We start from the raw sequence: 140,139 nt of genomic DNA on the forward strand, positions 1-140,139 counted from the left end.
CCCCAAACCCCTGCTTCAGCAGCATCTTGCCCGTCCAGGGAGAGCGCCGGGTTTGGGGGAAAGAACGCTTGGCTCAGGGACAGGCCTTAGCTCCGGAGGCTTGAGGGACAGAGGAAGGTGAGGCCTGGACCAGGTAATTGGGGAGGGACAGGTGGCCAAGCTGGATCCCGCAGGCCCCGAGGCCCAGGTGGGGACTGAGGTGCTGGCGAGGCCAGGCTGGCGTTGCTGGAGGGGACCAGAGGGTCTCCATCATCCCGGCCTGTGGGCTGCACGCGTAGGGGCTGGGGCGGGGCCCCGGCGGGGGCTGCAGCCTCCACTGGGCTCGTCCGAAATGCCAGGCCCTGATGTGCTCTGCCCAGGTGTGCCCTGACCTTGTCGTCAGCTCTACTCTGAAGGGGATGCTTAGGACCCCCAGGAAGCTGGGGGTTGGGGGGAGCGTCCACTGCTCCGTTGCCTGGGTGTGTTCTTAGTGGTCAAAGTGGGTGGGGAGGGAAACAGGGCCGTCCCTGATCAACCCCCCCACGGGACTTGTGCTCATTGCCATCTGGGGGTCTCCTGAATTCTCCTACCTTCTCCCTCACACCCCCCTCGCCGCTCCCTCTGCTGGAGGGGGCGGGGCAGAAAGGGTTCCAAGATCACCAAGTGTCAAACACGCTGAACTCCCGGACCAGACCCGAGGCACTAATTACGGCTTGGACGCCCCAACTGCCCCGCCCCTGCCCTTGGTCCCTGCAACGAGAACTCGAGGCACCTAACACCACCTGACCTCCAACACGGCCTGCAGCCTTGGGGGGCAGGTGGCGACGGGCTTGTCACCACGGAGCCTCCGCTCCAGAGAACCATAAAGGCTCTTTTGATCCGACCTGGCTGCCGTGTGTGGTTTTTTTTTTTTAATTAATTAATTAATTTTATTTTTGGCTGTATTGGGTCTTCGTTGCTGCGCGTGGGCTTTCTCTAGTTGTGGCGAGCGGGGGCTACTCTTCGTTGCGGTGCACGGGCTTCTCATTGCGGTGGCTTCTCTTGTCGCAGAGCACGGGCTCTAGGCGCGCGGGCTTCCGTAGCTGTGGCACGCGGGCTCAGTAGTTGTGGCTCGTGGACTCTAGAGTGCAGGCTCAGTAGTTGTGGCACGTGGGCTCAGTAGTTGTGGCTCACAGGCTCTCGAGTGCAGGCTCAGTAGTGGTGGTGCACGGGCTTAGTTGCTCCACGGCATGTGGGATCTTCCCGGACCAGGGCTCGAACCCATGTCCCCTGCATTGGCAGGCAGATTCTTAACCACTGTGCCACCAGGGAAGCCTCGCCGTGTGTTCTTGAAATGAAGAATCCATACCTCCTAAGGATTAAAAGAAATAAAGATTGAAAGTTCACACAGCAAGAGGCCTGGCGTGGGGTAGCTGCCTGATAAACGCTAGTGTTTTAGTCCATGCACAGAGTCCCATGGAGAAGGTCATTATTCCCATTGTACAGATGAGGGCGCTGAGGCTCGGCAAGGAGTTTGCTTCAGGCCACATGTCTCGTGAATGGTAGAGCCAAGTTTGACGTCAGCTCTGCCAGGTGCCAAAGTATGTGTTCTCAGCTGCCTCAGGTTTGGCAAGGGTGAAAGGGGAGGGGTGCTCTCCAGACAGAGAGGGGTTCAGGGGCGGGGAAGGGTGAGGATGGGAGGGCAGGCTGGGCTGGGCTCTGCCCAGTGTAGGAGGTGGCTGGGGCCCTGGCGGGGTGGTGGGTGTGTGTGTGTTGGGGGTCTTCCAGGCCTGTGCTGGGAGCACAGGTGGGGATGGGCTGGGTGGGGGCAGGTGGGGGCAGGTGGGGAGCAGGGCCTTGTCCTCAGCCTGGCAGGGTGACCAGGGCACCCCCAGGGTTAGTGGCACAGCCTGGGTGGGGAATGGGCGCTTCCACGGGGCTCAGTGCCGGTGCCAGGGCAGGAGATGAAGACAGCGGGGTGGTGGGTGGGTGTCCAGGTGGGCGCTGTGCTAGGTGTGAGGGGGATGAACGCTGGCATGGCCCCGTCACCTCTGTTTTCCAGAGGCAGACACCAAGGCACGGGGGTTGGTTCCTTGCTCAGAGCGCACAGCTAGCAGGTGGAGCAGCAGGGTTCCAGCCAAGGCCTTGGTTCCAGAACCCACAGCTCCTTCCTCCTCTGTAATCTGGGCCTTTAAGGATACCGTAGTCACCTGGAGGGTGGGCCCAGGAGTAAACACCTAGGACGCCATGAGTGCCCGGGGGGCGTTAGCAATGAGGGTGATTCTCCTGAAGGGCAGAGAGAAGAGCTGAGGCCAGTTCCGGTGAGGCGTTCAGGATCTGTTCTTAAGGACTGGGCACTTTGTCCTCTGCAAATTTTTCTCCAAGTTATCAAAACCCAGGGGGCACACTCCAAGCCCTGGCCATCCGGGCGGGTGCTGCAGCCCAGGGTGAGACTGGTGCCAGGCCGGGAGCTCTGGGGTCGACACATGCTCCGGGGAGAACCTCCAGAAAGGAGCCCGTGTGGGCCAGCCCGGTCCTGGCGGGTGTGGGATTTCTGCAACAGGCAGCTCCAGAGCCTCCTGAATGTCTGAGCTCACATGAGGCCCCTCCCCCACACCACGTGCTGGGGAGCATGCTGGGGAGTGGGCAGACCTGGGACCCCAAGCCCTCCACGCGGAGAGCCCTGCAGGGCCTGGGCCTGGGTGTGGGGCCTTGGGCAAGTGAGCCTCTCAGAGCCTCCTTCCTCAGCCCTCCTGGCGGGTCACATCCTGAGCCTGCAGGGCTGAGCAGGGGTGTCGAGTGACCCTGGAGGCAGCTCAGAACCTGGCACCACGTGAGTGCTGCGTGATCGCGGCCGTCCCCCTCCTCCCCCAGACCCCCGCACCGTGCCTGGCGCTGGTGGGAGCCTGCTAGGCCTAGGGGAAGGGGGTGCTCTCGCCTAGTCCTAGCCCTATTCTCTGCTGGGGGCTGGTGGCGGGCTGTCAGGCAGCACTGGGGCAGTAGTGTCCCCCCACCTACCCCCTCCTGAGGCTGGTGGGGGCAGAGGCAGGAACGAATGTACCCAGCCTGATGCCTGGGGCATAAACAAAGGCGGGGGCGTTGGCAGGGCCCCCCAGCCTAGCAGGACTCCTGGGCAGAGCTGAAGGAGACGTAGGACGCCTCCCTGGTTCCTCGGCCAAATGCTTGGGGTTTAGGGCCAGGAACTCCTCCAGGGCCGCCTGCCCTTGAGTTGGTTTCATTTAGCTCAGCCAACACTGGCTGGGGATGCTCCGCTCTGAGCCCAGGGCCAACACGGGGAAGCTCGGTGCCACCCTGGGAGCGATGTTGTCCCGTGATTGTTAGCCAGGCTGCAGGGGGCAGTGGTTAATCCATGCCTCACTGGACTGGCCTTGAGTCCTACCTCCTGCTGTTGCTAGCTGGGTGACTTTACCTCTCTGTGCCTTAATATACTCATCTGTAAAGTGGGATGATACCCCAAATGGGGATGACTGTCATGAGAATTAAATGAGTTAGTATTTCTAAAGTGCTTAGAGCAGTCCCAGCATGGAGCATACACTCAGTACAAGTTACCCATCATCGTCATCATTACCACTTTACAGATGATGAGATCGAGACTCAGAGACATCAGGTGACTTGCCCAAGGTCACACAGTCAGGCAATGGAAAAGCCAGGAAAGGGACCCAAGGCCATTTGACTAGAACGAGTGCCCCTTTCCCACAACCAGACCTTCTGGCAAAGGTTTGGAATGAGAGTATCTTGGGGGGGCATGGCGTCCCCCCGCCCACCTGGACCTCTCAGCTGTTCCCTGGTTCATGCCCTTACCAGCAATCCCGGGAGAGGCAGGTGTCAGACCCCGATGTCCAGATGAGACAGGGGACCCCAAAGAGAAGGTAGCCCTCCTGGTCCTGCAGGGTGATGTCAGGGCCGGGCTGAGGTACATGTGATAGTTTTAAGTGGCTGTCTGCTCAGGCGGCTTCCGCGTCCTGCCCCGGGGCCGCCTGTTCACCTCTCATGCAGATGGCACCCGGAGGCCACCTCGTGTATGGCAGCTGGACGGTGGGTGGGGCGCACTGCAGGAGAGGGAAGACTGTCCTCGTGGAGGGCCCGCTGGGATCCTGGCTCGGTACTGGTGGTCACCACCATCAATTTATCAATGGGGAAAGTGAGGCCCAGGGAGGGCTATTAAGGAGGCTGACACCCCTGGCGGCCAACTGGTACCAGAGCCCAGCCTCCTGGCTTCCGTGGGGGGCCAAGCATCGCTTCCGCCACCACCCTGGGCGCTTTTCTCTGCACCCCTTGTTGCCACCAGGGTCAAGGCACGGTTGACAGGGCAAGTGGGAGTCCTGAGCTCTGCCGGGATGGCGGGAGGCCTCTGGAGAAAGGACGTGGACTTTGGGGTTGGCCAGCCTTGGTTTGAACCTGCTCTGCCACTGGCCTGCGAGTGACCCTGGGCAGGTGTGTCCCCGCTCGGAAGCTGGCCCTCCCTCTGCAGAGGCCTGTGTGAGGTGATGGAAGTGGGCTGGCCTATACTCTCTGGGTCATTTGAGGGCAGAATTAGGGTCCAGAGGGTGAGTGTGGGATGCATCCTTCTGGCTTGCTCCCCACCCTCTCGCTGCACAGACAGAAACGGAGACCCAGAGAGACGGGGACCTTGCTGCATGTGGGAGCTCACCCATCGGGAGGCGGCGTACATGGTGGTCGGATCCTAACTTTTCCGCCACCTCTGCGGCCCTGAGGAAGGCAGTCACCTCCCTGAGCCCTGATCTTCCCACCATGAGGTGCCCTGGCATCAGCAGGTGCTTAGTTAACGTGAGCTAATGATGTCATTCAGGTGGGAACGAGGCAGGATGTTCTCAGAGCCGGGGCATCCGAAGATCATCTCATGGCCGGAACACGATGCAGCTTCTGGGTTCACGGCATGGTTCATGCACAGGTGTGTGTTCAACCGCTTTGTTCTCAACACAACTGTGTCTGTGGAGGAGAAAAGGGGTGCAGGGAGGGTGGGTCTCCACCCGGATACGACCCCTGCCCACCCCAGAGCCTGGGCCCAGCATGCTGCAGGTACCCCACCTTTGGGTGCCCCATGGCTATGACCTCCCCTCCCAGGGGGTGTGCTAGCGAGGGGTGGTCGGGGATCCAGCTAGGTGGCTGCTGGGACTTCCCAGCCCTTTCTGACTCTGAGCGTGAGATTCTCGGCAGGTTCCCTGGCCTTGGAGGTCCGGGAAAGGGTCACATCCGAGGGGAGCTCCCGCGGGGCTGGGAGGAGTGGGCAGGGCCCGGCCAGAGACTCCTCCCTGCTGGGACCCCCTCGAGCCAGTGCTCGCAGCCCCCCAGTCGTCGCGGTAACCGATACCCAGGCAGCCAGACGGAGTTATGGTGTGTGGCTGGGAGGCTATTTTGTCTAATATGTTAAAAGGCCTTTGGAAATTCCTGGAGCCCATCTGGTCCTAGTTACACCACAATATTGCTGTCTCTTCAGCTCGCAGACAAGGCAACACTTTTATTTCTCCTTTCGGAGCTCAGGAATGTGCCGAGAACACAGGCCGGCAAACGCCCATCTGGTTCCCGAGGTCCTCGATCACGTGAGGACCCATCATCCTTTTAAAGGCTGCGGCTCCTTCCCCAGGAGTCCTGAGATGCCGTGGGGGGCTAAGGCCTTGGAGGGGGTTGCCTGGCTGTGTGATGTGCCCCCGGCCTCTGTGCTTCCTCGCCGTGCAGCAGAGACAGGAGCTCCTGGAGGGGGGCACACTAGCCTGGCATGTGGTGGGTACCTAGTCAGCATCGGTTTCTCAATCAGCTCCATGAACCCGAGAAAGTTCTTTAACCAATCCAAGCGCCAGTAGCCTCTGTCGAACGGGGTCTGCAGCTCTGAGGGATGTCGATGATCATTCCTGACTCACCTGGCACCTCCGCCCACCCACAGCCATCCCCAGAACCAGAGGAGAAACAAGTACAGAGGCTCCTCATCTAAAACATCCATGTGGAGTCCAGGCCAGGCCGCTCGTGCTCTTCTCCCCGGGGTGCTGGTCCCTGTGGGTCCGTCGGGGCTCCTGCTGCGGCAGCGTCCGGAGGCTGGTGTGGCCGCTCGGCGCCCTCGCTCACACACGGCCCTCCCGCCTGGCCTGGCTCACGCTTAGCTGCTGCCCCGGACAATTGTTTAGAGCCGCTGGCACCCTCCTCCCTTCCTGGAGGAACTCCCACCGCTCAGTCCCAGCCTGTAACAGGCACGGTCCCCTGCCCCCCCTTAGCCCAGCCCCCGCTGCCCCAAGAGTAGAATGTGATTCAAGGCCAATCATCCTAGAGGGCTGCACCTCCCCACCCTCGGAACTTGGATGTGTCCACGGACTTGCTTCGTGAACTGTGAGCTCAGTGGCTTGTGTGTCTCCCGAGGGGAAGCTTTCCCAGCCAGTGGGCGATTCTCCGAGTGCCTCCCCTTGGCTGCAGCAATGGGGGGAGCACATTCTGAGCCGTGGCATCTGTTAGTCTGGGTTTCTGAAAGCCCCCGGTGAGCAGAGCCCCCAGGCAGACAGGGGCAGACATTCAGTGTGAGCGAGAAATGAACTGAGGTTTTACACGGCGTGTTGCACAGCACAACCTTGAGGGTCCTGACTGATACCCGTCCCCTTCCCCTAACCATGGGGATGGTTCAGTGACGCAGTGTGACTCAAGCTGGACCAGAGTCTTTACCTAGATTTTTAAATTTGGGGACAGGAAGGGAAGGGACCTTGTCTCACGAGTTACAGAGCAGCCCTACTTCAATCACAAAGATAAAGCCTGTCTGAGGTACAAGAGAGTGAAATGAAGGGAGAAAAAGATAAAACATGATGGAGAAAGAGGGAATCCTGGTGGCGTCAAGACAGGATGCCATGGACAGCTGTACAAGTTGTGCACTGCACAACTCTGAAGTGTCCTGTTCGCACAGTCATCAGGGTAGATGTGTGTATTTATCAGGACAGTTTTCCAGCAGGTGGCAGTAAAGTGTCTCAAGGAAGTGGAACCTTGCTCTACTTGGCACAGAACTGTTGTCCAGGATGGCAGCTTTGCAGTGTCACATCCCCGAGTTCAGTCCTGGAGTCCCCAGAGCATCCGGAGCTCGAGCAGGACTTGGTGGCATTTGTTCTCGTGATGAATTCCCTTTGTTGTTAAGAGCCTTTGTGCAGTCATCGACCAGCAAGATGCATCAAGCTTGTTAGCCGCTTTCCAAGCAAACCCTAGGTGCTTCTAGAAGTAACATTCCAACAATAAGAGAGGAGACAGAACAACCATTAAAAGCAGACACAAGAACAGCATCAACAAAATATCAGTCTGGGGCCTTTTGTGTAGGCGTGAGTAACCATCCCTCTCTCCACAAGCACCTAGTTTCTTGCTCTGCTGTGCTGTGGCCTGAACTTGGTTGGCATGGTTGTTTTTCTTTAGGAGCACAGAGGAGACATTGTGTGGGCTTCACTTCCTCTTGAATGGTTAAGTATAACTGTGTTGTTGCTTAAAAGGATAGACCAAAATTATCTGGAGAGGGCACATGTGTCTGTGGCTTAAGCTAGGTAAATAATGTATCATTGTGAAAGGATGGTGTTGGCCGAGGTCCAGCTCCCAGCTGTCCCCCGCACAGGAGGGTCTGCCCAGAGGCCAGCGCCCTGACCCCACTCTGCGCGGCTCAGGAGAGCTCACGACTCGAAATGCCAGGAGTTTCCAGGCAAGGTTTGGAGAAGGCTGGGGGCTCTGGCGTCGGACCATCTGGGGTGGCATCTTGACGTGGCCTTTTCCAGCTAGATGGCTCCAGGCAAGCGCTCCCCGCTCCGGAGCCGCAGTTGCCACTTCTCAAGGGACGGAAAGCTGACACCCGCCTGCCGGGTCGTCAGGGGAGTCAGGTGGGCATGGGAGCACCCTGGCACCTAGAGAGTGCTCAGCGCATGGGCTGGCACAGGGCGTGGTGGCAAGTCGCTTCACTGCTTAGAACCTTGGTTTCCTTATCCGTCAGATGGAACTTCGCAGGGTGTGAGGAGCAGTCGGGTCCTTTCTGGTTCCACTCTCTGTGCTCCCTGCAGGACAGTAAGCGCTCACGGATGGGGTCTGCCCCCCGGCACCATCCTCAGAACAGGGCCAGCTGGCACGCAGTAGGTGCTCCGTAAGCACTCCATCTGTGTTCTGGTGGTGAGGGGGACTGGCTGGTGCCTGTCAGGGTGGTCTGCGCCCTGCAGGCTGCGCGTGTGGACAGGCCAGGAGCAGTCTTTGCCAGGCAAGCCTAGAGACCACCTCCCCATCCCACGTCTGTGGGGGGAGCCCAGCCCCCCCTCTGAATCCTGAGCAAGTGCCCCATCGCTTGCCCATCTCCAGCCCCTGCCCAGGCCCTTCCCAGGTCTCTCTGTCTGGGCAGCTTGGCATCTGTGGGACATGGAGGAGGGAGCCCTGGGCCCCTCCGGCAGCCCCAGGCCAACACCACAATTGTTTTTCCACCTGGAGCTTCCAAGGAGCTGCGGGCAGCCAAGCTGGGGGGCTCGGGGTGAGACGCTGGCGGGCATGGAAGGAGCGAAGCTTCACCCTCTCCATCCACAGGGGTAAAGTGGGTGGTGCTGGTTGGCACTTTCCTCTGACCTCGGGTGAGTGACTTAACCTCCTTGGTCTCAGTTTCATTGTAAAATGGGGATAACCTCAGTGCCTACCTCTCAGCCTTGCTGTTGGCCCACGCAAAGCACTTAGAATAATGCCTGGCACAGAATGAGCACTCCAGAAATGCGTTGCCGTGATTATTATGATTGTAAGTCATCGTTCTCGCGGGTTCTAGTCTTACGGTGAAGCAGGTCTGTCCGGCCTCGAGCCTCAGTGGACCCGGTGCGTAGCGAAGCTGTGAGCCAATAGACACGGGGTAGGTGGAAGCCCCTTGCCCCCTCCTGCTCTCCTTCCCCTTCTGTCTTCCTTCTTCCTTCTTTTAGCCTGGGAGCTGCCCCGAGAGGCAGGGGACAGCTCCGTTGGCCTTAGAAACGGTGGACCTATGGCCCCGGATATTGCCATGTCCAGGCCCCCTTTGCGCAGAATTAAAAACTGAGGCTGCGGTGGGGACAGGGCCGCCGCCGAGCAGATGTGAGGTCCAGCATAGCTGAGGTGTGGTCAGTCACATCCCTTGGGCCCGGTTGTGAGAACAAGCTGTCCCCACCCGCCTGGCCGCCGTCCCTCGCTGTTGTTTGGAGGAGACGGCAGTCGTCAGCCCCCGGCGGCCCCCCTGCCCCTTGGCTTCCCTGGCTCCTTGGCCTGGGACAGCCCCTGGCTGACCGAGTCGTGCCCTGGGTGGCCAGCGGTAGGCCTGGTGTTCTCTGGCCCTCCATTCCCTGCTTCCACCTGAAAAGTAGGGGATGGAGCTGTGCGTCTCCGCGTGCCCTTCCCACTCCAGGCCTGGGGGACAGCAGACGGGGGAGCAGCGGGGCGGGGCCCCAGGAGCCACCTCCTGATGGCATGTGAGAGGCAGAAATGGCCGTTGCCCTTTTAGGGAAGAAGATGCCCAGGTGCGCATCCAGGGGTGGGGGCACCTCCCCCAGGGTCCCTGCCTGCCCTCCTTCTCCACCCCCTCCTCCCACCCTGACCCATCTGGGTCTGGGCTGAGCGGCAGCTCCTGGGCTGTGGATTGCCCAGAATGGGACAGGGGCCCTCGGGAAGTGCAGGGGAGATTTATAACATTGGCCTGGGGAGCTTGTCCCGGGCCAGGTGGATCCTGGGGACGGGCTGGGCCCAGGTGGGTTCTTGTTACTGTCTGCTGGAACCAGCAGGGGCGGCAGGGAAATGGAGGCAGGAGCCCAGTTATAGGACCTGATGAACATGACCCAGCAGGGAGATAGCTACTAAGTGGGCACTCAGGCCCCAGGGTCATGGTCAGGGCAGGGCCCACAGCCCTACCTGCTGATGAGAGAGAGGCTGCTGTCCCCTCCCTCCCTGGTCAGGAAGGCCCGGGCCCCAGGCAGGGAGAGGCTGGCCTGAGGAGCGTTGAGGAGACAGGGCCCTGGTGCTAATCCTGCCTGGGCTGCTTCCCGGCTGTGTGACCTTGGCCAGTGCCCTTCTCCTCTCTGAGTCCCCGCTCCTCTTCCACAAAGCGGGGAAGTAATGCCCCCAACGTGTGCAACTTGGCCCTCGTGTGTACCAACAGCCCGCGCGCACTTGGCGCTCTGTGCCTCTGGCCACCTCCATCCCCCTTCTCTGTCCGGGGGGCTGAGGATGCAGGTGTGGGTAGTGTGGGCACTGGCTCTGGTTCCCAAGGCCCTGGGAACCTCCAGGCCAGCCCTCGGCTGCCTCTCCCGGACGACGCACGCCCAGAGATTCTCTGCCCGTGGGAACTTGGGTCCATCCCAGGAACGGGAGGGCAGGGGTCTGCCAAGCTCTCTTGGGCCTGGGATGGAGAGTGGGCACTGCCCGCCAGGTCCAGCGCCAGGGGCTGCCGGCCAGGGTCTAGAGCAAACAGCGGTACTCCCCACTGAGGGCTGGAAAGGGGAGCCGGGGAAACCTGCAGGCTGTGAGCAAATATCTCCCCAAAGGATGGTTGGAACAGGGCTGACTTGGGGAGCTCCCTGTGGCGGCTGGACATGTGGCCTGGGGGGCGGGGAAGGGGAGCAGCTGCTGAGAGTGAGGGGAGGACATCTAGCCGGGCTTGGCAGATGGGGTGCGGAGCCAGGGAGCCGGGACCAGGCTTCCAGGCCTGGGGCCAGGACTCCTGGGGTCAGACCTCCGTCCCTGGGAGGGCTGGCAGGACCCAGCTGACCCAGCCTGTGTGGCCCCGCAGAGCAGCTGTAGACCTCAGCATGCCTTTGAGTGTGTTGCAAGAAGGTGGCCCTTCAGCAGACACAGCAGGCGTGCTCAGGCTTGGGGGGGGGGCACGGCTCCCCATGCCCCGGTGTCCTAGCATCATTAGACACAGCAGCCCTGGACGTCCTCAGAGCTGGTGCTTCCCTTCCCCAAGGCTGGTCCTGGAGGGACAGCCTCCTTGGTGGGGAAGCTGGATCATGGTGCCCCCACTGAACTTGACCTTGAGTCCCTTCCCCCCTCACCCATGACTCCAGGCCTTGGGGTGGGCTGGGGGTGACCTTTCTCTGATGCCCTGACCCCTGCCTGGGGTCCTGCACCAGCGCTGGACTGTTTAGAAAACCCTGTGAAGACTTAGGCACCACCAGAGGGAAGTGAGTCCCCAGAGTGAGACCACGGTGGTCACCGTGTGTGACCAAAGGGATGCCCGGCTGCCCCCGCAGATACCCACAGGCTCAGGCTGAGGTTGGCTCCCTCCTGCAGGTGCGTCTGCACCCCACGCCCTGGGGCGCTGCGGAAGCCCCGTCCCACCTGACCCCCAGCTCCCTTCCCCAGCAGCGCCAGGCTGGGACAGGGCAGCCCTCCCTCCGCGGCACCCCAGGGAGAAGCTCTCTGACGAGTGTGCCCCCTTGCAGCCTGAGCATCCCAGAGATGTGGGGAGATTTCCCTGACCCTTCTGGGCCTCTGTTTCCCCAACTCCAGCTCCAGCCAGGCTGTCCTTGGATGGTTGGAGGGGATTACGAGGTCAGGGGCAGGGAAAGATGAGGCAGGGGACGGTGGCCAGCTGCCCAGGTGGGGACAGTGCTGGGCCCCCCTCAGGGAGGCCCCCGCCCTCTGAGCATTCCGTCCTGCCCAGACGGCTCCACAGGGAAGGTATCCACCCAGAGATAACGCTGCCTGAGCCCAGGCCAAAATCTTTAATGGGGGGAAGCTGGCAGTGTGACCAGGGACACCTGGGTGGCCACCAGTTGGACGATCCCCTAGCAGGCCCGGTGCCAGCACCCCTTCCTGACAGCCCTGCAGGACCCTGGGCTGTGTTGGTCTCGGGGTGAGGGCAGACTCGTCCTGGGGTCGGAAACTCAGGGAGCCTCGCGGCGGGCACCTGGCGTGGTTGTTATACCGTGCTCTCTACTTCTGCTGGAAACTTGAGGTAGTAAAAAGTCATGAAGCAAGTGCTAAAGAATAGCAAAGTGCTTTGTCCATCGTGGTGTGAAATTTCTCACTTTGAATCTTCAGCCCCGGACTATTTTATTTATGACAATGTAGGGAAGTATTCTGCCTTCACGTGGGTGTAGACGGGCACTATGGTTTACAGTTTCGTGCAAATAAACAAAGTGGAAGTGGAAACAGCTCAAAGGTCTATCCATGGATGAACGCGTACAGTAAACGTGGTCTATCCACACAGCAGAATGTTATTGGGCCGTAACAAGGCCCAAAGCGCTGGCCCCTGTTACACTGTGGCCGGACCTGGAATGGCATATAGGAATACGTCAGTATTAAATAATGAAGTGTTTTGTATTGAAAATTGTAAAAAAAAAAAAAAAAAAAATCATGGTTTTAGAGTCAGTGAGCCTGTAGCCCCAAGTGTGAGATGTCTTCTCTGAGCCTCAGTTTCCTTGCCTATAAAATGTGGGTAATAATAGCGCTTTCTCACTGGGTGCTCGTGAAGTGATTGGGGCAGTGTGAGCCTGTTAGTGAGAGCTGCCTAGCCCCCCTGCAGCCCCATCCTGAATTCTGGGCCCCGCTGGCTTGAGGCAGCAAGAGGGGGCTCTGCTCTGGGACCCCTGGGTCCCCTCCTGCCTCCTCCTTGTACAGCTGCGTGCCCTTGGGTGTTTGTGCCTCTGGAGGGTCAGTTTCCCTGTCTGTGAAATGGGAATGAAGCCAGCAAGGCTCTCTTCTTCCTCCTCATGTCATGTCCTCAGGGAGGCCCTCCCTAGCTTCTGTTTTAAAAACAGCAACCAGTCTGTCCTTGTCCTTCCCTGATGGATTTCTTTTTTACCTACCACTTTCGGACAGGTTACCTATTTATTTGTTCATTTATTCTTTTTTACTGTCTCTCTCGTCTCTCTGTGTCTGGCTCCATGAGGGTCTAGAACAGTGCCTGGCAGTCTACTTTGTAAATACCTCAGGGGTGTTGAATGAACCCCGTGTACTGTTGGCTAATACAGGAAGCCGGCATATTCCTGCCTCAGGGCCTTTGCACGTGCATTCTTTCCCTAAATATGCACACAGCTTACTCCATCATTTTATTTGGTTTTTTGCTTACATGTTACCTTCTCAGAGGAGACTGACTCCCTGCTAAATATTCACCCTCCAGCAGGTGCCAGCTCTTCCTGCATTTCTCTTGCTGCCTGAGTCACCGTCGGACACACTGTCTTGTCCAGTGGTCTCTTCCACTAAGCCGTCAGCTCCATGAGAGCGGAGAATCTGACTTGTCGATTGCTGCGTCCCCAGTGCCTGGAACAGTGATGGGCACAGAGTCAGTGCTCAGGAAGTATGTGTTGAATTAATACTACTTATTCCCTAGGGGTGTGTATTATACATGTATGGAAACCCATAGGAAAATGTTTGAATGTCTATGCAGCAGAGTTGTGGCCGTGGGTCCCTCTGGGCAGTGAGGAGAAGCCATGATGGTCAATCCTGCGTCTTAAGGAGACATCAGCTTCCTCTGTGGTATGTTAGGGAGCGCTGCCTAAGTGCCAGGCACTGGTGGAGGGGCTAAGAGTCCATGCTAACTCAGAGGTTCTCAAAGTGTGGTCCGCACAGCCCTAGCCATCCCCACGACGTCTGGTCGTCCAACCAGAATCGCATGTCACAGAAAACTGAATGCAGAAGCAAATAACAGAATCCAGCTATCTTCAATTAAGCCAAACATTAAAGAGATTTGCAAAAGTGCAAAACAATGCCACTTTTCTTATTAATTTTTTTTGTTTTGCAAAATGGAGCTCTTTTTCATAAAAATATGTTATTTCTTGTTTTTTAAGAATAAATATTTTAGCAATTTTTCCATTTTAGTTTCTAATACAGTAAATATCAGTGTTTGTAATCCCATAAACATAAGCTCTTTGAGGTTTTCAATATTGTTAGGAGTGTAAAGGAGAGGGTTGCCAGATAAAATGCAAGTATGTTCAATATTTGAGACACTTATACTAAAAAAATTGCTTGTCATTTATCTGAAATTCCAATTGAACTGGGCATTCTGTATTTTTATTTATGTACTAAACCTGGCAACCCTAGTAAAGGATCCAGAGAGGAAACTATTTGCGGCCCACTGGGTTATACACCTGTAGGTGTTACACCGGGTCAGAATGCAGAGAGAGAGGGAGAGCCTGCTTGCTCAGCGTGACCAGGGCCACGGTGACACCAGGGCCCAGACCCAGGGCTCCACAGACGCCAGGGCCTGGGGTCCAGGCAGGCTGGGGGCTGGGGGACACAGCAAGGAGCAGGGGGCACATGGGGACAACGGGGACTCCCACTGCCCTAAGGTCTGCTTCGGGCGTTAGAACATCTCTTTGTCCAGGAAGTGGGGTCAGACTTGTGCAGCTGGTGTGTGGCCATCAGGAGTGGCCCCCTTGGGTGTGACACCAAAGCCCATGTTTGACCTTTCTAGCATTTTCCGCAGCTGCAACACAAGGGCTGGCCTGCACAGGGCCTGGCGGTGGTAGATGCTAGGCAGGAAACCTCCTTCCTCCCTGGACTCAGGGAAGGCTGAGATGGGGGGCCAGGGGCAAGGGCAGCAGAACAAAGGCCTTTTGTGCGTAGGAGGGATTCTGGCTGGCCCCCGTCTGCACGTGGGATTAGGGTCACCAGTCTGGCAGAGCAGGCATGGGTTGATCCAGGCTGCCTGCTGGGCGCCGCATCCCTGCTGGTATGGGGCTTGGCTGCTGGGTCACGTCTCTGCAGCGGTGGGCTCGCGGCCATCTGGGCTGGGACAATGAGAGCCAGAGAGAGCCTGACAAGTATCTTTCTGGGGTAACAGGGCACAGCCGGAAATGTCCGCATCCTCAGATATTCCCCCCACAGGCCAGCCCTGCCACTACTCAGATCAGAGGCCTGGTGGTCGCTCCAGGTGGGACGCAGTCAGGGCGAGGACCCTGTTGATCTGATGCCTACCGGGTGGGCCCAGCAAACAAGACAAAGGCTCCAGCCACAGGGCCCACGTGGTGGCCCCAGGGCAAGGCCTGGGGAGCAGGACCCTTTCTCACAGCTGGCGACGTCCCGGGGCCGTGTGGACGGAGTGGGGGGAACAGCCCCCCATGCCCCTGACAGCAAACATGGGGGCCTCGCCTGTACATGATTTGCATCAATAATAAAGGCAGTCTGCTTTTTATCATCACCATGCGCCAAAACGTCTAAAAAGAGGTCAAGGATAAAATACTTCACTGTGCTCAACCATTGCTGTGGATACGGTTGTTTTAATAACAGATGCATGCTTCAGATGTGCGAATTTTGATGACGTATCTTTTCATAAGCATTATGTTGTATGTGGAATTTAATTGAAGTCCCCGTGATCCAGTCGCCCTGGCACCTGTGGATTCAGCTCTAGGCATGTGTTTGGGGGGTAAGTTGGTGACGGTTCAGAGTACTGAGGCCACTTACGGTGCCTTTGGTGGCTCCGCTGCCTGTGGTGCCACCTACTCTTGTGTTTAGGCAGTGATTGGAAATAACTGGGGACCGTACAGTGATTATAAAGATGGAAAAGCAGGACTTGAGTTACTTTTGTTCTTTCTATGTGACCACGTGGAGTTTTACTTGGGTTTAAAATCTAAAAACAGTGGGGAAAAAAATGCAAACTCTGAGAGAAATGCTTTCACTTGGTGGGTGCATGTTTTTGTCCAGGCATAAAACATTTCCATTTCATGATTAAAAGTGGGGTCTTGGGCTTCCCTGGTGGCGCAGTGGTTGGGAGTCCGCCTGCCGATGCAGGGGACACAGGTTCGTGCCCCGGTCCGGGAAGATCCTACGTGCCGCGGAGCGGCTGGGCCCGTGAACTGTGGCCGCTGGGCCTGCGCATCCGGAGCCTGTGCTCCGCAACAGGAGGGGCCACAACAGTGAGAGGCCCGCGTACCGCAGAAAAAAAAAAAAGAAAAAAAAAAAAAAAGTGGGGTCTTGAACAGATATCTGCACATCCATGTTCACAGCAGTAGTCTTCACAATAGCCAAAGGTGGACTGGCTTGGACACCCCAGGGTTGATTCATTTATTCATATGAATGGATAAACAAAATGTGGTCTGTACATATAATGGAGTATTATTTGAGCATAAAAGGAAGAAACGCTGACACCTGCTGCAACATGGATGAACCTTCAGGACATTCAGCTCAGTGAAATAAGCCAGTCACAAAATGACAAATAGTGTATGATTCCACTTCTAGGAGGCCCCTAGAGCAGTCAAATCCATAGAGACAGAAAGGAGGATGGGGGGTGTGTGTATGTGGGGGGGGGCCAGGGAATGGGGGAGGGGGAGTTAGTGTTTCATGGGGACAGAGTTTCAGTTTGGGAAGATGAGAAAGTTCTGGAGATGATGGTGGTGATGGCTGCACAACTGTGTGAATGTTCTTAAGGCCACTGAACTGCTGTGCTCTTAACAATAGCTTAGATGGTAAATTCTATGTTATGTGTATTTTACTACAATTATGTGCTATGTATAAATGACTACAATTTAAAGATGGTGGCCGTGATGTTCCCATGGGGAGGGGAAAGGCAGGCCAGGGAAGCTGGCATGGTGGTGCCAGGGCCAGTGCTGCCTGTTCCCAAAGCCCCAGGGCAGCTAGCTCTGCCCCAAGACAAGGGCTCTGCATGGCCCACGGGGTATTTAGTCCACCAGGTGGGGACCCAGTGCTGTTGTACGACATCAGCACAGTGATGGGCCCGGCCTGGGAGGTGCTGAGGGACGCTGTTGTCTGGAAGAGCAAGCGGTGTTGAGATAAGACTGGACACTAGGCATGGGCTCGTCCAGCCCTGCCTTCCATCTTCTGCAGAAGTGGAACTGATATACTGACACACTTAATCAGGTTACTCGCCACCCCAGTCTGTGCGAAGACGTTGACTTCGTGAAGCACTTTTTCCTGTGCCCATTGAGACGGTGGAATGGCCTTTTGCGTCTCTGGTGACCCGGCCCACCTGCCCTCCAGGTGAGGCCAGGCTCCCCAATGGGCCGTGCTTGCACATGATGCCTTCCCTCTGCGGAGGTGGCTGGATTTGGTTTGCTCATCTTTGTTCAGGATTTTGGCATCTGTGTCTCTGGATGAGACTGGCCTGTGCTTGTCCTTCCTTGTACTTGGGGGAGTCTTCTATTTCTCAGCTCCCCCTGCCCTGCTATGCTCTCACCAGCTCAGCCGTCTAAGCTGGACGGGGCCCCAAGACTGAGGGCCAGGTCGTCAGTGCGGGTGCAGCTTCCTGGGTCTGCGTAGACCTGAGCCCATCTGTATAGCCTGGGGGGTTCTGGGGAGCGGGGGGTCTCCTGATGTGTGAGGCTGGTGGCCACTGGCAAAGTCATCAAGCGGGCGGAGACCCCCTTAGTCTGCGTGGCAGGTGGGGGCCTGACTTGGTGGATGGGGGGCTCCTGCAGCTGTGTCGCAGCCTGGTGCCCTGGAAGCCCCCGTCTCTTCCTTCACAAGGCCCAGCTTCCTAATTCACTGCCACCGGTTCACTGAGCAGCCTGCACTCCTGGGGGGACAAAGCAGAAGGTTCTTTTCCTTCCATCCGTGCTGCCCCCAGCTCTGCTGGCTGGCTGTTCCATGATCTCTACCTCCGGCAGATCCCAGAGGGCTCAGCTAGAGAAAGTCGGGTTCCGGCCACTGCAAATCTCCTCCCCTTTTTCCCCTCCCGGGTTGGATGTGGTCTGTGGCCCGGGACATGGTGGGAGGGTGCGGCCGGCCTTCCCCTGCTCCCCGCCCTCCTCTGCATCCAGCCTGCGGAGGTGGGGGGTGGTGCAGGGAGGAGGCCGGCATCCAAGTCTGCTGTCCTCTCTCTGCTGGTCTCTGTAGCCTCCTGGGCTGCACTGAGCGGCTGTCAGTGTCCCCAGTGTGGCCTCCATCACCACCATCACATTCACGGCACATGTGATTCTTCCAAAAGCGGTTAGGGAGAGGCCCCCTCTGCGGAGAGCCCTGACCTGGGGCACCTGGGCCCAGCTGGACGCTTTCCCATCTGCTCGGTTCCTGCCCCAGCAGGGCCCCCTGCTGCTGTAGTCCCCCTATTGCCTGCCAGGCGTCCCTCTAGGGTGGGAAACAGACAAAACAGCCCACGCCAGGCCCCTTTATTGTGGTGACCATCGGGCACCAGTGGACAGTCCCTGCAGCCGCTCTCTGCCCTGCCCACTCTCTCCTGCCCTCCTCTCTCCTGCACACGGATGTGCAGGATACAGAGCCGCCGGGCCTCTGCAGGACGTGACATCCAAACTGAGAGTGAGGGGCCTGTGTCCTTGCAGATCCACCTGATCTCCCGGAGATTTGGCTTCTGGGGGAAGGGAAGTTTGGCTTATGTCCTGAAGAACAGTGCACAGCCCTGATGGTTGTTGAATGCCCCCCCCAGCGCCCCATGTCCTCCTGGTCGGCTACAGGTTCAGATGGGCGGGTGGGGCGTGAGGGGTTCCTGGGGGGATGGCCGGAGCTGCGGGCTTCTGATTCTCTTTAGAACGTGGGCTTTGGGACTTCCCTGGGGGTCCAGTGGTTAGGACTCAGCACTCTCACTGCTGAGGGCCTGGGTGTGATCACTGGTCGGGGAATGAAGATCCCACAAGCCGTGTGGTGCAGCGCCCCCCCAAAAAAGAAAATATGTAAGAAAACCATAATCTGAAACTCTCATAGAATGTGGGCTTCGGTGGGCATCTTTGTCCTTAGCTTTGGGTACTGGCCACTGGTTCCTGGAAAAGCAAAAGTCTCTCTCAACACCCTGGGCTACTGACAGGCTCAGATAAGGCGGTGACTCAGCCCTGACCCCACAGGATGTCCTGATTAGATCTGAGTCTGCCTTCCCTCCTCTGGATCCCCAGATAGGGATAATCCCTCCATCCCTCCCTCTTGCTCTGACATCGAAGGACACAAGGAACAAGGATTCGGGTACAAGTAGTGACCCCAGAAAGCACAGTGAGGGTGGAGGCAGGAGAAGGAGGAAAGTCACCAGCAGGGGGCGTGTTCATTAGCGAGTCATCACCGGGGCAACTGGGCCCAAGTCAGCTGGGGACCCTGAAGGGCCTGTGCAGTACACCCCTCAGAACTGCCCTGGCGGGGCACGAGAAAACCAGGTGGTTGCCCAGCCATCCTGCACTCAGGTGGCCCTGCACACATGGGCCAAGTGCACCCCTGCGACCAGAAGCCATGTGTGAGCAGGGCTGACCAAGGGGGCTGCGGTGACCTCCCACGTGGGCTAAAGGGCGGCGGGCAGGGCACGGACGTTGTCTGCCACTGGACCACTCTGGTACCTTCTGGAGACCTAATCAAAACACACATAAACAGACCTGGGGGGACATCGCAGCTCACCGCAGTCCTGTCTTTGGGTAACTTCTTATGTCCCCAGCATAAGTGTGTGTGTGCTGGATTTTCACAAATCATACAGACTCATGCAGCTGGGCCCCAGATCAAGAATCAAAACCTGAGCAGACCCCCGAAAGTCCCCTGTGTGCTCCCTCCCAGTCCCAGCCACCCTGGGGGTACCCGCTCCCACTGACTTCTTGGGCTGAGTTAGTGAGCGATGTCCGCGTTGTCGTGCGTGACCGGGAATTGTTTGTTTTCACTGCGATACCATCTGCAGGTGTGTGGACACACGCTGACTCGCTTGTCCATCCCCTCTGTGGTGGGCATTCGAGTGACTTCCAGTTTGGGGAAATACGGGCAGTGCTGCTGGGGATCTTCTTGTCGGGCGTCTGGAGGACGCCCGCTCACCTCCTCTGGAGGAGAGTTTCCGGGTTATCCAAGTTCAAGTGTTCAGCTTTAGCCAATTCTACCAAACAGTTTTCTGAGATGATCGTACTGTGTGAAGCTCCCAGCAGCGGCGGACAAGAATTCCAGCTGCTGTTCCTCCCTGCCCACACTGGAGACTTCCGTCCTCTTCCTTCCACAAACCTCGTGGGCGTGGGGCTCGTTCGCACACACCGTGTCCTTCTGCTCCCCCACGAGCCTCTACCACACTCCACAGATGACAGAACAGAGGCCCAGAGAGGGAGTCCCTTGTCCCATGCCACACAGCGTGTGGGCGGCGGGATGGGACTTGAGCCAGGCTCTCTGCGGGAGGCCTGCTGGCAGGCGGTGGGTGGAGGGGACGTGGGTGGATGCGCCGCAGATTTCCTGACACCAAGTGGTGAGTGGGCCTGAGATGCGCTCCCCCCCTTGAAGCTGTGCCGCAGGCCGGGTGATGACAGCCGCCCCTGCCTGTCCTCTGATCTGCTGAGGGGAGGCTGTGCTGCACCCCATCTTCTCAGGGCAGGGTCGGGGGAGGTTGGGTGGAGGATGTCCCTGCCCTGGCTGCTGAGAGCACTGGAGGGCACCATGCTGTGACCCCGGGCAGGGAGACTCTGGGCAGTGCAGCGACGCTCGGCGCAGCCTCTGCCCCTCCTGGCAGAGTCTGAGGGCCCGGGACAATGACCTCCAAGCCTCTCAAGTTCCTCATCTGTTTAACGGGGCTGGTGGCGACGCCTGCCTGGAGGGCTGGTGTGAGCCTTGCATGAGCCAAGGGAGGAACATGCTTTGACTGGCACTCTCGGGCGCACGAGACTCAGAGGGCAGGGCCTGGAGGCTGAGAGGGATGCTGGGATGCTGCCTGCCCGCCGCCCCCTCCTCCCACATGTTGGCATGTGGCTTCGTTCAGCTGCAGCCAAGCTGTTGAAAGAGTCCAGAACACGGCCCCTTTGTTTGGTCCCACATCTGCCCACCCCCGTGGCCTGAAATGGTGGGTCATACCTCAGGCTGGCCACCCAGGGCATGATCTCTGATGGGAAGAAGGCCAGGGCTCCCCTCTGTGAGACGGGGAGACAGAGAGGGCTTAGTCCGGCCGGACTAGAACCCAGCTCCTGGACTCCCAGTCCAGTGCTCCCCCCTCCTCCACCCTAATGCCTGTTCCTAGTGGTCCCTGGGTCCCTCCCAGGGTCTGTGTCGGGGCCACCACGTTTCTTAAACAAGCCCATGCTGCCCCTGTCCATCCCTGTCTTCCACAGAGAGTTTTGTTGATCTGGCTCTGTGCAGCCATCTTCCCACTTATGAGGAACATAAGTGTGAGCAAAACAGTCATGCTCTTGACCGTCAGGGAGTTTGCCGTCCAGTGGCAAAGGCTGATGAGGCTGCTGACAATTATGGCACAGGAGCAGTGCCCGGAGACAGAGCATACAGGCACTGTGGCCCCACAGTCTGGGTTGGGGTGGGGAGAAGCCAGGAGGGCTCCCTGGAGGAAGTGATGTTTCAGCTGAGACCTGAAGGCTGAGAAAGAAGCAGGCAGGCAAGGATGTGGGGCCAGTGGGGAGAGGGAGGGTGTTTCTGCCAGGTGCCACAGCACGAGCAGGAGCTGGGAGGTTGCAGAGAGCAGGGTATGGGCAAGCAAGTGGAAGAAGCCCCGTAGGCGTGGAGGGGAAGGGACGCTGTGAGAGGAGAGTCAGAAACACTCTGCTCCTATTGAGGGTAGACACAGATCACAGCCCAACCACTGTAGGGCCTTGCCGGCCTGGCCTCTGGGCGTGGGCTTTGCTCCATGGCCCCTGGGAAGCTACAGAAGGGCTTAAAGGCAGGGAGTCACATGGCCAGACTGTGCTTTAGAAATCAGTGATGGCCAAGAAGAAAACAATATCTTCGGGGGCAAAAGACATGAGCAGAAATTTCACTGAAGAGGAAATGCAGATGGCTGGCAAACACACGTCAAGGTGTTCATCCTCATTAGTCACAAGGGACATGTAAATTAAAACCACACTGAGATACCATTTCACACCTACTACACGGGCTAACATTAACAGGGTTGGAGTGGAGGTGCAGCATCGGCAACAGCTGGCGAGAGCGCATGGTGGTACAAACACTCGGAAACAGCAGTTTGGCTTGAGCTGGTGAACTTGAAAATGTGCACACCTGTGACCCAGTGCTGCCTCTCCTGGCCCCTGGCCCCAGAGGACTAGTACAAATGTCACGGGAAGACTGGTGTGAGAGCGGTCAGATCAGCATCACCTGTAATAGGGAAAATGAGACGGCAGCCTAAATACTGATACACAGGAGATTCACCCAGTGTGTTAGGGGCAGTGGAGTATTACACAGCACTGAAAGGAAATGCAGACCGGCTGCAGACTGGCATGGGTGCGCTCATCGATGCAAATAGGAACATTTACACGGTGTTTGTTTAGGTCAAGTTCAAATACAGCCCAAATGGCATAACAGTTTAGGGATGTACCCAGAGGTAGTCACCCTTTTCAGGAAAACTGGGGAGATGCTGCAACAGGGGAGGAGCCTGGGAGAGGACTTCTGGATCTGGAAGGCCCTGTCTTTCACAATCTCCCCTTCTGGCATTTTCACAAAATGGGAATCAGCCACTGGGCTCATGTCACATTCTCTCCTGCTGGCTTAACATTTTTGCAATGGGTGTAACCTGCTTGTTTTATTATTAGTCACCAGCCACAGGCGACAGAATTCCTATCAGGCCCACGTCGCTTCCACGGTGGTGCCTGGCCTCTGGTACCCAGCCCAGCAGGAGTCAATGACTGTGGGCTGGGCTGTTAGGTGTGGAGAGAAAAGTCTTCTCACACAGATTCCTGTGTGAGATCCAGGAATCTCTGGGCTCTCATTGGCTGGACTGGCTCAGGGCTTCCTCGGCTGAGAGCCATTCACTGATGAGCTTGATGAAGTCCCCTTATGTCTGTTGGGGCTTTTACAGAGAACATGCTTTAAGAATGTGTGCTATTAGCTGACAGTATCTGAGTTGAATGTAGAAAAAATCAACTTCAAATCCAAGAATGCAAATTTACCCTCCCTGTCGGGGTCATTCATGGATTCCTCTCCAGCATCTGGCAACGGACCCCAGTTTCCAATTAGAGGTTCAACCCCCGCCCCCAGCCAGGCTTTTGGGAGAGCATATGACCTGGGCTGAGCCAATCAGCACAGCCCATTCCTCTGGCTGCAGTGATTGGTCCAGGCCTGAGCATATGACTTAAACCCCTCCAACTGGAGAGAACCTTACGACCAGTGGAGTATTGCTTCATTTTGTCTGGGCTTGAAGGGTTGTGGGCCACAGCTGCTGGGAATTTTGGTCCCCAGGAGAGGTGCTTTTGGTGGAAAATGGAGGAGAGGGGAGGAGAGCTCAGAGACAAGGGGGGAGAAACTTGTTCCTGGAGACATTTGAGTACCTGGATCCAGCTATGCTTCAAGTCCTCCCTTTTATGGCTTAAGCCTCTTTTTTTTTTTTTTTTTTTTTTTTTTGTGGTACGCGGGCCTCTCACTGCTGTGGCCTCTCCCGTTGCGGAGCACAGGCTCCGGAGGCGCAGGCTCAGCGGCCATGGCTCACGGGCCCAGCCGCTCCGCGGCATGTGGGATCTTCCCAGACCGGGGCACGAACCCGTGTCCCCTGCATCGGCAGGTGGACTCTCAACCACTGCGCCACCAGGGAAGCCCGGCTTAAGCCTCTTTTTTTTTTTTTTTTTTTTTTTTTTTTTTTTTTTTTTTTTTTTAATCCGGCTTAAGCCTCTTTGAGTCAAGTGTTCTGTGACTTGCAGCAGGAAGTCCAGACCGGCACCCCTCCGCAGCTCATCAGTGATACCTCCCGAGCCAGAAACCCAGGAGTCACCCCTGCCCCTCTCTCTCCCGGGCTCCCAGCATCACACCAGTCTGTGTGGTCTCTCTCCTCAGTATCTCTCCTCATGTCACCACCCTCATCTGAACTCCATCATATCCCACCTGGACTCGTGCGAGGAAGACTTTTCTTTCCACACCTAATAGCCCAGTTTCTGGCTCCTTCTTCCAGGTTCACCTGGGGCAGGAGGATCCAGGCTCCTCCACTCAGGGAAGGGTGTTCTGGGCCCTGTGCCCTGGCATCGCTATGGCCAAGTGGGGCCCAGGGGTCTCAGAGTTGGATCAGGAAACACAGAGCCTGCTGGGCCATGGCTCTGGACTGGGGGGCCTAGACTGAAGGGCTTGGGACTGTGGGGTGGGAGTGGGCACGGGGCTCACACAAGCTGCCTGGTGGGACAGAGAGAGCCTGGATTTGGACCCAAGCCCAGCTCTGAGTCTCAGCGGTGTGGTGGAGAGGGATGCAAGAGACATGGTCGTACCAGAGCTTCATAAAGTGTATGACACCATGACTATTTCAGTTACTGTCTTTACCATTATTCCAAAAAGCTTCAGCCAGAACGAGGGGGCCCTCAGCCACTTTTCTGCTGGGGGGATACTGGGTCTTGCTGGAGTGATCCTGCATTTGTAGCCACTGTGCTCCGTTGCTGGCTGGGGGGCAGCTCAGATGGAGGGGGTGGGCGGTCACCCGCTCTGCTTGGAGCAGGAGATCTGAGTGATGCGTTACCATGGCCGCCACGAGCATCCTTACCCTAAACTCCTTGGCACCCAAGGACTGGTTGGGTGGAGCCCTGTCAGGTAACTGGAGGTCATTTGCAGCCTCAGATGCCAAGGTTCATTATTTAGAGATGTGTTTCCCCTCCCCGCATTCCCAGAAGGGGAGGCTTCCAGGAATTACCAGAAATTCCTGTCCCTCAACAAGGCATTGTGCTAAGGGTCCAGCCACCAGCTCTGTGGACCCGGGTAGCCAGAGAACTTGGGGTTAGATTAAAGGGTAACAATGAATGAAGGATGGATGAATGAATGAACAAAAAAAGTGCTGGAAGAAAACATAGGTTGCTTACTACGTCTATCTTAGAATGGAGAAAGCCTTTCTAAGCACAAAGGAAAATACTGGAAAGTTTTTCTACATCAAACTTTACAAGTTCTACATGTAAAAATATATATATATATACAGAAACAAAGTTAAAACAGAGGTGTCTGCTGTATGTACTTGGCAGACAAAGGGCCCGCACTACTACTATACAGAGAAGTCTTAAAAATTATTAAGATGAACGCCTCAAGAATGAAAGTGAATGAAGGACATGTACGTGGAGTTCTCAGAAGACACACAAATGGCTGGTAAACATTTACAAAGGCAATCAGCTTCGAACAATGGGACAACATCTTCCCCCGTCAGACACACCACAAGCATTTACAAATGTACACGCCCTTCGCCCTTGCAACTTCTGGGAGGTGGACAAATGTCCCAAAATACAGATTCAAGAATATTCTTCAAATCATTTTTCATGATAAAAAAATTGGAAATGATCACTGGAGGATCAGATCAACTGTGGTTATAGCAGATAGTGGAATACTGGGCAGCTCTTGACAGTGATTGTGTAGATACATGTTTTGTTGTAGAAAATGGCCACAATATATCACATAAAAATGTAGCAGAGGGGCTTCCCTGGTGGCGCAGTGGTTGAGAGTCCGCCTGCCGATGCAGTGGGACACGGGTTCGTGCCCCGGTCTGGGAAGATCCCACATGCCGTGGAGCGGCTGGGCCCGTGAGCCATGGCCGCTGGGCCTGCGTGTCCGGAGCCTGTGCTCCGCAACGGGAGAGGCCACAGCAGTGAGAGGCCCGCGTACCACAAAAAAAAAAAAAAAAAAAAAAAAATGTAGCAGAAAAAGTGTTCATTAGAATTTGTGGGTATACATATATACATTCATTCATGCAATGACTTATATGTATAAAACAAAAGGGGTTGGAAGAGGTTCTCTTGTGAAGGTGGATTTGCTGGTGTTGAATGTTTTATTATGCGTGTTTCCTAAATCGTTTATTAAAATCAGAGTCGGCCTCTCCCATTTCACAGATGGGAAAACTGAGGCTTGGAGTGAGCAAGAAACCTGCTGGGACCAGGCCTCCCGTCTCTGGGCTGCTCCAGTAGGGAAACGGCTCTGAGACCCTTCAGCCTAGTTTTCCAGCCCACTAGGGAGGTCCCAGCCCCTGAACGGAGTGCCCCTGGCCTCCTTTCTCTCCCCCCTGCCAGGAGAGCTGGCCTGATTGCAAGGCTGGGCCAAGTCTTGTCTAGGGTGGCCAGAACTTTTCAGAAGTGCCAGAAATTTCATCACACCAGGCGGAGGGATGGGCGGGGGTGAGTCACGAACGAGCTAGGCCACAGGAGGTAGGGGCTGACCATTCCCAGATGGGAGGCGTTAGGCTGGGCAGCTTTCCTGGAATAAGCAGACAGCTTGGGAAAGTGTGAGTGAGAGAAAAATTGTAATGGCTTCCCCCACCTCCTCTCTCTGCATACCCCACTCCACGTGCATCAGCCCCTCCAGCCACTCTGCCAAGGGGGCGCCCGGTCCCTGTTCATACCCTGGGGATGGAAAACCCACTGCCTGACTGCGAGGTGCTTCCCTCCTGACTCGGGAAGGGCAGGGAGAGCATGTGAACTCGAGTAAGACTGCTCTGGGCTGGGGCCCTAGCTATGCCACCGAGCCTCAGTTTCTTTGTCTGTAAATTGAGGGTAATAATATCTAGTCCCACTAAGATTGTTTTGAAGATCGAATGAATTAATCAGTGTAGGGTGCCTATTAAAGTGTATGATGAACAGATACGGGTTTGTTTTTCATTTATTTAAGGTAGAGCATTCTTGGGGATCATAAAAATCTGATCCCTGATGGCTCAGGGATCCAAAGGGATCCTGATGGCTAACTAACCCGGTGTCCAAAATGGGCCTGGGAAATGCTGGTAGGTAATGTCACCACAGTGAAACTCAGGCTATTAGCCAAGGCTCTTGGGTGCAAGTAATAAAAGCCAAATTTAGATTGGCTGAAGCCCCAAAGGGAATTTAGTGGCCCCTGGAACTGAAAGGGGTGGGCTGGCTTCAGGCCTTACAGACTCACAGCTTACTGCATTTGAGAGCTCATTTCTCTCTTAGGTGAAGCTCCGGGCCAGGTACAGTGGCTCCATGATGCTCAGGGATGCCTTCCACCCAAGTGTGACTTCCACCTGGTAGTCGAGGCGGTGCTGCAGCTCCGTGCCCACTCCAGGCCGTCGCTTCAGCCAGCAGGAAGGAGAAAGGGAGGGAGGGGCCACACCACTTTTGCTCCCATTCAGTGGCCTCAAATTTTCACTTTCCAACCTGCATGCTGGAGAGGCTGGGATGTAGTTTTTAGCCAGGCAGCCATGGGTCTGTGTCAAGTTTCTATAGTTTTGTTTCTTACATGAAGAATGGGGGATGGCTGGTCATGTCTGCCCCGGGTGGCCCAGCATCCACAGGGGATGGGAAGGCCAGGAGGTGGGGAAGTCTTCAGTGCACGATCAGCTTTTCATTGGGTTGAAGAGTAGGAGGTCGGGGCTACGGACAGGAGCGTGCATGGGGTGAGTGAAGAGGCTGGAGAGGTGGGTGGAGTCCAGACCAGAGAGGACCTGAATTGCGTTCCCAGGACTGCCTGTGTGCCCACAGATCTGAGCTCCATTCATGCCACCCGCCAGCCGCTGCCTTCGGCCACCCCTTGGGCCTGGGGTGTGTCTACCGCGGCCCACACCTGGGGGCAGGGCCAGCACAGACCCTGGGACTCAGGGCCGTCTGAGCAGGGGATGCCAGGGCCTGGCATGAGGCATCGTGGGCTCCAGGTGGGAGGGACACAGTTGGAAGAAGGGCAGAGGGAGGCTGTGCTTTCCACACTTGGCAGCATCTCCAGGCAACTGGGGCTTAACAAATACTGATGCCCAGCTGCATCCTCCGGAGACTCAGCTTGACCCGTTCTGGAGTCGGGTGTAGACGCCCCGGGGTGATTCTAGAGGACGAATTTGTCCTACAGCTGAGGTCTGGGTGGTGCTGCCCTGGGGCTTGTTGGGCAGTAGTCTGACAGGCAGTGCCACCCCTGGGTGAGGAGCGCCTCTGTGTGAAAATCACTGCCCATCCGCTCTGAATATCTATCCTGTAGTCACGGAATATTCTCGAGTCTGGCTGGGCCCAGACACTCACTTTCTGTGCTGCCCAGTCATGGTGGCTACATCGGATGCTGAATGTGAGGCCAGAGCGATGACGGAGCCGGCCCAGTGCAGAGCTCACCCCCGGACAAAGGGGGGGCCCTTGGCCCCCAGAAGCAGCAGCAGGCCAAGTCCTGGCAGAGAGGTCAGGCCCACCATCCAAGGAGCTAGCTGTCCCCATGCTGCCAGCACCCAGGCGTGCAGGGAGATGGGGGCACCATGCTAGCTCAAGTTGGTCTAGGTCATGTGCCATTAGGAACAACAAACATTCAACTGAGGGCTCATCACCTGCCAGACCTGCTCTAAGCATCTCCAAAACAATCATAGGAGGCAGGAAGTATTTTATAGACGAGGCCACTGAGGGCAGAGGGCTAAAGCCACCGTGAACATCACACAGGGGCATGTGGCTTTAAACCAACCATGTGGCTACAGAACCCATGCGTCTAAACCCTACGCTACTGTCGTGTGGGTTATTATTGTCACTCTCATTTCTCAGATGCCAGAAGAGGCACAGTAACCTCCTCCTGGCTACCCAGCGAGGATGCAGACCCCGGAAGCCCGGTGGGCCTCCTCCGCTCCACCCGGGCTGGCCGGGGGTGCAGGTGGGCCCCACACCCGTCAGCCCTGGCGCCTCGATGCCCGGGAGGCTGCCGAGATGTCACCGATGTAACTCGGCTGCCCACTCTGAGCATTCTGTCTTGGCCTTATCGGCCCGGAACTCCCTCCAACCGTGTCTTGGCCGGGCCCCGGGCCCCAAATTCCTGGTGGGTGATGTGCACTCCGTCTGCGATAACAGCCCTGGCAGGGCTCCGAGGGGGCGGCTGCCTTAGTGCATCTCCAGCTCAGATAACAGCGAAGTATCTCCACTTTCTCTCCTGGAAAGCTGGCCAGGCCTTGGGGGCGGGCTGGAAGGGGAGGCCAAATCTCGGCTCAGACACCTGGGGCAGGAAGGGAGGGCATTGGAGGGCAGAGAGTTGCCCAGGCTCACGTGAGGCAAGGCCTGGTGCCTTCCACAAATAATGACAGAAGGAAGGATTCAATCTACCACTCACTCAGTCATCAGATGCTTACTGAGCTCGCCCCTGGGGCCAAGCCCTGTTCAAAGTACTCTTGGATTTCAGTTCAGTTAATCTTCCCAACAATCCCACCAGATTGGCCCCGATATCATTCAGCTCATTTTACAGTTGAGGCAGTCAAGACCCAGGGAAGTCAAGCAACTTGCCGAAGGTCACACAGCTGGCGGGTGGTGGTGGAGTTTTTACCAGGCTATCTTACCTACAGTCACTTATAAATGAATTTTAAAAAGGCCGCTAGTGACAAGTACTCTGAGGGGTAGAGAGGGGAGAGAGTGACCGAGGGAGGGGCAGTTGCTATCTCTGCTGCGGTCTCAGGGAGGGCTCTCTGGGGTGGTGACACTGCACCTGTATCTAATCAAGGATGAGCCAGCCATGGGGACCTGGGGGAAGGGCATTCCAGGCAGAGGAAACAGCAAGTGCAGGGGCCCCAAGGGAGAACAAGCTCCAGTGGGGAAAAGGGCCCGGAGAGGAAGGGCCTGGCATGGTTACACAGAGAGCCGGGGTAGCCTGGCCCCAGGTTCTCAGTGCAGGCTTTGCCCCTCCGTCTCATCGTGGCTCCTCCACGGCCAGCCCTGTCTGAGCGCCTGGGCACTTTCTGGCTTTACCGCCTCCCAGCTGTGTGATCCCAGGCAGGTGGCTTCCCCTCTCTTTGCTTTTGCTCTTCGCTGCCTCACCCCAGTCCTGGGCTCTGGAGGCCCCTGGCATGGGGGTGGGGCACACTCTGGGCCCACGGCTGCTGCTCTGATGTGAGGTGGCAGCCGCTGGGCCATGTGTCTCCTGGCAGGGATGGAAGGGGCTCCCAGAGGTCCTGGGCTAGGCCTCAGGTCCTGGAGAATGTGGCCCCAGGACTGCGAGAGACACAGAGACTAAGGACAGAGTTGGAGGGAAATGCAGAGACCAAGGACAGAGTAAGACAGAGAGACAGACTGCTGTCAAAACTGAGATGGAGACCCAGAGGGAGACCCAGAGCAGGAGAGACAGGGTGGGTGGAGAGTGAGACGCTCCAGAGAGACAGGGAGACACGGGCCATCTGAAGGCGACACCGAGAGCTCCAGAGAGACGTCGATTCACAGCAGCAAAGAGAGATCAAGATGGAGTGGCTAAGAGATAAGAGAAAAAGTTGTGAATGCTCTGAATGCCGCTGAATTGTACACTTTCAATGGTGAATTTTACACTATGTGAATTTTACTACATTAAGAAGAGAGAGACAGAAGGTGGCAAAGAGAGAGAGACAGAGATGGAAGGACAGAGTTCTGGGATCCCGACTCTCTTTGGGACCCTAAGATGGTGGTGGGGGAGGGACCAGGGTGTGAGTCCCTGTGCCAGAGTCCAGGCCTGCAGGGCCCAGTGGGTTTGGGGCCAGTCCCCCTTTCACCGGGTCTGCTCTGGTGCCAAATGTTTGCCCTGATCTGGCAGTGCCTGATTTTGCTTGTGTGGGTTTTGGGATGGGATTTTGAGCCCTTGGCCTGCAGAAAGCATCTGGGAGGTAGCCTGTTCCCTGTGGGTCCCCTTACCAGGCACAGGCTCCAAGGCTGCCAAACCTGGTGAGTGGGGACCCGACGATGACCCATCCGGCCTCTGCTCTGGGTGTGAGAGTTACGGTACTTAACGTTTTGAGCTGAGAGCCTGGGCTGTTCAGGCCTGTTGGGCCCTGTGCTGAGGGCACAACATGGGGTTCTCCATGGCTCCCCACCAACAGCCCAGGGTTAATCTGCCCAAGAGATGAGGAGGCTGGGCTCAGACAGGTCAAGGGCCTTGGTTGAGGTCACAGAGTGGCCACAGGCAGATGTGGAGGTTAGGGAAAGGACAAACCTAGGCTGGAGGCTGGGACCCGGTGCCAGCAGGCCGGGGTATGTGTGGGGGGAGGGGTGTGGGATTCCCCCAGGGCAGGCAGCAGGGGACGGGAGGCGGCCAAGCTGGGCCTCCCTCCTGCCAGTGTTACTCCTAAGCCCCGCAGGCCCTCCCAACGTGCCCGGGGTGGCCCGGCCCATGTTCCCGGCGGGGACACTGAGGCCCAGGCTGGCTGAGGTTCCGGGCCAAAGAACGCTGAGGGCAGCAGGGCGGGGGCTGGGACTCCGCGTTTAGACGGGGCGACGAGGGGGTGCGGCGAGGGGGGCGCGCCACGGGAGAGCGGGGCTCGGAGCGCACGCGCAGCGCGGCCACGTCCGGCCCCGGGTGCGCGGCTGGGCGAGGAGCGTCGGCGCCGGCTCGGCCCCCTCCCCGGCCGCGGCTGAGACCCCGCCCCGGAGGTGGAGGGGGCAGGGCGGGCAGGGGGCCCGGCGCCGGCTCAGCCCGCCCCTCGAGCCGCCCCGCCCCGCCTCGCGCCGCCCCGCGCCGCCGCCGGACTCCCGAGCTCTAGACGCGCCGACGGCGGGGCGGACGGAGTAGCGGACAGACTCGCCCGCCGCGGGACGAGCGGAGCGCAGCGCGGTGAGTGCACGCGGACCTCGGCACGCGCCGCGGGCTCCACGCCCCCGGGCCGGCCGTGCGGACGGCGCCCCGGCGGGCATATGCGACACCCTGGCCGGCGCCCGGCGGGGCGCGAGGTGGCGGAGGGCCCCCACCCGCCCGGGTCCCGCCACCCCATCCCTCTTCCGCGCCCCCCCCACCCCCGCAAGTCCCGAGCCCGGGTCACCGTCCCAGGAGGGAACTGGGCCCTCGGTCGGGCACCGCCGCCGCCGCGCGCTCTCCTCCCCCTCGCGTCCGCCCATCGCAGGCGGCAGAAGTTCCTCAGGCTCCGCAGGGCGGCCCCGCGTCTCCGTCCCGCATCCCCCCTCTAGACCCTTTCGCTCTCACGAATGCCCGGCCCCTCACACTCATCTGTCACACGTCGCCCTTGCGCACGCAGGCTTCACACACACGTGTCTGGCACACGGGCGTCTCCCAGACACGCACGCCTCTGTCAGCCCGCCGTCTGTGAAACGCGTGTGCCTTGTTAACACACACGCGTGTCTGTCACACACACATATGTCTCGCATGTGTTACACACGTGTCTCTCACATCCCTGGGGCGGCAAACAAACCCCCTCCCCCCCCCCACCGTGAATCTTGCACACAGAGTCGTACACGCCAACAACTTAAGAGTCCAGCGGACCCCGGCCCTCCCCTCTGGGCGGGCACAGCCCTCCGTGCCGTCCTGAGCCCGGTGGGCCCCGAGTCGGGCCGGGGGAGGCTCTGGGCTGAGGCTCCCTTAGGGTGTGGGGAGCACAGGCAGGGGACTCAGTAGGCAGGGGTGGCCCTGACTCCGGGGACCTCCCCATTCCTCATCACCCCCTGCCCCCCTGTATCCTCTCCCCCTTCCCACTCTCCCTGCAGGGGTGCCCTCCCTCCCTCTGGTGTCACAAGGTCTCACCCCACCTCGGTTTGTGACCACCACTTGGGCGGGTCCGAGCCAGCAGGTGTCGCCGTGACAGGCCAGAAATGGAAAGAAAATTTGGGTGGTGGTCATCATCCAGAGCCCCTTGAGTAAGGGTGCCCGTCCAGGGCCCTGCCTGAGCAAGTCCTGATGCCTGGTCCTGGCATGTGTTTGTGGCCGAATCATTGGGGCTCTGAGCCTCACCTTCCCCACGTGCAAATGGGGGTGACGATCCCCGCCAGGAGGAAGGGAGGGCCCGGGAACGACTGCCCCCAGCCTCCCCTCTTGGCGTCCAGCGCCCGCCCGTGTTAAGAGGCGTGGGCAGGGGAGGGATGAAGTCAAAGGCTGTTACCTCCTGCAGGCGCAAACTTGCCAGCCCCTACCGCAGCTGGCTGTGCATGTTTTGTTTGGCTCTTACCATGTTGTTATTATTTTTAAAAAGTTAATTAGCTGCCAACATTTACAAATTGGCAGCTTTCACATATAAGTCCGGATTTCCGTCTTCTGAAAAATCACAAGGTCTGGAGCTCAGGACTCACATCCCTGCGAGGTGCCCTTGGCTAGTGCTGCTTTTCTGCTGCCCCTGGGCTGGGGCAGGGGAACCATTTGGCCGCAGTTCCCACCCGGCCTGCGTAGACCTCTGTGTCGGCTGTGCCTGCTGTGTAAACTGGGCTGTTTTTGCAGCAGTGCCCACCCCGAAGTGGCCCTAGGGTAGGCCCCTCGCCCATGGCTGGGGAAGCCTTGAGTGAGCCTTGTATGGCCTTAGTGGTGGGAGCCATGAGGGGACCTGGACCGCGGGGCCTCTTTGTGACGGTGGCCGGCACTGTCTGCTGGGCTCTGGGGGTGGGGGCTGGGGTCCCTGTGGGAGGGAGGCAGGGATCTCAGAGCCAGGCCTCGTCCTTAGCTTTTCTCCCCAGATCCCATCCATGATCCTGCAAGGTCGCAGTCTTCCCCCTTTTGAAAGATGGGGAGACTGAGGCCCAGGAAGGGTCTCCCAGCAAACAAAGGGCACAGCTGGGGTTTCAACCCAGGTTTTTCTGACTCTAAAACCAAGCTCTTTGCCAGCCTTTCAGTGAGTCCACGAGGGGAGGGACTTGGTCTCATTGACCCTGGGCCAATTCCCTAAACCACGTTCACACCTGACAGGCAGTAGGTGCTTAGTAAACGCTTGTGGGAGGACTGAGGGCAGTGAAGCCGCCTTCTCAGCAGGGGTCAGCGTGGAGCTCAATTCAGGGCCTAAGGTGACAGTCTCACATGACCTAGAGGACCACTGCGGTTCCATTTGATCGGCCCGAAAGCCCAGCACACTTTCCTGCTCTGCTCTCGAGTGACTGTGACCCCAAGACCACTGTAGTGAAGACCCCCAGTCCCTGCAGGGCCTCAGGAGGACCACGGTGTGTTCTGTTGGGCGTCAGAATTCTGTGTTTGCCTTGCACGTGGGGCTGTGGGTGGGAGCATTTTTTCCTTCACTCCCTGGCTGGCCTTGGTGGAGGAGGCGCCCTGCAGGGAGGGACTGGGCCGAGGGACAGGCCCAGCTCCCGCCCGCTCCTTGGTGGCCTCTTGCTGGGTGGCGTGGGATGGGGCAGCTGCTAAATTATTTTAAGTCCTGGTTCCTGTGACTCTGCTCTGTTTACCATGTGTATGCGGCTGAATTCATGGGATCTGAATGTCCCTGTGATGTGTGACCTCCTGGACGTTTGTTGACTGACTGAACGAGGACCAGCCCTATCGGCGGCACACGGGACTTGGGGATGGTGGGCAGCCCCTGGCCTCATCCGTGTACCTCCTCGAGGTTTTCGTTCCTGCTGGGGAGGAAGGTGCTGGGTCTGGCCACACAGGTGGTGCAGAGGGTCTCTCCCTCCCGTCAGTGAGCCTCAGTCTTCCCTTCTGTAAAGTGGGTGCTGTCTGATTGCTTTCTGGGGCTCACAGTACTGAAGTGCGTGTTGGGGATGGGAGCCGGGGGTCTGTTGCCTAGGAGGTAGGTGGTGTATCCCCTCTCTGGCTTCTTGATCTCTGAGCACCCGCCTCCCCACCAACTGAAGGCCCTGCCCTGGGATGTAGTTCCAGCTTGCAGTGGGCAACCCAATCCAGACGGGAGGGCAGGGCCCTCTGAGAAGGGGATCTCTGAGCTGAGATGGGAGGGTGTGGGCAGAGGGTACAGCTGGTGCAAAGAAAGGACTTTCGGTGGGGCCTGGCTTGGTGTGTGCGAGGGACAGGAAGGGAGGAGGCAGGAGCGGGTGGGGGAGGGCAGGGGGGAGGAGGAGAGGGGTGGGGCAGGACATTTGAAAGCTATGGAGAAGTTTCTCTCCAGGGAGCAATGAGATCTGATACCCATTTTAAGAGACCCTCCCTAGCTGCAGGATCTAGAGGCTGTGGGCCTCTCAATGAGGATGTTGGCAGGAGTGTGGAGGCCCTGTCCCGGGCCCTGTGCCGCAGGGCAGGTCTCAGCCTCGAGAAGCCACAGGCAGGTGGGGAAGCAGGGCTGTGGACACACTTGAGATCCAGGGTGATATGTGCTGGTCAAATAGATGTTGGTGCAGCCATACAATGGGATACTACGCAGCTGTAAGAAATGAGGAGGCTCTGATCTTTAAGATCTGTTGAGAGAGGAAAACAAGGTGCTGAATAGTGTGTAAAATACGCTGCCTCTTGTGTCAAATCAGATGTAAATCCACGTTTGCTTATAGGCTCATAGGCAAACACTGAGAGGAAGCCCTGGGGGGTTGCAGTGGTTACCTGTGGTTACCTGGAGGGCGTGTGCAGGTGGAGGACAAGGGTGCAAGGTGAGGTGACACTCCCGTTGTGTGCCTTCTTATATTTTCTGGATTTTGAGCCGTACCACTGTATTGCCTGTTCAAATATTACATTAAATTCAAAAGCAGTTAAGCAGGTGGTGGGTGACTGTTCATTTGTGAGTTTTAAGTGCAGTGTTTAAGGATGGGTTTTAAGTTCCCTTTCCCGACCTTGTTGTTGAACAGACTGACTTCTTCCTGGCGTGGTATACAAAGGTTTCCACTGTGATTAAAATTAGATGGGAACAAAGTCACTTTTTTGCACAGTTTGGCAATCGGACAAAAGAAAAAATGCCCCCTTTTTGTCTTCCCCCTTTTCCTGTGGGTGTTTCCTTCTGCTGATTTGACTGCTGGCTTTTTCTGGGGTGGGCACCACAGCAGTTAGCATCCCATCCTCAGCCTGTTTCCACAGCCCGCCTACCAGCCGGACCGGAGCTTAACGACAGGTCCAGACCCCCGGGGGTCTGTGCAGGTGGCAGCTGGGCACAGGGAAGTCCCTGCTTTGGACACCTGCCAAGCTCAGATCGCACCTCTGCCACTCATAGGCCATGCTTCCTTCGGGCCAGTGACCTTTTCTGAGCCTCAGTTTCCTCATCTGTCAAATGGGTGTCGTAACCCCTCTCTTAGGGTTGTTGGAAGGAGGAAGTAAGTGATACCTACCAGGGTGCTGGTCACTGTTCTTGGGATAAAGCAGTACCAATACGACCTCCACTGCCCCCACAGAGCTTGCTTTCTGTGGGGAGATGCAGACGGATGCTCACCGTAATGTCAGAGCTGGCCGTGTGCGCCTGGGCTAAAAAGCAGATGGAGCTGGCTGAGACCAGGGTGCGGGTGGGGCTGCTTTAGGTAGGGCGTCGGAGGAGGCCCGTGGAGTACGGACACTCAGGCAGAGGGCACAGCACGTGCAAATGACCTGGAGCAGCTGGAGGACAGGACCCCTGTGAGCAAGGAGGGTGGTCAGATCTGGGGGTACAGGAGGGCTTTCAGTTTTATCTTGGGTGTGGTGAGGATTCAGCTCGGGGAGGGGTGAGGTCTTCCTGGGATTTTCAGGTTCCCTCCACTCCCCACCCCAGCTGCTGGGAGGGGAGCAGGCCGGAGGGTGGCGGCAGCCTGGGGCCTTGATCCGGGCCTCGTGGGGCAGCGGGAGTGGAGCGCAGCCTCCCTCCTCGAGGGTGGGCAACCCTGGGCAGGGGCTGTGTGGGGGTAGCTGGGAGAGGCTGGCAGGACTCGGGGTTCCTTCCACATCAGGGGCCTTGGTCCCTCTCCTTGCCCACAGCACTCATAAGAGCCTCTGGTGTGGGCCGGCCCGTGGTCCCTCCCTGGCCCTCCTGAGGACCCCAGAGACCCATGTAGGCAGTTCTGAAATGCTTCAGTCACGGCTGTCCTGGAGGAGAGCACAGAGGCTCTGGGAGCCTAGGCATGGTCAGGGAGGGCTCCCTGGAGGGGGCGATACTGGCACTGTGATGTGAAGGTTGAGGGGTGGACAGTGGAAGGTGGATTGGAGGAGGGGGGAAGTAAGGCTGGCCTCGTGCACTGGACCAGACATGGAGGACCTCGTGTCCTGCTCTGAGGGTGGCAGATGGGCAGCCTCGGGGTGTTTCCGAGCAGGGGAGGGGCATGGCCAGAGGGCTGGAGGGGCCCTCTGGCAGCCCAGGTGTTGGGGGGGGAGTGGAGGGGCAAGCCGGCAGGCAGGAGGCCCGAGCGGGTGGGTGACGGCAGGGAAACAGGCTCAGAGGGGGTGGGCGTGACTGCAGCTGCACAGCAAGTGAGGAGGAGGGGCTGGGCGGGAGCTCCGTCTGTCCACCTCGAGGTCCTGCCCCGGGCTGGCCGGCCCTGGATTGCGGGGTACTGTGGCACGTACGCACCACTAATTCCTCTCCTTTGGGCTGGTCCCTTCCTGGGGCCCCTCTGGGGTCAAGCCATGCGTCATTTTGCCCCATTGTCCTCAGTGTTGTTGGAATTTGGAAACATTGCAAAAACGCCTCTGTCTTCTCATATATGGAGATTATTGCAAAGAAAGTGCCGGTTTGGGGAAGGGTTATTTCCTTCCTCGAGGGTGGGGAGCCTGGCTTTTCGGTGTGTGGGGGCTATAATGTGGGCGGCCACGGCGACCCCACCCGGGTCAGTGTTGGTGAAGAAGTGGTGCTGCCTGCCTGCCTGTCTGCTGGGGGTGCGGGTGCGGCCGGGGGATGGGGGGAGCGTCGAGAGCCTCCGCGTGGCCGAGAGGGTGGCGGCCGCGGGCGCCCATGTGCCCGGGAGTGGATGGCTGCCTGCGGCCACGGGAGGCTTTTGTCTTCAAGCAGACCCTGCTGGCCTCAGGCCACCTCACCTCCCAGGGCCTCAGTTTCCTCATCTGCGCACTGGGGACAGCCCTCCTGGTTCTGCTGTGATTTGGTGCACAGGAATGGCCTGAAGCGTGGGAAGACGGTTCTGAGGGGCTGGGTGAAGGTGGGGTGAGGACCCCGCCAGGCCAGGGAGGCACCTGCCTGGGCCCAGATGATGGGGGCCTTGGCTTCTCCATCTGTAACATGGGCCTGGTGGTGGTGCCCGCCTAGGAGGGTCCTGTGGAAAGCCCCCAGCGCGGCTCTTGGCACGTATACAGTGCTTAGTTAACACGTGTTAGCTCGGTTCTGTCGAGGGTCATGCCCCCCTTCTCCGTGATCACTGAGATGCCATCGTCTGCATCAGGGCTGGCCCTGGACCTTGTGCTCCGGGCTCACCCATTGTTGATAAGCCTCCCAGAGTTCTTCCTGCCTCAGCCTGGGTCTCTCATCCAGCTGTCTCTGCGATCACCAAGTGAGCTTTTGGCGCTCCAGAAAATTCTGTTCTTAGAGTCTTCCCACAATGGTCTTGACACACTTGCAAAACCACACGGTACCCTCCTTGACCTGAAACACACACAGGCGCCTGTAAACACACACACGCACACACATGTTCTCTTTCAAGACCACCATGCTTCACTCTGGTTTCCACGTCAACTTCCCGAGTCCTCAGGAGCTGAGAGATTAGCCATCCTCCTGGGGGTTCAGTGCTGGCCGAGCTCCCTCATCTGGCCCCCTGCATATCCTCAGAGCAGATGAATTCACGTGTTGTCCGAACATGGGCACTGCATAGGGGGTCTTGTGCCCTTTCTTGGCAAAAAAAAAAAAAAAAAAAAAAAGCCAGGGCATGTTGGCTTCCGCATGTGCTCAAGCGACCATTAGCACGATGCCATCAAGTTTTCTGCTGGATTGCCCCCACCTCCTGTGTCTTTACATTATAGTTAATAGATTTTAAATAATTCCTCCCCTGTTTTACTTACACTTATACTAAAAGGAGGCCGTTTTTCACAACTGTAGATAGAATCAGGATCACTCGCTCTAAATCAGCAATACCCGTGAGAACAAAGATGACGGCCCCAGTGCAGGACTAAACCCAGCCCCTGCCGTTCCCTGCCTCTGTTGGCCTTAAGCCCAGTGCTCCTGTCCCCTCTGTGCTATGAAGGAAGGTTGGCAAGGGTCAGGGAGGTGTTCGCTCCACACAGAGTTCTCTGCCATCCTGACTGCGTAAGAGGATAAAGGGGGATGGATGCTTACTCACCACGGGGCCGCTGGTACCTCTGCCTTCTCCCTGAGGTCTTACCTCACCCCGAGAGGTCAGCTCTAGCCCGACTGGGAGAGGACCCTCTAGCTGGTCATTACACACCTTGCATCTTCTGGGGATCCCTTCCTGCTTTCTGGGCCCCCCTTGGCACATTTCCTGCTGGGCGGGGCCATGAGAGGAGGCTGCTGTCCCTCCAACAGAGGTGTCTTCTCTGAGACTAAGTTCCTGGTTCTCAGGTAGCGGCTGGTCCCCATTCCCACGTGGGGGCTGGGGTGTCCCCTACACCCCAGCTCTGTGCCCTTCTGGCTGCCTGGGCAGAGCCCTGGAGGGTAAAGTCAGCTTAGCCTGGGCCGTCCTGCGGCCTGGGGTCCATGCTAGTGGGGGACAGGCTGGAGCTCAGGGCCAGGGCTCCAGTGCCGGGAAAAGAGGGCGATGGCGCCTGGCAAGGTGAGGCTGGGCCCAGTCCAGGGAGGAGGTGGGGGACTAGGCCTGGCCAGATGGGAGGGTGCCTTGTAAACTGTAAAGTTCTGCGCCCAGCTGAGCAGTCATTAATGTTACTTCTTGCGGTCACGCCACTGACACCACAGTAACGGCCGGTCAGGCCCTACTTAGCCACGGACCTGGTGTGGAGGAAAGTTTGCCCCAGTCCTCGTACCATCCCCCCACCTAACGTGTTTTCTTTCCTTTTTTTAAATTTTATTTATTTATTTTTGGCTGTGTTGGGTGTTCGTTGCTAAGCGCGGGCTTTCTCTAGTTGCGGCGAGCGGGGGCTGCTCTTCGTTGCGGTGCGCGAGCTTCTCATTGTGGTGGCTTCTCTTGTTGTGGAGCACGGGCTCTAGGCGCGTGGGCTTCAGTAGTTGTGGCACGTGGGCTCAGAAGTTGTGGCTCACGGTCTCTAGAGCTCAGGCTCAGTAGCTGTGGCACACGGGCTCAGTTGCTCCGCAGGAGGTGGGGTCTTCCCGGACCAGGGCTCGAACCCGTGTCCCCTGCATTGGCAGGTGGACTCCCAACCACTGTGCCACCAGTCCCCTAACGTGTTTTCTGAGTGCCCAACCTTACACTCTCACAAGTGACAGAGAATTGTTTAAGGATTGGCTGGGGATGGAAAGGTTGTGGTGACATCACCTGCCTGTCCCCAAGGCAGGACATGCCTGACCCAGGTACACCCTCTCGGCGTGGCTGTGGCTTCCCATGCGTGGGGTGGGAGGAGTGACCCTTCCTTGGCCCCAGACCCTGGGGGATCCCACAGGGATGGTGGAGCCTGAGCACATGGCCAGGTAGCCCACCATGACCTGGGCTCAGACCCCCATAGTGCTCTCCCTGCTCCTGGCGTCAGGAGGGGCCTTCCCATCGCTGTGGGGGAGGGTCTCCCTCATGTGGGCTTATCTGTGTCTGAGGGGGTCCCTGCATGGTCAGTGCAGGGCTGGGGACTCCATGCCACCAAGGCTGCCTCACGCCCCATCTTTTTTTGTCTCTGCTTTTCTCTGTGAGTCTGGGTGATTCTCTCAAAATGACTTAAATGTGCCCACCCTCAACTCACAGTTTCTTCCCGCCAGAGATGGTCTTTGTTTTCTTCTAGTTGCAGTTCAAAATCCTGGGGAAGAGCTCTGTTTGGCCCAGTTTGGGGTGGGGGAGCTCTGGCTGGCTGAGCTGAGGGTGAAGAACTCTGATTGGCTCAGTTTGTTGGGGGAGAGCTCTGATTGGTCCAGCTTGGGCAAACCTCCACTCTGGGCCAGTCAGTCGGCTGTGGCTAGGGGTGGGGTCACTTAGTCCTGACAGTGACTGTAGCTCCAGCTGGTCCCCGAGGATGGGCATTGAATGAGCCCGGCTGCCACCCCAGGAGGTGTCCACTGCAGGGGCAAAGTTCAGTAACTCCAGAGACTCAGATGTTCTAGGAATCTCATCGGTGACACATACAACACAGTTGTTCCTCTTGCTTCCTCATCACAGCTGTCAGGAGTGTTCTGGTTGCAGGTGACAGAAAGTACGACTTAAGCAAAAATGTCATGGGACTAAAATGTACAACGGCTGGCTTCCGGCCTGGCTGTATCTGTGGGCTCTAGAGACGCCGTGGGGCCTCTGTCTCCATCCTCCATGTTGGTTATTCTCCGGCGGGCTCTGCCATGTGGCAGTCGGGTGGCCCAGCAGCTCCAGGCTCCCTCCCTTCGGCCCAGGGGCTTCCCCGTGGGCCCGCGCAACTGGGTTACAGGACCATCCCTCACCAGTCATTGTGAAGGAGGAAGGAGCCTCTGATGGGCCTTTCTGTGGGCCACGTAGCCTGAAGAGTGGGAAAGTTGGGGTTCTCCTACCAGGAGGAGGAGGCAGAGAGCCGCACAGCATCGCCAGCCTGCTCTCCATAAATGGCCCCCACATTTCCTTCCCCGTCCCCATCTCACGTGGTGGACCCATCCCGAGGGAACGTGAGGATGTCCCAGTGTGAGTAGAGGCAGCTCTTCACCACCTGGGGTAGTTCCTGTTAGAATGGGGAGTTGGAGGTTGGGGTTGGCACTGCGGGGTCCTGGCCTCCAGCCCAGCCACACTTAAGTCCACGTGGTCGGGAACTCCATGTACAGAGCGCAGGGAGGTCAAAAAAGGCAGCCATGAACTCTGAGGAAAGGTTTCCCTGAAGAGGGAATACTGAGCTGGGTTTTTAGGGATGGACAGGAGTTTGCTCAGGGGCAGAGGGTGTGCCTGGCAGAGGGAACAGAGGGACGGGCAGACTTGAGGAGCTGTGAAGGATTCAGAGGACCCAGGGCAGGTCATTTATTTTTTATATTGACTGCGTATTGAATGCCTGTTGTTTGCCCGGTGAGGGGCTGGGGTCTTTACGTCCCCGCCGTGAGTCCTCCCCGTGTTGCTGGGAGGCCGTTGTGATTGGGCCTGTGAGCAGACGGGAGTGTGTCTGTTCCGGGGTCATGTGCTGTGAGCCGCCCGGCAGCCTGGGGGGAGCTGGGTTCACATTTGAACCCTGACCTCTGGGACCCAGGGCTTGATCTCACTTGCTGCCCATCTCTGCTCTGGCTGGGGCGGCTGACGGCCTCGGGGGCCCTACGGTCATGCCGCAGCCTGGGCTAGACCCTGCGGTTGGCTGCACATCAGCTGCCCTGCTGGCAGCCTTGAGAAATTCCTAAATTTCAGGGCCATGCAAATGAATAGGGGCGCTGGCCCGGCAAAGGCGCGAGAGAGTTGCAGAGCTTCCCTGGCGGAGCAGCGTCCCACGCCTCTGTGAGGCTCAGAGGAGGACACCCGAGCTGGGGCTTCTGTCTGAAGGGTGGACAGTGGTGGTTATGGTGCGAGGCTCCCAGCTCAGCCCCTGACTTGCCAGGGGGCCTCAGGCAAGTTTTTCTCCGTCTTTGAAGGCCCTACGGGGATGAGTGTTGGTGACGCTCACATTTATAACTCATCTCATGTCCTGTGTCAGCCCTGTGCTGGGGCCGTACAAGTTAATCAATCCACCCATCCCCACCCTGCCACCCACCAAAAGCATCTGAGTGCCCATGTGGGCCAGACCCCGGGTCAGGGCTGAGCAGGAGAGCAGAGTCCCTGCCTCAGTCTCGTCCGTGTGAGATGTCAGCTCCTAGCGTGGGGAGGGAACCTGCCAGCCTCAGCCCCAGTGATCATCCCGTCTGCTTAGAGAGAAGGTGGTAGCAGAATGCGCCTCCCAGGGCGCTGCGTGAGCCTCGCTGAGGGGTTGTTGGCAGGGCTGCCTGCGCTGAGGCCGGACAGGACACGGGATGCCTTAAGCGCTGACGGGCTCCAGTGCAGCTGTGAACCCGGCGGGAGCAGGAAGCAAGTCCTGGATTCTAGGACGCAGCGTGGTCTGGGCAGAAGGTCAGGGTCAGGGGCTTCGGGGACTAGGGACCCCCTGCCCCTGCTGGGGCTGGAGAAGGGACAGGACCCACCAGGTAAGGGCAGTCCAGCATGCATGTGCATGCACACGCAGGCTCACCCCCACACACACACACACACACTCACACAACATACATGCCTAAACACGCCTCACGTGCACACACCTGCCCACACTCACACAGACTTAGATTTCACATACACACAGATGCACTTACACACCCAAACTCCCCCCCACCCCTCGGCCCCCCAGCACTCACACAGACCCGCACATACACGCACCTCTCATGCAGGGACCCTTGGTCTTTCAGCTTCCCTTGAAAACACATCTTGTATCCAAAGGAGAAGGAAAAGAGAAAGCAGGAGACGGTTTGCGTGAGCTCAGAGGTAGGGTGAGGACGGGGTCCGGGCCCCGCCCTGGGGACTCCTTCACCTCCTGGAGCGGTTTCTTAGTGTAGATGGAGCCCTGGACTCAACTCCAGGATCTGGAGAAGGAGTGTGAAGGGGCCATGCCATGGTTTGGGAGGCTCTGGAGGAGGGTTGGACCCGAAAGTTTATCTCCCACCTTTGTCTTCCTTTCAGGGGAGGAATTAAATCCCCCAAAGGCCAGTTTATTCTGTGAGAGGGGTGACGGGTAAACCCATGCTCGGTGCCTGGTACGGAGGGGCCCCTCCCGTAGGGACCGAGTAGATGGTCCCCTTTACCAGGAGAAGCTTACTTTTCTCAGAGCTTTTAATCACAAAATGTTGACGTTTATTGACTAGCATCTGCTGAACTGATCACGTAGATTTGTCTTTAGTGAGTTGCATTGATTTGTTGGTATTGCACTACAGTTAACATTCCTGAGGTAAACCCTATTTGGACACAGTGTATTATTATTCCTGTAATATGCTGCTGGGTTCAATTTTCTGCTATTTTACTTCGGGCTTGGCAGCTAGATTCATAAGTGAGACTGGCCTATACCTTCCTCTTGTAGAACCACATCTGCTTTTGGTATCAGGACTTTCCTAGTCGCATAAAATGGGAGGAGGAGCCACCTTCCTTTTTCTAGGCGTTGGAACAGTTTTTTAATAGGGTGGGAAATATTGTCACCTCTGACTGTACCATGTCTTGGGTTGGCCTCTGTAGATACTTTTAAATTTCATCCCACAGCGCCCTGTGAGGGGAACGTGATGCTTCTCGTTGAACAGACGGGGAAGGTGAGGCTCAGACAGCCGGAGCCTCTGCTCTGTGGTCAGACAGCAGGTGGCGGCTCTGCTGGGCTGTGAGCGCAGGCCAGTCTGACTCTCCCTGGGCCTGTACTTTTCACGCTGCTCACCACGGGCAAGGATCGTCTGAGTTGCTGGCCTGCAGGAGAGCTGTTGCCCTTGCTCTGGGTTTTCCAGGGAGGCTGGGAAGAGCACTGATGGAGCATCAGGGGAACTTTCCTCGCTCTGCTCACCATCCGCTGGCCCACCCACCGTCCACGCATCCGCTTGTCCGCTTGTCCACTACCTGCCCAGTTGGCCGGCCGTCCTTCAGCCATTTGTCCCCATGCTGATGCACCCACCATTAACCCACCTTCCCATCCACGCCTCCTCCATCTCCTCACCCATCTTTCCACCCACCCACCTGCCCCTCTATTAGACATTTATCCACAGGCTGGTTACTCATCCAGCCACTTTTCCACCTTCCCATCCATCTGTCCTCCATCTGCCATCCATTCCCTCACCATTTATCCATGATGGGACCACCATCCATCTGACACCCAATCGTCTCTTCATCAACGATCCATCCACATACCAATTCACTTAACCATCCGCTAGTCCACCTTCTCCTCCATCTGTCTTCCACGTGATACCCACCCACTCATCTGTCCACTCATCCATGCATCCATGCATCCATCACATCCAGTCACCCATTCATCCATCTCCCTGCCCTTGGGGCTTGGCCTTAAGGTGGGGGGTAGGGTTTGGGTGTGGAGAGATTGAGGAGGGAGGGCACCCTGGTTTGGGACAATGATACAAACCAAGATCAGGAGTTGGGAACCAGAGTCTTCGAGGTTAGCAGGAATTGGGTGTATGGAGGGCGACCGAGGGAAATGGAAAGAAAAGGTGGGAGGGGAAGATAGGTGGGAGCTAGATGGTGAAGGACTTAGAATGCCACCCTTAGGGGTTTTCACTTTATCCTTGGTCCAAGGGTATTCAACCGGGGTCCATGAGTGAGTTCCAGGGAGTCTGTAAGACCCCTAAAATGACAGGCAACAATTTTTTTTATATATAAGCCCAAATATCTGTTAAGAATCTTGGTTGCAAGTGACAGAAAACCTGGTCCAAGTTAGCTTGAGCAAAATGGTTGCTTGAGCAAAAAGTTGCTTGAGCAACTTTGTCATTGCAAAGTTCAGCTTTTCAATTAGCTTCACGTATGGCTGGATCAGGTATGGCTGGATCTCAGCAGCTGTCACTGTGACTCTGTTATCGTGGCTTTTCCTTTTCCCTTTTTTTTTTTGAGTTGACTCCAGCCTCAGACAGTCTCCACCTGACAACAAGATGGCTTCAGGGACCCTCAAGGTTAAATCATCTGTTGTCTGATACAGTGGGAACAAGAGGCCATTTGCCTGATGTCTCACTTGAATTGGGTCTCATGGGCTCTGGTTGGCCTGGTGTCCATCCCTGAGTTAGGCATTGTTGCGAGAGGGATGAGAAACACGGATTGGCCTGACAGTTGAGTAGTGTGGACCCCAGAATGAAATCCAGGGGCCCTTCTTGGAAGGAGGGTGAATGTACGATGGATGATGAGAAACCACCCCATGTCCACTACTAAGCTTTGTTCACATTTTCCTTTTTTGGTGGACGTGGGTGGATTACCCAAGGGCCAGAGGTGGTACGGAGCCATCAGGATTTCGAACAGGGTGGGAGGACATCAGACGAGAAGTCCTCGGCAGGCAGGACTGCGGGCAAGCCGGATGCGTGTCTGGGGCCGGGTGGAGGGTACTGGGGACGCAGGTGGGGAGAGCGGTGAGCTCAGCCTTGGCTGCGGGCAGGACGGTTTCTCATCGCTTTGCCCAAAGAGCGTTTCCTCTCCAGAGTCACGACTTGTGGGGAAGGAAAATATCAGCCCCCTCCTGTGCCAAAAGCAACATTTTCTTTTCTCAAAGGTTGATTATGTCACGGACATTCATCTGTGTAATTTTTCACCTGTTTATGTTGATAATGAGATCAGTGATTATATATGCAGGGTCACTTCTCACCCAGGGTTTAAGGAGCTTTTTATTCATTTTACTTATTTTTTCTTTATTAGCTAAGAGAGGGAAGGGAAGGGAACAAAACCTGGCTGTTGTACTGGAAGGCCGATTTTCCCAGTGTTTTCATGAGCTCACCCATGGAGGGTCCCCAGGGGCCCATGAGCGTGAGGACACGGGCCCCCAGCACCCTCTGTGCATTCCACCTGGACCTGACTGCTGTCAGCACTTTGCACCCAGGGTTGGCCTGAGACCCGGTGTCCCTGTGCTCTGGACCCAGCCCCCCACCCCCACCTCGGGGGTCTCAGGCCAGCCCCCTGTGCCCTCAGCCTTGCCTGCTCTCCCCAGGCCAGACTTGTCGTTTTGCAAACGATGGCATCAATTATTGAGATTTTTGCCCATGAGGAAATGAAGGAAAATAAGTGTTTAACGGTGGAAGCCAGGCTTGATCATTTTTCTTTCGGTGATTTGTGATTGTTTTTCATATCCCTCCCCTCCTATCCATTTCTTCTGCCAAGAAGTCTCTGGCCTCTGCTCTGTTTCCTTTTTCTGGACTATTATAATAGGCTCTTTTCTTTTAAAAGTCTCTGCTCTTGTGAAAAAATACATATAAAAACATACAAAAAGTACATGGAAGTCAGCGTACACCCGCTCCCCCATCGCCCTAACCCCAGCACCCTCCCCCCTCCGCAGGTCTTTTCCGCATCTCCCCCCCCCCCCCCCGCCCCCCGCAGGTGCCGTACTCCCTCCATGGTGTTAAGGTGTTACCCAGCTCTGCGCTTCCTGGGGCTGGAATCTTCCTCCGTCTTCCTGAGGACTTCTCAGCATGCTGTGGCCCATTGGTGCACCGCCCCCACCCCATTGGAACAGTGTCCACTAAGTCAAGACACTGCTCCATTCTCTGGGGCCCTGGGCGTGGGTGACTGACTGACCAGTGTCCTCTTCTGACCTTGTCTCCTTCCTTAATTTTCACGCCCCGCGCCCCTTTCCCTCTTGCTGCCCACCTCACCTCCTCCCACTCCCTTCTTTGTTCCTTGTATGCCGGCCACAGTGGGTCCAGCTGGTTCCTGCCTCAGGGCCTTTGCCCACGCTATTACCTCTGCCTGGGATGCCTTTCCCAGATCTTTGCACGGCCGCCGCATCTGCGCCAGGCAAGTCTCAGCCGAAGCATCACCTCCTCGATGAGGGCTTCTCTGCCCTTTCTGGCCACAGGGGAGGGCCCCAGGCCCTGTCCCTTACAACCTCCTTACTGTCTTCTTACTTACTTGTTATTTGTCTCTTCTCTTCACCAGGATGTTGGCCACACGGGGGGAGGGCCTCTATGGGTCTTGTTCACCGCCACATCGCAGTACCTGCTGTGGGGACGGGCAGGTAGCAGGTGTGCAGTGAATATCGACAAACTGAAGGACTCTGGCTGTGCTCCCCTGGCCAGGCAGACCTGGCTTCGTGTCCGCGCACCACCTTTTACTGATGGTGTGACCGGGGGCAGGTCATTTATCCTGTCCGGGCCTGAGTTTCCTTATCTGCAGAGCATGGTTAAATGAAATCAGCATCCCTAGAAGCTCTCAGGCCAGTGCTTGGCATCATGTCAGTGCTGAGGAAGTGATAGTTCATATGAACCTGATCAACAGCTAAAGTCCCTCCTAAGTTTCTGTGCCAAGAACACGTTTATTATTTTTCCCAGTGAATTAGATGACTTCCTCTTATCATACAAGGAGCACCAGGTCATCCTCTAATTTCCCTTTTGGCCTTGGGTGCCAGGAAGCTTACCGTGATGAGGAGGTGTCAGGGGCAGCTCTTGTTTCCTGTTGGGTCCTCAGGGCAGCACTGTTTTTCCTTTCCTCCCTCTGCTCTTTGATTACTCACTTTTGGCTCCACAGTGCATGTTTTTTTTGTGTGTGTGTGTGTGTGTGTGTGTGTGTGTGTGGTACGCGGGCCTCTCACTGTTGTGGCCTCTCCCGTTGCGGAGCACAGGCTCTGGACGCTCAGGCCCAGTGGCCATGGCTCATGGGCCCAGCCACTCCGTGGCATGTGGGATCCTCCTGGACTGGGGCACGAACCCGTGTCCCCTGTATCGGCAGGCGGACTCTCAACCACTGCGCCACCAGGGAAGCCCTACAGTGCACGTTTTATTACTTTTTACTGTAGTAAAATACATACAAAACTGACCCTCTTAGCCATTTTTTAGAAATTTTAATTTAGTTTTGGCTGTGTTGGGTCTTTGTTGCTGCGCGCAGGCTTTCTCTAGTTGCGGCGAGCGGGGGCTACTCTTTGATGCGGTGCGTGGGCTTCTCATTGTGGTGGCTTCTCTTGTTGTGGAGCACGGGCTCTAGGCGTGCGCGCTTCAGTAGTTGTGGCACACGGGCTCAGCAGTTGTGGCTTGCGGGCTCTGGAGCACAGGCTCAGTAGTTGTGGCGCACGGGCTTCGTTGCTCCACGGCATGTGGGATCTTCCCAGACCAGGGCTTGAACCTGTGTCCCCTGCATTGGCAGGTGGATTCTTAACCACTGTGCCACCAGGGAAGTCCCAGAACGTCCTTTTTAAGGCTGAGTAATATTCCATTGTGTAGAGAGACCGCATTTTGTTTATCCATTTATCTGTTGATGGACACTTGGGTTACCTCTGCCTTTTGGCCACTGTGAATAATGCCGCTTTGAACATCGGAGTGCCAATACTATTTTTAGTACATTACTTTCTTACCTTTCTGAGCCTGCGGTGATCTCAGCCAGATTTGAAATTAAAGCTAGGTTTGGGGATCGTTTCTAGGAGCAGACTCTCTGACCTGCTCTTGCAGGGGTGTGTGTGTGTGTGTGTGGCAGAGCCTGTGCCCCGCTGCTGCCCGGGCTGGTCCCTCCTCCTGGTGCACTCGTCCCCCAGCTGCTGCTGGTGGCTTACACCTGCGCGCTTCTTCAGACGCCCTTGGCCAACAGGTGTTGGTTCCCCGCATGGGCCCAGGAGGTGATCCCCCACTTCATCCCACTGCCATCCTTGGCCAGTGACCCACTGATGTCCCTGAGTGGGATGAGCCCTGGGGTGCCAGTCATGTTGCAGAACTTCCTGTGGGATCTGGCTGGTGTCAGACTTCAGCTGAGACCACACCTTTCCCATCCTGTCTCCCGTTCTCTTCTCCCAGGGGTTCTCCCAATAAACCACATGCTCAGAACCCCATCTCAGGCTCTGCTTCTGGGAGGTCCCGGCTTCAGACAGTGTGTAATTAACTCGAGCGTCCCCTCCCGTGGTTGTGCGGCTGTGGGGATGCCGCTGGATTCTGATACGATTGACCTTCGAGCCTACCTGGGTGGGAGCGGGCTCCTTGGAGGGGGCACAATTCCCAGTATCTGCCACTTACAGAAGAGACAGGTCCTAACCCAGGAAACCAGGCCGTTCAGGCAGTGGCTTTGGGCCAGGGGGAGCAGGAACTCCTACCTCCCCTGGGCCTCCCTCCTTTCTGTGTAGACAGGAGAGGCCCAGGAGGGTTCCAGAGATAGAGGGGAACGGGGGAGCCCAGTGATGCCGATGGAGAGTGAGCGTGGACCAGCTGCCCTGGACCAGTGATACCCCGCCCTCAGGCCCAGCTTCTAATTTTCCTAGAGAAGTTGGGAATCCAACTTTGGTGTAAAAGGTTCTGATTTTAAGTGTTATGACTTTAAATCGATTATAAATTATTAACATTGCAATGTTTTAATAACAGCAACTAATTTCAAAAGTTCCGTGTGGGCCCCCAAACACACTCCATAGACAGACGGCCAGGCGGCTGGTTGGTGACTACCCTCTGGCTGGACTTGGGGGCAGCGGGCAGCCATCTGAGCAGGCTTCTGGGAGCAGCTGGGAGCGGCAGTGCCCTGAGAGGTGGTGGCCGGCGGGCCAGGTGGTCCTGATTACTCGCGAGCTTGTAACTGGTGTGTCTGCAGGGTCCTGAGTGTCTGTTTCCCTTCTGTCGTCCCCAGCTGCTTGAGAACCTGTGTTTGGCTGTAGCTGCCTCTTGTTTAAAAGAAAGATCCCCTGCAAACATTTTTAATGTTTTGAAACCACACCAGCACCAACCTGAGTCTTTGTTCTTGTCTGGGGTTGCCCAGTAAAGATGTAGGATGCCCAGTTAAATTGGAATTTCAGAGAAGTGGTGAATAAGTATCTCCCAAATGTTGCACAGGACATACTTAATACTAAATCATGATGCACTGTTTATCTGAAATTCCTCTGTAACTACATGTCTTGTATTTTTATTTGCTAGCTCTGGCAAGCCTATTCTTGTCAGAATCAGCAGGCTCAGAGAACTGGAGAAAGGAAGAATTTCCTTACCTTGTGATTCGGTGTCACATGAGGCCAGACCCCACTTTCGGTAGTGGTGGCACTGGTGATCAGTCAGTGCCCCAGGGCCATGAGGGGGGCACCAGGGTGGCCTTACCCACTCGGAGAGTTTGCATGTGGGGCCTTCTGTGGGTGGCCACTGAGGTTCATTTATCAGGACGGGGTCATTTACTGTAGAGACGTGTATCTGTGTTTGCGGGCGGGTAGTAGTGAGGGCGGCAGAGGCGCGTTCAGCTCTGATCGCCAGCCCCCCTTGCCCGGACTCCCTGGGGTGGGGGAGGGAGGATACGGGACAGTGGACGTGTCTTGCCCAGAGCCCTCAGCCTCCTGTCTCCCTGGACGCTCCCGGGAAGAGACCCTTGCTGAGTGTGCCCCTGCTCCGTCCCCCCACATCCTGGTTGTGAGAAGCTGACCCCGGACTACGTGAGAAGCCCGCTGCCCCCACCCTAGCAGGGGTTTGGCCAGCCAGGGCCTCCGCCACCTCCCCGCTCCTGCCTTGAGCCTGCTCCAGCCCCGCAGAGCTGGATGCACCCCGGCGAGGTGTTGGGGGCTCCCATCTTCCTTCTCGTCTAAGGCGTGTTGTCTCCGTCTCTTGGTTATGGAGTGTGAAGCCTGGAGAGGGTGCCCAGACGCCCATCACCGGCTTTCACTGCTGGGCACAGTTGGCTGCGTGGCCTTTGTTTCGTGCTGAGTGTGTGAGGGCACATCGCAGGCTTGGTGGTACTCAGAGTGTCAGTCTTTCAGAAACACCACCATCTGCAGCTGTCAGAGCTCATGGAATGATGCTCTTCCTTCATGTCCCCTGGCCCGTGGCCCATCTCGGAGCCCAGGGGAGCCCGGTGTCCCTCAGCTGTCTGTTCGCTCCAGGTCCGAGCGGGAATCCTGCACGCGGTGGCTGTCACGTCTCAGGCCAGTGTGAACCCAGCACAGCATCTCCTCTGCCCACGTTTGCTGTGTGCCGAGGACTCGGGGCCTTTGTCCTTTGGAAGGTCCCCCCTGGACTCTCTGCTGGGGCTGCTGACTTGGGTCCCAGTGCTTGCGGGTCCAGCTGCCGCATGACCAGCGGCCCGACACCTGGTGGTAGCGGTGTATTTGCTCAGGGGTTTAGGCAGGTGTGGCTGGTCCTTCTCTCAGCTCCATGTGGCATCGCTGGGGACACTGGTGGTATTTATACTAGTCTCCGGGCTGATGGGGGTGTCCGAAATGGCCTCATTCACATGCCAGCGTGTGACCAGTGGGAGTGGACACTGGGCTTGCAGGGTCTCCCAGGCAGGGTCCTCACCCATTTTCCTGGTGGCTCAGGACTCCAGAGACCAGGGCGGAAGCTGCCAGCTCCTGTGGGGGGGGGAGGTCGGCGTCCCTCTGCGTCCCCTGTGAGAGTGGTCACCATTCTGAGTCTCACTGGTTTGTGGTTACAGCCCCCCGCCGCCAGTCGCAGCAAAGGGGGGATGGGCTTGTGGGTTGGCTGGATGTGTTCATGCCCTCACCTGAGCCCTCCTGCAGGCTAGTGGGGTTCCAGCGGGAGCTGTGGCCACGGGGGAGGGGGAAGGAGCCACCACCAAACCCCTGCTCTGGAGGGAAGGAGCAAGGGAGGTGGGGAACCAATACCCCAACCCCTCCCCTGCCCTCTGATCCCCTGTCAGTGGTGGCCCCTGGGCACTGCGGGAGCCCGGGAACGCAGTCTGAGGAGGGCAGCGCCCCTGTCCCTGCCAGTGCAGAGCCAGGTGGAGAAGGGCAGGGCAGGGAGTGGGTCTGGGGGCCGGTCACCGGCCTAGTGGCCTGCACCCGTGTCCTGTGTCCCCTCCACCACTGGACGAATACCCAGTGGCCATATGGTGCAGAGTTCTCAGGGAAATGCACGGGGCAGAAGAGCTCGGCACTCACCCCGCACGCACGGGTGGCCTGCTTGTGTACGTGCCCCTCTCCTGGTGTCCGCTCCAGGGCTCGTGGAGGCCAGCTGGCACTGTAACAATCGTAGTCTTGTTAACGTGAGTGCATTACCCAGCTTCGTTCATTTGTGGGTGTCGGGCGATCCTGGGGGTCTTTCTCTGTGTCTTCCGGGTCCCCGATGAGCCCCTACCTCGGAGTGTGTGCCCCATGACCCAGCCTCGGGCCCAGCCTCAGGGGTCTTTGTCACCACAGTCTGCCTGCCGGGGCTCCCCACTTCAGGGAGGTCAGGACCCCTTTTTCAGCCCCTCCCCTCGTGATTCCTCTTTCCAGATTGGAAGGGGGCCGATTTGCAGAAGCCACACATTCAGGGGGCCACTTCCTGCAGGGGCCGTGGGAAACAGCAGCTGGACCCCCCCGGGAGGGGCGTGTTTGAATCTGAGAACCAGCAATGTAGAGATCGTGCCCTCCTACTTCTCACTCATATGCGTGTTCCCAGCCCCGCTAGCTTGTCTCCAGGGACGGGGAGCTCCCTCCGCACCTGCAGCCTGGTCTGACTCTGACCTGGAGAAAGCTTTCCCTACATGGAGCTGAAGTCTCTTGCCCTCCACCTTCCGTACACACCTGAGGGGCCATAACCCGTCCTGAGCAGCTGTGGAGATGTGCCAGGCGCCTCTGAGGCGGCTCTTCCCCAGGGCAGCCACCCCAAGGCACCCAGCCCCTGCCACTGGGCCACCTCCTGCGGACACACTCCAGCCAGCCCCATCCCTCTCAAAGGTGGGCACACCCCCTTCAGACTGACGGGGGTTCTGAGCAGCATGCAGGGGCCCGGACTTCCATTCTCCCAGCTGGAGACCACAGTGGGAATGACCATGGGGCTCCCAGTTTAGAGGTGAGCCTGGGGGGACCCTGAGCTCAAGCACGTCCAGCCACATGTGAATGAGCAGAGAGTCTGTGGCCTAGGCTTTGTGGGGAACCAGGAGGCCACACGCTGCATGACACCTCAGGGTGGCTGGGGCTCAGGAATTTTCCAGAGAAGTAAGAAGCTGGAATTTTCACGTGAGCATTTCCAATCTGTAAGTGCTGGTTCCTAATTGAAAACTAAAAGCTCACTGCGTCGGGGACTTCCGTGGTGGCACAGTGGTTGAGAATCCGCCTGCCAATGCAGAGGACACGGGTTCGAGCCCTGGTCCGGGAATATCCCACATGTCGCAGAGCAACTAAGCCCGTGCACCACAACTACTGAGCCCGTGCGCCACAACTACTGAAGCCTGTGCTCCTAGAGCCCGTGCTCTGCAACAAGAGAAGCCACAGCAATGAGAAGCCCATGCACCGGGACGAAGAGTAGCCCCCGCTCGCCGCAACCAGAGAAAGCCCGCTCACAGCAACGGAGACCCAACGCAGCCAAAAATAAATAAAATAAATAAAACTGAAAAAAAAAGCTCACTGCGTGGGACACACAATGCATTCGTGGGCTAGGTAGTGCCCATGGGCCCCAACTATGACCTAAGGCGTGGTAGGGCCTCTCCGCTGTGTACAGATCCAGAGCCGAGGCTTAGAGGGGGCAAGGGTCTTGCCCAGGGTTGCACAGCAAATGAAAACACCAAGCGGGGGGCTGATGTTCTTTGTCTTTCCTCCGGGCCTGGGGTGCACCCAAGATCTGGATTCACATGGTTGTGGGCAGTTTGTGACGGTAGGGGGTCCAAGGGCCAGGCCCCGCTGGGAGGCGTGCGTGGGCTGTGGCGGGAATATACTGCCTCCTGGATGCAGGGTTCCTGTGAGTGTGTGATGAGGAGGGGCAGGGGTGGGCTGGGGTGGGGGGGATGGAGTAAGGAAGCTTCTTTCTTAAATGACACTGTTGAGGGCAGACTGGAGGGAGGGCCTTCGTCCCTCCCATTTCCATGGTTTGTCATGGGGATCTTGGGCCCCTGTCCTACGGGGCCCTCCACCCTCCTGAGGTGGCCGTTCAGCTTGGGGGGACGTGCGTGTCAGCTCTTGTCCAGAGACACCGCCCACCGGCCTCTTTCCGCGCCCAGCACAGGCTCTTGTCCCTGGAGGCGCCCTTACCATCCTCACCTGGACCATCTCTGGGCTTCTCAAGCTCGACAAGGCCCAAACCAGGCTGCCCATCTCCCATGCAGGCCTGTGGCCCTCCTCCGCGGCTTTCACTGCCTCAAGAAGCCCCAGCTCTATCCTTCCAGGTGCTCAGGCCCAAACTTCTGCTCACCCTGGACTCCCTTCCTCACCCCCACCCAGGCCGTCAGCACATCCTGCCACGTCCTCTCCCGCTGCCCATTTCTTGCCCACCTTCCCATTCTCAGCACAGCAGCAGACGAAGCCTTTAAGTAGAGCATCCCATCAGGTCAGTCCAGGCTCCAGGGCTTATCTGGGCATTACCACCCTGGCCCTTGCCCATTGGTTCCGCTGTAGTGGCCCTTGCCCATTGGTTCCACTGTAGTGGCCCCTGCTGCTCCCCACCTCCCTTGTGCAGTCCTGCCTCAGGCCCTTTGCACTTGCTGTTCCTGCCACCTGACATGCTTTGCCTCCAGACGTTCATGGGGCTGTGTCCACCGACTGGCTCGGGCCTCAGCTCAAATGCCACTTCCTTCGAGAAGCCTTGCTTGACCACCCTGGCTAAAATCGGCTCTCCCACACCCCGGCCTCTTCCTATCCCATTTCCTGGCTTTCATTCATTGATGTCTTCATTGTCCTCATGACTGCCTGGTGTTCAGTAACCTCTGGAGTTGCTCCCCGCTCCAGAGTGCCAGTGCTGGCAGAATGTCCATGGGGTCTGCCTCACTTGCTGGTAAGCCCCAGTTCCGGAGGGTGCCGGCTTGGAGGGCCTGTGCCCTCAATCCTGGCTGCCTGGCCTCGGAGGCAGAACTCCTCTCCGGCTGCGTGGCCGCTGAGTCGCCCCGTCACTGCCCCACCCGACCGGGTCCTTGCGGTGCTGTCATGCTCCCCGCAGCTCAGCCAGGAGGTGGGCGGCACAAGGGTTGCTTCTTTCTCCTCTCTGTTAAAGACTTTAAAGAAGTTCCTATTGTTCTGTTTTTTAGGTTTGAAATTTACAAAGTTAAAATAGTAGAGATCTCACTTGATTGTCTTTTTTTCTAAATCCGACAGTCATTGCAGTGACTGCAAATGATAGCGCAGCTTCGGGGCCGGGAATGGGTGGAGAGGGAGCCCTTGTCTGTGACTGAGGAGCATGCAGCCCGGGGGTGCAGGCCTGGCCCCGAGTCACGCGGGTCCCAGGGCTGTGGGACCGGCGACTTTGGCGAGGATGGAGGTGGGGGGAGGAGCGCGGGCGGTGAGAAGGTGACATTCGAGTGGCTTGTAGAGGGTAACAAGGAGGGGTTGCGGGAGTGTCATGCCAGGGCCCCTGGAGGGAGGGTTAGGGTGGCTCTCACAGGGAACCCAGACTGTTGCTTCCTGGTTGGGAAGCCAGGAAGCCATGCACATCGGGGTCAGCTGCTTTCAGATCACAGCAGCTTTGCAGAGAAAGGGCAGGAGTGGATGGCGGGGAGGGAGGTGGCAGGCGTGTTCCAGGGCAGATGGGAGTACAGCTCGAGCCGGGGCGGGGCTGCAGCGGTGGAGAGAAGTGGGCAGAGGGCGGAGAGCTGTTCACGCAGCTCAGTGGATGGATGGGACTTGGTGTGTGTTTGTGTGTGTGTGTGTGTGCATGCGCGCACGTGCGGGGGACAGCGGGTGTCCAGGATAATTCTGGGGACGGTGGTATTGTTTGCTGAGGCATCTGAGGAGGTTGGCAGGAGGCTCCCCTGCAGCGTAACTTGCAGTGCAAGGGGATCTGTTGGGGGGTGTTCCTGGGCCCTGGGGTCCGAGGGCCATGGCAGGGGGCTTGGCTGTGTGCCGAGGCCTGGGAGGGCCTGGTTCCTGCCCGGCGTCCACCTGGCCATGCCCTCTGGCTGGCAGCCACGGGACTCTGGGTGCATGGCTGGGGATCAAGCTGGGTTTCGGGGGGAGATAAACTGTTTGGGTGCTGGTGACTGTGTGTGTGAGACCACCCGTGGTGTCCCGCCCGGCACGTGGGTGAGGCTGTGGGTGAGACAGCGCGTGTAACTGTGCCTGGAGGGCTGTAACCAGGCCTCTGCGTGCCTGCCACGGAGGGCGTGAGACCCCGATGCCCCAGGCGTGCCAGCCATGTGCCTGGAGAATGCATGTGACAGTGTCAGTGTGTGCGGGACCATCGGCTGAGGGTCCCAGCCAGGGACACGTGTCAGGTGGCAGGTGAGAGTGGGGGTCAGCGGCCCTGGGCAGGGCCACGCTGGCGACTCTGCCAACACGTGAGCGACGGCAGTGCCTGTCTGTGCATGTGAGCAGGTGCGAGTGGGACCGTGTGCGTAGGGACGTGAGGACGAGTGCACGTGTGTGAGTGAAGGTGGGGAGGCTGCCCAGCCGTGCACACGTGTCCCCCTGTGGCCGCCACGTGGTGCTGATCTGTGTCCTTTCCGATTCCCCCAGGGCCTCGTGAGAGAGAACGGTGGATCTGGAGGCAACGCGTGGCCGGCTGCAGGGCATGGCACCACTCGGGGAGCCTGTGGGAGCCTGGCTGGCCGTGGCCGTGGCCCTGGCCCTGGGCCCAAGCCCCAGCACGGCGGTCCCGGGGCAGGACTGCACGGGCGTCGAGTGCCCCCCGCTGGAGAACTGCATCGAGGAGGCGCTGGAGCCGGGTGCCTGCTGCGCCACGTGCGTGCAGCAGGGCTGCGCCTGCGAGGGCTACCAGTACTACGACTGCCTGCAGGGCGGCTTCGTGCGCGGCCGCGTGCCCGCCGGCCAGTCCTACTTCGTGGACTTCGGCAGCACCGAGTGCTCCTGCCCGCCGGGCGGTGGCAAGATCAGCTGCCAGTTCATGCCGTGCCCGGAGCTGCCGCCCAACTGCATCGAGGCCGTGGTGGCGGCCGACAGCTGCCCGCAGTGTGGCCAGGTGGGCTGCGTCCACTCTGGCCGCAAGTACGCCGCCGGCCACACCGTCCACCTGTCGCCCTGCCGGGCCTGCCACTGTCCCGACGCCGGCGGCGAACTCATCTGCTACCGGCTCCCCGACTGCCACGGAGACGCCGCCCCCGGAAACTTCTCAGACGCCGAGGAGGGTGACCCTGAGCGACACTACGAAGACCCCTACAGTTACGACCAGGAGGTGGCCGAGGCGGAGGCCGCGGCGGCCCTGGAGGGCGAGCTCCAGGCGGGCGCCGGGGGCCCGGCTGCTCTGGGAGCTGGGGGTCAGCCACCTTCAGCCATCCAGGCCACCCGCTGGCCGGCCGCCCTCCCCAGGCCCACGGCAGCTGCCGCCCTGGGTCCCCCAGCCCCCGTGCAGGCCAAGGCCAGGAGAGTGACAGAGGACAGACAGGAGGAGAGAGAGGCATTGACCGTCAGGGAGCAGCCGGCAGCAGGTGGCCCCAGGGGGCTGGATGGACGGTCCACGGCAGGTCCAGCCCCTGGTCTCCCTGTCCAAGAGGAGGCGGCAGAGGCCAGGGCACGGCCCGAAGAGAACCTCATCCCGGACGCCCAGGCCACCCCCCGCAGCGCCGGGCAGGAGGGAGCTGGGCCCATTCCAGCGTCAAGCACGGCCAGTGTCCTCCCACCACAGGCCACGCAGAGCGCTCCGGAGGGCCCGGCAGAGCCCAGCACCCACGCCATCCTGACCACACCTCACCAGGAGGCGGCCCGCGTGCCACCCACCCAGGAAGTGCCCAAGCAGCCACCCGGTCTGCCCCGTTCTCGGCCAGAGGAAGACGCAGACCCCAACTCTGTGCATTCTGTCCCCAGAGGTGACCCTGCAGGTAAGACTGTTTCCTGGTTCCTCCAGGGCCACTCATCCCAGGGGAGGGGCAGCCTTGGGGCTCCGTAGCCTGGCCCAGGTCTGTGCACAGCTGCCTGCAGCAGGGGAAGCTGGGTCTGCGGGCCCAGGCCAGGGACAGCCAGCACCATCCCCAGAGCTCCGGGCTGGAGGCTCTGAGATGGAGCTTTCTCCTGGCTCAGCTTCTGGGGGTAGCATGGTGGGTGGATGGGTGGGGTCCCTGTCACGGTAGGTGCTGGGCTACCTGATAGGGCTATGGCCGAGGGCCTCTTACATGTACCTTATCAGGGCTGGGGGGGCCCCTGCGGAGGGGTCCACGGGTGCCCTGGCAGGAAGTGGGAGCTCACAACCCTGATACAGCTGCCTGCTCACACCTCCCTGACAGTAGCCTCTGGGCGTGGCTGCTGTGCTCTTGGCCTCTGCGATGGCAGCAGAAGGGATGCAGGCTCTTGTGGGGGCTCCTTGCAAGAGCCCGGTACCGGGTCTGTCACCGCTTCCTGCCAGGGGTCCTGCTAACATACAAGTGGTTTCTGTCCCTCCTCTGCTCAGTACCTGCTGTGGCTCCCACCTACTCAGAGTAGATACTGAAGTCCTCTCAGGGCCCTCAGGCCCTGCACAGCCTGCCCCTGGGGCCTCCCAGGCCTTCTCTTCTTCACCCTCTTCTTGTCCCTTCTGGCTGCTGTAACAAAAATACATAGAGTGGGTGGCTGAACAGCAGACGTTTATTTCCCATAGCCCTGGCATCGGGAAGTCTAAGATCGGTTGTCTGATGAGAGCCTGCTTCCTGGTTTGCAGAGCTGTCTGCTTTTTGTGCCCTTACCTGACAGAGCAGATGAGGCCACATCTCATCTGGGTTACATCAGAGGTGGAGCAAGCTCTCCAGCATCTCTTCTTAGAAGGGCACTAATCCCATCACGAGGTTTCCACCCTCAAGACCTAGTTTTCTCCCCAAAGCTCCGTCTCCAGATACCATCCCACTGAGGATTAGGGTTTTAACGCATGAGTTTGAGGTGGGAGCATAAACACTCGGTGCCTAGCAACCCTCTCCCTCCGCACTGTGCTTAGCTGCACGGGCCTCCCGGCCCCTTCCAGTACTTTCCAGCCCCAGGGCCTTTGCCCTTGCCACTGCCTCTTCCCGAAGTGCTCTTCCAGGTGTCCATGAATTTTGCTTCTTCGTTCCATTTGCTCTCTGTTCAAGGTTACCTGCCTAGAGAGGCCTGCCCTGACCACCCCAGTCAAAGAGCACCCCACCTTCCTCTTACACTGCTTGAATTCCTCCCAGTAATACCGGGCATTGTAGCACATGGTTCCTTGCTTACTTTTGTCTCCCCCGGTGGAACGTTAGAGCCATGAGCGGAGGGACCCTATCTGCCACCTCCTCTGCTGTGCCCACAGCTGGTGCTCTGGAAACACTGGGTAAATTAATGAGGGAATGGGGGGGGCTCTCTGGCCACCCCTTTGCCACTCATCCCCCCTCATGCTAGTTCCCTGCCACCCCGTGAGCACCCTACACTGTCATCTCCCCTCTGTCCCACCCCCTTGCTCACACTCTTCCCAGTGAGCTCAGGCAGCACCGCTTCCAGGAATCCTTCGCTGGGTCTGTGTCTTGTATGACCCTTCCTCCATCCCCCCTCTGTAGCTCCCTGCCCTCCGCTCTGAGGGAGCCCTAGGCGTTGTCTGGGTGTCTAGATATCTCTCTCCACAGCTGCGAGTCCATGTCTTGTTCAGTCCTGTGTCCTTCACTCTGTAGACCCTCATTAGGTAGCAACTGTGGACAGGCCCTAATGGGCCCCTGGGAGGCAGGAACTGGCCGGTGTGGTCCGCAGGCTGTGAGCGGGGACTGCCCGGGTGGCATCTGGGACGGTTTCCTGGGGGAGGGGGCCCGTGTGTCCAGAGCTGTGGCCCTTGCTGGGCGTCTGCTGTGTGCTGAGGCCGAGACTGCAGGCTCCCCCAGCCCCCAGGCCCCTGCCCTGGCGGCTTCTTCCATCCTGCTCTCGGTGGACGGGCACAGAACTCGCCCTTGCTGAGCACCTCCTAGGTGCCTGGCCCCGTCTGTGACTCGACCCTCCCACAAGCTGGGAGCCGGGCTCCTTCTCATTTTCAGCCGACCAGGTTGAGGGTGGAGAGGTGTGGCTCGTGGCGGCGGGGACCAGGGCAGGGGGCTTCCGGGGGCTCCTCCCCACTCAGCCCCGAGCCTGCAGGGGGCGGGGCATGTGCGTGGGGCGGGGCTCTAATGAAGTCCACGTGTGCCCGGGCGGGCTTGCAGGCCTGGCGCCGGGGATGGTACGTGCAGCCTCCAGGGTTTCCAGAATAGACCCGGCCCCGTCCCTGTCCCCATCACCCACCCCCTTGCTACCAGAGGCCTCTCTGTGGTGTGGGCCTTGGAACCCTGGAGAGCTGCTTCGTTCTCAGGAGCCCCGGGTTCTTTCCTCTGCCCCAGGCTTTCTCAAATGGATTTTGGGGTGTGGCTGTTGGTGAAGGTCGCCTGGGGGTGGGGCCCCTGACTGAGTGCCCCTCATCCCATCAGAGGCCCAGCCCATGCAAAGCCCAGAGCAGGGCACGGACAGGCTGTGCTTCTTGGAGCTCGGGGAAAGGGAGGTGTAGGAAGTTGGGAGTGGTGGGCCGGCGGGGTGAATTTAAATGGGACCCAGGAGTTGGCCCAGGCCGTGTAAGCAGAGGCTGGCTGCTGTCCACCTCCCCCATCCATCTTCCCCGCTGTGCTCACCCAGTGTCCGCCTGACACCCACCGGTGCACGTGCTCTGTGATTCAGGCGGGCCGCTTTCCGCCTTCTGCCTCATTTTCTCCATCTGGAAGCGGCAGAGAAGGCCCTGCTTTCTGGGGGTGTTTTGAGGATTCAGTGAGCTAACTCATTCAAGCTCGGCATGGGGCCTAGCACTGCCAAGTAATTAAAAATGTCAGCCGTCATTATTCACCGTCTGTTCCTCCATCCACCCACTTAATTTCTTCAGCAGATAGGTGCGGCGCACCCTCTCTGCACCAGGGGCCGTCCAGTGAACCGGACGGGCACAGCCTCTCCCCTTTGGGGTCTGACGGGGGTGGAGGGCGGTAATGGATGAGCCCACACAGATTTGTCCGTGGTCACAGCAATGCACACGGAGTGGGGAGGTTGGCAGGGGGGTGCCTGGTGGGTGGGGGTCAGGGGCCCGATGAGCATCCTTGGGGCAGTGAGGGCCTTAGAGCCTTCTGACTGCTGTTGTAGGGGGAGCCCTGGGGGTTCCCAAGGGATGAAGGGGCCCTCGGTGGGGAGAACTGGGGAGGTGGCAGCTTTGTCCTGCTTGCCCGTGGGGCCGGCTGAGAGGCAGGCCGTGGGGCGGAAATGACCCCCGGCCATGTTGCCATGGCAGCCCTGGGGCCTGGAGAAGGAGGTTTCCAGCCCTTGCCCCAGGCCCGGCTGCAGCGGGGGTCCTGTCTTTGAGCCGGAGCTGTGCCAGGGATCCAGGCTGCCTCTGAGCATGTCCAGATGGAGCGTAATGGAAGCCACATGCCCGGCTCCCTGCCGGGGAGAAGGGCTCTGACGTCTGTCGTCCCTCAGGGGGCTTGTGAGGGCTCCTTCTACGACGGCGCTGGCACGATGGAGGGAGCTGGGGACCTCCCCCCGCCCTCCTGGGCCACAAGGGTGGGAACCCGGGTCAGGGTGGCCCTCAGAAGCTGGAGGTTCCTGTAGCAGCAGCCCCTCTCCTGGAAAAGGGCTCCAGCAAAACCTGCAGGCCCCAGGACCCTGTGGCAGGAAAGGAGCCCCTTCCTCGGGGCCTCACGTCACCGGATCCTGTGGGGCAGCGCTCCTCGAACGGTTTGACGTTCCAGTTACTAGAGAAGCTTTAAAATTCAAATAACTGTATATTAATTGCAGACACCATATCGGCTTATGACCTGTGCCTGCACCATCGTAAGCCCTCTGAGATCACTGGCCCCTTTAATCATCACAGCCACCCCCTTGGTGCACAGCAGAGGAGTAGGGCCACTTGCCCACGGACACACGTGCAGGAAGCAGTGGATCCAGGTGCCCCCGCCATTTCTTCCCGTCCTCACCCCTGATAGTCATCTCTGGTGCCCGGCGTGTGCAGGGCCTGTGACAGATGCCGGATGGACCGTGTTGCCCCTGCCCTCGGGACCTTATGGTTTAGTGGGGGAGAAAACGTGGTAGTCATAGGACGAGGACCGAGGAATGGGGTGGTTGTGCTCTGTGAGCCTGTCCGGGGGATCGGACTCCCCTGGGGATCAGGGAGGTCTTCCTGGGAAGTGCTGTTTGAGCCGAAGGAGTTGCTGACTGGGTGAGAGGTGGGGAGCAGAGAGAAGAGAGTGCATCAGGCAGAGGGCATAGCACGTGCAAAGGCCCTGCAGCTGGAGGGAAGGAGTTGGATTGAAAGGAGGCTGTGTAGCTGGTGTGAGAAGAGGCTGGGAAGTGGTCAGGGGCCAGGCCCAGGGCGATGGTGTTTACCCTCAGGATGAAGATTTGGGCCTTTCCCCAAGGGCAGTGGGGAGCCGCTGCAGGTGGTGGGCAGGAGCTGGGAGGATCTTATTTGTGTCCTGCAGCACTTCCTTTGGGTGAAGGGAGGAGAGCACAGGAGCGGGCTCTCCCCGCCTCACCCTGCAGCCCCAGGAGCCAGCCCTGGGCCTTCAGTGTCTGGGGGTCTCCAGGGCCCCCCAGAATCACTGGGCTGTGGCTCCAGGGGGCAGAGGGAGACTCGCCCGGCCTCTCCCTATTCCCCAGAGGATTCCTGCGGACCCTCCCCTCTCCTCTCTTGGCTCAGCTGTGGGAGACTTAAGCTTGTGTGGGGTCTGAGTGGTCCCTGAGCACAGCCTGGGGACCAGAGGGAGCCAGGCTGGGAGTCTGGACACCTGAGCTCATGTTCTGTGTGCCGGAATCAGCCACAGGAGCTCCTGGCTCCCACAGCGGCCTGGGGAGGGGGCGCCCTGCGAGGAGAGCTTGCAGGTGGGCCAGCCGGCCCTTCCCCTCCTCACCCCCAGCCCACGGGCCTTGACCTGGGACGTCTGACTCTTCCATGGCAGCGTAGGGTCTGCCGAGGGCAGCAGGACCCGCAAGCGAGGGGCCTGGGCTTCCCGCAGCCCCTGCTCATCCGTGGTGAGTCCCGGGCCGAAGCTCACGTGCGCTCGTTGTGTGACCTGGGGCCTGGGCCGCGATGCCTCTGAGCCCCGGTTTCCTCAGTGACCCCGCGTAGCTGGGGTTGGTCCCACCTCTGTCTGCTGTTCTGCTAATGGTGCACGCCCCTGTCACCTGCAGAGCATCTTTGTAAGCACTAGAATTTTGTTGCAAACATTTAGAAGCTGGAAGACTTCACATAAATTCCAGCTTTCTGGCTTTTGTTGAAAATCGGCAGCTGCGGGCACACCAGGCCCATGTGCCCTGGGCCAGCCACTGGGGGAGCTGAGAAGGGGCTGCCTGCCCGTCAGACCTGGGGGGAGGTGGGGGGGCTCTGAAGGTGACGAAGGTGATAAAACCGAGGAGAGCTGGGTCCTCTGCTGGGGGCATCTGTCAGGCACTGAGTTTCACCCTGTGGCGACCTTGAGGGAGTCTGTTTGGTCGTTCTGTCTTATGGAAGAGAAAATGGCACCCTGAGAGGGGAGGAGGCTTTTCTGGGGGTCATAGTAGAGCTGGGCAGGGGGCCCTAGTCTCCCAGTGGAGGGGCTGGGCTCATGGCTCCCATGGAGGACTTGGGGCAGGAGTGGGTCTGAGTGGCTTGTAGCTGGGCCCCCTGGGTTTGGCTGCCCCAGAGCTTATGGCACTTGGAGGGAATGGGTGCATTTCACAGCTGCTCCGCCTAGAGAGGGTCTGGGGCCAAGGCTCGGCCTGTGGTGGGGTTCTTTCATTTTTAAAAACTGTGTTTCCTTCCTTCCTTCCTAGACAGCTTTATTGAGATACTGTTCATGTACCATAAAGCCCTCCCATTTAAAGTGTACAGTTCAGTACTTTTTGTCAGGGCCGTGAGAACATCATCAGAATCCAGTTCTAGGTCATTCTTGTCACCCTACCGCTATGCCAGTAGCAGCCACCTCCCACTCCCTCCTCCCAGCCCCCAGCAGCCTCCAGTCTACTCCCTGTCGCTATGGATTTGCGTATTCTGGACATTCCTGGACATGGAATCATACAATATGTGGTCTTTGTGGACGGTCCTCTGTTGCTAAGCATAACGCTTTCAAAGCCCCCTGCACGTTGTAGCATGAATAAGAGCTTCATTCCTTTCCGTGGCGGACATTCCAGTGTGTGGATGGGCCCCATTTTGTTTATTCATTCACTAGGTGGTAGACACTATGTTTGCACCTTTTAGCTATTGCGAGCACTGCTGCCGTTAATATTCATGACATATTTTTGTGCGGACGTATGTTTTCATTTCTTTTGGGAATGTACCCAGGAGCAGAATTGCTGGGTCATCTGGGAACTCTGTGTGTGACCATAAGATGAAACACCGAACTGTAATCCTCAGCGGCTGCACCATGTTACATCCCCAGCCACAGTGCACAAGGGCTCCAGCTTGTTACCGTCTGTCGTTTTGAATGTAGCCGTCCTAGCGTGTGAAGTGTGAAGTGGTATCTCACTGAAGGTTTAATTTGCACTTCCCTGGCAACTAACGATGTTGAGCATCTTTTCTTGAGTTTACTTTAGAACATTCTAGAAAACAGAATACGCAAGTACACATTCCATTGGCCATCAAAGTGATGACATCATCACCAAGTCACGTAGAGTCTGGAAGACTCCGCTGTATGCTCATAGGAGAAAGGGCGTGAAGGAGGCAACCAGTGTTGCAGTGTTGTTCTGAAAATAATGTTGATCCCGTGGGTCCCTGATTAGGTCCCGGGGACCCTCAGGGCCTATAGGACCACACTTGGGAACCACAGGTCCTACGACGGCAGGCGTGCAGGTGTGTGCGCTGTTTTCCTCACGTATAGCATCTTGTGCTCACCTTTCTGTCCTGTGCTTTCCTCCGTGGACAGCCCCCCTCAGGACTCTCCCTGTGGACACGTGGGGAGCTCCCTTTACCAGCCAGGGCTCCGCTGTGTGCATGTCCCAGCTGTTACCGTCCTGGCAGACGGATGCTGCGTTGTGTCCATTGCCGCAGTGAATGGCTTCCTGCTGCACCCGGTGTGGAATCGCTGGGTCCGTGTGCACAGGCGTTTCTTTATTTTCTCTTTGTAAGCCATTTATCCAAGTGTAACCAGGAGAACCTATTAGAAGCACGCAAATCAGTAATACATTTCACAAAGGAACACCCCGTGTGCTCGGCACTCAGATCGTGAAACATCCCGAGACAACCCAGGTCCCCTCCTCCGTGCCCGTCCTGGGAACCGCTTCCACGACTGTGACTAGCTCTCAGACTTTCGTAAATGGGGCCACGCAGTCTGCTCTCATGTGTGGCTTCTTGTGCTCAGCACAGCATTTCTAGGTCCACATGCTGTGGGCTCCGTGGTCGGTCCTCTTTGCGGCTGAGAGCTGCTCCATGGTCTGGTCAGACCCTAGTTTGGTGGCTCCTTCTCCTGCCAAGGGCTGTGGGGTTGCTTCCAGCCTGGACCGTTAGGAAGAGGGTTGCCGTGCACCTGCCGTACCAATCTTTTGATGATCGTCTGCACACTTTTCTCTGGGGAGGTGCTGGCTGCCATGGGCTCCACTGTAGAGGCCACAGGATGCCTACTTAAAACCCGGTACTTGCTAGCTCACCTCCATTGATGGTGTACCAGATTTTGCTCACACCTGCCATGTATGGGAATGCCTGTTTCCCCAGTTTATTTATTCAACAAATATTTATTGAGTGCCTACCGCACAGTTCTAGGTGCCAGGGATACAGCTGTAATCAAAATGGATGAAGTTGGTACCCCTCACGAGGCTTGTGTTCCATGGGATCGGGGCAGGGGCAGGGGGCACACAGTCATTCATTAGGTAAAATCTGTGTTGCATGGTGAAAAACGCTAGGGAGAAAACTGAGCAGGGGCAGCCAGATGTTCCCACCTTGGCTGCTGGGAGCTTTCTGGCAGGGGCGTTAGTTTGTGAGCGTGCCCTGCTCCCCCCGACCCCCGTGCCCCCGCCTTGGCCCAGGGCTCCTCAGCAAGTCCAGCCACACCCCCGCCAGCAGCACGTGGGCCTGGGGGGTGGTCTGTCTGCCCTCTCGCCAAACCCGTGCCTGTCCTGCCTGCCAGGGACACGCCTCGGTCATGTAACGAATAGTCTCTTGCCTCAGTAATGCGAGTCGCAGGCGACTGCAGAACCTCTGTGGCGCACAGTAGGCGTTTCTACTTGATCCCAAGTCCACAGGTCAGCCGGGCTTGCTGCCCCAGGCTGGGAGTGGCTGCCGGGAGTGGCTGGTCTGGGACAGCCTCTGCCAGGGCGGCTGCCTCTGCTCCACAAACTCGTTCCCGTCGCAGAAACAGGGCTCCGAGTGAAAGATGAGACGCGCACAGGAGCTCTTGGGCCCGGGCTTAGAACTGGCTCGGCCACTGCTTTCTCCACGCTGGGCTGCCTGCCTGTCAGGAGGCCGGCCCGGGGTCGAGGGCTCCTCTTCATGGGCATCATGGGGGTGTGGGAAAGGCAGGGAGGAGGGTGGGGGGGTTAGGACAGGGAGCTACCCCCTGCCCCGGCCGGTGTTCCTCCTGCCTCATCTCAGTCCCCACACGACCTTACCATGAGTCCATTCCCCTTCCCAGGGGAACATGGGCCCACAGGCCAGCAGTGAGTAAGTGGTGGGCCCAGCTCCGGATCCAGGTCCTTCGGTGCTTCAGGCGTCTCTGGTCTGGTCCAAGGCTCCCCCGGGCTGAGGCTGCTCCGCCCCTCACTCTCTGTGAGACTTTTAGGCAAATCACTTCACTGCCCCGGGCCTCAGTTTTCTCATCTGTAAAGTGGGCTTACTGAGGGCTCCCTCCTAGAGCATGTTCTCACTGGGAGAAAGCTGGTGTCGGGCACCAGGCGCTGGGGTCTGCCGTGTAGCAGGGCTCTGCTTACACTGGTGTCCTGGTTGTCCTCCACTTACACTCGTGTCCTGGTTGTCCCCAGAGCCCTGAGGGCTCTGCTGGGAGGGCGGCGGCCTCTGAGCTCCGGCTTGCTTCCCATTCACATGCCGAGCGGCTCTCCTGAGGCTGAGCCAAGCCACCCCACCGCAGCCTCCTGCACCCTGAGCCTTCCGGAATCCCGGCTGCCTCCGTGAACTGGAGGTCAGAAGTCTGGGCTGTGACCTTCCCTGGGGGAGGGTCAACGTCGTCTGCCTGACAGCACCTCCTCCGCACCGGGCCAGGGGCTGTGTGGCCTCCGGGTCCCTTGTCCTGCAGCAGCTGGAGCTTTCAGGAGGAACTTCCGTCTAGCCAAGGTCAACTTTGCGTGGACTGGGGCTTTGCTGGGCCCTCCTTGCGTAATCTGGGGTCTCCATACAGGGAAAGAGGGCTTGGGGCCGAGAAGTGCTGGGGATGAGCCAGCTTGGTCCTTGGAGGGTGCATCCGTGGGTGTGAACCCTACCTCTGCTGCCCTGGCTGTGTGACCTCAGGTGATGGACTCACGCTCTCTGAGCCTCAGTGTCTGCAAGATGGAAGAGTAATCTCTGTCCCCCCAGGATTACTGACAGGGGTAGGGAGAGGGCGTCAGCTGGCTCAGAGCAGCTGCTGTGACTGTGAACCCCTTCCTTTCCCTGCCCGAGGGCCCTGCACTCTGGGTGGTGGGGCATGGATTTGTTTTTGTTTAGATGAACAGATGTGGGTCTTTTCTGGTGGCCGGGAGTTGTCCTGCTGTTGAAAAGGCAAAGGGGCCAGGTCTCGTGCGGTTGGGTTGAGGGTGTTCAGCTGCTCACTGGCTGCTCCCATCCTGCCGGTCACTCCATCTGCCTCCAGGTGTGCAGGGCGTGCTGCCCCTCCACTATTCTGTCCCTGCCCTGCGGCTTTGTTCCAGCGTCTGCCCACGGAGTCAGCAAACCCCCATCCTGAGGTCTCACCTGCAGTGGCACAGCCTAGCTGCGGGGCTGATGTCCCAGAAACGGGGAGGGTCTCCTCCTTCACCCTCTCAGGGGCAGCGTTTATCACGTGGCTGTGGGCATCCCCGGATGTGAATCGATCGGTGTGTTAAAGCCTCGTGACACCCATGTGCAGGGGGACGGTCATTATGCCCATTTCAGAGCTGAGGTGACTGAGGCACAGGGAGGTCACATGAATGTCCAGGGTCACTGAGGGCAGTGAAGCAGATGTTTATCAACCACTGACTCTCGGCCTTTGCCCCAGGACCTCCCAGGGTTTGCCCAGCTGCCTGGCACGAGTAGGTATTTTCCTGTTGTCAGCAGATCGAGGCTCCAGGGCTGCCCTGTGTCCCCAGCCCAGGAGGGGCAAAGCAGGGCCCAGGGCAGGGCTGGCAGGCCCCCAGCCCCAGAGTCTGAGATTCTGGGGTTCTCTGGGGTCCATATGGTGGAGGGTAGGGGGGTGCAGAACGAGCCAGTCTGGCTGGGGAGAGCCTTCCTGGGCCCAGTGCTCCCAGAAGCTGACGGGGTGCGCGGGGAGAGAAGGAGACAAGCTGTCTTGTCTCCCTTCCAGCCCCCCACTCCCTGCCCCACTTGAGTACTCATTCATGACAGTTCATGGGCCCCGTGCTCTGGACCAGACTGTATCGGGTGCTGGGGATGCAGTGGGAACCAGAACGGTGGAGACCTCCCCGCCCAGCACACTCCTGCCCGGGGTGGGGGTGCCTGCTGGGACGCGCAGGCCTGGGGCAGACGCGATGAGGGAGCAAAGCCAGGTCCTCCGGTGAGGCAGCTGGTGGAGGGGAGCCGCTGGCCGTGGGGACGAGGACGCAGCTGCAGCCGCTCCCCGGCTCCAGTTGTCTCCCTGGAGTTCGGGGCCCAGCGTGGCCCATCACTTTAAGTTTTCCGAAAGAAGCCTAAGATCTGGAATTTTATATAAAATCTCCCCGTTTGTAAATGTTGGCAACTAATTCACATATATCAAAGCCTCAGTAAAGCATGAAGTGGGCACCGGTTTGCTGCCAGTTTAGACTCATGGAGCGCCAGCTGCTTCTCGTTATACGTCTGGGTCGCAGAGGCCCAGAGGCAGGCAGGGGGCTGGCAGAGACTCACAGCGAGCTCCAAGGCTGGGGTCCCCGAAGTTCCGACTCCCAGGCCAGTGTGCTCCCCGCCAGACCTCCCTGCCCAGCAGAGTCAAAGCCCAGGAAACAGGTGGCACAGGCTCAAAGCCCCTGGAGAGAGTCACAGAGGGGACTTCAGGGTGAGGGCACAGCAGCAGTGGGAGCTGTCACCCCAGGCCCGGAGGGGAGCTGTGGCCTTACGTAGAGGTGCCCATGCCTGAGTGGGGGCCAGGCTCCATCAGCAGTGGGCAGGGTAGAAGGTGAATCTGGGACGGCAGGTTTGGTGGCTGCGGAGGCACCGGGGTCTACAGGACTCCACCTCCCAGGCCCAGGTGCGGCAGCGTGCTTCCTGAGATGGGCGACCCCAGGTCAGTGGGTGAGGGCGGCTCGTGGTCAGTCCCATCCTGGAAGTGTCGGAGTCACTAGCTGACCCCCAGGGGAGGGGAGGTGCCTCAGGAATTGGGGCAGAGGTCCGGGCCGGAGGCGGAGAACGATCGGCCAGGCTTCTGTTTTTCCCCCCTGGGTTGGCCTCACTTGGCAGGTGGGCAGCCGGGGGGTGGTGGTTGATCACCTGGGAAGGTCTCACTATTCCTTGTCCACCACCGCTTGGCCCCTGAAGCCTGGATGCAGGAACAGAGAGGCCGAGGGTGTTGCCTGAGATGGCTCAGCCAGTGGGAAGCAGAGCGGGGTTCTGGCTTCCTAGCTCTGCTTCCACCTACACCCAGTTTAGGGTCTTCGGTGTGGGGGGTCTCCTGGGCCCCTTGATTGGGGCTCATTGCTTCACTTTGAATGTTCACCAGCCACTCTGCAGGCTGCAGGGGGAGTGGGACAAAGGATGGAGATATTGGGGGTGGGGAGGGGAAGAGATCTGGTCAAGGTCTAGTTGGGGCCGTGGCCCAGGTATGTGGATTAAGAGAAATGGAAAGTCGCTGGGTGGGGTCACTGGGAATTTGGTCTAGAAGAGCCCCAACCTGGCCCCATGGCGTCCCACTTGGGAACGCTAGGAGCCTGAGGTCACAGACTTGCCACCCCCAGACCCCTGGCCAGAACAGCCCTCCCACCTAACCCCGCACCTCGTCTGATGCCTGACCCCAGGGTGCCCACTGCCTGTTCCCCAGGCAGGATTTCCATGTTGCCACTGCCCGGCCCAATACTGCCACCTGGGGCTTCGCAGGAAGCCACGCTGGTGACCTGCTTCCTGTTTGCCTCTAAGAGGAGAAAAAAAACATGTCCAGTTTTTTATGTGATATTTTCAATTTTTGTATTTTTTTAACCAATCACTTTCATTAAGGTGGGAAATAAGGTTATGTTTACATTTCTCTTATAGTAAATACTGGCCCCGGAAAATCAAAATTGCCTTAAAGTTCAACATCATCTCTTATTAAACTGTGTGCGTGTACAATGGACTGGTAATTAAATTAAACTATCTGGAAAGAACAGTTAAATAGAATTAAGTCATCTACAAGATTCATCTATAAAACAAAGTGCTATCCTAAGAAGCGAAATGCCATCAAACTCTGGTTTGAGCCATAGCATAGTCTGGGGTGGCCGCGGTTTCTTCAACTAATAATGAAAGAGAGAAAATTTGCAGTTCTTTTTGAGGAGGAACAGAATGCGTCCCAGGTGTCTTGGTGAAAGTCCACACGTTTGGTTTGTGTGAAGTGTGAGTTACATTGGAAGGCTGTGCTGGGTGGGGCTGGGGGTCTGCGGAGGCCTCCAGGAGCACAGCAGGGGGTGGACATGGCTGGCGGCGGAGGTGAGCCTGGCGGAGGGAGGGACAGCTCTCCTTTTAGGTGAAGGCCCACCTGATGGGCATCCAGCCTCGGTCACACGCTCTGTGCTGGAAGGACACTTGCAATGGTGTGATTCTAGACTGACCTCCCCGGTGACTCGTTCATTCTTAGGACGTGAGCTGTCCACTCCCGTGTCCAAGTGCTTGGATCTCTTTATTCTGTCCTCGTGCTGGGAAAGTTATTTTCTCAGAAAATGAGGCTGGTCCCATTCAGTTTTTCAGCATTTGCCTGCAGGTTCCATGTGGCCGCTGACTCTCTCTGGGGCAGCATCCTCTAACCCAGATGCCAGGGCCGCATAGTCCTCTTGAACAGAGCTGAGCTCGTCGCAAGTCTTTGCACTGCTCCCCGTCAGGGCAGCCTGTTTTTGTACAAGCGGCTTTTCTCATTGTGAAAGTACCAACAGAGTAGCCCATTAAAATGCCCATGACAGACGCACCCCCCCCGCTCCCTGGGAGGCCATGGAGGGAGGGTAGGGCCTGTGCACGGGTCATCCAACCCTCACCCCCCCACCTCCCAAGAGGGTAGGGCCTGTGCACAGGTCATCCAGCCCTCAGCCCCCCACCTCCCAAAGCTTCCCGGGGACCAGCCTGAAGCCAAGCACCGTGGGGCCTCAGGGCCCCTCCACATGAGCAAGGCCCGCCGTCGAGTCGCCTCGTAACTGCGGCTTCACCAGGCACAGCGCACCAGCATCCCAGAGTCCCACCTGGGACCCCAGCTGCCAGACTTTCTAAGGGCAGGGGGGCTCAGGGAAGAAGTCTCAGCCCCATAACGGACCAGTGCTTGCTCTTCTCTCTGGTTTGAGATACAGTGTGTGTGCGGGCATGGCGCACGTGTGCGTGATGGAAACATTTCAGCCTTGACACAGTGTGTTGCAACGGAGAAATAAAGCCATCTCCTGTATTACTACGTACTGTGATCCTACACCTGCCACAGTTACCAGTTCCCTTGTGCCATATTTGTCTTCTCCACTTGCCCCCAAAGTGTAACGTATAGCCCGTTTAGTAAAGTAATATTTTTTCAGGGGTGGTGAGATCTTTTTTGGTTCATATTTGGTTGTTTTACCTCTTGAATTTCCTTCTTTCTGAAAGTATTTATTAAAGTATACTATAGATACTCTTGAATATCTTTCAATCTAGATTAATAAAACAGTCCTCCCTTAAAATTTTTTTTATGTCTGATTATGTAGTTTTATAAAGTATGATATATGTAAAGCACACGCATCTTCATAAAATAGCTCAGTGGGTTCCAGGCAGCTCCACTCAAGTCAAGATATAAAACATCTCAAGCACTCCAGAATTTTCCTGGTGTCCCTTCTCAGCCAGTTCTACTCTCCCTCCCCCCACTGTCCCCCCACCCCTCACGGAAACCACGAGGCTGACTTTTATCACCATCAGTGACTCCTGCCTATCCTTGAATTTATTTTGTGTAGTGGGAACCATATGGTATGATTTTGCTTGCGTTTAACTTCTTTAGCTCAAGATCCTGGGTTTGAGACTCATCCAGACTCTTGCGTGTAGCAGTAATTCACTTAAAAAAGTTGCTCTTTATTTTTCCATTGTAGGAATAAATCACAGTTTATTGATCTGTCCTAGTGTGGATGGAGGTTTGGGCTGTTTTCAGTGTGGGGCCGTGATTAATACAGTGGCTGTGGACATTCTGTGTGAATTTCTGTCGGGTATTTACCCAGAAGTGGAATTGCTGTATTGGAGGGGTTTGGCAGCTTTAGCTGACACTGCCAGACAGTTTTCCGAAGCATCACCAATTTCCGTCCCCACCAGCCACGAGTGAAAGTCCTTGCCGGCACTGGATGTGGTCTCTTTTTCATTGTCGCCAACCTGATGGCCGTGTAGTGGGACACTCTCGTGTTACTGTTGGAATTCTGTTGTTCTTTGCCCGTTTCTAAATTCGGTTTCTTTGTCTTGCCAATTTCTAGGAGTTCTTTTTTTTTTTTTTTGCATTACGCGGGCCTCTCACTGTTGTGGCCTCTCCCGTTGCGGAGCACAGGCTCTGGACGCGCAGGCCCAGCGGCCATGGCTCACGGGCCCAGCCGCTCCGCGGCATGTGGGATCCGCCCGGACAGGGGCACGAACCCGCGTCCCCTGCATCGGCAGGCAGACTCTCAACCACTGCGCCACCAGGGAAGCCCCTCTAGGAGTTCTTGATAGATTCTGATGATGTGTCTTTTGTTGGCTCACAAGTGCCTTATCTTGATGCGTCTTTTGTTGGATCACAGGTGCCTTATCTTGCTCTCTGACATGTCTTTCCACTCTCTTGAGGACATTTTCTGACGAGCACCTTGCACCTGCTGTCTTCTGAGGAACACAGATTCCTAGGTTTAGGGAAATACAATGTACTGATCTTTACCTTTCTGTTATTGTATTTTGTGTCCTTTTCCAGAAATCTTTGTCTACCCCAGAGTCATGAAGATATTTTCCTGTGTTACAGTCTAGATATTTTAACTTGTTTCACCTTTCACATTAGATCACATTTAGATTTGTTTCTCTGGATGGTGTGAGTAGGAGTCAGAACCCATTCTTTTTTCAGGTGGATGTTCAGTTGCCCCCATGCTGGGTGTGGTAAAGACCTTCTTCCCCCACTGCACTGTTACCTTAGTCAGGAACCAAGTGCAGATGAGTAGGTCTTTTCTGGCCTCTCTGTTCTGTTCTGTTGTCAAGCTGTCTTTGCACACTGCCTCGATTTACTGGAGTCCTCCAGTCATTTTTGATATCTGGTCGTGTGGCTGCCCCTGGCTGGGGCGTGTGATCTGGGCTGCTGCCTGCTCACCTGTAAAACCATGGTGGGGATAGGACCCTCTTCCTAGAGCTGGAGGGAAGGTACCGTGGCTGCAGGTTGGGGCCCGCCAGGCGGCTCGGCCAGGCCAGAGATCCAGCTAGTCAGCCAGGGTGGCCCAGCGCCTCCCAGGCCGGGCTGGGGTGGTGAGCAGGTGGGTGGGGTGCTGACTTGGGCGGGGGGAGGGAGCCAGTCAACACCCCTACGAGGAAGCTAGGCTGGGGGAGGTGCTGCAAAGGGCAGGGGGCACTGGGGGCTGTCCTGCCCCAGGTGATGGATGAAGGCATCTCTAAGGGGCTAGGTTGGGTGGGCCCAGCAGGTGGGCTCAGCCCAGCAGCTCCTGCTGGCTCTCAGCCGTTGTGTTTGGGATCCTGGGGCAGGAAGGCAACGCTCAGGATCCTTCTTGTTTGCCCATCTTCTAGTCATTGTAAAAGGACTCCCGGCACCACCAGGGCCTGCGGGTGACAACCCTGCCGCCCCCCACCCCCACCGCAGAATAGAGAACATCAGAGCTGCAGCAGTCCCTGGACTGTTTGCTCAGGCCCCGCAAACATCCTGTCCAAACAGGGTGCTGGTGGAGGTGGCCGCTCATCACCCTGCAGGTGTAGCTTTTTTTACAGCATTTCCGAAGCCACCATTCTTTCAGGCTCTGATGTCCGGGAGAGGGGACTATCTAGAGGGGTCATGACCTCCAGGTCGGATTGTTCTGGGCACCCACTGCCTGTGATCAAAGGAGCTTAGATTCCCTGGAATCTCAGGATCTTTTTATAACAGCATGTTTCTTGAATAGGTAATACCTGCCCACGGTAAGGAAAACACATAAAAGACACAAAAGAGGTAAACAGTGGATGTCAGCTTGCTCCCTCCCTCCCCAGGGCTTGGTCCCTCCCTGAGACACCCGCTGCTACCCGTTTCTGGGACCTCCTTCCAGAAATCCTCCATGTGTGTCCACGTGTTACTTTAAAAAAGATCAATGGTGACTTATTATATATACTGTTCAGCACTGAGCCTGTCTTCTTCATTCTTTGTGATATATTTGGAAACTGTTCCACAGAAGTGAGTGAAGATCTAACGCGTTCTTTTTAACACTTGCATGAGATTGGGCGGATATAACACCAATCATTTAATCACTGCCCTGTGCCCGTGGCACGTCTGTCAGCCATTAGATTTCTAGAAGGGGAAATGCTGGGTCACTTTTTTGTTTTTACACTGCAATGCATTATTTTCTCTTTATTGTGGTAAAATACACATAACATAGATTTGGCCATTTTAAGTGTACTAATCCGTGGAGTTACGAACATGCACACTGTCGTGCAGCCATCACCACCATCATCTCCAGAACTTTCTCATCTTCCCAAAACTGAAGCTCTGTCCCCTTTAAACGCTAACTCCCCCTCCCCCATCCCTGTCCCTGGTAACCTCTATTTTGCTTTCTGTCTCTGTGAATTGGCCTATTCTAGGGCCCTTATATAAGTAGAATCATATAATAGTTGTCCTTTTGTGTCTGGCTTGTATCACTTTTTGGGTCACATTTTTAAAAGACTGTTTGCCTCTTCAGTCTTAGAATTTTCTAATCATACTACATTTTCCAGTAATATTTTTGTCATGGAGTATTTGTGAATAGAAGAGCATAAGGGACTGTCTCAACAGTTAAAGAAGGACACCCACCAAGGCACCAGCCCTGGGGACAGAAGCCATGGCTGCCCTGACCTCCTCCCTGGTTACCACTGTCCTGGCTTCTGTGAGCACGAGTTCCTTCCTTTTCTTTACAGTTTTACCACCTCAGCAGGTGTTTTGCTTTTCTCTGGGTTTGAACTTCACATGAAAGGCAGTGCGCAGTGTCCTTCTGTGACTGCTTCTGCCCTGAGGCCGTGTCCCCGTGATTCACCGTGTGGTCACCGCGCGCCCATTTGCACAGCCTGGTCACGCCCTAGTATCCACCTTCTCCTGTCCTTGGACGCTCGGGTTGTCTCCAGTTTGGAGCTACTGTTTGTGGGTCCCCAGGTGGAGACCACGGGCGCCCGTTTCTCCTGGGCGTGGACCTGGGGGTGAAATCACCACGTCATTGGGTTTGCCTGTCTCCGCTTTCCTGGATGACGGTAGATCATTTTCCAAAGTGGATTTATCCTCCCTCCACTTCTCAGGGGTGTCAGAGGTGGGACTCCTGCCAGAGTCAAGGTCGTGCTCTCTGGCTGGCGGGGCCTGGTGTCCTGACTCTGAGGGGCAGCCCGTGGGGATGCATCTGGGAGCCAGGCTGATCCCGGCCCGGGTCACCCACGAGGCTGGTGAGAGCCTGCCAGCCAGACTGCAGCTGTCACAGTGGGAGGTGGCCTTCACCTCTCTGGCCACGGTGCTCGTGCCTAACCGGCAGGCAAGGAAGGCCATGCTCCCTCTGGCCGAGCGCAGGCAAAGTGAACACAAATGGGGGAGTCCATGAAAACCCAGAGCAGAGCAGGGAGGGGTTGCTGGGCGCCCCTCCTGCCTCTTCTGGAGGGATTACCGTCCCGTCCATCCTTTTATCAGCCTGGTCCTCTGGAATTCATTAATTAACTGAAGAGTAGTCACCAAACGCCTTCTGTGTGCCAGGGGTGGGGAGGTACTGCCTACTGAGCTCCTGTCCTTTGCCGGACACTGGCTTCTCCCCTCCCCACTTTGTGAAATGCGGGCGGGAGGGGTGATTTGCCCATTTCACCGGCAAGGGCACAGAGGCTTGAGGATGAGTGACTTGGCTACGTCCCCCAGGCAGGGAGGAGTGCCCTGGCTGAACACCAGCGCTCACGGTGATGGGTCAGACACGCCCAGTCTCACTTCTGAGACTCGGTAGAAACTGCTATGTGGAGGTGATGTGTGTGAGTGTAAAGTTCTTCTCCCTCCTTTTCCTAAGTCTGTGCCAATGGCTGTGTGTCTTAAACCCTTAGATCGCTATTTATACATCTGGGAGATCAAGGTAATTGTCCGATTTCACGTTGTCAGTGTGAGCTTTGCGTGAGATGGTGTACACCACGGGCCTGGGGTGCTCCACCCAGCCCCAGGTTTTATCAAGTACTAGGTCTGTGCCGGGCACTGGGGACCCTGAAATGACTGCGACCGTTCTTGGCCCCTGATACCCTCTCCCTTTGCTGTCTGCGGCTGGCATGTCCCTGGCAGTGACGTTGTGTATGTACCAAGTGCTGCTGTGAATGAGGCTGGAGGAGGGGCTGTTTGTTCTGCCCGGGACGGAGGTGGATGCTGGCGGGACCACAGAGGATGGAGAGGCAGGGAGTGGTGTGCAGACTGGCTTGTTAAGGCTGGGTAGTTGGGCAGGGTAGAGGAAGGACGTTCCCAGCTTGGCGCGGCATATGCAAAGATACGGTGGCACAGAGAAGCCTGCTAGCTGGTGGAATAAGAGCTGAGACGTGAGTCTGGGCTGTGCTATGAGGGCCCCGATTGTCGCTCCAGGCAGGGGTGCTTTATCCTGCAGGGCAGTGGCCTTCCAGTGGGGTCCGTGGACCACAGGGTTCCCCAAGATGACTCTGAGGTGACGAAGGCCAGGGCGTTATGAGCAAAACTAAGTAGGGTGCTGCAATGAGGGTTGGGGTGCAGGTTAGTTTAGATTCAAAAGTCAGGGAGATCCTGCCTGAGGAGATGAGAGTCCCAAACAAGGACAGCCCTGTAGAGAGTGGGGGTCGGGCAGGGCTCAGGGAAAGGGCAGAGGATTCCAGGCAGAAAGTACAGCGCGTGCAAAGGCCCTGGGGTAGGAAGAGCCTGAGGGGTTCAAGTGGAGAGAGTGAGTGAGAAAGGAGACGCGGTGGGGGGGGTCGCAGGGCCCTACCAGGTAGGTCTTGGTAAAGAAAGGGGGGACTCTGGGGGGCTGTAGGCCGTGGAGAGACACAGTCTGATTCATACTTGTGAATGGTCGTTCTGACGCCATCTGGAAGATGGACCAGAGGAGGACACAGGGGAGCAGGGTACCCCTCGGGCCCAAGAGATGGTGGCAGAGTGAGGGGCGAGGTGGTGACGGGGGTGACTTTGGAGGTGGCCCTGCGGGGGACAGATGGGAGGAGGGAGGTGAGGAGGAAGGAACGGGCCCAGGAGGGTCCTGAGGTTGGCACAGGGAAGACCAAGGGAGAGATGGTCCGGGGAAAATTGGCTGCTGAACAGATTCTGGCCGTGGGATTGCCGGGGATGCCCGCTGGTGGTCGCTTAGCCAGCTGTGTGTTTGCAGGAGACGGACATGAAGGAGGGCGCTCAGGTGAGGTCAGCCAGGCTGGGGCGTGGCCGGAGAGAAGAGGCCCTGGGGCTCAAACTCTGAGGGGTTAGGGAGAGACAGGCTGGGGCCTCGGAGGGGGTGGTCAGGGAGGGGGCCTAGGGGTGGCCTCTGGACAAGCAGCAGGGGTACACATCTCGTGGGCTTTGCCCGGCCCCCTCTCGCACGCCTTGGACGGTACTGGGCAGCGCCGCGCTTGGCCCCTGTGCTGATTCCCCCTCCCGCTCCACGTGGGTGGCCTCCCCAGCATAAGGGGTCACACCCCTGAGTTCCTTTGTCTGGAAAGAGGGGAAGCCAGGGTGGGAAAGGCCAGGAGAGAATGGAGGGCAGGCTGCCAAGCGCAGGCTGAAACCTGCTCGGGAGGGGCAGGAAGGGAGCCCCATTCAGTCCACAGGGAAGTAGAGCCTCCTCAGGTTGGCGCTTAGATTCTCAGAGAGGGCTTCCAGGATCGGCTGCGTCAAGCTGCCCGTGCACAGCCAGGAAGCTGAGGCCGGAGAGGAGAAATTAAGGCTTGGGACTTCTAACTCCCCGCCTGATCTAGAGAGAGCGTAGCACAGGTACTCACCATAATACCGGTGGGGGTGAAAGTGCCTGGCCTCACGCCCGGCTGGTGGTGAACACCAGTGCATTCCAGCCGTTCCTGTTCCCCTGATAGGGCACCCATCTCGTGTCATCTAGCTGAGACCCAGGGCTCTGTCGGAATCTCCTAGTCTCTGTAAGGCAATCTTGGAGAAGGCTTAGGGAGAAAAAGTTCAGTCCAGTACAAGAAAGGATGTTCTGAGCTGAGCTGTGCGGAAAGGCACAAGCTGCCTGGGTGGAGCGAGATCCCCACCACCACAGGTGTTCAAACAAGGTGAGACCCCCACGTGCACGGAGCGTGATGAGAGAGGATTCAGCGTGGAATGGTGGCGTCACTCTCAGGGGCCCAGAGACTCAAGTCGCAACTCTGACATTGTAGGGGAAGAAACAGACAAATGAAAAAGTAAGCTCATAAATAAACACGAGGGTATCACATAGTGATAAATGCTGTGTGGAGACTGGAAAGGGAGTGATGTGATCAGACTGGGGCTGTCTTTTGCCATACAGGCATTTTAGACTTTTATCCAGTCGGTTGTATTAAGGTTTTCCTTTTTGCTTGTGGATTTTATTTCTTTTTTTCCCCCAGCTTTATTGAGATGTAATTGACCTATAGTATTGTGTAAGTTTAAGATGTACAATGTGATGCTTTGATATACACACGTGTAGTGAAATGATTATTACAATAAAGTTAGTTCCCACAGCTGTCACCCCACACAGTTACCATATTCTCTTGTCTGTGGTGAGAGCATTTAAGACCTACTCTCACTGGAACTCTCAAGTTGTTAGCTATAAACACTGTGCGGTGCATTAGGTCCCGGAACTTACTCGTCTTGTAACTGGAAGTGTGTGCCCTTTGACCAACATCTGTCCATTCCTCCAACCTGCTCTCCCCCAGTTCTTGGCAGACATTCTACTCTGTTTCTATGAGTTTGGTTGGCTTTTTTAGATTTCACATATAAGTGGTATTACAGAATTTGTCTTTCTCTGTCTGAGTTATTTCACTTAGCATAATGACCTCAAGGTCCATCCATGTTGTTGCAAAAGCCAAGATTTCCTTCCTTTTTATGGCTGAATAATATTCCATTGTGTGTGTGTGTGTGTGTGTGTACACACCACACTTTCCTTATCCGTTCATCCATTGATGGATACTTAGGTTGTTTCCATGTCTTGGCTATTGGCTATTGTGAATAATTTGATGAACATGGGGATGCAGATATCTTTTTAAGATAGTATTTTTATTTTCTTCAGATAAATACCCAGAAGTGGGATTGCTGGATCGTATGATAGTTCTAGTTTTAATTTTTTTGAGGAGCTCCATAATGTTTTCTATAGTGGCTGCACCAATTTACATTCCCATCAACAGTGCACAAGGGTTCCCTTTTTTCTACATCTTCACCAATGCTTACTATCTCTCGTCTTTTTGATAGTAGCCATTCTGACAGGTGTGAGGTGATATCTCTTTGTGGTTTTGATTTACATTTCTCTGATGATTAGTGATGTTGAGCACCTTTTCACATAACTATTGGCCATTTGTGTCTTTGGAAAAAAGTCTCTTTTGGTCCTTTGCCCATTTTTTAATATATATATATATATTTTGTTTGTTTGTTTGTTTTTTGCTATTGAGTTTTATGAGTTCCTTATATATTTTGTATGTCAACCCCGTTATCAGATACATGGTTTGAAAATATTTTCTCCCATTCCGTAAATTGTCGTTTAATTTTATTGTTTCTTTTGCTGTATAGAAGCTTTTAAGTTTGATGTAGTCCCACCTGTTGATTTTTGCTTTCATTGCTTGTGTTTTTGGTGTCATGACCAAAAATTTGTTGTGAAGACTAGCGTTAAGGATCTTTCCCCCTATGATTTCTTCTAGGAGTTGTATGGTTTCAGTAATTCATTTTGAGTTGATATTTGTATATGGTGTGAGACAAGAGTACAACATCATTCTCTGGTGGATTTTATTTCTGAAGAAGTCTCTCTTTATCCTAAAATTATTTTCCTTGGTTTTCTTCTAATATTGACTTTATAGATTTGGAATTTATTTTTGTGTGTGATGTGTGGTAGAGCCCAACATCAGATAGTCAGTCCTTTCCCCATTGAGTGTGAATGCCACTTTTATCATATACTAAATTCCCATATGCACATCATCCTGCTTCTGAATTTTATTCTGTTCCGTTGATTTCCTTATCTTTTTAATTATTAAAACTTTAAAGTATGCTCTCTTCTTTTCTTTTTGGAAAATTTCTCAGGTATTTTTAGACATTTCCTAGTTGGGATGAATTTTAGAATCAACTTGACAAATTTCATGACAGATTATTTTGGGACTCTGGGATCCCACCTAAGTTGTAGGTTAAATAAAGGAAAATTGACATCTTTACGGTATTGAATCTTCCCATCTAGACACGTGGTATATATTTCTAACAAAGTAAACTGTTATATATCTATGAGACAGTTTTTTTTCTTCATGTAGATTTAGTGTGTTTACATAGATTGATTTCCAGGTTTCTTTTTTCAGTGGGATTTTTTTTGTCTTACCTTTTCTATTTAATTGTTGCTGGTGTATAGGACAGCCACTAATTTGTGTATGTTGATTTTGTTTTTGGCCACCATATGATAATAATAATAATAAATTAGTATTCATTTAAGTATGGTGTTAATATTGATTCCTTTGGATTTTCTAGAAAGATGAACTCGTAACATCTGCAAATGATGACTGTCGTCTCTTCTTTTCTAATACTCCTGCTGCTGCTTTTTTTCTTGCTTTGTTGCATCTGCTAGCATCTCTAGGACACTGTTAAACAGTAGTATCAGTAGGTACTTTCGTCATATTTCTGACTTCAGTGTGGTGTGTGTCTAATGTTTCACCACTGGGTGTGATGTTGCTACTTGTTTCAGGTAGACACTGGTTATCAAGAATTTATTTTTTTCTTCCTGGTGCCTCAGAACAGCCCTCAGGTTGATACTGAAGCTTATTTCCCCGGTTTTCAGAAGGAAAATTGAAACTCAGAAGAGCTCAATGACTTGAAACGTCCACTAAGCCAGTGAAGAGGATGATTCTTAGTGAGCTCTTTCTGTTCCTAGAATCTTGCAGGCTGCTGACATTTCTTGGTGCATTTCTTCCTCAGCCCTGCCAGCTTATGTGAACTGCTCAAGGACATTTAGAGATCCTTGTAGGCTTCAGCAGCTGTGCACCTGTAGGTCCTCATAACAGAGCAGGACACTGAGTCTCTAGGGAGGAGAAATGGCTATACATGGTAGTACTAAGGTGTGGACCCAGGTTCACAGTTATTCTGTGACACCCTCGTGCTCCTCAGCACATATGTAGGTGTCCGAGATGGGCTTCATCTTTGAATGTCGTTTATTTTCAGACCTCGGAGGCAAATGGCTGCATTAATTGCATTCCTTATTTCCTGGTTCCTTATCATCTTAGCAAGACTCTCTCTCTCTCTTTTTTTTTTTTTTTCTGGTACGTGGGCCTCTCACTGTTGTGGCCTCTCCCGTTGCGGAGCACAGGCCTGGACGCGCAGGCTCAGCGGCCGTGGCTCATGAGCCCAGCCGCTCTGCGGCATGTGGGATCTTCCCGGACCGGGGCACGAACCCACGTCCCCTGCATCAGCAGGCGGACTCTCAACCACTGCGCCACCAGGGAGGCCCTCTTTTTTTTCATTGATGTATTTATTCCCTTTTATCCCCTTTCCCCATTGCCATTTCTCCCTCCACCTACCCTAGGCAACCATTCTCTTCGATCTGTGTGGGTTTCTTTTTTTTTTTTTCTTTTATGTGTTTATGTAGATGTGTATTGTAATTTTGCATGCAGTCTTTTCAGTTCATGTAATGGATCTCACGTGGTTATTTCCTGTTTCCCCTCAGCGCTCTGTCCTTTGCTGCTCTGTGTTGCTGTGTGTACACGTGTCCAGGTTCATGATGTTGTGTTTACTTCTTGTCTGCCATTTCTGACATCTGTGGAGTCCTCCGTGGAGGACGTCCCCGTGTTCTATTCATACTCCTCCAGTGATGGACATCCAGGCTCCCTCCAACCCACTTCCATAAATCACACTGAAGTCAGCATCCCTGTACTGGTTACCTATGGGTCCAGGTAACAACTTCCCTGCAATACACACCCAGGAGCAGAACCCTCGGGTCCTGGATGATGCCTGTGTTTAATTGTGTAAGAGGTGCTGGGTCTCCCTCCAGACTGGCTGCTCCAGTCACCACTCCCACACCCCAGGGCATGAGGGTTCGCACCTGTGCCTGGCATTTATCACTCTCATTTTTCCAGTTTCATAGGTATTTTACTTTGGGGTTGGTTTTTTTCATGTTAGTTTTCAGGAGGTTACTGTATTTCTCAGTAGCAGTTCTTTGTCAGTTTTAGAACATTCCAAAAACATCTCTTAACCTGTCAGCAGTCTGTTATATTTCCCCACAGAGTTCTTTGTTATACAGAGAATTTTAATTTTGAGGTAGGAAAATTCATCCATTTTTTAGCCTATGGTCTGTGCCTTTGAGTTTTAAGACATTCTCCCAACCCCGGACTCCTGCCCTCCTCTCCAGGAGCTTTCCTCGATGCTGTTGCTATTTCTTATGTCTTGTCCTGTCTTGGTGTCTTATCTGGTCCCTTGGAAGCAGAGCCTGAGTTGGCGGTTCTTGTACACGTGGTTCATTGGGAGAAACTGCCCAGGGAGGGGGGCGGGGAAGGAGCTGGTGATGCTCCTGGTCCCACGGAGAGCTCTGGAGTGGGAGTGGCCGCACAGGGCTGTCCCCTCTGCGACGGGCTTGGCCCTTGAAGCCCCACTACTCAGTGATTGGCCATCCTCCTCCCAGCCCTCTCCCCCTGGGTGGACTTACCCTCCCAGGCAGCTCTGCAGAGAAGGCTGTGCTTGTGAGCTGCTGGTGGCAGCAGGCGCAGGCAGTGGGTGAGTGAGCTCCCAGTCCGGAAATGCATGGGGATCTGGCCCAGCACACTAGCAGCATCTACTACACCCGCTGGGACTAGACACCTGGGAACTGTGCACCTCCTCCGGCTGGTGACTCTGCCTGTGTTACCACCCACAGTGTCCACGAAGGATCTGATAGAGACGTGCTGTGCGGCCGGGCAGCAGTGGGCCATTGACAACGACGAGTGCCTGGACATCCCCGAGAGCGGTGCTGAGAGCGATGTGTGCAGGTAGGGTGGGCGCCGGCTCCACGTCCCTGTGTCCTCCTCCCCACCCCGGGCCCCGCACTGCCAGGTGAGCACCACTCCACCTGCGTCCAGGTGCCCGCAGGTGGCTGGATGTGGCTGCCTGGCTGGCTGGCCGGGCTCTCTCCGGGTGTGGGGAGCCCGAGACTGGCCCCAAGAGTGAACTAACCGTGCAGACTTGTCGCCGGCCTGGTGAGCACGGTCGGAAGAGCACACGTTGGGACCGCTGTCACCTGGGGACGGCCAGGTGCTTCTCTTACCAGGTGCCGTGTTGCTGCTGGGCGGTGCTCAGCCCACTCGAATTTCCTACCTCAGCCTTGAGCCGGGGCCGTCAGCCCTCTTTCTTTCCCCACTTTGCTACCCTGGGGTCTCAGGAAGGCTGGCCGCTCCCCGTGCTCTGCTGTGTGCGCTGACTGCTTCTTCTGACAAGTGTTCTCAGCAAAGGAAGCAGTTATACCCACGCCCTCCCTGTGCCAGGCCCGGGTGACATCCTGCTCAGCCATTTACCCCTTCTTTATTCCAGGGATGCCATCTTGTCCAGCCTACTCCTCTTTCCAGATAAGGAAGAAAGGTTCAGAGAGGTGATGTGATTCACCCAAAGCCACACAGCTCGTTGGGGGCTTGGCCAGGATTAGACTCCATGTTTCCTATTGTCCAGCCCACAATGCCTCTGTTAGAAACATTTAAATTCTAGCCTTGTCCCTTTCCTTTCCCTTTGGTCATCCCACCAGTTTGGGCTGCCTAGGAGTTAGAGCATGCAGCATTCAGGAGGCTTGAACTAGTGTGTGCTTGTATCCGTCTTGTGACGGGACACTCACTACTTCATAGTCAGCCAGTTCCATCACCGGATGGCCCTTGCTGGGACACGCCCTTCCTCAAGTGAGGCTGAACCCCTTCCTCAAGTGAGACTGAAGCCCACCTTTTCGTCTCCCTGTTTTGTGTGCTGGCCCATCAGCTGTCTCTGCCCGGGGCAGCCCTACAGTTATTGGAGGCATGACCAGGGACCCTGGCGGTCCCAGGCCGACCGCCCAGCTCTTCCTGAGATGGGGTCTCCCTTTCCTTCTCAGCCCTGTCGGGGGGCTTGGAGTACTGACCCCCTCCCTCATCTGGTCAGGGACACAGAGCCCAGTGGGACCCAGGCCTGAGTCGTCTTAGTTAAGCTGAGAACAAAACCCATGTCACTTGGTGAGGATGTGCTGGCCTTGCCGATGCCCTGGCGCCAGCAGGGGACCCACCTGCGGTGGACCGTGGCGGGGGCTTCTCTTCCCTGAGCTGCAGCCTCCTCTGTGAAACGGGGCCTGCGGTCCCTCCTGGCGGGGTCCCTGGGAGGATGGGGCGCTTGGTGGGGCTGAGGCGCACCTCTGTTGCAGGACGGCCCAGAAGCACTGCTGTGTGTCCTACTTGAAGGAGAAGAGCTGCATGGCCGGTGTCATGGGGGCCAAGGAGGGCGAGGCATGCGGGGATGAGGACAACGACACCTGTGGTGTCTCCCTGTATAAGGCAAGCCTGCCCTGGGGCGTTTATGGCCTGATCCTGAAGGTCCTTGAGGGCCGAGGGGGTGGGCCGCCCTGTGGGGCTCCTCTGAGGGGAGGATGCTCACGCCTGGGGGCAGGGGAGCTCTGCATCTGCGTAGAAAACATCACCAGTTACCATATGGACCAATTCATTCGGGAAATACTGTTTGAACACCAGTCTGTGGTGGCCCTGTTTTAGGCATTAAGAATGCAGAAATGGGGCCTCCCTGGTGGCGCAGTGGTTGAGAGTCCGCCTGCCGATGCAGGGGATACGGGTTCGTGCCCCGGTCTGGGAGGATCCCATGTGCCGCGGAGCGGCTGGGCCCGTGAGCCATGGCCGCTGGGCCTGCGCGTCCGGAGCCTGTGCTCCGCAACGGGAGAGGCCACAACAGTGAGAGGCCCGCATATCGCAAAAAGAAAAAAAAAAAAAAAAAAAAGAATGCAGAAATGAATAACACAAAAATCCCTTCCCTCACGGGGCTTTCTTTTTCTTTGGTCTTTTTGTAACTGGCATTTCAACCGAGTGTAATGTCCCCCAGGTTCATCCATGTTGTTGCTTGTGGCAGAACTGCATTCCTTGTAAGGCTGAGTAATAGTCTGTGTATGGAGAGACCACATTTTGTTTATCCCTCATCTATCAATGGGCACGTGGGTTGATTCTTCCTCTTGGCTACTGTGAATATTGCTGCTGCGAATGTGGGTGTAAGAAAGCCCCTCTCTAGAGGACAGACAGTACGTCCACTTACCTCACATTGGCTAGAACTTAGTCTGGTGGCTGCCTAGCTGCAAGGAAGGCTGGGAAATTTAGTCCTTATTCTGGAGAGGTCGTGTGCCCACTGCACATCTGGAAGGAGGGAAAACGGACTTTGGGGGCTAACAGCTGGCTGTCTGTGCTGTAGAGGATGAGGGCAAACTTGGAACAGTTTCAGGAAGTATCACAGAAGGATGTTGTGTTTGGGGGAGAGAAAGGGACAGAGTTGAAGAAACCACAAGCCTGGATGACGGTTGAGGGGCCTCTGGAGGAGGGCACCATTTGGCAGAGGATTTTGACATCGAATTTTGTCTCATTGGGGTCAGTTTTTCCTAAAAACAACTGATATTAGCGAAAGGACCTTGGTGACCGGCGAGTTTAGAATTCCATTTGTGTTTATATATTTGACCCTGGACCAGTCCTTTTTCCTCATCCTCAGCTTCTCCATCTATAAAATGGGGATAATAGTTCATGTCTTTCGGGGTGGTTGTGAGGATCAGAGGTAATGCAAACTGTTTACCAAGTATATGGATATGTTCACTAAGTGGATATATTCACCATTGGGAGATGCAGTCTGGAGTATCAGTGAGCTACTGCTGTGTAACAGACCATCCCAAACCTAGTGGCTGATGACCGGCTCAGGTCATGAGTCAGGGTAGTTGTGCTGACCTGGGCCATGCCCAGCTGACCTTGGCTGCCACTAGCTAATGGTTCTGCTGGCACTAGATCTAGGATGGCTGTAGCTGGGATGACACTTCCCTGTTCCATGTGGTCTCAACCTCCAGCAGACTAGCCTGGGCTTGTTTAGGTAGTCGCTGAGCAGGGTTCCAACATGGGGAATAGATGTGTGCAAGGCCTTTTGAGGCCTGGGCTCAGAAGAGGCACACTATCACTTCTGTCTCCTCCTGTTGGCTGAAGCAAGTCATGAGGCACAATCAAGAGGCTGGGAAATGCACCCTCTCTTTCGACAGGAGGAACTGTACTATCAGACTGCAAAGACAGAGGACACGGTGAAGAGTGAACACCTGGGGCTGTTATTGTTATCAGTCTACCACAGTAGTTTAAACGAATCAAAGACTTTATTTTTGGAGGCATGCACTCTGGGACAGGGGTGAATCTATGTAATATCTTCAGCCAAGTACCCAGGCTTCTATATTTCTGCTCGATCATCTTTAGCTTGTAGTTTCCATCTTTAAGGTCACCTCATGACCCAGAATAGCTGCTAGAGCTCCAGCCATCACATCTGTTTCAAAAAGGAGGAAAGGGGAGAGCAAAAAAGATGTACTTTCAAGTTGAGTCAGCCCCAGTTAAAAGCTCTCCTGAAAGCTTCACCCAGTATCTCTTATCTGTAACTTTAAGGGAAGTGCTGCCTTTTAGGTAGCCTGAATAGATTTGCAGTCTGCTGGTAAATATGGGAGCAGTTAATTGGTGTGGCTGTGGGTTAACTTGTAGTTCTTTTCATAAGAGGCCATTTATGAATGATTGCAAAAAACTTGCACTAGCTGAGCCAGACATGGGAAATGGGGACAGATGACACCTTTGCGCCCGGAGAGTGCATCCCGGGCACAATGTGGAGACGAGGGTGAATTCGCTCCCATTTATCAGCCCCTCCCCAGAGCCTGGGGGTCCAGAGTGAGTCCCACAGGCTCACAGGCCATGCGGAAGGCCCTGAGCGGCCGGGCTGGGCAGTGACGGCACGTCTCTCTCCAGCAATGCTGTGACTGCTGTGGCCTGGGGCTCCGCGTGCGGGCCGAGAGCCAGTTGTGTGAGTCCAACCCCAACCTCGGCTACCCCTGCAACCACGTCATGCTCTCCTGCTGTGAGGGCGAAGACCCCCTCATCGTGCCTGAGGTCCGCCGGCCTCCGGAGCCTGAGGCTGTACCACGGAGAGGTGGGTGCTGCTCCCCAGGCCAGGCATATGGGCTAGCTGGGCGATGGGGGAGAGCTGCTGGGGCTTCTAGGCGAGGCTGGGTGTCCTCTGGCCTTCTGTGGGGACGTTGGTCACCTTCGTCTGTGGTTCAAGGCACAAGTTCTGCTCTGGACAGAGTTCTTCTGTGGCCTCCGATGATGGACTCCTGTTATTTTTGAGATGCTGATCTCATTCAGTTTTCTACTTATCATCCGCTCTGCCCAGCTAGTGCCACCCATCTCCCTCCACTCTCCACCCACCCTCCCTCCTGTTTCTTTGTTCACCTACACATCCATACTTCTTCCTCCCCATCCACCTATCCATTTCACCTATCACCCTCCCATCCTCTGGTCCATCACTGCACCACTCATTCCCCCATCCTCTCATCCATCTATTCACACATCCGTCCACCCCTCCATCCACCACCCACACCCACCCCTCCATCCACCCCCCCAACCCTCCGTCCCATCCATCCATCCACCCATGCACGTCCCTCTATCCACCCCTCCGTCCACCCACCTCTCTATCCACCTCCATCCATTCACCATCCATCCACCCACCCCTCCATCCATCCATCCATCCATCCATTCTTCCTTCCATCTGCCCACCCATCCACTTACGCATCCATCCACCCATCCGTCCACCCCTCCATCCATCCACCCATCCATTCATCCATCCATCCATCCATTCATCCATCCATCCATCCATCCATCCATTCTTCCTTCCATCTACCCACCCATCCACTTAGCCATCCATCCACCCATCCGTCCACCCCTCCATCCATCCTCCCATCCATCCACCCACCCCTCCATCCATCCATCCATCCATCCATCCATCCATCATCCATCCATCCATCCACCCATCCACCCATCCACCCATCCACCCATCCATCCACCCATCCACTCACCCCTCCATCCATCCATCCATCCATCCATCCACCCACCCCTCCATCCATCCATCCATCCACTCACCCCTCCATCCATCCGTCCACCCCTCCATCCATCCATCCATCCATCCATCCATCCATCTATTCTTCCTTCCATCTACCCACCCATCCACTTACCCATCCATCCACCCACCCATCCACCCACCCTTCCATCCATCCATCCATCCATCCATCCATCCATCCATCCATCCATCCACCCACCCACCCCTCCATCCATCCATCCATCCACTCACCCCTCCATCCATCCATCCACTCACCCCTCCATCCATCCACTCACCCCTCCATCCATCCATCCATCCACCCACCCCTCCATCCACCCACCCCTCCATCCATCCATCCATCCATCCATCCATCCATCCATCTACCCACCCATCCACTTACCCATCCACCCATCCATCCACCCACCCCTCCATCCATCCATCCATCCATCCATCATCCATCCATCCATCCACCCACCCCCCCATCCACCCACCCCTCCATCCATCCATCCATCCATCCATCCATTCTTCCTTCCATCTACCCACCCATCCACTTACCCATCCATCCATCCACCCACCCATCCACCCACCCTTCCATCCATCCACCCCTCCATCCATCCATCCATCCATCTATTCTTCCTTCCATCTACCCACCCATCCACTCACCCATCCATCCACCCATCCGTCCACCCCTCCATCCATCCATCCATCCATCTATCCATCCATCTATTCTTCCTTCCATCTACCCACCCATCCACTTACCCATCCACCCATCCATCCACCCACCCCTCCATCCATCCATCCATCCATCCATCATCCATCCATCCATCCACCCATCCATCCATCCATCCATCCACCCACCCACCCATCCATCCACCCACCCCTCCATCCATCCATCCATCCATCCATCATCCATCCATCCATCCATCCATCCATCCATCCATCCATTCTTCCTTCCATCTACCCACCCATTCACTTACCCATCCATCCACCCGTTTATCCTTCATCCATCCACCCATCCACCCACCCCTTCATTCAGGCTGGCGCCAGCCTGGGTCTCATCATGAGCATGGACCCCTGCCCCAGTTTCAGAGGCGGAGTTGACGAGCCGGGAGGCCCTGTCACTGGGCACGGAGACTGAGCTGCCCAACAGCCTGCCCGGTGACGACCAGGATGAGTGCCTGCTCCTCCCGGGGGAGCTGTGCCAACACCTGTGCATCAACACCGTGGGCTCCTACCACTGTGCCTGCTTTCCTGGCTTCTCGCTGCAGGACGATGGCCGTACCTGCCGCCCAGGTGAGGGCCCGGACGGTCGGGGCAGGAGCTGGGGCAGGGCTGATCTTGCCCGCAGAGCGTGGTGTTCCTCGGGTGGGGATCGTGGGGGACTTCGCCTCCCGCCACCCCACACTGTGGAACCCGCCAGCGCCGAGGGTCCCCAGCGATGGGTTTGTGAGACCAGGCAGACGGGCTCCCTCCTGGGGCTCCATCTGCAGGACAGCCCCAGCAGCCCACCGTGGATTCAAGTGCAGGGCCAGGACCTGGGCCACGGAGGCCCCTGCCTACCCAGCTGCATCCCCAGTACCGGGCCCGCGGTGGTCAGGCTCCGGCACCTGGTCTGGGAGGACTCTCTCCCTGCCAGCTTCCAGGGGTAGATTCATTTGAGTCCACAGACTGGTCCTCTTCCACCCTCCCTGCCCCAATTAGCTGTGAGACGGATCTGGCCTGAGTTTCCTCTCCCGTGGGGTGGATGGGGGTGGGTAAAATGAGCTGCCCCCCGACCTCGAGAGCCCGGCATGGCGCCTGTTAGGGCCCGAGGCTGCCTGAAGACGCGAGACCCCCGTCCTGTCTGCTCTGTCCGTGACAGACGGTGACCGCCGCAAGCCGGAGGCCGCCGAGGAGTCCGCGCTGAGGCCCGAATCCTCCCAGGTGGCCCCCAACACCATCGCGCTGCCCGTGCCGCAGCCCAACACCTGCAAAGGTAAGCTGGCCGTGGGCAGGCGGGGAGCCCTCGGGGCTGGGCGTGTGCGGGGTGGCCCCACCAGGGCGTGCTGCTGCTCCGGCTCGGGGGGTCGGTTGGCCTCGCCATCGGAGGTTGGGTGAGGAGCTGAGAGAGGTGAGAATGGGGGGTGCAGCCTGGGGCAGGCGTGGGTGACCCCAGGATGGCCCATCAGCCGCTTTCAGCCTCGCTTTCTGTAAAACTGAGAGAGTACAATCCTTGCGCGCCCAGGCATCACGGAGCCTGCGTTCAGATACGTGCGGGGCGTTCTCTGCGCCCTTCCTCTCCTCCCCTCCGTCCTCCTGCCTCCTCCTCACCCGCATCCCTGTTACTTGAGGGAGGGGTGTGTTGGGGGAGGTCCCAGACACCAGCCGGCGTGTGAGCGGGTTGAAGGGGTGACCTCGTGAAAGGGGCAGGAGTGGTGTGCCCTGTAGGCCGGAGCCGCGTGGTCTCTGACCTCCCTGCGGTTTCCTCGCAGACAACGGGCCCTGCAAACAGGTGTGCAGAGTGGTCGGGGACACCGCCATGTGCTCCTGCTTCCCCGGCTATGCCATCATGGCGGACGGCGTGTCTTGTGAAGGTGAGTCCCCCCCCGCCGTGGGCCCCGCACACCTGAGTGGGCCCCGCACACCTGATTGGGCCCGGAGCGGGGGAGGTGTTTCAGGGCCAAACCTTGCTGTGCTGGTGAGCGGGGAGCAGGTGTGGCTGCCATGACGACGAGCTGCAAACTGAGCAGCTGAAACAGCCACGTCCGCCCACATCACGTGCCAGGTGTGCATGCAGCCCAGGTGGGCACACGGGCTGGCCGCGGCCCCGCCACTCCCTGGAGCAGGCCTCCGCAAACTTCAGTGTGCCACAGGGTCACCTGGGGACCTGGGACCACAGGATCCTGAGAAGTCCACATGGCCCCAGGGGTCTGACCTAGTAGGTCTTGGAGTGGGGGAGGCCCGAGACTCCCTGGGTCACACTCTTTGATTAGCTCTGTCCTCGAGGGTCACCCCATCTGAGTGGCCTGACTTGGTGTGTGACCGCCTTGCCCCCGTTCCAGCCACGGGTGGAGCCGACAGAGGGCAGTGCCTGCCCTATTGTCCTGCGGCAGGACATCGCGCCGCTGGCCTCCGTGGGGAACAAGGCTGGGGAGAGGCAGCCCCAGCCGGAGGGCACATTCTCAGTTCTGAAATCAAGGAGGGACGGTGGATGTTGGTGACTCTGCCTTCACAGAAGGGCCGAAGAGGGTTTAAAAGCACGGACCTCCCTTACTTACGAACCCGCTCAGTCTGGGTCTTGTCCCGATGGGGTCTCTGCGGGCTGGGACCTCCCCCTGTGAATTGGGGGGCATCGGATCCGACACCTGCTGGGGTGGTTCCCACAGTGAATGACACCTTGAGTACCTCCTCGTGTGTGGAGGCAGGGCAGGCAGACAGCGTGCAGATGGTCTAGGAGATGCTTTAGTTCAGGTTCAAGTTCAGGAGACATGAACCTAGTTTGGGTCCATGGGTAACAGGGTTAAGTCTGCCTGGTAAGAGACCCACATCCCTGTCAGAAGCCGAAACCCACCTCTAGCCGATTGCCCAGGACTGTTCTGGTGTGGGTGAAAACCACCCTCATGCCCAGAGGGGACAGGACACTTGCCCAGAGCACACAGCATGGTGGTGACTGACAGGCCTTTCTCTCAGATGGTGGGGGCAGATCTGGCTTTGCTCCTCATCTCCCAGGGCCCTGAAGACATGAGGACTGTCTCTTCTGGGTTGGGACTCCTTCAGGCCATGGGCCTGTGTCCCTATCCCTCCAGGCCTCCCTTTCTCTCTGCAGCGCCCCCAGTGGTAGAGGCTGTGGGGTCCAGGCCAGAGGATGCAGAGGCCGTTCTGTGGGTGTAGCCTGCCCCGCAGGGGAGTCGTGCAGATGATATTTAAGCAGGTGATGTTTTATCATCTGTTTAAAATAAAGAAGTTACCAACAGTGACAGCTCAAGAATTTTTTTTAAATGTCCAAATTTCAGGTTTTTCTTGAAACTTTGTAACATCTGTCCACAAGGACCCCACAGCCTTGGTCTCCCTTTGGACAGAGCACAGGCTCCGCAGTGCCCTAGAGCCCCCTTGGCCCTTCTCCTGTTTATGCCTCCAGCCTGGCCCCCTAAGCACTTAGGTTTGCAACTCCTGCCATTGTGTGGCTCCCGTGGCTGCCTGTGGATGTGGAGGGTCTCCAGAGCATGGGTGGGAGATGGCCTCTGGTCCCGTCCACTGTGTGACCCCAGACAGGCTGTCTACCCTCTCTGAGCTTCACTTCACCACCTGTCTCTGCTAGGGCTCCTGCTCTGACATCTTTCAGTTGGACAAACTCGGACTTGGGCCCAAAGCCCAGAGGGACCCTTGATGGGCTGGGAGGTCCTGGGCAGGTCCCTGCCCGTCTGGGTGTCAGTTTCCCCATCTGTCACTGGAGGCTCCATGTCACTGGAGGCCACGCTTCTCTAATGGCCCTTCTGTTTTTCCTCCCGCGGCCGTCACTAGACCAAGACGAGTGCCTGCTGGGCACTCACGATTGTAGCTGGCGACAGTTCTGTGTGAACACCCTGGGATCCTTCTACTGTGTCAACCACACAGTGCTCTGTGCCGAGGGCTTTATCCTCAACGCGCACAGGAAGTGCGTGGGTAAGCCAGAGCCCCGCTTGCCGCCACCGTCACGGCTCCCTGCTGTGCTCCACGCCAAGCCCGCCACACCGCAGCCACATGCTAAAGGGCCTGCCCTTTGCATGTGAGCTCTCAGCACGGCCCCCCACCCCATGCTCCATGTCATGCCCCTCGTGTCCTGGTTCCTGTCCTGCTTCTCCACCGACGCCACCGGGAAGCTGCTTTCCCCAGGGACGTGCCTGAGTCAGAACTTTGTCTGAGGTGTGACCTGGCTGGTCATTGAAATGAGGTCATTGAGACATGTGGGCAGCAGGATAGGGAGGCCTGGGTTCGAATCAGGACCCCTTAGTATCTCTGTGGGCTTGAACTTCCTCCCAAGCCTCCGTTTTATCATCTGTATAAAGGGAGCACTGAGGGCACTGCTCCCCGTTTGGAGATTTTGTGACATGTGTATCGCGTAGCCAGAGCCCGGGGCACAGTGCGCATGTGACCTCAGCTGCTGAGGTTGTCCTTAGATGCGGCCAGAGCCCCTTCAGAGGCAAATACCCCAGCTAGGCGTCCATTTGCTGTGTGACCCTGAGCAGTAGTGCTCACCTCTCTGAGCCTGTCTCCTCACCTCTAACCTTGGGGCTCGGAGGCCTGGAAAGGGCTGGTACCCAGGTCTCGGCCTGTGCATGGATGGGCTGGTGCTCAGTAATGCACCTGCCCTCCTGCCTCTCGGTGCCCTTGTGGGCCAGGGCTGGGGCTCCAGGCCTGCTCTGTGGGCAGCAAGGACTTGCTGTTCTCCCATGGCTGGGGGTCTGATGTTTTCATGGAGGAAACATCATGGACCTGAACAGAGATAGACCCAGGATAGCGGGGGCTCGGGGCAGACTGGGAAATGCTGTGGCAGGGACGCAAGGAGAGGCCAAGGGAGAGGCCATTCCAGCTGGCAGCGTCTGGACACACTCCCTGGAGGAGGTGGCGTGTGCACGTGTCTCCAAGGACGATGGGGATTTGGGAGTTGGGAGGGGCGTGAGGGAGGAAGGAACGGCTGCAACAAACGTGTGGAGGTGGGAGCTGCACTGCACGTGCCCAGACCCCCGTGTGTCGTCCTTGTGCTTGGGGACCATGCCCAACCTGGACATGTCCTCTTCCTCACCCTCCGCCGCCGGGCAGCGGAGTGGCCGCTGCAGACATGTGTGCCCCTGGCCTCCAGCCGCCGGCCCAACATGCGCCCTCTGGAGCCTGCTTGTCAGTGGCGGGGCAGCTCCTCCCGTCCGGGTCGTGTCTGTGTGTGTCTGGGAAAAGGAGGTCCACCCTGTGAGCACCCTCCCAGGACGCGGGTGTGCAGGGTTCCCTGGAGAGAAGACCTTGTCCTAAAAGGGGTCGCCGGGCAGCTGGAAAATGGGTTCTGGGATGAAAGAGCAGAGGTGCCTTCCATTCAGCAAAGGTTATGGTCATTCTCTCAGCCTTTCCCTCCTCATCATCCGGCATGGACCCCCGTCCCCTCTTGGTCCTTGTGTTCCGCTTATGTGTTCATCTCACCTGTGAGCTCTCCTTCTTTCCGTCACTTGCTCATCCACAGGCGAGTCTTCCGCGGTGCGTTTGTGAGCTCTAGGCATGTTCTGTTAACCCTGGCTGGTGAGATGGGAGACGGGTACCCGGGTTAAGAGAGTGGCCTCTGCAGCCAGACTGCCTGGGTTCAGATCCTCGCTCTGCCGCTTTCTAGTTGTAGGACCTGAGACCAGTCATTTGATCTCTCTGAACCTCAGTTTCCTCACCTGTGAAAAGAGGACTAATGTCTACCTCAGAGGGTCACTGTGGCGGTTACATGAGTCCATGTAAAGAACCTGCTAGTGTTTGATGCCGTAATTGTGATTCAACAAATGTGTTATACTGAGGCAGCCTGCAGAGGTAGTGAGCTCCCCATCACTGGAGGTATGTAAGCTGAAGTGGGACAGTATTGGGCGGTGCCAAGTCCACAGGACTTCTAACAGACAGGTGACCTCTGTGGGGAATCCCCTGTGCTTTGCTGTTGGCCTTTTGTGCCCTGTCCTTTGAGGAACATCTTGGGCCCTGGGAACAGTGTTCCAGGTGGGCTTGGCTTTGAGATGATGGGAGCCCCATCTCTGGGGCCCACTCTGCAGCAGTGGGGAAAGGGCTGGGCGCTCTGGGTTCTGTTCTTGCTGTTGTCCCGTGCAGGCTGGGAGACTTGTCACGTCCCCTCTGTGAGACCTAGTTCCTTATCTGTGAAGCAGTATCTCTGGGGGATCGAGGGCAGTTCGTGTAAGCCGCCCGATCCCTAAGTGAGCCACATAATCAGTGGTGTCTGCTGTCGTCTCTCACCATGATTCCTCCCAGGCTAGGGGGAGCTTCTGGCCATGACGTTTCTGGGCTCCTGAGAATGTGTCTCTCTCTGTCAATGCAGCTTATAAATCAGAAGTCTCTGTCTGGCCCAGCCAACCCTTCCTTGGAAACCACGGGCCAGAACTCTCCCTTTTCTTCCTCCTCTTCCCCACCCAACCAGCCTTGGCTGGGCCTGTACACCAGTTGGTTCACCTGTGAGTTTGGGACAGTCTCTTGCCCCACAGCCCTGTACCCCTCCTCTCCACCGGGTCCTTGTCATCCTGGTAGGTTCAGCTCAGACATTAGTGTCCCTGAGAGTAGCTCTGACAGTGCAGGACCCAGAGCGGGCAGTGCTCTGGCCTGAGCCCAGGACTGTGCAGCTTTCCTCCCCAGCGTCTCCACCGGACCTGTCCTCTCTCCCTGCCTGCCGACTGGCAGTTCCCTGGGGGCAGAGGCTGTGACACACCGCTAGGCCACCTGGGCTTAGCACAGAATAGGTGCTCGTTAAGGTGTGTCCAGTGAATGAACGAATCCGCATGACTGCTGTACCTCCCCTGCCAGGCGGAGCGTGGCGGAGACATGGGGTGTCCTCTGCCCACCTGCAGGGACGTCTGACTTGGCCACCTCTCTGGGTCTCCTCCGCCCTCCCTGATGCTACTTCTTTCCCTCCTTTGCTGGCTTCTCCTCTCCCCACCTGTGCATCCCAGGCTTCAGTACTTGACCCCCGGGTGACCTCAGCAGTGACCACTTGCAAGTCAATGTCTCCCCTCAGACCCCTTCCATGAGCTCTGAGGCAGGCCTCTGGCTGCCTCTTGATCCTCAAGCCCAGTGTGACGTCAGGGGCTCCCAGCCTTCCCCTGTGAGCCTGTTCCTCCCAGCTGGCCCCAGCCCAGGTGCTGGGCCCCCATCTGCAGAGCTGCTCATCCAGAAAGCTTTGCCAAGACCAATGGGCTCCTCTTTTTCTCTCTCCTTCGTCGCCTCCATCATAGATCCTGTCGGTTTGACCTTCACAGCACGTCCAGAACCCGACTGCTTCTCCTCGCCTCCGTGGGTGGCAGCCTAAGCCCCATCACCTACTAGTCTAACATACCCTCACCCCTGGAGTATTTGCACTCAGCCAGGAGACCCTGTTACCAATAAGTCAGCCCACTTCCCTCCTCTGCTGGAGCCCTCGATGGCCCCCACCTCCCCCACATCTCCTAACACCCTCCTCTCCCCCCCAGTCACACCCCTCTGGGCCAGAGCCTGAACCTGCCTGGCAGCCTGTCCCCTCTGCCTAGGATATGTGCTCGGCTCATTCTGGCACCTCCTCAAATGCTTTGCTCAAGTGTCCTCTGCCCTGAGGATCCTTCGTGCCTCCGCCCCCTGCACCTCCCACTCCTGGTCTCCTTCAGTCTCTTCCACAAGACTCAGGACCCCCCTCCCTCTTAGGTTTGTCTGTCTGCTGGTCCTCCCGCCCTGAGTGTCCCGCGCCATGGCAGACTTTCTGTCTGTCTTGTTCACCATGTACCCCTGGGGCCATGGCACGTGCTCCATAAATCTTTGTTGAATGGGTGGTTGCACAGACCGTGCTGCTCTCTGGGAAGTGAGCATGTTGAGGGCAGGGCTGGCTGGCTGGCTGGCGCCGTACCGGGAGCGCCCCGCCCCCCAGCCTCTGACGGCCTCACCCTCCCCGCAGACATCAACGAGTGCGTGACGGACCTGCACACGTGCAGCCGGGGCGAGCACTGCATGAACACGGTGGGCTCCTTCCGCTGCTACAAGGCTCTCACCTGTGAGTCCGGCTACATGCTCAAGGATGGCGAGTGCACAGGTGAGGCTAGCTGGCTGGAGGCCCCGCCCGCCTCCCACCCCCACCCCGCCTTCTGATCCGCCCGCAGCCCACCTCCCACCCAGAGCCTTCTCCCTTCTGGCAAGCTCCCAGCCCTAGGGTTTCCTGCCTGTGGGAAGACCCCACAGATGATGGTTTAGGGGCAGAGGCGGGGCGGGGGGGCCCGAGTTAAGTGTGTCTGGGTCAGTTATTCCCCTTCCTATGCCTCAGTTTCCACAGAAGGGTCACTTCTGTCCTTTTTAGCAGAAAATTCTAGCCGCCTCGGAAGAGAGAGAGGTTCCATTGAACCGTTTCAGCAGATGCTTCCCCAGCGTCGTTTGTGGGCCTGGCAGGGTTCTGGGTGGCTGGGGTACCGGTGGGGGCGTGTTCTTGTCTCTGGCCTCCTGGTGGAGGGGCCGGCGGGCCCACAGGCACGGGCTGGGTGTTGCTTTAGGTGGGGTCCAAAGAGGCCGGCCCCTTGTGGCAGAGACCTGCAGGATGAGAGGCCCCTGGGAAGGGTGTTCCAGGCAGAGGGAACAGCAGGTGCCACGCCCTTAGGGAGGGGAGGGGTCTTGGCACAAAGATCAGAAAGGGCGTCTGGGGTGGGGGGAGCACGCTGCCGGCGGAAGGAGGCTGCGGGTTGGCAGGCCCAGGTCGGCGAGCAGTTGGGAGTTCGTTTCACCCGTGACGGGAAGCGTTTTATTTTAACTGAAAACGTATAGAAGAAAGTCACCCAGGAGGTGGGACCCAGAGCAGTGCTCCATTGTTGCAAGCCTGGAAAATGGCGGTGGGAAGCGGCTCTGAGGTCGGCGGGAGCTCAGGCAGGTGCTGAAGGCACTCCATGCCGGGCCCTGAGCTGGGCGCGGAGCAGGGGTGGGATGAGCTGGCAGGAGATGAGCCCGGGCCCCTCGGCGCTCAGCTGTGCACACCCACGCGTGCCCACAGGGCTCACACAGATCCAGGGTGAGCCCCCCTTTAGAGAACCCTGACACGTGGGGAGGGGGGCCATCTCCCTGGACGCCCCAGCACCCCGCCCCTCTCATCCCAGGGCCTCCTTCTTAGACCAGAGTGGCTGTGCAGGGGCTGTGTTCTCAGCCTCCCAGGGGTCCTTGGAGGGGGTTCTAGAACCCAGCACAGGGCTGCCTAGAGGCTGGGCTCCTGTGGGAAAGTGGTGGAAACCTTGGAAACTGGAGGGGGTGGATGGATGAACAACACATAGACACACATGGTTGGTCAGGCCGTCAGGAGGCCGAGGGAGTCTCGGCTGTGCCACTAGCCTTCTGTGTCCCCTTTCTGCTTCGTGCCTTGGTTTCCTCGTCTGTGGAAAGAGCCCGACATGCCTGCTGTGCAGGAAGCACAGGGGAAGCATGGGGCCGGCACTTTGTAAACTGGGTGCTGCACAGCGGGGAGGGGCCCCTGTGACCTGCTGGTGCCACACCGCAGGTGGGGACAGCAGTGCCATCCAGGTCTGGTAGTTCCATCGTTGGAAGCTCCAAGCCTGGCTGCCCAGAAGCAGTGCCCCAGCTATGGAACCCTGCCTGTGCCTCAGTTTCCCCTGTGAAGGAGGGGGCTCGTCATAGCCTGCTTCTGGGTACATGTAAGCACTGAGTAAATAAGTACGTCTCAGAGCCCTTGGGACAACGCCTGGTAGCACGGCAGAGTTCAGTGAGGGGGTGACGTTGATACTGCTGGCATGGGCCACTCCCTGTGACGCAGAAGACCCTTGTAACCGTCAAGGTCACTGTGGGGATGTGCGGGCAGGGGCCTGCCAGCCCGCCGGCCCCTGACCCCCAGCCTGGTCTGTGTGGCAGACGTGGACGAGTGTGAGCTGGGCACACACAACTGCCAGGCGGGCTCCACGTGCCATAACACCAAGGGCTCCTTCTACTGCCAGGCGCGGCAGCGCTGCATGGAGGGCTTCCTGCAGGACCCCGAGGGCAACTGCGTGGGTGAGTGGGGCTTGGAGGGGCTGTGTCTGCCTGGCCCTGGGGGTCTTTAGGAGGGGTGGTTGTGGGGATAGGCTCTGAGGGCTTTACAGATCAGGGAGGCCTGGCTTGCTGCACTTTCCCTTTCCTGGCCTCACTGTCCCCCTGTGAATGCATGTGTCAGTGCCTGGGCCCCGCGAGGCACGTGCAAAATGGAAGCTCTTGTTATCCTGAACTGTCTGATCGTGGCTGAGTTACTTCTCTTGTGGCCTCAGTTTACCCATCTGTGGGATTGGACTGGATGAAGGTGTATCACGTTTTTTTAACCTACCCAACAGCGCTTGGGTTCTGGGAGGGAAAGCCCTCGGGTCCTGGGACTCAGGGACTGGACAGTCTGACTTGCCAGCCCAACCTGGGCTGGTCTGGGGCCCAGGACTGGCCATCTCCCAGTGCAGCCCTGGACTCAGATGCTGGGGCTCCGGGAGGGGCTACAGCAGGCTCCCTGTCACCCGCACCCCCCTCCGCAGACATCAATGAGTGCACGTCACTCTCTGAGCCATGTCGGCCAGGCTTCAGCTGCATCAACACGGTGGGCTCCTACACGTGCCAGAGGAACCCAGTGATCTGTGGGCGTGGCTACCATGCCAACCAGGACGGGACCAAGTGTGTGGGTAAGGCCCGCCTCCCCCTAGCCTCTGGCTTCCCGGGTGCCCTGGGCCGGGGCGGCTGGCGCAGGGGGAGAGTCCGGGCCTCAGGGTGCCCTGCTCGCCTCCCCCTGCAGACGTGAATGAGTGTGAGGCGGGCGTGCACCGCTGCGGCGAGGGGCAGGTATGCCATAACCTCCCCGGCTCCTACCGCTGTGACTGCAAGCCTGGCTTCCAGCGGGACGCCTTCGGCCGCGCCTGTGTCGGTAGGTGGGACTGGTGGCCGGGACCCCGTCCGGCTCCCCTGAGAGGTGCCCGCCTGCCCCAGGCCCTCCCCCCGGCCAGCCTTGCTCTGACCACGTGCCCGGCGCTCTCTGGGCTGGACTGCCTTCCTGCCTTCCTGCCGTCCCGTCCAGCTGAGGCTCTGCTCTCGGTCCCCATCGTGCTCTTTGCTTGCCCTTTGCCGTGCCTTCTGTCTCCATGTCTGCCTCTGGTCTCCGTCCAACACCTCCTCTGCCTTCTTCCCCTGCTCCCTCTTCCCCCGCGTTCCTTCTGGGCTCCTGGGTCCCTCTCCTCGCCGGGGGTGGAGGGGGCTGGCGTCCAGGCCACCTCCGCCCTCCCTGAGCCCTGTGCCTGCCGCCTGCCCCGCAGACGTGAACGAGTGCTGGACCTCGCCCAGCCGCCTGTGCCAGCACACGTGCGAGAACACGCTCGGCTCCTACCGCTGCTCCTGCAGCTCCGGCTTCGTGCTGGCGGCCGACGGCAAGCGTTGCGAAGGTACGGCCGACCCGGCCTCTGACCCGTGGCCTGCCGTGCAGGGCCCCAGGCCTCAGCTGCAGGCTGTGTCGCGCCAGGGCCCCGCACTGCCATCTCAGACCCAAGGGCTGGGTGTCTGTGTTGTCTGCACCCCTGGGCAGGAGCTCCCTGCAGGCAGGGGGGGCGGCCCAGCCTCTCTCTGCCCCTTGGTAGGTGCTGATCCTGGTCATGACTGTGGTGCCCTGGGCTTCAGGCAGGGGGCAGAGTGAGCGAGATGAGAGGTAGGCCCGTGGCCACGCGGATGGCCCGGCCGGCCACACAGCACCTGTCAGTGCCATCCCGAGTGACCCCATCTTGGTTTCCCAGATCCCAGAAATCTAGATATTTATGCAAAGTCTGCTGGTTTTTACACGTCGCTGGTGGATCTAAACTTAAACACACTGTGTTAAACCAAGCACGTGAACTGGACCTGCGGCCCAGTCCTCACTCATGTGGGATGCGCCTGGGGCTGACGGAGGGGACACGTGAGGGACCGTCACACTGTTCCCACCTGTGTTCATGGTGTGGTTGGGCCAGGTCTGGTGGGGTTGGTGTGGTGGGGTGCGGGGGTCCCAGGCTGCTCAGTGAAGTGGGGAGGGGTCCCATGAGTAAAGGGGATGTGGGATCTCTGGCCCCATTTAGCTGGCACCGTCTTTCCCAGCACCTCCCCTGGAGGTGCTTTCCTCATTTCCCTCCTGGGGAGGTGAGTCTGCTGAGACCCCTGGGAAGGCCATGCACCTCTCTCTGATTTCCTGGCCTGGCCAAAGAGCCGGGCTCTTGTGGGACGGGACCAGACCAGGGACAGGGGAGCGACCCCAGGCCTGGCTGTGTCAGACGGCACTTGGATGGGCTCCCAAAACAGACCCTGTCACTCCCTTTCACTCACAGGGGCTACAGCCACCTGTGAGCCCTCCCCCCGGCCAGGCTGGCTGCAGACAACTGTGGGGATGGAGCATCATTCCCGCCCCAGGTGTAGTTCATTCGTTCACTTCTTGGCCCTCTGCCTTCCCCCCACCATCCCTACTTCAGGCCACTTCTCTCCAGCTCCATCTGTGGCTGGACGGTAGAGACTCAGAGATGGAACCTGCGTGGCCTCTGGCCCCCGGGAGCTCAGAGCCTGGTAGAGGAGAGAAGCCACTCATTCATTCATTCACGCCTTCCATCATTTTGTGTGAAAGCTGTGTATGTTGTGAGGTCCCGAGGATCATGCGTCAGACAGCGGCCTCAAGGCCACGTGCGAGCTGACCCCCTCGCCACACTCTGCTCTGACCACACCGGCCTCCTCCTCTTCTGTGCGTGCACAGGGCGCACCCTCACCTCAGGGCCGGTGCTCTCACCGTGCCCCCTGCCTGGAACGCTTCCCCAGATGCCCGCACGACTCTAACACTGCAGCCCTCCCGGACGCACCCCTGCCGCTTCTCTGCTCTTTTCCCGTAGCACGCGCCACCTTCTGCCGTCCTAGGTGTTCCACCCATTTAATCCCCCCGCTTCTTCCCCGGCACACGCGTGAACATCAGCTCCACGACGGGAGGTGGTTGTCCGTCTTGCTCGTGGCCGTGTCCCCACGCTCAGCACAGGCCTGGCGCTTGTCGGAGCCCGGCAGGTCTTAGTTGGATGAGTGAGAGACAAGTCTCTGCCCACAAGGAGCTCCGAGTCCAGCAGATGCCCCATCTCACCCGTCCTCCACTCACACAGCTCACCCGCTGCCTCGCAGGCCGGCTCTCACCCCTCCCCCACCCCCAAGCAGGGCCGGCCCTGGGGGTCAAGGGCAGGTCCTTGTTAGCATCTAGGTGACATCTCCCGGAGCCATCTCTGCCCAGTGCTGTGGACCCTCAGTAGGGCAGCATCTAGCTCCCTGTGCGGGGATCTGAGCCCCACCTGTGGCTGCTTCCTCCAGGCAGTAGGCCGGGACTGCACCAGCAAGCTATACTACATTGCTGCCCCTGCCTCACTGCATGTCTCAGGCAGGCCCCTTGGCTTTTTCTGGGCCTCTGGTTCTCCACTGGCCCGAGGGGAGGCTGGAACTGATGGTCTCTCAAGATAAGGCCCCAGGTGAGCCGGACCGTGGCCCTCTGGGCTGGGAGGACACCTCAGTGACCTCCGGCTGGTCTGTCTGCAGACGTGAATGAGTGTGAGGCCCAGCGCTGCGGCCAGGAGTGCGCCAACGTCTACGGCTCCTACCAGTGCTACTGCCGTCAGGGCTACCAGCTGGCCGAGGACGGGCATACCTGCACAGGTACCTCTCCTCTGCCCAGGGCCCCCTTCCTGAGAGACACCACTTCCCGTGTGCCAGGCTCCTGGAGTCCCCACCGGGCCGGGCACACAGAGCAGACAGAGGCCTTAGCGTCGTATCAGAGCTTGAGTCCCAGCCGGGCGTTTCCTGGCTGTGCCACCTTGGGCAAATGCTTCCCACATCTGATCTCAGATTAAGTTAATTACAGTTGACCCTTGAATTACACGGGGGTTAGGGCCTCCCCTCCCCGATAGTCAAAAATCCACATATAACTTTACAGTTGGCTCTCTGTATCCGCGGTTCCGCACGTGTGGTTGAACCAAGGACAGACTGCGTCGTACTGTAGTATTTATTGCAAAAGGTCCTCGTGTCAGTGGACCTGTGCAGTTCAAACCTGTGTTGTTCAGGGGTCAGCTGTACCTTGTCCACGCCCTGGCTGGTACCTGATTGGCCCTCAGCTGGCATAGCACATATGGAGCGGCCCCGGGAAGCAGGCCCTGGAGTGCGGGTCCCGGGGGCTCTGTGGCCTCGGGCAGCTCTCTTCCTCTCTCAGCCCTGTCGTCCTCATCTGTAAGATGGGCCCCCGGCCTCCACGGCTGTGGCGGGATGACCCGGGCTCACGGGGGCGGACACTCTCTCCGGCAGACATTGACGAGTGTGCTCAGGGCGCCGGCATTCTCTGCACCTTCCGCTGCCTCAACGTGCCAGGGAGTTACCAGTGCGTGTGCCCAGAGCGCGGCTACACCATGACGGCCAACGGGAGGTCCTGCAAGGGTGAGTGAGGGGACCGCCCCACCGGGGCCTCAGGCAGCCTCCGAGCAGGCCCAGAAAGCCTCATGCAGCTGGCTGTGCTCCCAGAGCTCTGACGCCAAGTGCATAGGCAGAGAATGGCCGACGCCACTGGTGGCCGTGTTCACCGAGGTCTGCGCCTGGGACGAGGCAGGTGGCAGTCTTTCTGCTGCTTGACCCAGCTTAGAGCCTTCAAGGCTTGGACTCTGCTCTGGGCCCTGCCCTGCGAGCGGGACGGGGGTCCTGTGGGAGACAGGAGACCTACCCAGCCTATACAAGAAAAGCCTCAGGGGTCCCAGAAGCTGGCCAAGGCTTCCTGGCTGCAGAGCTATCTGCTTTTTAATTTAAAAAGTAACCAGTCTGGACTCCGTAAAAGGTGAGGATCTTACCCGTAAACAGCTGTGTGGGAATAATGAATATATGTGCCTAGAGCGTGATTTCAGTTTTGAGCCTGAGGCCCTGTTCTGCTTGATGGTGGGGACACAGCATGGGCTTCTCGGACAGCTCAGCTGCCGCAGTGATTCTGCTTTTGAAAGCGCTTCAGGCCGGAAACCCGTTCGCGTTCAGGACATCTCCCCCGACCCCTCCTCCCTGGCCATCCTGGCGCGGGGCCTGGGGAATGGCCTGTGCTGGCAGCACAGAGGCTCCCAGGCCATTGGCTACTGTACAGAGTGGAAGAGACGGAAGTATGTGACGCTCGGGTGGCATGTGAGCTGTGCGCCCACAGGATGGGCTGCTCTGAGACCCAGGCCCCTGGGGCGGGCTGGGGTGGCTCGGACGAGGGTCTCCAGCTCTGGGCATCCCTCCCATCACCCTCCTCTGCTCCCCCAGACCTGGACGAGTGTGCACTGGGCACCCACAACTGCTCTGAGGCTGAGACCTGCCATAACATCCAGGGCAGCTTCCGCTGCCTGCGTTTCGAGTGTCCTCCAAACTACGTCCGAGTCTCTGAAACGTGAGTGCCCCCACCCCGGCCTCGGGCCCGGGGACCCTGCACCAATCCACACTGCCCAGGGCGGAGGCCAGGTGACCGGTGGCGCATGCCTTCACCACCTCCTGCTCTTCACAGGCCCCACTGCCAGGTCTGTGGTCTGATGACCATAAATGGTACAAAAGAGCACCTTGCAGAAAGCTTGGAGCATAGAGTATGAAAGGAAGAAGACTCACACAAAAAATCTTCTCTTCTCTCAAACACACACACACACACACACACACACACACACACACGTTATCTTTTGCTGTGTAACAAGTTTTTTCCAGCACTTCGCATCTTAACGTGACAAGTAGTTATCATCTCACACAGTTTTGGAGGGTCACGAGCCATGGGGCCGCTTAGCTGGGTGGTCCTGGCTAAGGGTCGCATAGGTCTGGGTCCTCTGAACGCTTGACCGGGGCTGCAGGATCCCGCTGCCCGCTCATGGCTCTGGGCGGGAGGCCTCCGCGCCTCACCATGTGGCCTCCATGGGGCCGGAGCTCCCCCAGCATGGGTCATCAAGAAGGCAAGTGATGGTCCTTTGTAACCTAACCTAATCCTAAAAGTGACATATCATCACTTCTGCCCCTGGCCACACAGTCCAGCACTGCACGGGGTACCCTGGGAGGCAACATTCAAAGTGTGACTGACAGGAGGGGCCATCTCGCAGGCTGGTGACCACACTGCCTAGTGATGCCTCTTGGTGTTTCGCCGTATTTCCTGTCCTTTCCTTGCTAAACACACATTTCCGTGGAGTACTTGCTGGAGTGTCCATCTTCTTTTCTCTGCGCCGTGCTGTCATGTGGATGTGCTCGGTTGTTCGAAGCTTGCTTTCTGTGCTTGGTCGCCGTCTTTTGCGTCTGTGTGTGCAGCCCGCCTGGGGTGGCACTTCTTAGCATGTATGCGCTCGTGATTTACTTGCCGGCTGCCCTGCTGACCCTGTGACGTGCTTGCTAATACACACGGTGCCGGGGAGTGTCTATGTGCAGGTATTTTGGGACGCTTGGGTGAGTGTGTCTGGGTGACCCTGGGCAGGTGACCTCCCTTCCCTGGGTCTCAGCTGCTCCGCCTGCAACATGGGTGATGGTAGTGCCAGCCCCAGGGTGGGTGTCAGCACGGCATGAGTGAAAACTTGTCATGAGCTTACACAGTGTATGGCACGGCCTGGTGCTGCATTAGTGCCATGTGTTGGCGACGTCATACCCCAACCCTGCGTGGCTGTGCCCTGTGGTCCCCCAGCTGGGGAACTCTGCTCAGAACATCCTCTAGACCTGCTGAGCCCTGGTACACATTTTGGAAGCACTGAGCTTTGAGACAGGGATTTAGTGATGGAGGTGACAGTGTCTCATTGCACCCAGAAGAGACCAGATTGTTGCTGAGCTTAGAAATCGAGGCCTTGGGCCCCGTGGGGTTTGGTGCAGGTTCTGTCATCACGGTCCTGTAGCGTGGCTGAGTTCCCGGCGTCCTCTGGGGCCGGTGTGACTCGGAGCTCTCTGATCCTCGGAGAGGGGAAAGGGCAGGCCATCCCGTCAGAAGAGGAAATGGCTCTGAAGGAGAGTCAGTTATGGAAGAAAAGGGAATCTGAGAAAAGATGACAAGAGTAAAAACACCGTGGCCAGGGAATCCATGCAAACAGGCAGTGTGCGGGGGAAGAAATGCAGGCAGGGAGGCAAGAAGGAAGGAAGGTAGGAAGGAGCACCGGGAGGAGAGCGAGCTGCTAACAGGCTACCTGGCGCTGTGCTGAGAGCCGCATGTTTATAACCTCACCCCTTCCCACCAGCGAAACCGCAAGGCCATTAACCCGTCCTACGAGGAAGCTGAGGTCCAGGCGGGTCACGTGACCCGGCAGGGGCCGCGAGGCTGCCGAGGGCGGAGCTGGGCTGGGGGCCGGCGCCCAGGCCTGCGCCCGGTCGGGCTGGGTGAGTGTTGGGTGGGAGCGAGCCCGCCGCTGACGCCCCCGCGTGCGCCCGCAGGAAGTGCGAGCGCGCGCTGTGCCACGACTTCATGGAGTGCCAGAACGCGCCGGCGCGCATCACGTACTACCGGCTCAACTTCCAGACCGGGCTGCTGGTGCCGGCGCACATCTTCCGCATCAGCCCGGTGCCCGCCTTCGCCGGCGACACCATCGCGCTGACCATCACCAAGGGCAACGAGGAGGGCTACTTCGGCACGCGCCGCCTCAACGCCTACACGGGCGTCGTCTTCCTCCAGCGGTCCGTGCGCGAGCCGCGGGACTTCGCCCTGGACGTGGAGATGAAGCTCTGGCGGCAGGGCTCCGTCACCACCTTCCTGGCCAAGATGCACATCTTCTTCACCACCTTTGCCCTGTGAGGCGCGGCCGCGGACGAGCGCGTAGAGACCCCCGATCCCCCGCTGGTCCGGCGCACGCCTCTTTCCGTGCTCCCTGCCGGCCGCGTGGGGGGCGGGCGCTGGGGCCAGTTTACTCTGACCCTGTAAATTAACTTAATTTTGCTGACTTGTTCCTGGCGTTTCGGCCTCTCCTGTGCCCCTGGAGGGAGTTTTGCGCAGGCCACTGCTGGTGCCCCGTGGATGGGGTCGGAGGATCCGAGGCTGGACGTGACCAAGACTGGAATCAGCGACCACGTTGGAGCTTTTGGACTCAACTGGGTGACCTGTCCCCAGTGATGATATTCTGTTTCATGTTCCACTGTGATTAGCTCTTCACTTTTTTTAAAAAATAGTTTTTAAGTGTTTTTGTTTAATTATAAAAGTAGTACATGTATATTGCAAATATATATATATTCAAATAGTACAAAAGGGTTATAAAGTAAAAAAGTGAAAACAGAAAATCCGCTTCCTTTTGTGCAGTGTTTGCGTGTCTTGGGGCCCCGCCTTGGGCCTCACCTTGGGTTGCTGAAAGGATGGAGGTGGGAGCGTGCTCGCTTCTGATCCTACTTCTCCTCCGCCTGCGTTTCCCTCTTCCCTCCTCTCCTCCAAATGTGGGCCTCACCTGGCTCGTCACTTTGGACACTGTCCAGAAACTGGACATCTACATTTAGTGTTACTTTTCTCACTTCCTGACCGACCGTTCTTCGCACGTAATGACGAACGTGTGTGAAGCTGCTTAGCATAGAAATGAGCTAACGGTTAGCTAAATCCAGTTCTCTCTCGGGCCAGCCGTTTTCCATTGGTGTTCCATCCTGCGGAGGCTGTAACTCCGTGTCCCAGTGTATTTGGCCATTGTCGGTATTATAGCTTCACCAGTGGTGCCAGGGCTATGGGGACATACCACGGAAGGTAGGAGTAACCTGCAAAATGAGACTGGAGTGCCAGCCAGTCATTAGCAGTTCATCCAGCGAATCGTCTCTCGTGTGACTATATGTCTTCCAGGACAAGGCCACTCAGGTTTGCAGCGTCCATTTCACTTTGTCAGGTTCCAAAGGCAGGAGTGAGCTCGGCTTCACCCTTTCAGCTGTCTGGTATAATGGAGCTGAGAGATGGTATTGCCTGTTTCTCCAAGCCTCATGAGATATTAATGTCCTGGACAAACGTAGTTGTTGCGTAACCCATTCTTCCTTTCCCCTCAGCTACGATTCCCTTTCTCTCCATTTGTACCCCAGTTCTTCCACGTTGGGAATGGATGTTAGGTTTGGCCATCATGCTGGTCTAGATGAAAGGCAGCAATGCTCGTCCAGCGAGCGCCTCCCCCCCGGCCCCCGGCCCACTCCGTTCCTATAGGTAGAGTTAACCAGGGGGCCGTCTCAACCAGTGGGCGACACACAGCTGCAACCCTGACTTTGCCAGATGGGGTGAAGGCATCGTCCACCCCATCAGGCCCTTAGGAATTCTGACACCAAGGTTTAAAAGTCTAGTTATGGTTTCTTGCTTAGGAATCAGCCCTGCTTCCTGCATGCACAGTTGCAGCCTTGCTCCTGGGACAGCTGCATCAGATACAAAAAAAGAAAGCTGAGATGGTGTCATGCCAGCATCCTCCCCCTGTGTGAAGAATTGTGCGGTCACAACAGAATCCTACCCCCACCCCCCGTCCCAGATCACCTAGAAAAGCAGAGGAATCTTTCTAGTGGGGGCCTGCCTTGGCTTCCTGGTGTTGAGGGTGAATGCATACTCAGGAAGGCTTGAAAGCCAGCCCTTTGCGTCTTTATCTTCCCCGCCCCATGTTAGACAACTGGTGTCTGAGATGTCATTCTAACTCTCTGCCTCAACATCATTCCAAGGAGGAGGTCTCTCTGCCTGCTTGTTGACACTGTGGGGTGTAACGTGTGATCCTCGGTTTGAAGACATGTGATTTGGTGGTCCAAACTGGCACACTGTCTCTCGTGCCCACACTCTTGTAGTATCTTGAGCATTTGCATCTACCACTGGGCTGGATGTGCAAAGCCCCTTCCAGAGTAGATGTCTCTTCCTGTCAGGACCCGTTTGTAGGCTCCTGGGGCCTCCGTAATCAGTCCATCCGGCCAGCTATGGGCAGGCCTTCCCCCCGGGGATTCTACCCCATAGCTGCCTATGATGTCCATATCTCTAGTTGGTACAACAATTCTGTTGACATATTGTGTCTCAGGGGGTGTGAGAGGAGTCTGTCTACGTTCAACCCATCCCTGTGTTGCTGCGGCCCCCAAATGCCCACTTACTCCATGGACCCAGGTGGCCACCTCCAAGGAGCACCCCAGGGTACCTCCTTGCGAATTCCAATCACTTTCTGATCCCAGAAGGGGGTTCATCGAAGGGCGTCGGCGTGTCCCACTTTAAGGCACTTCTCCAGTCCCCGTGGTGATTCCCATAGGGTGTGCCCATATGGACATCCCTGTAATAGGCCAGGTTTTCATTGCCCTCTGCCTGACTGTAGGGCCAGGCCATTGGCCACCACCTGTAAGTCAATGAAAAGCCAAACGTGGGGGCAAACAGCATGCAGTTCAGCCCACCAAGCTCGTTTGTTTATACCTTCTTCCAGCCGAGGGGCAGCCTTCCAAACAGGCTGTTGTCCATACGCCTTGGTCAGTCAAGAGCTTTCATAGGGCGCCATGCAAGTGACTGTAGGACCTGGCAGCTCCTCGGTTAGAGCCTCCTGTGCTTCCAAAGTCAGCTGTAGGTGAGAAATCTGCCTGCCTGTGATTCTGCTGAGTACCTCATCGCATTCCGCTTGGAGCATCTTCCTGCACAAACCATTTCCATTTCGTTATGGAACTCTTCCGGACACTGCCCTCCCTTTTAGTGTTTCTCTGACATCACCCAAGACATTATGGGTATTTCAGGTTTCAAGATTATTTTATGGTCTTCAGACATGAGGAGTCTCAATCAAAGTAGCCAGCCAGTAATTGTCTCTCAAATGGAAAGCTTCTGGTCCCAAATCCACGTTTGGCAAATTGCACAGTTTGAGGAAATAATCCTCTCACAGCTGCCCTTATGTATCAGTCAGTGTTCTCTAGAGAAACAGAACCAATAGTGTATATATATGCATATGTGTGTGTGTGTATGTAGATAGATAGATAGGTAGATAGATAGGTAGATAAAATAAGCAATTGGCTTGCTCAGTTATGGAAGCCGAGAAGTCCCATGATCTGACCCAGGAAAGCTGGTGGAGTGATTCAGTGTAAGTCTGAAGGCCTGAGCACCAGGAGCACCGAGGGCAGAAGATCAGTGTCCCAGCTCAAACAGTCAGCAGGAAGGGCTGAATTCTGCCTTCCTGTGTCGCTTTGTTCTATTCAGACCCTCAACAGACTGGATGATGCCCATCCACACTGAAGAGGCCTGGCTACTTGACTGAAACCACCAATTCAAACGCTAATTTCTTCCAGAAACACACTCACAGATACACTCAGAAATAATGTTTAACCAAGTATCTGGGCACCCCATGATCCGGTCAAGTTGGTACATAAAGTTAACCATCACGTCTTACTTCAGACCAGACCACCTGCAATCTCCAAGGACCGCGCTCACTTCAGATCGGCTGGCTGCTGATTCCATGACCACCCTCAGGTTGAATAATTCACTAGAATGACTCACAGAACTCGGAAAAGTGCTATACTTATTTTTATAGTTTTATTATAGCAAAAGGATACACATCCAAATCAGCCGAGGGAAGAGACACATAGGGCGGGGTCCAGGAGGCGTCCTAACACAGCTTCTGGCTGTGCCCTCTCCATGGAGTCCCAGGTGGCATGACCTCCTCCCAGCCTTCATGTATGAGCATTGCCCACCAGGGAAGCTCCTCTGAGCCTTTGGTGTCCAGAGTTTTTATTGGAGCTGGTTGGTAGTTGGGGCACACCGATTCCCTGACACAAGGGAGCAGCACAATCGCTAATGATTTTACCAGTGGTGACCCAGGAGTGTGTCCTGGTGGAGGGGATGCTGCAACAGATGCAACGATGCAGGCATTTGAAAAATATAACAGCAGAATTGGCTGGTTGCCGCTAAGCTGTATTGCCCTGCAGAGGGACAGTGAGAAAGTTGGAGCGGTTAACAGGCAGGTATTGGCTAAGGGTGAGAGGCAGGGGCCCTCGGTGGCAGCTCCCAAAGAGGCACCTGGCCCCTGCAGTGGAAGGGCAGACCGAGCTGTGTGGCAGGCTGAAGACCTGCGTGTGAGAGTCACAGAGATCCAGGGGCGTTTGACTGCTCAGCCAAGGGCTGCCATGGGACGTTAAGGGCTGGTGTGGAAACCCGGGGTCCTCAAAATGGAGGAGACCCTCTGGAGGTGCAGAGGGGGCCGGCCCTTTCAGTAAGAGCCAGCGCTGTTGTGCCTGAAGAGACTGCTGTTAGCCACCTTCCCTCACCACCACCAGGCAGCAGGTGCCCCCGCAGGAGCTGCCCTCGCCTCCATTGCTGGCTGCCAGGCTGATAACAGATTCAGTCTGTTTGGGAATTTTCCCTCCTGCACAGTGGAGTTCATATGTGATGGGCCTGAGCCGATGACACCCGTGTTTCCCGACACTGTGATTGGTTCCAGGATAGGCCCCGGATGTACCCGAGGTCTTTGCGGGGATACTGAGATGGAGGTGGTTTTCTTGACCCCTGCCCTTGAACCTGAGGGGCTGTCAGGCCTGGAGCGGCCACCTCCACGTGGCAGCGGGTGAAAGCTGAGACTGAAGGCTGGGTGGAGCCCCGGAGGTGGCAGCGCAACCCCAGAGCCTGAGCTCTGAAACCTACCAGGCCTGAGGCCACCCGACCTTTGAATTTTCTGCCTTTACCTTCTCTTTTGTGTAAGCTAGCTTGATTGTTTTCTGTCAGATGCAACAGGCAAAGTCCAACAGAATGCAGTAACAAGTGAGGAAGGGTGTGCCGGGCAAAGGGAATGGCATGTGCAAAGCTTCTGAGCTGGGGAAGAGGGCTGGTGTGCTGGAGACGTGAGGAGTGAGGGGCGTGGTTGGAGGGTGGGGGGCGGTGGGCGGAGTCACAGCAGACCTCAGGTGCGACCCTAATTAATTCTCAGGGCAGTGGGGGTCTGTTGAAGCACTGGGGGGCCACCTTTGCAGTTTACAAACATCCCTCTGGCTGCAGTCTGGAGGGTAGATGGTAGGCATGAGGGCAAGCCCTGTAGGGGGCTTTTTTTTTTTTTTTTTTGGTAGTATTTTTCGTTCTGTAATGGTCTTTTTATAGGTGTCATTCAGTCTCTTAATTGCTTTGCACCGCTTTAAACTTGTATCATTGTCACTGTGGGTCTGGTCTGTTGCTGCAGAGCCCTCCTTGGGGTGCCCCCCTACAGTAAACCCTGTGATGCCTCCCAGGCTGCCCTCCAGAAAGGCGGCACCAGTCAGCCTCCTGTGCCCTGTGTCCCATGGGTGGTCTCACTTGCTGACACATGCCAAGCGGAGGAGCGGGCAGGGCCATTGGCCTGTGTGCGGGGAGGTGGGTAGTGGTGGTTCTGAGCATTGTACGTGGGTGCCCAGGCTGGCTTCATCCAAGTCACTGAGCTCCCCCAACATCAGGGCCCCTCCCGGCGAGCTGAGGGCCCGTGGGCTCCATTGCATGGCTGGCACAGCGTTTAGAAAAGTTTTGAGCCAACATGTAAACATGGAGAATTTTCACCCAAACTTGTAGGTTTTCAGCTTTTCTGGAAACCCCAGGCCTCTTCCTTCCTGTGGTTTCCCAAGGTAAAGCTATTCTTTTAAAATGTGTCGATTCGGTAGCCCCCATGGCCCCTTAGAACCTCATGTCCCCTGTGAAACAGACCATGGCAAAGCAGTGACAGCCTGGCTGGAGATGGTGAGCGTCCCGTCACGGGAGGTGTGCAAGTTGGGTCCAGAAGGTCCGCTGGACATGGAATGGGGCCCTGGAGTTTCTGTCTTGTCCACGTTCCATGATTTTGTGAGGCAGGCGTTGTCCCCTCCTGCTCTTCTGCAAGCCAGTGGGGTGGAGGAGGTTCTTTGCAACAGGCTGGGCGTTCCAGGCACATGAGCTGGGCAACGGTGCCCCCTCGTGGCTGCAGCCCAGCCCAGGAGCTCTACCTATGACCAATGGAGAGGGATGGATTTGGACAGGTGGGATGAAGGAAGGTGTTTCTGGTGGCAGGGAGGGCCGTGGTACCTCATGGTGGCGCACGAGAGACCCTGACCATGGCCCAGTGTGGCTGGAGGGAAGGCTGTAGTGGGAGCGGAGGCTGGAGGTCTGGGGGAGGCCAGATGGTGAGGGCACCAGACGCGGAGCGAGGAGTGGTCCTCGAGGGGACATAGGCCTGAGTGGCGCCCTGACTTTGGCAGCATGATCACCCCTCCCTTGAACAGCAGGTGTGTCCGTGGCCCCAGTGCTGAGGTCTCCTGGGCTCTGCCCCTCTGCCCTTTCTGTGGGACCAAGAATTCCCACCCATAAGAATCTTCCTGGCAAGTGGATTTACTGACCTCGCCTGGCCTGCCCTGCCATGGATGGGACCACCATTGACGACCAGGTGCTTTAATGGTGGAACTGGGGGCAAATGGTGCCACCCAGAGAACTGACATGCCTGGGCTCCACCAGCATCTACCGGGAGACACCACAGGGGTTCAGCCGCTGTGCTTGGGGCTCTGCATCACTAAGATTGCTTTTCATCCCACTGTGACCTGTGAGGGAGGGCTTCTGTTCCCGTTCTACAGAAGTGGAAACTGAGGCTCAGAGAGAGCATGTGACTTGCCCAAGGTCATACAGAGACTCAAACCCAGATCTTCCTGACTGCAAAAGCTCATGGCTCAAGGGAATGGGAGGACAAGGGACAAAACACTTGCAAAAGACACAGATGACAAAGGGCAGTTATCTAAAAAACACAAAGAACTCAAAATTCAACAATAAGAAAGTGAATAACCTAATTTTAAAATGGGCAAAAGATCTGAACACACACTTCACCAGAGAAGATCTACAGATGGCAAAGAAGCAGGTGCAAAGATGCTCCACATCATATGTCATTAGGGAATTATAGATTAAAACAAGGAAATATCACCGCACACCTATTAGAATGGCCAAAATCTTGAATGCTGATAACACCAAATTCTGGTGAGGAAGTGGATCAGCAGGCCCTCTCATTCACTGCTGGTGAGAACACAAAATTGTACAGCTACTCTGGAAGATACTTGGAAGTTTCTTACAAAATTAAAAATACTCTTTAACATACAGCTCAGCAGTTCCCATCGTTGGTATTTACCCAAATGAGCTGAAAACTTACGTGCACCCAAAAATGAGAACATGGATGTTTATAGCAGCTTTATTCATATTCGCCAAAACTAGGAAGCAACCAAGATGTCCTTCAGTAGGTGAATGGATAAATAAACTGTGGTGCCTCCAGGCAATGGGATTTTTTTCAGCACTAAGAAGAAATGAGCTATCAAGTCATGAAAAGACGGGAGGAACCATAAATGCCTATTAGTAAGTGAAAGAAGCCAATCTGAAAACACTGAAAACTGTGCGATTCCAACTTTTATGACATTCTAGAAAAGCCAGAACTATGGAGACAGTAAAAAGAGGAGTAGTCGCCAGGAGTTTGGGGGGAGGGAGGGATGAATAAGTGGAGACCAGAGTGAAACTATTCTTTATGATACTGTAATGGTGGACAGATGTCATTGTACGTTTTCCAAGCCCATAGGATGTGAACCACCAAGAGTGAACCCTCATATAAATGATGGACCTCGATTACTAAGTGCAGCAGGGCTCATCAGTTGTAACAAATGCAGCTGTGTGATGGGGGATGCCGATGGTTAGGCAGACTGTACGTGTGTGCAGGTAGGGGGTATGTGGGAACTCTGCACTTCCCACACGATATTTCTGTGAACCTAAAACTGCTCAGAGAAATAAAAAAATCGCTGAGCTGCCCTCACTAGCCTCTGGAAACTCACAGTCTGGTGGGGTTTGGACAGAAACAGGTACAACCATTTGGACAGTCACTGCAATGATGAGGAAGCCACGGGGGCTGTGGACACTCAGAGGAGCTATTACACTGGCATCAGGGAAGGCTCCCTGGAGGAAGTGTTGTTTCCAGTGGGCTTTCACTGCCCAGGTGGAGTAGCAGGACAGGCATTACGGGCAGAGGAACCAGCGCGAAGAAAGGCACGGAGGTGTGAGGCTCTGGGGGAACAGCGGAAGTTCGAGGTGCAGAGTGGGGTTTCGAGGGCAGGAGGTCGGCTAGGCTGGAGGCGAGGTCTGGGTTTGCGCGGGCTCTTCCGGGCCGGGGGTGGAGGGGGGTGGTCCGCGGCGACACCTGGCGGTAGCGCGCGGAACTGCGGGCGGCCGCGCAGGCGCAGACCGGGGAGAAGCTGTGCTCGCTTGGGCGGGCAGGGCTGGGCAGAGTGACGGCTCGGTCCTGGAGCAGAAATCAAGGGGTCCGTGAATATAGATGCACAAAATATGACATCTTTTGTTTGTCACTAACCTCTAATGGAAATGAAGCGTTTCCTTTCATTATGAGCGCAGGCAACAAACCGCAGCAGCGTTGCTGTGTTGCCATCACATCTGAGGAATCTCAAAACAGCGCTGAGTCTCGTCAGTACTTTGAAATTACCACCTGCCGCTGAATCGTGTTAGGAAGCAGGCCCACATTGTGCCGTAGTATAGACTTCTTTTTAGTATTTTGATAACTATAATTTCAATCTAATTGGCAGTTAAAAACCTACAGTGTCCTTCAGACTGCCAAAGGTGCCTCTGGCACACACACGTGCACACAAATATGCACACACACGCACAGGCAGACATGCATGCACACACACAGTGTTTGCGACCCCCTCCCAGGAGGAATGACGACACCAGCGAGTGCCCCGTGTAAGGTGCTGACCATATAATTTATCGTCTGCATCTGCACGCTTGGGTGCAAAAGGGGCAGCAGGTGTGCACAGACTCTCCCTCTCATCGGGGGCCTATGGGGCGTCAGTGGTTGTGTCTGTGGGTGAGTGAGCCTGAGTGTGGAGGAACCAGTGGAGTGCATCTGATGTGGGGGGTGCCGTGTGTGTGCGTGTGTGTGTGTGGGGGGGTCTCTCTCTGGTATTTGGGCTCTGGCAGCCACCTGACCTACAGCCCCGTGTTCATCCTGGTCATTCTGGCCCTCAGAGGGGATTTTGCTCAGGTGTTTCCAGGGGTGGCACGTGGTATTGGGGAGGGTCTGCCCTGCCTCGTCTGAGGGAGACAGGTGGGCTCCGTGTCGCCTTCTTGCGTCACCAAACTCATCCTCCCTCCCGTGATCACCCCCATTTTACAGATGCAGAAACTGAGGCCCAGAGAGGTTGAGTATTTTGCCCGGGCCACACAGGGAGTGCAGCCGTGGATGATGAGGGGCAGGATTCCTGGTCTTTCTGAACCTCGGCGGCCTTGCCTGTCATTTCAGGAGAGGAAGATGCCTGAGGCCGAGCTAGAAGGGGGGTCTCAGCGTTGGCCCCTCTCCTGTGCAATTCCCATCCCGACTCCTCATCCTTCCCAGCTTTAAGTCCAAGTTCCGCGGCCTGGTATCACTCCCAATCCATCCTGGTGCTCCAGCCACCCCAGCACTAGCCCTTCCTGGCTCCCTTGAGCGCCTCCACACCTCCAGGCCTCCGCCCATTCTGCTCCCTGTGCTGGGAGTGCCTGGCAGACTCGCTCACCCTGCAGACCTCTGCTCTGACCACCCCACATAGAGCTGGTACATCCCGCTCTGCCCCCCAGCGCCTTCACACAGCCCTGGGGGCAGCCCTTGTCAGGATTTACCCAGATAAACATGATCTCTGTTTCCCCAGCACTTAGCACCAGGCACAGCATAAAGTAGGCACTAATAAATGTTTATTGAATGAATAAACAAACATGTTTGTACACCCCCGCACCCACCCATGTGCTGCTTGTGAGAAAGGCTGGGTCCTCTCCAGCTATTCAGGTGGTAATCAGAGTTGGTTCAACTGTCTAGGCTGGGCCCGGAGCTCCAGGAGGAGCAGGGCTGGCTGGTGGTGACGGCAGCGTTGGGCGGGGTCCCAGGCTGGGGTCTGGGAGCTGCACACCCGCCGCATGCTCCTTGGGGGGGGTCTCCCCGATGGTCCCCCATGGGCTCAGCCCTTTGTGGTTCTTTCACTCTCGGCCCTAAAAGGTCAGTGCTGGGCCACACCTTATCCTCTCCTCTGTCCATTTATCAGGTCGGAAGCTCAAGGCTGGTCCGGCCCAGCTGGGGCCAAGGTTTATGTGCTTGTCCTCCCTACCCCAGCCACTCTGACCCTGTGAAACACACCAGGAAGGGCGGGGACAGGAAGGGGACAGTGGGTCTCTGCGCCTGCCCCGGGACACTGTCAGCCACGTCAGGATTTATGCTTTGATGCCCCCACCCTGAGAGCTGGTCACCGGGCTGACGCCCTTGGGCTGACGCCCTTGGGCTGACGCTGGGCCATCCCTGCAGGGAGCCTGGCCAGGCCTGCGGGCCGGGAGCTGGCCAGGAGGTGTCAGGAAGAGCAGAGACATTCTGAGATCCTGGCTGCCCTCACAGATTGGCCCAGAGTGAACACAGGTCCCCCGTCACTGATGCGGGATGGGAACTCCCGTGGTGGGGGGGAGCATCTGAGCGAGGGGGCCTGAGCTGAGCCCAGCCTGGTCCAGCTGAGACATTGGCTAGGGCATTGGTGAGAGCTTCAGTTAACTCAACTGTCAATGGGCATAAATCTTAGCAGCCACCCCTTGGGCCCCTCAGACAGTGTACATCCACATTGGTTAACGTGGGACACTGGCTGTTTGTGTCTGTCTGGGGGGCTCTTCCCTACGTGTTGGACCAGCCACCCCAACCCCATGTTCTTTTGGGGAGCTCCCCTCCCCCATCCACGTGGTTTTCGCCGAACGCCTTCCCGTCCATCCCTCCAGGCATCGGGGTTGAAGAGGGAGCCTCCTCAGCAGGGGTCCTCAGGCACTGGCCGTGGCTCAGATGTTCAAGGAGTCAAGGGAGAGGTGGTGTTAGGGGGCTTTCTGGCTGCAAACTGAGTTCCAGAAGTCACAGTGGACAGGGTTGGGGGGAAGGGGCAGGTGAGCCAGAGTTGGATCAGGGGGTGCACGGCGGTGGCGTCTCAGGTTAGAAATCTGGAGTGGCTGGACTCCTGTCAGTCCCCACATGCAAACCATCAGTGAGCCCTGCCCGCTGGACCCTCAGAACATTCCAGAACCCGACCTCTTCCCCGGGTGCTCCGCCTCCCCTAACCCTCAGAACACTTCAGAACCCAGCCAGCTCCTCTTCCTGTCCTGTCAGCAGCCCTGCTCCAGCCGGCAGCATCTCTCACCTGGGTCCTGGCAGTGGCCTCAGCCTCATCCCTGAGCCACAGCCCTCCCGTCTGCACAACCCTTTCTCCTCACTGCCTGAGCAGTTATGTTAAGCAACTGGCCTGTTCTCAGGCCCTCCCCGCCCCCATGGTTTGCCATCACACCCAGGATAAGTGTCCGTTCCCTACCGTGGCCTGTTGAGACCGTCCTCGTTCCGGCTCCTGCGCGCCCCGCCCCCCCCACCACGACCTGACCTCTTCTCCTTCACTCCCGTCCACGTCCTCCTCGCTGGTCCTCATCCCGCCTGGTGCATCGCCGCCTTTGCGCTGCTCTTTCCCAGGTACTCATAAGACTCCTGTCCTCCCTTCTTGCGGGTCTTTCCTCAATGGTCACCTCCCCACAAAGGTCTTCTCTGACCCCACATGTTCAATAAACCCCCGACCCCACTGCCTAGCATTCCTTGTCTTCTTAGCCTTTTTAATTTACCTTTAAAGCACATGCACTGGTAATGTTTTGTATATTTAGTTGTGTGATTACCGTCTGGGGTCCCTGCTAGACCGACCCAGTGGTGTGATGAGTGGTACGATGGGGGCGACTCGGGGCTCTGGGGGTGGACTCGGAACATGGCGCAGCCCCTCTCTCGGTCTCAGTTTCTCCTCTGTACCCTAAGGCCTGGGCCCTCCCTCTGGTACAGCCTGCTAATGTGATGTGGGTAATTCTGAGTCTTCGCTTTGTCCTGGAAGAGAGGTTGCCATGGAAACAGAGGCTGAGGCTCCAGTGGAGGGAGCATCCTCCTCCCTTTGTTAGATCCAGGGAAGGCTGTCTTCTGGGGGCCCCGCTGCCTGGTTTCGGGGAAGAATGCTGCCTGAGGTCTGTGCTTGTTGAGAGGCAAGGCCGGCCATCCTCCTCACCCTCCAGCCTGCCGTTCACTCCATCAGTTTGTGAGACACTTGATGGAAGGGCAGACGTCACGGGGGGTGGGTGGAGGATCAGGGGTCCAGGGAACCAAGGCATCTGGACCCAACCCTGTGTTTAGGCAAGTCCCCCGCCCTTCTCTGCACCCCCAGCCCTGGCATTTCCATCAGCTCACAGCTCTGCTTTGAGAAGATCGATGCTGAGCCCCCTCCCAGTGCCCAGGCCTACGGGGCAGTATGCAGTTATGCTGAGCGGGGGGGGGGGTCCCCGCTAGGTTCCACCAAAGACGCCGTCCTGAGAGGTCAGGGCGCCGGCGCTGCAGGAAGCCCTGCGCTGCCTCCTGGCCAATCGCGGCCGGAAGGTCCCTGACCCCGGGCTGGGGTGTGGCCGCTCTCTTCCCGTCCTGTTGCTGCCCGGTCTGGAGGGGTAGGAAGCCCGGGCCCCCTGGAAGGGCCGCCCTTCGCACAGGTGGCAGGTCCCGGCCGTGCGGAGTCGCTCCCTCCCGCCGCCCCGCGCCCCATCCCCTCTCCCCTGCCACCTGGCGCCCCGTTGGGCTCCCCGCTGGGCTCCCCGGGTACCGCAGGAAGGTCGGAGCCGCACCGCCAGATGCCGCCAGGGGGCGCTGCGGCGCTGCGGGTCTCCCGGCTGCTCCCCAGGCCCAGGCGATGGACCGCCCACCTCACCCCTTGGTCTGGCTGCTCATCGCTGCCCGGGGAGGTGGGCCGGTGGCTCAGACCCGACACGCCGCGGCTCCCGCTTGAGCGCCCACCGACAGGTGCCCGTGGTGGAAGCCGCCCCCTCAAGGCATCCTGGGCCACTTCTCAGACGGGCACGGGTGTGCAGACATCTCTGGGCACCGATGTTTTTCCTGGAGAGCCGAAGGCTGAGTTCTCAAAGACGTTCCATGACGGGAGCTTGCAGTCTCTTTGGTGTCTGTAATACTGCGTTTTCCAAATCCCAGCACCAGAGTTCTGGGCTCCATGCGCTCTAAATTTTAGCACAGAGCCTGGAGCCGGATGTCTTGGCTTCAAATCCCCACTCTGCCACTAAGCAGCTAGTGCCGGTGGGCAGGCCCTTAACTTCTCTGTGCCTTGTTTCCTCACCTGAGAGATGGCTGCACATCACCATCTCTGTGAAGTGGGGATTATTATCACTCATCACAGCGTGTTTGACTCATGGGCTCAGAAACCCAGAGACACAGTTGGAGGTGCAGAGTCAGGAAGCTGAGAGACGCAGTTTGTGTGAACCCTGATGGCTGGGGGCGTCCACGAGACATTTGGCCCAGACTTTTCTGTTGCTGGGAAGAAAAGGACCAGAGGCCCTAGGAGGTTGAGCCGTAGAAGGTGAAGTCTGTGTGGCGTCCAGACCGTGGCCTGGGAGATGCCGGCCAGCTGGGTGCTGTGTGCACGTTGTGGGGTGCTCCGAACCTGTCTCCCCGCCCGTAAACGGGATGCAGATGCCTCTCATGTAGGACTGAGGAGGCGCATCCAGGATGCCTCGTGGCACACAGCAGGTGCTTAATAAACGTGGGTGGCTGCCTCTTCTAGTTCCGCCACACAGCAGGAGAGGGGCTTGTATGGGGAGGCCTGGGACAGGCCAGCCCATTCACCTTGAAGAGGGCAACGGCAGCTGCTGTCGGGCCATCTTGGAAGGGCGCCGGGCAGGTGGATGGCAGCCCTCACTTCCACTGGCTGTCTGCCTCGCCTGGGCACAGCCCCCTGCTGAGGCTGCCATTCCCTGAGCAGCAGGGTACCATGGGCAGTCGCTGCAGGACCAGGAAAGCACATCAGGGGCAGGTTCTTGTGAAAGGCACAGATTCAGCATGGGGACAGCATCATTGGCAATGAGATGGGGGCTGCCAGGGTCCCAGGGAACTTCGTGACCATCTGACTAGCCCCACACTGTACCTAAGAGGAGCTGAAGCCAGCGAGGATAAGGGACTTGCCCAGGGTCACGTGGCTAGACGGAGGAGGGTGGCACGAAGCGGGGCTGAGCCCGTATGCCTCTCCTGCAAACAATATCCAGGCCAGGTTCACTTCTGCAGACCTTTCGGCATGAAGATTTGCTTGTTGAGTGAATGACTGTGTCTGTCAGGCCACATTACCAAAGGTCTGTGCTTGTAATGAGGGAGGGGATGTCCGGTTCTGCTTTGCTCTTCTCTGAGTTTCTTGGTTCCTGTGCTCAGCTCCAGATCCTTCAGTGGACTCTGAGATGGGGAGCAGCTCCTGGAGACTCCTTCCTGTGGACAGATGGAGTGGCTCAGCCAGGAGAAGCACAGCCTCAGGGGTTCCAGCTGCTGTCCCTAATTCTCTGCAGGGTTGTCCTGGGGCAGGAGGGCCTGGGAGGCCTCTGGGCTGGCACCCTTGGGCTGGGACCCTTGGGAAGATAGGGCCCAAACCTGTGAGGAAGTGCCCCCATTTTACTCATAGCTGCCCCATAATGGGGGTTAGCAGGTTGCGATGGCCATTTGACAGGAATGCTCATGCAGCTGTTTGTTCAAAAGTCATTATTGAGAACCTACTGTATGCCAGATACTGGAGCTGACATTATTTTGCTGGAGAAAGGGACAGTGAACAAATAAAATTAGAATGTGATGGCAGGTGGTGACAAGTATGAAGAGGGGCAACAGAACAGAGTCTGGGGCACAGAGAACGTGGGGGCCTGGGTTGGAGAGCAGAGGTGTCCCAGGACCAGACACCTGGATGATGGGAAGGTGGCTGCCGTGTGAAAGGCCGGAAGAGTCCCAGGCAGAGGGATCTGCAAGGGCAAAAGCCGGGAAGTAAGAATGTGCCGGTATGGCTGGAGTGGGGTGGGTGAGACTCCAGAAAAGGGCTGTGCCCCATGCCCCAGGGCCCCCTGGCCTCCTGCCCAGTCCAGTCACCCCATCCTCACTCAAGCTGGCTCCAAGACCCCAAAGCCGTCTCCAAGGGGCTGTGTCGATTCCTTTGGCCACATGGGGGCAACAGAGAACACCACTGGGAAGGACTGTGGAGGCTGGGCAGGATCTGAGCGCCTTGCGGGCTCTCGGGACCCCCATCGGGAACCAGGGCTGAATACTGGACCCCTCCCTCTCCGCTTCTCTGCACCCATCCTGCTACTCTCTTCTCAAGCTCCTCCCTTCTAACTAGCAGGGACACATGCTACAGTCCTGGCTCCAGCTCTTGAGGTAAGTCTCCCCCTGGAGACTGGAATCTGCATCTATGAGGTGGGAACGGAGTTCCATCTCGAGGAGCGCCTAGGTCCCAGGGAGACGCAAAAGGGAGGGGATATGGGAACATATGTATATGTATAACTGATTCAATTTAAAAAAAACACCAAAAAACAGTGTCTGTTTGCCGTCCTGTGTGCCTCGGCCAATTAGCTATGTGGCCTGGGGCCACCTGCTTACACTCCTTGAGCCTCAGTCTCCCAACTGTAAGATGGGGATGATGGCAGAACAGTGGCGGGGAATCTTGTGCAAGAAAACTGACAAAATGCGTCATGCACAGCAGGGCCCCAGCACAGAACCTGGCTCTTAGTAAATGCTGCACGGTGATACTCAGTCACGACAAGCGCATTCATGACTGGGGGCCGCAGAGCCAAGAGAGACCTGCACTTCAGATGAGAAGCTGAAGCTTGTGGAGAGGGAGGGTGGTTTGCCCAACTTTACTCGCCAGGAACGAGGCGGGGAGTCCCGCCAAGACTGCCTGTCAGCCTGGCCACGGCCATCCTGCAGCTGACACGGGACGGGAATCCAGGACGCCTGCTTTGTGGCCACAGCTTATCCTGCCCTTCCAGAGAGCCTCTGCCTTCAAGGCCCCTGTCCCCAGCCTATCACCCAGCTCTGGACACTCCTCCCCACGGTGGCTGTCCAGGCCCTGCTTGCACACCCCCAGGGAGGTCACCTCTCTCCCTGACAAGCCGGTGCTGGGCCTCTGTAGAACTCCAGGAAGGAGCTTGCGAGGGTGGGCGCTTTTCAGGCCGTGGCGCCTGGGTTCCTTTTTCTCCCCAGCTTCCCCTGTGCCAGATTGTGGTGGACTAGAGACCTGGAAATCTTGGAATGCCACATTCTTGGAAACCTGGTCCCTTCCTGCCTTTGATTTCTTAGAGCTTCCTCTTGGAGCTGGGGCCCCTCATTTCTGATGGAGCCTGTTGGGAGCGCCCCTTGATTTTGATGTCCTTTGGGGTGAAGGAGGTGTTTCTGGAGGGTGGGCCATCGGTGGGGGCGGCATCTGGAGGTGATGATGGGGGCGGGAGTTGGGACAAGAGAAGGAGGGGGTTTGGGGGAGCGGCGCGTGGACCCCCGTGGGGTAAACTCTTCTCCCAGTGGGTGCGCCTCTCCCCGTGGTGTTTTGTGGGCAGTCTTCCGAGCCCCTTTTTCTCCACGTCCTTGTGAAACACCACAGCCCTCTTGGAGTAATTCCTCTGAAACCTCGAATACCTCCAGCGTCTCCCAGGGTATTTTTCTTGTGGTTAAGGTGGTATTTACAGTGAAAACAGCTATTGAAGTGAATCGCGAAAATAATGTCAGTGTTTCCACTTTTGACAAAAATGGGAAGGCAGGTGGTTTCTTGTCTGCGATAAGCGCATCTGCTCCTGCAATAATTACTATTTGAGATAATTATGAAAAAGAATTTAAATACTTAAGGCATGCACAGGGGCCAGGACAACTTTCTTTCGCCTTATTCATAAGTTCTCCTGCAAGTCAGAGTCTTGTCCCGACGTGGGCCGAGGGAGGGGCCGGGCCCTGGGAGGCCGTGGGCCAGCGCCCAGACCCCACCGCTGGGGCTGGGTCAGGAAGAGTGTGGGTCTTGGAATAGGATCCACCTGGGTTGCATCTGGATTTGTCAGGGCAGTGACTGTGGACAGTTTCCTCCGTGCCTCAGTTTCCTTATCTGTGAAATGGGGTTAATACTTGAGTGTGCCTTAGAGGATCGCGATGAAGCAGCGCTCTGTACGGTGCACAGCAGGGCTCAGCATGGGCTGGGTCCCGTGCTGTGCTGTGCGAGGCCTGGGCCAGCTCCTGCAGCTCCCTTGCCCACAGAGATAGAAACCCAGTCCTCGAGAAGCCCAGTGAGTTTGCGTTCCCTCCCTCCAATCTCCTGCAGGACATCTTCCTGGGATGCAGACTTCAGAAGCAGCAGGTCAGCAAATACCCATGAGCTTGGAGAGGAACAGCCTCAGGGAGTCCTGGTCCCCGTCCCCAGATGAGCCCAGAGAGTGCCTCAGGTGTCCCCGTCAGAGCTCAGCAGGGCAGGGCTGAGCTAGGATGTTGGGAAAGAAGTGTTCTTTCTGTCACCTAAGGTGTCTCAGCCGGACCTGAGTGACCATGTGCCAGGGATGCCAGGGGAGAGACAGGGTTTGGGTCAGAGGACTCCTGAGGACCTCTGGTGTGAAGATTTAAGGGCAAATCAGAACCCAGGAATCCTGGGTCCTGGGGGAGGCTAGGGAAAACAGATGTGGAGGGTAGTGCCAGGGCTGATGAAGCACACACGCGGCGCAGAGAGGGGAAGGGCCTTGCCCGGGCTCATGTAGATGCCCTGGCAGAGCCCAGACCTCCAGTGCCTCCACACAGGGCTGCCTCTAGGGACCTTGGGATCACCGCGGGCTGGCCTGGGCGACCTTGGGCGAAGAAGGTCCTGTGACCCACTAGAGCAGAAATCAGAGGAGCTGGCCCAAGCCTCCCAAGAAGACAAGGCAGGTGCCTCAGTTCCGGGCTGGCCGTACCCTGACTCATCATCTGGCCTTTCACAGGTCCATGCCTAACTCCATTCCACTTGCCCCGTCTAGGCAGTAAGAGGGTTGGACTGTAAATGAAAACCCCAAAGAGCAATGGCTTAAACAGAGAGAAATTCTCTTTCATATCTAAACCCAGGGGTATGTGGTACGGGTCGTGTGAGGACCAGCCTCCCTCTAGCTCCTGGCCCTACCAAACAGAGGTGGAGATCTGGTCCTTGGGGTCCAAGATAGCTGCCAGAGTTCCAGCTATCACATCTGACTTCTAAGGAGCAGAAAGGAGGAAGGAGGAAAGAAGAAAAGGGGGCAAAGTGTGGGTATCAGATGTCTTTTAAGAAAGGCTCATGGAAGTTGACGCCGGACGCTGTTTTTACATCCCGCTGGTCAGAGCTGAGTCACATGACCAGTCCTAGATGTGCAGAGGCTGGAAATGAGGTCTTCATACTGGGAGCCCAGCTGAAAATCAGAGAAAGAAGGGGAGGGTGGTGCTGGGGGCCACCAGCTGACTCTGCCATAGGGTGATCTCGTGGGGCCTTTCTGCTTTGACTCTTGAGGGGTCTGAGGGTCTGGAATTGTGCAATCTGCCATGTCCAGACTTTCAAGAAAAGAACGTGGGCTAAATTGAAATACGCTTTCAAAATTCTGAGATTCTAGCATTTCCAAATGGAGTGCCTGTGTGTGTGCGTGCCCAGGTGCTGAGGAGCAGGGCTCAGGTAGCAGATTTGGGGAGCTTGGGGACGGGGGCTGGTGGTGCCCCACGGCGGGCTGCTCCCTCGGCTCCTGGAATCCCCTCGTGCCGGCCTGTCTGCACATGTGCCTCGTGCACCGGAGGCCCGGGGCAGGGGCGGCAGGAGGGGGCCGCCCAGGAATGCCTGCTCTTTTTAAGGCAGAGTTGTCCGTGCAGACTCCGGAGGTCTGGCGCCATGGCCGGCTCGGGCGCTGGGGGGCGCCCGAGAGCAGGCTCCAGGCACTGGGTGGGGTGGGGGTGGGGGTGGGGTCAGAGCCAGAGCTTCTCCCTGGAGGCCTCCTGATTTTGATTCAGGGATGTTTTGCAGCTATTCCGAGTAAGATTCTGTTCTGGGCACTGGGCACTCAGCAGAGAAGCTCCCGGCCCCCGGGGAGCTGCCGTCAGTTAACAAAAGATATAAGTGAATAAACACGAGCAAAACCAAGCAGGAAAGGGGGTTGGGGTGATGGCAGGGATTGCAGTTTTAGATCTGGGTGGTCAAGGAAGGACTTGCTGGGAGGGTAACACTTGGGCAAAAAGACTTAAAATAGAGGAGGGAGCGAGCCAAGTAAGCATCTGCAGAAGGCGTGCTGGGCAGAGGGCACAGCCCAAGCAAAGGCCCTGAGGCAGGTGTGTGCCTGGTGCATTTGAGTTACAGAGCAGGGCCGGGATGGAGTGGGCTGGGCAGAGGGGAAGGCGGCAGGAGGCAAGGTCAGGGAGGTCACGGAGCCAGGTCACGTGGGCCTTGCAACCATTGTAAGGACTTTGGCCCTTCCTGGGCGTGAGGCGGGAGCTGGCGGTCTGAGCAGTGGAGGCTCACAATCTGACCGAGGTCTTCACGGGGTGCCCCTTGCTGCTGTGGGCAGCATGTAGCTGAGGTGCTGGCGGCTGGTTTCCTGCAGGCTGTCCGCCTGCCCCAGCAGCATGGAGCTCCAGCTTCCCGTCCCGTCTCCTGAGTCTTCCTCCTGTGACCCCTCTGCCTTCTCCACAGCCACTATTCCAGCTCAGGCCTCAGCTTCTCTCACTGTGATTCTCTTGCTCCTGCTGCCTCTGGTTTTTCACCCCCTCAGGGCGGCAAAGTGGCTGCAGAGGTTCCAGGCCTCACGTGTGGGATTTTTAGCAGAGCCAGCAGAGGCTCTGGCCTTTGCAGGGATTAGGTCATTTCTGTGCCAATTCCTGGGGCAGGAGGATGCCATGCTCTGATTGTTCTGGGTTATCTGGACCGATTGTTGAGGCAAGTGCCTGTGACTCTGACCTGTCTCTTTTTTCTGCCTTTTAAGGACCCTTGTGATTATGTGGGGCCTACTTGGATAGCCTGGGTCGTCTCCCCATCTCAACGTCCTTAATTTGACCACATCTGCAAAGTCTCTTTTGCTGTGTGTGGTAACACATTCAGGGGTCCCAGGGTTGGGACGTGGACACCTCAGGGTGGGGGGCATGATTGGCCTCTTGCGGTGGCCACGCCCTCTCAAGGCCAACATGTGGCCCCTGCCCACCGCCAGGTGTGGCCCTTGGGGGAGTCTGGGCTAGTGGGAGTGAGGTGTGTGGTGAGGGGTGTGCCCTGACCAGAATGCACAGGACCGGACCTGGGACGTGCTCTGTGACCTTCGGCGCTCCCTTGACCTTGCTGGGCCTTGGTTGGTTTTCCCACTTGTGAACGAGGAGGGGGCTGGTGACATGTTCTTTCAGAGGCTTTCCAGCCCAGGCACTTAAATGCAGCCTGGAGCTGCAGTTTGAAGTCAGAAAGTGCTGGATTCCAAATCTGTTTCCATATGTCCCTCCCTGAACCTCCGCTTTCCCATCTGTAAAGTGGAGTCCTTTGTCCCCACCCTGCCTCCTTCTCATGGTTGCTGCCAAGAGTGATAATGGCCCTGAACATGCTTTATTAAGCTCCAGGCTGAAGGGAGCATTTATTGAGCACCTGCTGTTTGGCAGGCACTGTAAGCCACTCTGTAAGCTGGATTCATCACCGGCTTTCACGTACGAAGAAACTGAGCCCCAAGGCGGCCGTGTGAGCTGCCTGATGGGGCGGCAAGTGTGGGAGGGATCTGGATTTGAACAGACAGCGCAGCCTGGGGGAGCTGCTGGGCAGGAGGATCCATTGGAACCCCTTGAAGATCTCCGGGTCACCTCCAACCTGCGGTGAGCGGTGGCAGCTCCGACTTGACTCCCTGCCTGGGAGCAGGAGGTGGGCGGAAGGCTGATGTGCTTCTGGGTAGGGCCGCCCGGGAGGGGCCGGCAGGAAGACAAGGGGGCCTCAGGCCCTGCCAAGGGGTATTGATTCCAGGCACCAGGCGCTGTGCTGGGGCCCAGCCAAGAGATGAGGTCATGAAGGACGGGGACGGAGACTCCGGGGCCGGCGTCCCGGCCGATGACGTGATCGCCAGACGTGAGGAATCTCTCTCTGCCTGGAAGACGCAGCTCCTCTCCTTCCTTCTCCTTGACAACCCCCTCGCTCCAGCCTGTGGTGTCCGGGGAGGGGGCCCACCTTGCTGTTGTGCTTTGTGACCTTGGGCAAGTCACTGCCCCCTCTGGGCTTCCTCCTGGGACCCCATGGCTCTGAGAGCACCTCCAATGGATACTTTGATCAGTTCCCACTCAAGCTCCTCAGGCTCTGGAGGGTCAGGCAGGGAGGCCGGCATGCCCAAGAAGGGGGTCATCAGCAGCTCCCAAGACCCACCCACAACTGCCTCAGTTTCCCCACCAAGTCCTAAGGGACAGGGGGTGGCTGTCTTGCCAGCTCCCTCTGGCCTCTTCCCATTGTGGCAGCCGAAGTGTGCAGTGGGGGTTGGAGCCCCACGTTCTGCCACTTACAGGCTGTGTGGCCTCTGGTAAGTTGCTTAACCTCTCTGTGCCTGGTCTCCCATCGTGAGGCTGTGGCAGTAGCTGAGAGATGTTGAATGGGCAGGTGGACACCGGCTGTAAGTTGACCCTCTCATCCAGGCACACGTCCTCACAGCTTGAGTTTGGGTCCTGGCTTTGGTGCTGCTGAGCTGTGAGACCCAGGGTAGTTTGGTGCCTTTCTCTGAACCTCAGTTTCCCCATCTGTAAAGTGGGGACCACAGTATCCCCCAGATTGGGTTGCTGGGGACATGAAGGAAGGCTGTGTGGGACAAGCTCTGACACAGGGCTGGGCACCCAAGGTCACTGCCCCACGGATGCTGACCACTGACGTCCTGGCTGCCCAGCAGGCCCAGCCCTGCCGCCACACCTCCCCTCCCCTTGGGCTGGCCCAGGGTCATGTAGGCCCCGCCGGGTCCCCCAAGAGTGTCCTGTTTGAGAACTCAGCTGGGGGTCAGCACATCACCAGCCAGGGCTGAGGATGGCAGACTTACCCATGGAGGTGACAACCATATCTGTCACATCTCCCAGAGCCACGACCCAGCACCCACCAGCTATAGAACCACAAACAAAGCCATGCAGCTCTTTGAAGTTCCCATTTTAACTCAGGGGAATTGAAGTAACTTTTGAGGGAAAACCCCCAGGTAAACAAAAGGAAAACAAGAAAATTTGCCTGCAGTTTCCTCCCCCAGAGATGGCCATTGGCATTTCCAGTCTCTTCTGCTCTGTCTGTGTGTATCTATATTTAGATAAAAGGGACCACGCCATTTTTCCTTTTAATGGAACATAGTGCATGTCTTTCCGTGCTGGGAATCATTTCTCCGCGGCATCATTTCACACGACCACCACGTAACATTGAGGCCTTGATACAGTGTAATGATCCACCCAGCCTAACCCTCCATTGACACAAAGTGTTTACCAGATTCCATACCCTTCCCCCCACCACCACCTCGTGCCCACTGTAATTAAATGCATCCGATCACTCTTGCAGCTAAAATTGCCTGGTCAAAGGATGTGCATTAAAAAAAAAATATATATATATATATATATATATATATTTTTTTTTTTTTTTTCTTTGCGGTATGCGGGCCTCTCACTGCTGTGGCCTCTCCCGTTGTGGAGCACAGGCTCCGGACGCGCAGGCTCAGTGGCCATGGCTCACGGGCCCAGCCGCTCCGTGGCATGTGGGAACCTCCCGGACTGGGGCACGAACCCGTGTCCCCTGCATCGGCAGGCGGACTCTCAACCACTGCGACACCAGGGAAGCCCGAAAAATAAATAAATATTTAAAAAATTTATTGGGCTGCACCAGGTCTTAGTTGTGGCACGCGGGAGCTTTGTTGCCGTGTGTGGGATCTTTAGTTGCGGCATGTGAACTCTTAGTTGTGGCATGTGGACTCTTAGTTGTGGCGTGCACGCGGGATCTAGTTCCCTGACCAGGGATCGAACCCGGGCCGCCTGCATTGGGAGCGTAGAGTCTGACCCACTGGACCACCAGGGAAGTCCCAGGATGTGCATTTTTAATGTTTGATTCTTGATACCCGTTCATATTCCCAGCAGCTGTGTGTTAGTTTTTATGCAAAATGTCCTGGGATCAAAAGTGATTGTGGCTTGTTTGTTTCCTCCTTCAAACATGATCTCCCCTGCTCTGGGAGGATTGATACCTCCTGAGAGACAGACTTCATTCCTAGGGATCCTTCGTGTCAGCCTCATACTGTCTGCCTCTTCTAGTTCATTCTAGCCGGGCTGGCCACCTCACTGTTCCTCCAACTTGCCAAACACATGCCTGCCTCGGGGCCTTTGCACCTGCTGTTTCCTCTTTCTGGAATCCTTTCCTCAGACAGCCAATTTGAGTTGTTTCCTCAACAACTCAAATTGTATTTACTGAGAGGTCTTTCTTGGCTGTCCTAGCTAATAAATATCTGCCCACCTTCATCTCTTTATTATTCTATTTATTCTCGTCATAGCACTTTCACTTTTGGAATTTGTCTTTTTTAGGTATTTGCTTACTTGCATAAGGGGTACCGGGGGCACTAAAGGAAGGCAGTGGATTGGCTGAAGGTCAGCCCAGGTCTCTGCACGACAGTGAAGCAGGGCCTCCCCTGTGCCCTTCCCTGGAGTCTCCCGAGAGCCCAGTGCCTGGAAATGAGAATGAGAATGACCACGAGCTGGGAGGCAGGTGGGCAGTGACGTGAGAGTGGACACTCTGGCCTCTTGTTCAACAGAACACATGGGGCAGTTTGAGGGGCAGGGAGGGTAGCAGGCCTGGTTCCTCCTCTGAATCTCAGTTTCCTCAGCTGTAAAATGGGAATAATGCTTTCTAACTAGCATGTGCATTGTGAGGAAGAAAGGTGATGATGTATGTCAGGTGCCCGGTGCCATGTCTGGTACCCAGTAGTGGAAATATGCAGAGTTTCATCTTGGCCGTTTCCATGTCTGGGGCTCTGCTCTTTGTACCTGCATAGGGTACCTCATTTAATCCTCATAGCACCTGGGTGGTATGTGGTAAATCCTATAATACAGCGGCGGTCCCCAGCCTTTTTGGCATCAGGGACCGGTTTCACTGAAGACAATTTTTCTACGGACAGAGGAGGGGGGTGGTTCAGGCGGTAACGCGAGCGATGGGGAGCGGCAGATGAAGCTTCGCTTGCTCACCCACCGCTCATCTCCTGCTGTGCGGCCCCATTCCTAACAGAATAAACATCCCTAGTTTACAGCCAGGTGGACTGAGCCCAGAGAGGTCATTGGCCAAGGTCATGGAGGCTGGAGCTAGGATTCCACTGTAGAAACTCACCCCCTTGTATAACCACTCTGTGGCCCTGCCTGTTTTGTTTGTTTGTTATTTTTAGTTTAATTTTTTAATTTTAATTTTTATTAATTATTTTACTTTTATTTTTATTTATTTATTTATTTAAACAATTTTTATTGAAGTATAGTTGATTTCCAACGTTGTGTCAACTTTTGCTGTACAACAAAGAGATTCAGTTATACATATGTATACATTCTTTTTTTTTAATATTCTTTTTCATTATGGTTTATCATAGGATATTGAATACAGTTCCCTGGGCTATACAGTAGGACCTTGTTGTTTATCTCTTCTATATATAATAGCTTTCATCTGCTGACCCCAAGTTCCCAATCCATCCCTCCTCCAATCTCCGCCCCCTTGGCCACCACCGGTCTGTTCTCTATGTCCGTGATTCTGTTTCTATTTCATAAATAGGTTCATTTGTGTCATATTTTAGATTCCACATATAAGTGATACCATATGATATTTGTCTTTCTCCTTCTGACTTTATTCACTTAGTATGATAATCTCTAGCTGCATCCACATTGCTGCAAATGGCATTATTTCATTCATTTTTATGGCCGAGAAGTAGTCCATCGTATATATGTACCACATCTTTATCCATTCATCTGTTGGTGGACCTTTAGGTTGTTTCCATATCTTGGCTATTGTAAATAGTGCTGCTGTGAACATAGGGGTGCACGTTTCTTTTTGAATTATAGTTTTGTCTGGATATATGCCCAGGAGTGGGATTGCTAGATCATATGGTAGTTCTATTTTTAGTTTTTTGAGGAACCTCCATACTGTTTTCCATAGTGGCTGCACCAATCTACATTCCCACCAACAGTGTAGGAGGGTTCCCCTTTCTGCACACCCTTTCCAGCATTTGTTATTTGTAGACTTTTTAATGATGGCCATTCTGACCGGTGTGAGGTGGTGCCTCATTGTAGTTTTGATTTGCATTTCTCTAATAATTAGCAATGTTGATCATCTTTTCATGTGCCTGTTGGCCATCTGTATTTCTTCTTTGGAGAAATGTCTATTTAGGTCTTTTGCCTATTTTTTTTAATTGGGTTGTCTGTTTTTGCTGTTGAGTTGTATGAACCGTTTGTATATTTTGGAAATTAAGCCCTGTTGGTCGCATCATTTGCAAATATTTTCTCCGATTCTGTAGGTTGTCTTTTTGTTTTGTTTATGGTTTCCTTTGCTGTGCAAAAGCTTGTAAGTTTGATTAGGTGCCGTTTGTTTATCTTTGTTTTCATTTCTACAGCCCTGTCTGTTAAGTGGTGGAGATGCCTTAGCAGAGGTGGGATCTGGTCTGGCTCCCAGAGCTCTGGGAGACCTTGGGCAAGGTGCATCTTCTCCAAAGACCTCAGTTTCCCTATCTGCCCATATTTGTCAGTGATTCTTGGGATGAGTCTTTGGGAAGCTTCTGGCAGATGGGGCACTGCAGCCGCAAGTGTGGGATAAAGGAAAAGCAGAGGAGGGAAAAGGAAACACTTAGGGGAATGTCGAGGATCGGGGTCCAACTCCTGCACTCGCCACGAGGACATTGCCCTGCCCTCCCCGCTCTCCAGCTCCCTGTCAGCTGTGGTCCCTCCAGGGAAAATGCCACCATGTCCTGCCTGTGGCTGGGCCACAGGTGGAGATGGCCCAGAGCCATGGACAGGCCACACATGGATTCAGGAGCTGGAATGGTTTTGTCACATCGGCAGGAATGATGCAAAGTGAATTTAATTAGAAATAAATGTCAATTCCAGCACTTGGGTCCCCAAAGCAAGTGGCATGTGGCCAGAGTCAGAGACTATGGCTTAGCGCTGTCCCTGGCGGTCAGGAGCTCAGTCCCTGTGTGGTATAGACAAGCAAATGTGCCCTAGGCCATATTACTTAAGGCATAGAGCCTGGAAGGAGGAAGGTGGTTGCTGCCTTCACCCTTGTACTCTTCAGAATCCCTTAAATGCTATAGCTGAGATCCTTGGGACAAGGACAGGTGTAGGCTGGGGGTGTCTGGTGGGACAGCCAGGCAGCAGAGACATCACTTCATGGGGAACAGTTGGAGGAGGTGGGCCACTCAGCTTAGAGAGGCGAACCCAGGGTCCCAGTCCCTGCCTGCTCCAGTGTCTGTAGGGCTTTCCTGAAATGAAGGGGGGTGGGGGGCTGGGGAGCAGGCAAGTCTGTGGGTCAGAGCACAGGGTCAGGGCCCTCTGTGTGTGTGACACTGAGGGAGGCTGCTGGCTCTGTCTGAGAAGTGCTTTTTCCCAGTCCCAGTTTCTGGGGAAGAGATGGGCTATCTTCAGAGATATGTTTTCCTTTCACCCATCTGTCCGTCCATCCGTCCGTCCATCCATCTATCCATCCGTCTATCCATTCATACATCCATCCCTCTGTCCATCCACCCATCCATCCATCCATCTGTCCTTCTGTCTATCTGACCATCCATCTGTCCAGCCACCACCCATCCATCCATCCATCTCTCCATCCATCTCTCTGTCCATCTATCCATCCATCCATCCATCCATCCATCCATCCATCCATTCATCCATCCATCCAATATTTATCGATCCTCCTTGCATTAGGCTGGTCACAGCAATGGAAACAGGCTCCATTTCTGCCCTTGCAAAGCTCACAGTCTGGAGTGAAGACTAAACAGGCAACAGCACCTAGAGGGGTGAGAGTCAGGAGAGACAGTGACCCTGGAGGTGTGAAGGAGGGTGGAGAGACCGTTTGCTGGGGAGGGATTTAGCTGTCACATGGGAGGTGGGGTAGGATGACCTTGGGGTCTGTCAACGGGGATGCACAGGTTGGCGCGGTTGCCCTGATCTCAGGCTGTTGTTGGCGGTACAGATCGCGAGTCCTAGCCCCCGAGGCCATGGAAGCATCTCTTGTAGGGAGCTGGATGGGTCTTTGAACATCCCCGCTGGGATGCACAGAGGAGGGGAAGGCAGCGTGTGAGCAGGTCTTGGACCACCCAATTCCTTCCACCAAAGCGACCTGAGCTTCCTTGTGCGTTGGATGTTGAGGTCAGGGTTTCGTGCTTACACGAGCTGGACCCCATGTCTCTCTAGGGTCCTCTGTGGATGTGGTCTTCTGAAGACGTGAGCTATGACTCAGACCTGGCCATTCAGAGAAGAACATGTCCTGACCACACTGAATGTGGCTCAGGGATAGTCACATGACATTAGACACGTGAGGTCACATGACAGGCCAGTCAGCACCGGTGCTGAGATTGGCCCCATCAGGCGGCCACCTTCTAGGGACTTGGGGCTGCTGGCCGGCATCTTGCCGCCGCAGGAGAGATCCTGCCTGAGGACGAGCCACACAGATCAAAACAGTGCTGAAACAGGCAAAGAGATAGTCCTGAGGACACCTTTTGGAAGATGTCCAGCCTTGCCTGAGTCCGAATCCATCACTAAGCTCTTCATTTACGTGCGCCAGTATTCCCTGCTTCTCCATTTCTCATTTTTCATTTATTTTTCCAGCTTTATTGAGGTATAATTGGCAAATAAAATTGTAAGATACTGAAAGTGTACGTCATGATTATCTGCTGTACGTATACATGGTGCCTCCCATCTGGTTGATTTACACATGGTCACCTCACATGTGTATGTTTGTGTTCTGTGTGTGTGTGGTGAGAACGTTTGAATTCTACCGTCTTAGCAAATTTCAATTATACAACACAGTGCTGTCAACATAGGCACTATGTTTTACATTAGGTCCTTTTTTTTTTTTTTTTTTTTTTCTGCGGTACGCGGGCCTCTCACTGTTGTGGCCTCTCCCGTTGCGGAGCACAGGCTCCGGACGCGCAGGCTCAGCGGCCATGGCTCACGGGCCCAGCCGCTCCGCGGCATGTGGGATCTTCCCGGACCGGGGCACGAACCATGTCCCTTGCATCGGCAGGCAGACTCTCAACCACTGTGCCACCAGGGAAGCCCCATTAGGTCCTTATTGATCTTATCGCCAAAGGTTTGTACCCTTTAACCAAGCTCTCCCTAATCCCCCCATGCCCAGCCCCAGGCAACCACGTGTCTACTGTCTGATTCTATGAGTTTGACTTCTTTTTTTAAAGATTCCCCATATAAGTGAGATCATACAATATTTGTCTTTCTCTGTCTGGCCTATTTCACTTAACATAATGCCTTTAAGGTCCATCCATGGTGTTGCAAAGGGTAGGATTTCCTTCATTATAATGACTGAGTAATATTCCATTGTATGTATATAAACCGCATCTTCTTTATCCGTTCATCCATCCACGGACACTTACCTTGTTTCCGTATATTGGCTATTGTAAATAATGCTGCTGTGAACATGGAGTGAAGCTATCCCTTTGAGATCCTGTTTTCATGTCCTTTGGATAAATACCCAAGAGTGGGATTGCTGGGTTATATGGTAGCTCTAATTCTAATTTTCTGAGGGACTTCCTTACTGTTTTCCATGGTGGCTGCACCAGTTTACATTCCCACCAACAGTACACAAGGGTTCCTATTTCTCCATTTTTTTTAAAGCCAGTTTGCATTGGCTGCCCTTTGCACCTGAAGTAATCCTGCCCAGTATACCCTCTGGCATTGTACTTGTAGAGAAACCAGGAAGGGAGACCCAGAGAGGGAGACCTTGCCTAAAGTCACCCAGTGAGCTGGTAACTGACATGGGAGCTGACCCAAGGCCCTGCCTCTCGGAGCCTCTTTGCCCTGCTTAGAATGGCCTCTGGGAGGGTAAGCTGGTAGGGGGCTGGGAGCCCCCAGCATCAGGCAAGGTGGGTGGGCCAGTTCTTTTGCCTCCCAGCAGGGGCCCATCTCTCTACTGGGGGCCCTGGGGCAGTACATGAAGCTAGAGCTGGGGAGGGTTGCTGTGCTATTGCCGAGGACCAGCACAGGAGGAATTCAGCTCAGGGGCAAAGGAATAGCTTCCCACAAATAGAACCAGATTCCACATTGGAAGAGCCTCAGTCTCAACTCATGCCTGAAGCTCAAACAAGCTTCTGTGTAGCCCAGAGTTTCTGGGGTCCCTCGGCCTTGATGGTTGATGGGCCAGGAGGAAAATGACAGCATTTTTCTCTTTTTTTTTTGCTTTGTTTTATGTTTTGGGGATTCTTTAATGGTTTCACTTGAAAAATAAATAGGAATTCAACCACTAAAAAAGTTTGAAAGACGCTGAACTCACGTCCACAGCCATTTTACAGATGGAAAAACAGGCTCCAAGCAGAGTCAGAACTTTGCCAGGGACCTTCAGGGGGCGGCACTGGCGTGGGACTCTGATTTTCTGCCACCCCACCCCCAACCTTGGGCCACAGGCTTGCAGTGTGATGACTGCCAGGCTCCATGCCCTCTCTGAGCCTCTGTGGGATCAGGTGGTCTCTGGGAGCTCTCCAGCCTCGTGCTTTGCATCCCCAGCCACCTCCTGGGTTCTCCGGTCCTCACAGCCACCTTCAGTGAAACGAAAAGTCATTTCTGTCTTTACAGAAAGGACAGATGAATCAGAGGGTTGATCAGTAGGGGACTAATGCAGCGCCCCAGCCAACTTCGTCACTCCTGTGTGCCTTGAATGAAATTCCTCTTCCGTATGTGCCTTTCAGAAAAAGAAAAAAATAGAAGAACATAGGGTAAAGAATTCAGAGAGATGAATTGACCCTGATAATATCAAAGAGTTAATTTCTGAGGTCATTCCTGAGCTGTCAGGGGTCTGGAAGACTTTCTGTAAGCCATAAATAACGCATTTTAATAATGGGGACTTTGATTCCTCTCTGGGGGCTGAAACTGTATTGTGATTCGGGTGGCAGCTTGTCAGGGCGCCGGCACAGGGTTTCTCCAGCGCTTCTTAAGGGATTACATATTTTGGGTATGTTCAGGTCTTCATGGTCTACTGGAAACCCATCCTGCTGAAATGCTTTTGACCCAAGGAAATGGACTTGTAGTGGAAAACACTTTTTTCCAACTCTCAAGTTCATTGTTCAGCAGTTTCACCCTGCATTTGGTTGAAAGTTTTGATTAATTATTTTCCCCATTCCCCTGACCTTACAGCAGCTGCAGGACTCTAAGGCGACTCTGGTCTCCCACCTCACTGGGACCCATGTCTAAGGCTACTGTGGATAGTGGAATTTCAGCATCTCGGGGAGTAAGAAACCCTGCCTTGGACAACCTTCAGGGCTGAGATCTGCCCAGACCAGGTTCAATCTGAAATGTATCTTCAAAGATCTGGGCTCTAGTCTTTGCCATGGATGTGCTGTGTGATCCTGAGCAAGTCACTTAATGTCTCTGGGCCACGTCTCCTCCTCTGTGGAATAACTTTAAGCCCAGTGATTCTGTGGTTTGATGTTCTTTGAGTTCTGAGAAGAGCTGTTTCCTCTACTATGAAGGGATAATGACACCTCCATGCAAGAGGCACTTGGTTCCTTTTCATGGAGCTGAAGACAGAGCTACAGACACAGAGCTTAGAGCTACCCTAAAAACTGTAGGGCTTTAATGCTCCATTCCAACCTTTGTATATTTTTTAATTCTGTGAAGAATGAAAGAGAAAAATATAGATTACCATGATAGATACTGCCATTTACCTAACCAATAACCATATCCCCCTTTTCTCAGTAATAGGAATGTGATTTTGTTCAGAGTAACACTATGCCAAGGCAAAGAACTACTTTCCTTGGCTTCCCTTGCAGCTAGGAGTGGTCATGGCAAACAGTCCTAGCCAGTGGGTTCTAAGCAGGTGCTGTTGGGAGGGACTTCTGGGAAACTCATTTTGCTGCTCATTCTCTGGCAATTCTTTTTCCTTTCTGCTTGGGATTTGGATGTAATGGCTGGAACTCTACAGCTACTTTGTGAGCATGAGGACAAGGGGCATACCTGAAGGAAGGTAGAGGATAGTGTGGAGTAGCTGCCTAGGCCTGGTCTATATACCTCCTGGTTTTTAGTTATAAGAGAGAAAAACAAATCAGCATCATGTTTTAAGCCACAGTTATTTAGATTTTCTTATCAAGTGCAGCCCCACAAACAAAAGCAATGACAAGCAAGAAGTTCCAGGCAAAGCAAAATGAAAACCTTTCTAGAGATCAAGTCTGGGAAGAAAGTAAGAATGCAGCTGTACGGGCCACAGAATTCTACACAGCTTTAGAAGCTGACCTTAAAATTTGGCTTGAGCTTCCTAGTAGCCAGGTAAAGGAGGAAACACTGCCAGTGACGCGATTCTCATGATGCTCTGGCAGCCTCTCCTGTGTCTTGAACCCCTCTTTCTCTGCTGGCTCACTGCCTTCCCTGGCAGGCTGTTTCTTTCCTCCCTTTCTCCACACTTCCTGAATGAGTCCCCTACACCCCAGTCTCTGCTCCCCATCTTCCGCTTTCTGGATTCATGGCCAAAAAAGACCGTTGCAGACCTCTCGCACTGGATCCTCATTCATTCTTTCATTCTACAGATTTCCACTGGCCACTTACTGTAGCCCAGGGGTAACCGCGGTGAGGAGAATCTCAGACCCTACTCCCCGCCCCTGCTTCGAGCTGATGGACACAGCAGCATTTAAAGTCTGTGCACATGTCTGGTGTCCTGCACGTGCCCGCGGAGGAGGATGACAGCACAGGGTGAGGTGCAGAGTATGGCGGGAGGGACCAGATCATATAAATACAAGGTAGCCAGGGAAGACCTCGCCCAGGGAGGGGAGGGAATGATCTCCAGGAATGTGTTCTGTCAGTGAGCACAGCAGGTGCAAAGGCCCGGAGGCAGAGGTACGTTTGGCTTGTTTGAGGACCAGCACAGAGGCAGAGTGGCTGAAGCTCAAGAGGGAGAGAGTAGTTGAAGATGAGGTTGGAGTGGGGGGTGGGTGTCTCTGGAACATCACAGGTGGCTGCGAGCCAAGGGAGGGTGTGGAGCAGGGGAGGGCCGTGACCTGGCTTAGGCTTTGTCAGGCGCCCAGCTTCCTCCTGGAAACCCTCTTTGCATTTTCCTCCTGCCTTTCCTCTGACCCCTCTCTGTTCCCTCTGGGCTGGCTTCCTTCCTCTCTCAGGTGTCAAGGTTCCAAGGGCTCTGTCCTCGGTTCTCCTCTGCCTCTGACTCCTTCCCCTTGCATCACCTCAAGACTGCCTGCTTCTCCCTTCCTCCCTCTCCATCGTCTCACCTCCTGTCACCCTGTCCCTCCTCCTGTCACTCCCCGGCTCTCACACTCTCAGCTCTCAGTCAGCCTCCTCCCTGGCCTCCCTGCCTCCAGTCTCTCCCTGCCAGCCTGTCCATACACACAGTTCACCCTGTAACTCAAAACCAACTGCTCCTTTCAAAACGCTGCAATGTTCCGCCTCCCCTGCCCCCCACGACCTTCCTGCAGGTGGAGACCAAACTCCAGCACTTTCCCCTGGGTGCGAACCCGACCCTCGACCCTTGTCAGCTCCAGTATCAGCTATAGCCATCCCCCCCACCCACCCGGAGATTCTCTCACTTCCCTGCAGGGGACATCCCCTCACACACCTCTTCACCCTCACACACCTCGTCCTCTCTGCTCAGAATGTACCTGTGCATCTTGCTGACCTGAAAACTCTGACTCACTCTTGAATGAGAGTCAATCAGGATGATTCTGACTGCATGAAAGCTATCCATCAAGGACATTTATTTTTACCTTACAGAGAGTCTGGAGGTGAGGGAGGCAGTGTGTATGTTCAGGGGTTCAACACAGACATCAGGGTCCTAGTTCTTGCCATCCTTCCAAGTGGACTCCTCTGCATGTTCACTTTCCCTTCAGGGTTGTGCCTCATGGTCCCAAAATGGCTGCCAAAACACCAGCCAGGCACTGTAGACCCAAAGCAGGAAGTGAGAGAGCAGGGTATCAAGGGACTTTCTCCTCATGTGCTAGTCCCTTATCAGGGAGGAAACATTTTCCCAGAAGCCTCCAGCGGACTTCTCCTGGTGTCACATGGTCACCCCTTGGCCAGTCACAGGCAAATGATGACAAGAATGTCATGATAGCATGGAGCAATCATCCTTTGTTCTCTGGGTCGATGTGTTTTAGCCCCACTGAGAAATGAGGGCCTTGTTACTAAACAGAGAGGAGGAATGACTGTTGTGTGGACACCCAGCCAAATCTGCCTTGTGAAGTCTGCTCAGA

At 56.6% G+C, this 140,139-nt stretch overlaps 2 protein-coding genes across 4 annotated transcripts in view; both read left to right on the forward strand.

Annotated features, from left to right (window-relative positions):
* Window positions 1-862, forward strand: part of HDAC11 (histone deacetylase 11) — a 14,675-nt gene extending 13,813 nt beyond the window's left edge. Inside the window, exon 10 of the mRNA XM_082639570.1 lies at window positions 1-862. This exon is cut by the window's left edge and continues 824 nt beyond it. The gene's annotated coding sequence lies outside the window, so the exon portion shown is untranslated.
* A 30,228-nt stretch (window positions 863-31,090) lies between these two features.
* FBLN2 (fibulin 2) lies at window positions 31,091-107,267 on the forward strand. 3 transcript variants are annotated; one of them, XM_082637367.1, is made up of 18 exons: window positions 31,091-31,200; window positions 56,239-57,557; window positions 83,113-83,224; window positions 84,610-84,739; window positions 87,215-87,395; window positions 89,424-89,633; window positions 90,202-90,315; window positions 90,812-90,913; window positions 92,841-92,981; window positions 96,967-97,101; window positions 98,910-99,047; window positions 99,551-99,694; window positions 99,805-99,933; window positions 100,319-100,444; window positions 102,582-102,698; window positions 103,341-103,469; window positions 104,316-104,439; window positions 106,431-107,267. In XM_082637367.1, the coding sequence occupies exons 2-18, from the start codon at window positions 56,294-56,296 to the stop codon at window positions 106,786-106,788; spliced, it is 3,654 nt and encodes a 1,217-aa protein (XP_082493493.1). In that variant the 5' UTR covers window positions 31,091-31,200; window positions 56,239-56,293; the 3' UTR covers window positions 106,789-107,267. The 3 variants fall into 3 exon arrangements, with proteins under 3 accessions (XP_082493493.1, XP_082493494.1, XP_082493495.1); XM_082637368.1 differs by lacking the exon at window positions 100,319-100,444; XM_082637369.1 differs by lacking the exon at window positions 92,841-92,981.
* Window positions 107,268-140,139: the final 32,872 nt, after the last annotated feature.

The sequence above is a fragment of the Mesoplodon mirus genome, assembly GCF_964341445.2.
Source record: "Mesoplodon mirus genome assembly, chromosome: 12".
Classification (NCBI taxonomy): domain Eukaryota; kingdom Metazoa; phylum Chordata; class Mammalia; order Artiodactyla; family Ziphiidae; genus Mesoplodon; species Mesoplodon mirus.

Excerpts from the sequence above, each read along its gene's own strand:
- FBLN2 (XM_082637367.1), top strand. The coding sequence starts at position 56,294 with ATGGCACCACTCGGGGAGCCTGTGGGAGCCTGGCTGGCCGTGGCCGTG. Across the intron at positions 87,396-89,423 it reads TGAGGCTGTACCACGGAGAG|TTTCAGAGGCGGAGTTGACG; the intron begins GTGGGTGCTGCT and ends CCCCTGCCCCAG. Across the intron at positions 104,440-106,430 it reads TACGTCCGAGTCTCTGAAAC|GAAGTGCGAGCGCGCGCTGT; the intron begins GTGAGTGCCCCC and ends GTGCGCCCGCAG.